This window comes from Mirounga angustirostris, unplaced genomic scaffold (genome assembly GCF_029215605.1).
Source record: "Mirounga angustirostris isolate CCGP_5_RB_7025 unplaced genomic scaffold, mMirAng1.0.hap1 SCAF_10, whole genome shotgun sequence".
Taxonomy (NCBI): domain Eukaryota; kingdom Metazoa; phylum Chordata; class Mammalia; order Carnivora; family Phocidae; genus Mirounga; species Mirounga angustirostris.
This window is the reverse complement of record NW_026991718.1, coordinates 117329429-117471691: the sequence shown is the minus strand read 5'-3', so window position 1 is coordinate 117471691 and position 142263 is coordinate 117329429. Positions and strand designations below refer to the sequence as shown.

The 142263-nt window shown below is 51.1% G+C and overlaps 2 protein-coding genes and 1 long non-coding RNA gene across 3 annotated transcripts; 2 read left to right on the top strand and 1 right to left on the bottom strand.

The window, feature by feature from the left end:
- Positions 1-10461: 10461 nt before the first annotated feature.
- KIAA1755 (KIAA1755 ortholog) lies at positions 10462-50499 on the top strand. The gene is made up of 14 exons (XM_045885755.1): positions 10462-10591; positions 21084-21281; positions 24845-26168; positions 26935-27123; positions 32398-32521; positions 34993-35086; positions 35938-36024; positions 37519-37635; positions 39379-39477; positions 40414-40562; positions 42579-42717; positions 44140-44262; positions 44925-45134; positions 49148-50499. The coding sequence occupies exons 1-14, from the start codon at positions 10589-10591 to the stop codon at positions 49847-49849; spliced, it is 3558 nt and encodes a 1185-aa protein (XP_045741711.1). The 5' UTR covers positions 10462-10588; the 3' UTR covers positions 49850-50499.
- A 40190-nt stretch (positions 50500-90689) lies between these two features.
- Positions 90690-123581, top strand: TGM2 (transglutaminase 2). The gene is made up of 13 exons (XM_045885754.3): positions 90690-90849; positions 93891-94070; positions 98700-98942; positions 102171-102289; positions 104758-104886; positions 105960-106137; positions 110026-110161; positions 110835-110938; positions 112942-113184; positions 114757-115029; positions 119726-119886; positions 120940-121076; positions 121766-123581. The coding sequence occupies exons 1-13, from the start codon at positions 90840-90842 to the stop codon at positions 121914-121916; spliced, it is 2064 nt and encodes a 687-aa protein (XP_045741710.1). The 5' UTR covers positions 90690-90839; the 3' UTR covers positions 121917-123581.
- Positions 123582-132209: 8628 nt separating this feature from the next.
- On the bottom strand, positions 132210-141807 carry LOC135361811 (uncharacterized). Its single transcript, XR_010405840.1, has 5 exons — positions 141052-141807; positions 138840-138941; positions 135690-135810; positions 133965-134222; positions 132210-133428 (listed from the first exon to the last, which is right to left on the bottom strand). It is a non-coding gene; the product is annotated as an uncharacterized LOC135361811 (long non-coding RNA).
- Positions 141808-142263: the final 456 nt, after the last annotated feature.

Here is a 142263-nt window from a genome sequence, read left to right as displayed (position 1 = left end):
GAAGCCGGACATGGGGCTCGATCCCAGGACCCGGAGATCATGACCCGAGCCGAAGGCAGATGATTAACCGACTGAGCCACCCAGGCACCCCATGAGTGATCATTTTCAGTAAGTTTTCGATTTATCCTTCCTGGATAAAATTTTGCATAATTAAGTAAGTAAGTACACACATAAATAAATGGTTTTCAAAAAGTTTCTCTTAGGTGGAAAGTGAGAGTGCCTATTTGCTCAAAGTCTCACTAATGTGTTGTCAAGCTTTTGAACTTTTGCCAATTTAATAGATGAGAGATGGCATTTCAGTGCAGTTTGATCTGCATTAAAGCTTCTCATATGTGTCAGATTCGTTTGCAAATACGTTTCCCTGGGACATGTGCTGGGCCATTTCAAGCAATCTCAATGGACTGGATCTCAGGGTTGAGCTAACCCATGGGTGATTGGTAGCTGAGGCTCCCCATCACGCCTAGGGGCAAGTGGGGTCCACACAGAGAATTGAGCTCCTTGGTCCCCCTCTCTGGTTCCTGAAGGCCACGACCCTACTCCGAGCCTCCACCAGCCAAAGGAGCAACAGCTTCCTTGACACAAAGAAGACTCTGAGTGAGGAGGATGACTTGGTCTCTGAGAAATGCTCAAGTCTTGACCTCCTCCACAGCCCACAGGGCCAGTCAGGGCCGAGGAATGACAGAGCCAGGACCATGGGGTACAAAGGATGGAGTGGGACTGCTCCTGGAGGAAGCTGTGCTTGGAGACACAAGGCAGCCTGTCTCCCCAGGATGATTGACACAGCCTCTTGCTTACCTCTCAGCCCGAAGGCTCATTATCCGTGATTCCCTAGCTGTCTGCCTGAGTGACCCACCTAAAACTTAGATATGACTGCGGCACTGCTGGATTACAACTTCTTTTGGCTTTCCAGGATGACAAAACTCAGCTGGGATCTGACTGCTCCCTTGCTTTCCCAATAGAACCTCCCTTCTTACATAACACACCCTGTAGCCATCCATTCCCTCTATCCATCCATCCATCCATCCATTTGTGTTAATTTATCTGTTGATATGTAACACATTACCTCAGCACTCAGCATCTGAAACAGCAATAAACATTTACCGTTGCACACTCTCTCTGGATTAGGCGTCCAGAAGCAGCTTAGTTGAGTGGGTTCAGCTCTGGGTCTCTCATGAGGCAGCCGTCAAGCCGTCAGCTGGGGCTATAACCATCCAAAGGCTGGACTGGGTTGGAGGGTCCACTTCCAAAGAGGCTTGCTCACATGGCCAGCAAGTTGGTGCTGATGCTGGTAGAAGGCTTCCATTCCTTGCCATGGGTGTTTCCATAGAGTCACTGAGTGTCCTAACAACATGGCAGCTGGCTTCCACCACAGTGAGCGATCCAAGAGACAGCAAGGTGGAAGCCACATGTCTTTTATGACCTTGTCACAATAGTCACATACCATCACTTCCTCCACAGTTGATTCTTTAAAGGTGAGTGTGTCCATCCAGTCCACACTGAAGAGGGCTCCACCTTGGAAAGGCAGGAGTGCTAAGTATTTGTGGACATGTTCTAGAATCACCTAGCTAACATTTATTGAGCACCTACTGTGCGCCTGGCCCTCTTAGCACCTCATACAGTTCAGAGCCTCGGGAAGCATATCATCTAGATCAGGGATGCGAACTCGAATGCCCACAAGGTCCAGAAAGTGACCCACGAAGTACAAATGAGCAAAGTGACTCAGGCGGAGACTCCGGTGAGCTGGGTACCACATACTTAAAGTGGACGATGGGAGAGGCCGCTGCCCAGAAATTTATGTGAAGCCTCCCTGTTGTTAGATGTTGACAATGGATTCAGTTTTATTCTGTTTTTTTAAACCCTGTGTTTGCCAGGTTTGGCACATCACCAGTTTGCAAACTGATGCAGCTATAGTGAATCTCTCAATGTACTCCCCAAACATCTATTCATTAAAAAATGCACGAGGCCCTTTTCACACTTCCCAGAAATGATTCGCCATCACCCCCTGCACACACCGCTTCCTTGGCCTGGAATGCCTTCTCTTTCTTCCCAGAGTGAACTTCTATTCCTCCTTCACAACCCAGGTGCAAATGTCTCTCCCTCTGGGAAACCTCCTCTGACCCCTCGCCTGGGAGCTGCTGCTGGCTTCCTCCTGTAGGCTGCTACCTTATCTATGTCCCCAGCTCCATCTTTGCACTCCCTTGTCTCCCTCACGAGGAGGTGAGCTCCTGAGGGAGTGAATGAAAAGACAGGGGTTGTTGAGCAGAAGGGAACAATCGCCTTGGGACGTGGGGCCGGGCTTCCCGGAGGAGGTGGTCCTGGGGGGATGAACAGGACTTGCAGATAGGGGGGTCCCTTGGCAGGAGGAAGAAGATGAGCAAAATCACAGAGGCAGGGAAGCATGGGTGGTGCCTGAGCGAGCAGAGTCCCGGCTCCTCCCTTCTTAGACTCCCCCGCCCCCAGCTGGAGAGGCTCTTGGCTGCCTGCCCAGATGGCGAGGGGCAAACTCCACAGACCCCGAGGCGCTCCAAGTAGCTGGGGGGAGTGGGATGACCCTCAGTGGCCTCTGCCATGGGGCCTTGGCTCTTGGTTTCCACTGTCCTTAGAGCTTGACCCTCTCCAGCCCTCGTGGCAGCCCCCTTGCTGGTGGGTGTCCTTGCAGCCTCTGCCTTCCTTCTACCGTCTGCTCATCCAGCAGCTACAGGAATCTTTTGGGAAAAATAAGTCTGATTACATTACTCTCCTCTTAGTTCCCGCCCATGGCTTTTTAGGGCTCTAAGGCAAAAACCTCCTCCGCCCCTTCTTGTGTCCCTGTCCCTCTCACTGTGCCTCTTTTGTGCTTCCAACTCTTCTCCTGCCACAGGACTTCTGCATATACTCTTCCTTCTGATTGTAATGCTTTTCCCTGACTTCTTTCACCAGTTCATCCTTTCTCTCTCTTCAGATCTCAGGTTAAGCCTTCAGGGGAGCCCTCCCAGACCCTTAGAATCTACTGGATTCCTTTGGTATCTGCTTTTCCCCTCTTGAACAACCATGCCACGATTTGTATGATGCTTCATTATTAGGATCTGATCCCCTACTACACTGTGAGCTACACAAGGGCAAGGCCTGTCTGTCATGTTCACCCTGCTACTCCCAGGACTCAACACACTGTCCCTGGCATACAGTGGGTGATCAATAAATGCATCTGTGTCTCTTGCAGGACATGACCAATGCTCGTAGCTATTGCCTCACAGCAGGCAGGGGAGAGGAGGCAAAGCAGAGATTATTGGTTCCATTGTACAGCTGAAAAAAACTGAGATTTGGAGAATTTAAGTAAACCATCATGAGCCCCCAGGGTGTTAGTGGGCAGGCAGGGACTGGAACTCAGGGCCCTGCATATATATCATGAGCTCCTCTACTAGGAAACAATTTTAGGGACAGTGCAAACATGACAGGTAGGTGTCCTGGCTGGGCAGGGCGACACTGTGTGAGTCAGCCCTCTGTGGGTGGACCTCCGTGCTGTAAATCAGGACAGACAAACAAGGTACGTTTTAAGTATCAGGGGCTTTTATTCTCATAGGTTGTTTCCATCTCTGTCCCTGTGGACCAGACTGTGGGCATCCTAGGAGAGGATGGGACAGTGCCTGAGGTATCCGTGTGTCCCCAGCTCTCCTCCACTCCCATCCCAAGACCTGGTCTCAGGAAACTCATCTAAACACCACATTTTCACCTGCAAGAAGAGAAGGTCCTTGAGGGACAACACCAAGTCTTTTCCATCTTTTCTCTTCCCACTGTTCATGAACTGGGCAATGATCCCCAAAGCTTTTGTTGGCTTAGCCTGTGATCTCCATCCCTCTCCTTCTGGTTTCTTTGAAGAACTTCTCCCCCACTCCTTGCAGTCCTGGTAGAGCTACCATCATATGCTCCCATCCAGCGGTGGGCATAGAGTCTATTCTGACCAATCAGAATATCCTCATTACCCTGACCACAGTAACTGGCTAAGGAATAGACTTGGGACCCAAGCAAGGCCAGTCAAGGTCTCTTCCTTAGGATTAGTATATAGATGTAGGGTAAAAATGTTGTGGTGCTAGGATTGAACCTCTGACACTTACAATCAAGAGTCCTTGATAGGTAAGGTCAATTTCATCTAGGGCAGGCCATAGGTTATGTTACTGTGCTCTTCAGCCTCCCTGTTCTGGGTCTTTGCCCCCAAACTTGAAAATAATCTCTGTGTCTCCCCTTAGTCTCAGCATCCCAGAGAGGAGCATATTCCCTTCCAACCCAGACTTACACAGCTCAGTGTGGTGTGAGTTGCATCCTCTGCAACAGATGCCAAAGTCAGAGTTAGAAGTGCAAGGAACTTACTGGGAGTGATGCCCATGAGAGTGAAGGGGAGACAGGCAAAAAGAGCACGGGAGAGGCTTCAGACCACGCCACAGGTCTGACATCCATGAAAGGAAGAACGGAAGAAAGGGGGATGGGGTAGAAAGAATTTCAGACTGTGGTACAGCACTAAGAAAGTCTCAGCCCAGTGGGGAGCCCTGGCACAGAGATTGTTCACAGAAGAGGCCCACATCAGGCAGAGATGGTGACTCCTTGTGCATACTGTGCTCAGCTGGGGGCTATTCCAGAAGCACGTGGCCTCAGGTCAAAAGCTGTATCCTGGAGGAATCCACAATTCACTGAACTTCCAGCTATGGGATCCCTCTTTTTTTTTTTTTTTTAAGATTTTATCTTTATTTAGTTCAGAGAGAGAGAGAGAGAACAGAGGGAGAAGCAGACTCCCCGCTGAGCAGAGAGCCCGACGAGGGGCTCGATCCCAGGACCCTGAGATTATGATCTGAGCCGAAGGCAAATGCTTAACCAACTGAGCCACCCAGGTGCCACCCCCCCCTTTTTCTAAGATTTTGTTTTTATTTATTTTAAAGAGAGATTTGATCACTATATTCTTTGATAAAAGTGAGTATAAATTTATCTTTTCTGTTTATAAAAGTAATACATGTTAATTTTTGAAAAATTGGGAAAAAACAATAAAGTATATAGGTGTTAATTATAGCTTAGAGGGCACAGTATCAATTGTGTGCATATATGTATAAACCTTATCACACTGAAATCGATATATATTTTTTGTGTCCTGCTTTTCTCACTGTATATCAATCATAACCATTTCCTATATAAGTAAATATGCCTTGAATGTATGATTTTTAGTGGCTGCAGAATTTCACATAATAAAACATCCTAATATTTATTTACCCATTTTGACAATGTAAGAAGCTGCCTTGTGTGTGTGTGTGTGTGTGTGTGTGTGTGTGTGTGAAAGTCATTGCAAGGAATAGCCTTATATAAATCTTTTCGGGCACCTGGGTGGCTCAGTCGGTTAAGCGACTGCTTTCGGCTCAGGTCACGATCTCAGTGTCCTGGGATCAAATCCCACATTGGGCTCCCCACTCTGCGGGGAGCCTGCTTCTCCCTCTCCCACTCCCCCTGCTTGTGTTCCCTCTCTCGCTGTCTCTCTCTCTCTGTCAAATAAATAAATAAAATCTTAAAAAAAAAAAAAAAGAAAGAAAATAATTTTGGGCGCCTGGGTGGCTCAGTTGGTTAAGCGACTGCCTTCGGCTCAGGTCATGATCCTGGAGTCCCGGGATCGAGTCCCGCATCGGGCTCCCTGCTCCACGGGGAGCCTGCTTCTCCCTCTGACCCTCCCCCCTCTCATGTGCTCTCTGTCTCTCTCATTCTCTCTGTCTCAGATAAATAAATAAAATCTTAAAAAAAAAAAAATCTTTTCTTGCATCTCTGATTATCTCCTGTTACTGAAAGGTGATTTTAAGTGCCTAAAAGGAGGTTTACAGAAATGAAATCAGAGCTGTTTAAACCACGGATCATTGATGTGAATGTTATTTCTACTTTTCACCTCACCGGGAAAAGCTGTTGAATGTTCTATAAATGTTTGTCTTTAGCTATATATTTTCTTTCTTTTTTTTTTTTTTTTTTTTTTTTTTTTTTTTTTTTTTTTTTTAAAGATTTTATTTATTTATTTGAGAGAGAGAATGAGAGAGAGCACATGAGAGGGGGGAGGGGCAGAGGGAGAAGCAGACCCCCCGCCGAGCAGGGAGCCCGATGCGGGACTCGATCCAGGTTCTCCAGGATCATGACCTGAGCTGAAGGCAGTCGCCCAACCAACTGAGCCACCCAGGCGCCCTCTTTTTTTTATTCTTATGTTAATCCCCATACATTACATCATTAGTTTTAGATGTAGTGTTCCATGATTCATTGTTTGTGCATAACACCCAGTGCTCCATGCAGAATGTGCCCTCCACCCATTAGCAGGCTAACCCATCCTCCCACCCCCCTCCCCTCTACAACCCTCAGTTTGTTTTTCAGAGTCCATCGTCTCTCATGGTTCGTCTACCCCTCCGATTTCCCCCACTTCATTCTTCCCCTCCTGCTACCTTCTTCTTCTTCTTCTTTTTTTTTTTCTTAACATATATTGCATTATTTGTTTCAGAGGTACAGATCTGAGATTCAAAAGTCTTGCACAATTCACAGCGCTTACCAGAGCACATACCCTCCCCAGTGTCTATCACCCAGTCACCCCATCCCTCCCACCACCCCCCAACTCCAGCAACCCTCAGTTTGTTTCCTGCGATTAAGAATTCCTCTTATCAGTGAGGTCATATGATACATGTCTTTCTCTGTTTGACTTATTTCGCTCAACATAATACCCTCCAGTTCCATCCACGTCGTTGTAAATGGCAAGATCTCATTCCTTTTGATGGCTACATAATATTCCATTGTATATATATACCACATCTTCTTTATCCATTCATCTGTCGATGGACATCTTGGCTCTTTCCACAGTTTGGCTATTGTGGACATTGCTGCTATAAACATCGGGGTGCACGTACCCCTTCGGATCCCTACTTTTGTATCTTTGGGGTAAATACCCAGTAGTGCAATTGCTGGATCATATGGTAGCTCTATTTTCAACTTTTTGAGGAACCTCCATACTGTTTTCCAGAGTGGCTGCACCAGCTTGCATTCCCACCAACAGTGTAGGAGGGTTATGGGATCCCTCTTGAAGGGAGATCTAAATGGCACGCTCCATGGCTGATCCAGCGCCTCAGTACCTACTCATTCTAGTAACAGTCCGTAGGAAATTTTAAGGCGAGATTCAAAGCCAAGCCTTCTGCCTCCAGAGTCTGTGCCTTTCTCAATGTTAATCTTCCTTATACATTAGGGACCACAAATATTAGATAAATATTGTCTTAACGCCAACTCCTATTGATTGGTAGCGGCTGCCTGGGCTCTGTGTTGAGGAGGATTCTGAGGCTGCTTCTAAGTTCTGCAGGAAGGTTCTTGATTGATTCCTGATGCCTACCATGGGTAGGAAAGCAGTGAGTGTGCATATGTGTGCCAAGTATTTGCTATCCTTATAGTAGGAAGAAATAAATATTGAATGAATGAATTTGGAATCGCATGACATTCTGTTTGAATTAGGCAACTCTCTTCCCCCCAAGTGAGACTGTCTCTGGGGGGAGATGTCCTGGCACCTGGCCCTGGGAATCTCAGAGTCATAGGGACAACTGCCATCTGCTGGGGACCTCTTACATGCCAGGCACTGAGTTAGGCTCTTTCAATCATCACCTCACTGGATTCTCACAAAAGTCCCATGAGGAGAGGATTAGAGCCTCCAATTTATGCTGAGGAAATTGTGGTCCTGAAAGAGGAGGGATCTGTGCAAGGTGACCCAGCAGCTCAGTAGCAGAGACCCATTTCCACCACGCTTCCCCACTTTCTCCACTCCACCATATGTAAGACCAGCGATGGGTTTCATTATTTCTCCAAATCTCATGTAGCAAGTGGAGCATGATTCATCCAGTCAATCATTTGCCAAAGAGAGAGGAAATACATTGAACAGTCTTTGGAAAATCCTCTGGAAAGTCCCTGAGAGATGAATCAAATCCAATCCAATAGTTAAGCCTGTGTAGTTGGAGACCGATTTCACAACTATTGGCCCCTTACATAAACAACACCATTTTATGTGTCATATATTAATTCTGCTGTGTACCAGACACAGTGCAAAGCATTTTACATTCATTGACTTATTTAATCCTCACCACAGTCCCATGAGGAAATAAGTTATATGCTGTCTTACAAACGACGGATTTGAGGTTCAGAAATGTGAACTTCCTTGAGGTCACACACAGTATGGAGCCAAACCATACAAGGGTGTAGGTATGTGTATGTACATTTTTGGCTGTACGTGGAGTAGTACCATGTTAGTAGAGATTATTTTTGGAAGAGCATGCATGGGAATAAAGATACAAAGGATGTTGAGAGGACCAAGGGATGGACTGTAATGAGCACCATTGTTTATAAGCTACTTCAGATCCATTCCCACCCTTTAGATGACCTACTAGTCCCAATATGTTCAGTGTTATGGGACCTTGGGCACATGACCCAACTAGAATCTCTCATTTAAGTCTTTGAATCTAGAAAAGAGTGACACATAGCTTGGGATTCATTCAGGTAGCACAGGAAGGTGGCTAATAACATAATTTCTGGAAATGGATAGCCTTGTGCAATTTCAGGCTCCACATCAGTACCTATCCCACATTGGGCAAGTTACATAACCTCTCTGTGCCTCATTTTTTTCGTCTGTAAAATAAGGACAATCACAGAAACTACCTCATAACTGTTACACACTTAGAGAAGTAGCAGTACATAGAAAGTTCTACTTTGGTGTGTTTTTCTGTCTTGATGTATTTCCATCAGTCTTCCAAGAGTTTACCATTCATTCCCACAAGAAGACCCCTGGAGTATCTCATCTGGTTCCTGTGCTTTCCAGAGGATGGGCCCCCAGTCTTCTCGTTGATTCTGCGAGCTCCCGATACTCTGCTAATCCATTATTTCTCTGCTAAACTGACTCAGAGTCAGTCTGTTATCCGCAACCCCAGAACACTGGATGTCATGTCAATTCTGTCTCACTGCAAAACTGGGACTCTGCAGGCTGCAAGCTGGAATCCCCCCAATTCCCAGTGGAATTCTTTACCTGACAACAACAAATCTGTTCTTGCTCAAATTTATGTCTGGAGTAGTGACGCCAAAAAAGACTGCCCCTGCAGGTTGGACACACGGATTTGCTTGCTTAATACATGCTGTGGAGGGAGTCTCTGGCTGTGTGGCATGGTGAAACTATTCGGGATTATTAGTCCCAAATTAACAGTGAGCAAATGGGAGGACCAAGGATATGAAGGAACTTGTTAAAAGTTATACAGCAAGATGGGGTGGTTCTTAGCTCAGGTTTTTCTCTGCTAAAAGACTGATTAACCTATGTGGGGTGGGAGGTGGGCTATAAATAAGGCTCGGGCTTTGAACTCGAACCCTCAGTACTACACTTGCCCTTTGTCAGGTCTTCACTGATTCCCAGTTTCTTTAAGCTTAATGGTACCTCAGGGCCTATGCACACGCTGTTCCTTCTGCCTGGAACTCTGTTTCTTCCCCCATCACCCTTCCCCCACTCTTCACCTAATCCCTTCCCCTTTTTCAGATCTAGGCTTCTCTGTCCCTTCCTAGACCACCAGCTCCAAGTTGGTCCCCCTACAGTTCCCAATGTCCACATTTGTCTGTTGCCTTAGCAGTTACCACACTCAACCATTATTTGTTTCTGTTTATCTGTTTCTTGCCTCTCTTCCCCACTAGATTATACATTACCTGAGGGCAGAGGCTCCGACTTCTGGCTCAGTCCTTGGCACAATGTTTGGTCAATAAATGGATGAACCCCAGAGTCATCCAGCCAGAAATCATCTAGTTTCTAGTCTCCCTCCAAAGCTGAGGAACAATGGCTTGACCAAGGCCACAATGCTCGTCATTATCTGCGAGAACAGACCAGAACTTGCGAACAGCCCAGCCCCATCACTTCTAAGTCTTGAATTGGGCCATCCTGATGGTGGGTGGTGTAGGCTTCACAGGGGCAAGAAGTTGGGACAGATGCCTGCTCTTCGCCACCCAGTCTAAGAAGCAGGTACTAGCTTCAGCAGCTGCAGCAGTAGCATCATCCCCATTTTACAGATGAGGAAACTGAGGCTTAGGACACTTTGTGCCTTGCGAGTGGACGAGGCGGAGACGCAAACCCCGGGCTGAGGCTGAAGCGGTGCGCGCCTAGCCGTGGGTGCGGCGCCGGGGCGGGGGCCTGGCCGGGCCGGCGGGGCGGCGGGGCCGAGGGGGGTGGGCGGAAAGGCGGCAGGCAGCCCAACTGCTCTGGGCGGCGGCGCGGCCCCGGGCCGGGAGGGGGCCGCCTGCTTGTCCTCCCGCGCGGCGGGCGGGGCGCGGGCCGGGCCCCGCCACAAAGGGGCCGCCGTCGCGCCGCCCCGTCCCGCGCGGGGAGCAGCGCTCCGACCCGCCCCTGCGGCCGCCCGCGGCCCCCCGCCCGCCTCGCCCTGCCTCCAGTCCCGTCTCGCCGGCTCTGTCGGGCTCTCTCCCTGTGTCGCCGGCCTCCCCTCCCCAGCCAGCCCGCTCTGCTCGCTCCAGTGCTTGGAGGGGGCCGCGCCCCACAGACCGACCTGCGGACAGACGGATCCCGAGCCCCGGAGAGGAGCAGCCCGTCACCATGGTAATGCCTGCCAAGGCCTGGACCACCTGGCTCTGTCCCCTTTTGGTGGGGGTGTCCAGGGCGGACACCGACCTTTTATGCTATGACCCTCAGTACCTCACCACGGGTCTGTGTTAAGTGCCTCCCACCAGGATGGGGGGTGGGTATGCGGGTCGGGGTGCCGGGATCCCCCTCTGGCCATGTCCTTTCTCCTCTCTGGGCGTGAAGTGGATGGATAAGATTGGATGACTTGTGAACTTTGATGTCGCCCCATCCCAGGCACAGATCAGAGCTGGAACCCTAGCCCTTGGGCCTTAGACAAAACGCGGGGTGGTGTTGCGTTTTGGACTCAGGGCTGAGGGTCAGGTATGTCCACTGGCCCCACGCAGGGTGTGGATGGAGATGGGGAGCGGGGTTCAAGGCCCCTCCCAGTGCCCAGTGGAGAGGAGGGAGTTGCTCACCAAAACTTGGGGTGTTTTTGCCACTTTAGACTCAGGGCAGAAAAGTCAGATGTGCACCGAGTCCTGACATGAGGTGGTCTCGTGGAAACGGGGTAGGGGGAGGTAGGCCTAGGAAAGGGGGAAGAAGGAGGGTGATACCTCCATACTGTGGCTTCCTTGGCTGGCCCCTTGATAAGGTTGAGATGCTCTGGGAGAGGTGTGTGTGTGTACATGCCAATATCTGGGAACACGGAATGAAAGGAAAGTCTGTTTTCAGTGAATCGCAGCCCAGCTCCCAACAGGCCCAGGAGACCCAGGCAGATTCCCGGGAGCAGTGGGGATTTGGAAAAGTGCTGTGAAGACAGGCCGAGGCTTTCACCCTTGACTGATGGGCCATGTTGAGTTTGTGTGGGTTTTCACTGGGTGCAGAAGAATTCTATTTAGATGGGTATACACCCCTGCAGAGCACACCAAAGCGTGTTCCCATTGACTCACACGGCTGAACACACGTGCCCTCCGACACACACACGGCTTACCCACCTGCTGTCCCTACTGCTATAATGTGGGCGTCCACACCACAGACATACTGCAAAACCAGGCTGCTAGATCCATACACCAGCGGGACACGCATACAGCACACATTGCTGTCCAAGCTGTTTGACAGAAATCTTCGTAAGCTCGTGGTTCTTCAGCTCTCAGTCCCGGGCAAGGCTCTGTGCCCGGCCATTTACATGCAGGAGCTCGTGTAACTCACACCAGCCCTAAAAACAGACCTGCTGGTATCTCCACCCCACAGATGGGGACCTGAGGCTCTGGGAGCTTCAGTGGCTGCCCAAGGTCACCCGACCAGGAAGTGGGAAATAGGACAGCCTGAATTCTGAACAGCTTTCAGCTGTCCTGGCCACCCCAGAACCACACCTGCACCAAGTAGTGTTTGCTAAACCTTGACCAGTTTTGGACCTAACTCAGTTATTACTTTCAGAATCCAGAAACTCCTCGCTGAACGCCAGACCCTCAGATCAAGAGTCAGGCCCTGGGTGGCTCCTGAAAAGGTTGAGCAACTCTTTCCTAAATAGGCATGATGGACAGGTTTTCTCCCACTTTTGTCACCTTCCCACCTCTCTGGCCTCACCTCGGTACTTGAGCCACTCTGACCTTGGTTCAGAACTTCTTATCTTTCACGTTCCCTCCTGCCACAGGGCCTTTGCATATGCTGTTCCTGCTGGGTGGTACCCCTTCACCTGAAGAATTCCTATCCATCCTGTAAATCTCCACCCAAGTATCACGTCCTCAGGAAAGCCTTTCCCAGTTTCCCTGGCTCCCACTCTAGCCATGTATCTTTCCTTCATGGCTCCATCACAGTTATTCTTTTCCAGGGATGATTTGATTTAAGGCTACCTCGTGCTCTGGGACAGCCCAGTGTCAGAGCGTCTTATGACAAAGGGGCTTTGGGCTTATCCGGTTTCACATTCCCGAACTTTTAGTTCTATCATAACAATCTTTGCATATTCACTTACTGGAAAAGGCATTATGAAGAAAGAACAAAATCAAAATTACTATTTGCTTAATATTTTTCTTTTAATCAACTTACCTTATACACTTAAACATACATTTAAAAAAGAAAGTTTATATCACCACCATGAAAAATCAGTATCCATTGTCGTAAACACAAGGTAACTGTAAAAATGTATACAATGAAGGCAAATTTGTGTTAGTAAATTCTGGCTCGATGAGGTTGGCTCTGGATGATTCCAAGACGGAGGACTGCTTTCTTTTTGTTAAAAGGAGTAATCACTGAGTGTCTGAGAGGTGTTTTAAGATATCCTGGCACTGAACTGAGACTTTCTCTTTGGTGTTCTCAGGAGGACCAAACGAGTTGGGGTAACTTTCTGTGATCTCACATCGAGTTCGTGTCCTCCCCAACTCATCTTGTGGGTCATCCAAGCTTTGAGAAAAGCTGGTTGAATCCAATTTATTCAACATTGCCAAAGTACCTACTTTGTGGTACTCCCCCAAGGCACCCACTATGTGCCCGGCCCCATGTAAGGACCTGCATGTGAGAAGAGTAAGCCCTGGTCCCTGCGCTGGGGGCTTCTAGCGCCTACTCGCTGCATTTCCAGGCTGGGTGATGGGCAATGGGAGTCCCTCTTTCTGCCTGGAAGCATATGTGTCGTGAAAAGCGAAGAGATGTGGGTTGAGTGGGGCTCTGAAGGGTGGAAAGGAGCTCGCCCAGTCCAGGGAGGGGGTACAACACGAGCTCAGGCAGTGCTTCTCAAAGTGGGGCACCCGCCGTGGATCCTGGGTAAGGAGACTTTAGATGAATATTTTTATTTACAGTTTTTCATCTTAGTGAGCGGTAGGAAGTGATTTAGGCAGCACAAGCACATGATGATAAATAAAAATCCATAGATTTAAGTTGGAAATAAATTGACAAATGAATTGACAAGAAGACAAATGTGAAGTAAATAATAATCAATATCGAGTAAAATAAATTAGGAGGTATGAACAGCAAGAAAAACTCATGCGTGTGGCACATGGGTGATTGGGAAGTCCTGGGCTAGAATGTCAAGTGTGTTAGAGGATGCAGGACAGGTACGCTGCTGTGGACTGATGGCCACTAGGGGCAGGCTGAGGTGCTAAGGCAGTGGAGAGCCACTCAAGGTTGTTGAGCAGTGGAGGGTCACAGTTGCGTCTGCGTGTTAAAAGGCCATTGTAGTGGCCAGAGGAGAACCAGGCCTGGGGAAAGGGGCAGAAGAGCTGGTGGTGATGGGCCATGTTCATACCACAGCCCTACCATTTACTGGTGATAGATCCTTGGGCTCAGTTTCTTAACCTGTAAAATGGGAATAAAAATACCCATCCCATAGAATTGTTGGGAAGATGAAATAAAATAATGTTAATAAAATAATGAAAAGCACTTAGGATAAAGCCTGATACAGAAGCTTGCTCAATAAGAAGCTCTAGTTATAATTGCTATTATTATCATTATGTGGGTGATGGTGAGCCCCAGGGCAAAAGAGGCAGAGAGAGAAAAGAACAAACACAAAACTAAGCCCCGGACAGGTGAAGTGACTTGCTCAGTGTCACACAGATGACACATGACTGAGCTGGACTTGAATGTGGGTCTTCTAACACCCACTTGCTTTTCAGTTCACTGCATCTGGGCTGTTTTTCCAGTTTCTGAAAGGTTCTTTTTTCTTTCTTTCTTTCTCTCTCTTTTTTTTTTATAAGGAGCCAATTCTCACTCATGCTTCCACCCACACAAAAATAAAAAGGATTTAAAGCAGAAGAAGTTTTAGTTGGACACGAGCAACAACTTCCTGGCAGCCAGGGCAACAGAATACTGCTTTTAGAATTTCCAGCCTGGAGAAGTTCAAGAGGAAGTTCCCAGGTAGCTGAACCTTGCGGTCCCAAGCTGATATCCACTGGGCTATATCTGGCTCTCAGATGTGTTTGGTTTGGCTAACCTTTAGAACATGGGGAGGCTTTACTAAAATATCAGCAAATCCAGCAATGTTGGGCGAAGGCAACACTGGGCTGGAGCTGATGAGGTGGGACATGTGCCCCAGGCCCCACTACTCCTATCGATTCCCCGACACTGAGGCTGATTGTTAGGGGCCACTCACCAAGGAGCTAGAGGGGTTATTTTCTCACACTTCTGTATTCCATGTCACCTTTCAGTCCCCTGTGGGCACTTGTGTCTGTGGCTGGTGGTGTAGATTTTTCCTGGGCTGAGTTTCAGCGTGGATGAAACAGATCTTTTTAAACTTTCCCTTCAATTGAGGATTAACTGATCCCATTTAGAAACCATGTCCCAGCTCCACACCTTCCTGCACCTGATTATACCTTGAATTCTAGAATGGCCCTGCTGGAAGGACCCTTAGAGATAGATCGATAAGCCCTGGGGAAATTGAGGCCACGGCCACCCTGTGAGTCAAGGGTGGAATCTCACCTTCCCTAAGCGTCCCTACCACGAAGGAGAGCAGGGGATGACGGCAGCCCCGGGACACTGCCTACCTCAGTTTCTCGCAGCCCTCTCTCTTCCCAAGCTAGGAGGCGCTGATGCTAAGTGATGCTCAAAGCTTTGTCTGGTGGAGCAAATGGATAAACCTGGGCCTTTTTTTTTTTTTTAATTTTTTATTTATTTATTTGACAGAGGGAGACATAGCGAGAGCAGGAACACAAGCAGGGGGGGTGGGAGAGGGAGAAGCAGGCTTCCCGCTGAGCAGGGAGCCCGATGTGGGGCTCGATCCCAGGACCCTGGGATCATGACCTGAGCCGAAGGCAGACGCTTAACGACTGAGCCACCCAGGCGCCCAACCTGGGCCTTTAAGAAGAGTTCGGCACACATCTCAGAAAGCCCAGCTAACAACATCTGGTGAGCCCATTTAAAAAAGGGAACAGGCCTTAAAAACACACACAATCGCACTTTTATTTTCCCCCTTGATTATAAAAGCTACACAGGCTGGTTACAGAATGGTCGGAAAATCCAGCAAACTATGAAGAAAAGGAAAACGGTGACTTATGAGTCCCCTGCCCCTCACGGCGCTCGGGGGGTGAAGGCAGTTAATACTTTCTTCCAAGACCTCTTAGCTTATGCACATTTTTGCACAGTGGAGATCACACTGTCTGGGAGTTTTTTCTTTTAGAAACTTCCAATAGTGAGAAGAGTTGTTCCCTTTGGGGTGAGGGAGTTGCCTGGCGGGGATCCTCTTTCCGGGGTGGTGGAAATCTTGTATGTTGATCTGGGCAGTGGTCACGGGGATAGGCACATAGGTAAAAACCCATCAACCTTGTGTATTTTACTTCATAAAATAATAATGGAAGCTCAGTGCAAAACGTTGACACAGAAGTGCAGAAACCTCCCTCTCCCACCCCTTCCCACTCCCGTGCCCAGAGGGAACCGCTGGGGACAGACACTTTTCTGTCAGCACCATAGCAGTTTCCTCGGGTCCATCCAAAGGCCCATGAGCATCGTCCAGGCTCCAGCCTGGCAGTGGGGTCTGCGGGGGTCCCCTTTGGGGGCTCCTTCTCTGCTGCTGGAGAGGGGCTGGAGGGCTGCAGACCGGCTTTGGCTGGTCTTGCCTTCTCCCTTTTCAGCTTCACGCTGGCTCTTGCAAGGAACGGTTAAAGACCCAGCCTGGCTGTGCTCACTGGGGAGGAATGGAAACACGTCGATTAAGTTTCACGGAAATCATTTTGAGGGGCCCGTGTCTGGCCAGCGGTGTTTGGGTTCCTGAGGGCCCAGGCTGGGCTGCCCGATTGGTTTTGAGTGGAGAGGGGCCAGCTTTCCTTCCTGCAGGCTCCTGGGCTCCCATACTGTGTGCTCACCCCCATACTTGGACAGCTTATGAACCCCTGGGGTTCAGGCTCGTAGCAGGTAACGCTCCGGCCAAGAGCTTGGAGTCCCATTAACTTGGAACATTCTTGTTTTTTACTGGCTGCCCCTTAAATCGTTATAGTGTGCAGCCAGTGAGCCCATTTGTGAAAGCCAAAGGCATCCCATCTGCGAGCTTTAGTCTGCGAGAAGTAAACAGCTTGAAACGCTGCAGGCCAGGCGGCTGGGAAGGCCACCCTGAAGGCTGGTGGCTGCTGCTGGCCCCAAGGCGGGCAAGGCACCAGGGGGCAGGGGAAGACGGCGGGCCTGACTGGCCAGGACTGGGTTGGATCGTGGCTCCGTCTTTCTCCTCCTCTCAGCAATCTTGGACAAGATGAGCTTCAGCTTCTTTATCTGTAGGGCGGGATGTTTCTTCTCTGCCCCAGGACCATTGTGTGGCTAAGCAAGAGAATGTGAGTGAGCACAGGGCCTGGTGCACAGCAGGTGCCTGGAAGCTGTTGTTATTCTTGGGGTGACAGCAGTGGGTTCAGGAAGGGGGGTCAGGAGGGGCAATGGCTTCACACAGAGGTGTGGACTCTAGCTTTGTCGGACAGGAGGAGTAAAAACAAAAACAAAAAAATCATAAAAAAGGCAGCAGAAACTTACCCTTTTCTCAGGACCCCCGCATGCATCATCTCCCTGCATCTGCAGAAGAATCATCTGAGCAAGATAGGATAGGCTCTAGATTCCCCGTTTACAGATGGGTAAACTGAGGCACATCAAGGCAGAGATGCCCCGAGGTTGGCATGCAGACCACAGTCAGGACACAGGCTGTCACAGGCTAGAGCTAAATAACACAGAGTCGTGTGGTGGGCTACTCAGGCCCTTTGCACTTCCCTCTGATATTCTGGGGGCCCCCAGAGAAAACCCCCCTCTCACGATAAGATGTCTTCACCACCTCTCTAATGCATGGCAAGCTTGCTTTGGAAGACAGAAAGAGAAACTTGATGAGCCTTTAGGAGGTGACCAGATGTCCTAGAACTTATGTGTTTGTTCTCATTGCTTACTTACAGAACTAAAACAGTAAGAATGAAATATATTTTATATAATAAGTGTGTATTTAGCATATAGTTATATATTGCATTATTTATAGAAATATGTACTAATGTAAGGTCTATCCTGTAGCTATAATAATAAATGTATATGATAAATATAAATATATTTATATAAATAAAATAATACAAAAACCGCCCAATGCATCATTGGTTTATCTTTGAAGTTCCATTCCATTTGTGCCAGTTGATGCTGATTTTCCCCATAAAGTGATGACATAATAATAACCATAGTGATGGCCACGAGCATAGCGGTGATAGCTGTTGCTGAATTGAGCACCTACTAAGTGCTAGTCCTGTGCAGAGACCCTCCGTGTCTTATCTCATTCCGTCTCGCTCACCTGTTTAAGGCACGTACAACCACAAATTCCAGTTTTCCCAGTAAGGAAACTGAAGCAGAGAGAGCTAAGCAACTTGCCAGGTCACATAAGCACTTACCATTTGGTAAGAGCAGGGATTTGAACTCAGGCAGTCTGGCTGCATTCTCATAACCAGTATGGTGGCATAGAGTCTTCGTTTAAAATGCAATTATATAAGTATTTTTGGTGAGTGATTTGGGGGAGGGGGGAAGCAGTACAAATGGTACTTGGAGATGCTAAAATTCATGAAATGCCAGCGAATGATTAAATTTCCAAAAAACAAAACGAAACAAACCTAGCCCAACTCAACGTGCACACAAGGAAAGGCCCAGAGAGGGAAGGCACCTACTCAAGGTGGCACAATGATGTGGAACCCAGGAAAGCAAGTGCCCCAGGAGAGGCTGGGTGGAGTGGGGAAGGCTGGGAAGGGGTGCTGGCTTCATTGATTTAGTGTGTCTGCGTGGTCACAGGTGTCAGTCAGGGTCCTCTAGCTCTGGGTTTCCATTCCCACTGCTGTCCTCAAGATGGCGTGGGTAGGGGAAAACTCTCAGGGTTTGGCCTTGTTTTGGAGGGGAAGAGCTTTAGAAGAGGTGGCCAGGCCAGATGAGCCTTTCCTGTTCTGCCAACTTGAAGACGCCCCTCTCCCTGTCCCTGACCTTGCCTGGCACCTCAATGTGAAAGTAGCCCTTCCTGGGCATGCACACTTTTGACATCAAGAACTCGCGGTACATCATCCCTACCACGTTTACGTTATGACAATGGTGAGACCCTCCTTCCTTCAGAATGGGGGTTGTAGACATACATTCCTTCCACGACTAGTGATGGGGGCCCTACCCTGTGCCCAGTGCTGTGTGGGTGCGGGGGCAGAGTGGTGACCCTGACATTGGTCCAGTGACCATTGGTCACAAGTCCCCTGTGTTACAGCCTCCTGGCACTGGACTCTTGCTGAGATGGAGAAGTACCATATTCCTCCTCCTCAAAGCCCGTGTTTTATCTCCCTGTCTGAAGGGACCTCATTTGTAAAAATGATTTTTCTGCCCCAAATAAGCTCCGTTTACTCTGGATTCTAGTTTATTCTCATCTTGCTTTACATCCCTCAGTGACAGATGGACCCAGAGCTTGCAAGCAGTCTGGGCCAACCAGAATGGGTTCCATTAGGCATTTTAAGAGTTGAAAATCATAACCCATGGGTTCTATTACTACACCGGACTGGAAACCTCTGGTCTTGTCCAAAATGTTTTACAGATGGAAAAACCTGTGGTTCAGAGAGGGACGTTTTGTTTGTCCTTCCTCGGCATTTACTGAGCACCTGTTTTGGCCCAGGCCCTGTGCCAGGAACAGGAGACCCCGGAGGAAGAGGAGCTGATGCCCCCCGCTGTGGCAGTTCCCGTGCTGCTGAAACACATGGTCCCAGGCTTCGTAGCTTAACGCAGCATCCAGTTATTATCTTGCAGTTCTATAGATTGGAAGTCCAACACGGGTCTCACTGGGCTCAAACCAAGGTGTTGGTAGGCTGCACTCTTTTCGGGAGACTCTAGAGGAGAATCTGCTTGCCTTTTCTAGCAGCTAGGAGCAGCCTGTGTTCCTGGGCTCTTCCTCCATTTTCACAGCCAGCAACATGGCATCTCTCTGATCCTTCTTCCAACGTCACATTTCCCGCCCCCGATTCTCACCTCTTCAGCACCCTCTTGAACTTTGGAGACCCCTTGTGATTGCCTGGGGCCCACTGGATAATCCAGGATACTCTCCCTATCTTAAGGCCGGCTGATTCTCCATGCTTATTCCATCTTTGCCTTGTGGGGAAACAGACTGACAGGTTCCGGAGATTAGGACATGGGCATCTTTGGGGGCCACTATTCTGCTTACCAGCCCTGTCCTCAAGTAGCCCAGAGTCTTCAAGGGAGACGGCAATCAGCATGGGAACCTCTATGATGGGGCCCAGGAGAGGGGACACCTGGCCTGGGAGTGTGGGGGAGGGAAGTCAGGGGAAATCCCATGGAACAAATGAGGGCTGACTCAACTCTTGAAGAATGAGAAGGAGTTAGCCAGGTGAAGAGGGAGTGGAAGTGGAAGGTATCCTGGGAGGAAGGAACGGCATGTGCAGAGACCTGGAGGTAAGCAATAGAATGCAGGTGGCCCTGTGGCTGATGCATTAGAGAGGCAGACGGGCTTGGGGGTGGGGGGGGGGGGGGGAAGTGAGGCCAATGCCAAAGTCACAGGGGACCTGAATACCCAGAGGCTGTTACTTTCCTGAAGGCAGTGGGGATACTTCCGTGGTCAGGTTTGCATTTGAGAAAGATCACTGTGGGTGCCTGGACCAGAATAGTTGGAAGTGAGGCTGCCTAAGGTTGGGTGGCAATGGGGAGGGGAGTCAGTGGAAGAGACAGGGGTCAGGCCTGGGTCAGTGCAGGGACAGGGGAGCAGAGCAGAACTGGTGGGTGAGCTGCTGGCTGTGGGAAGAGTAGAGGACGTGGCTGAGGGTTGTGTGTGAGCAGAGGAGGCAAGAGGAAGGGCAGGATGATGAGCAGATTTCTGGCCTGGGAGTCTGACTGGACTGTGGGGCCATCACTGAGGTAGGGACATGGGGGAGGGGTGGGTTTAGGGACATATGGAGTTGGGTTTGACGTGTTGATGATCTGTGCCTGGTGGACATCTAGGGAAGGTCTCCAAGAGGCAGCTCGTTATGTGAGTCTGGATCTGTGAGCTCATGTATCAATTATATTAATTTATATCAATCAGTTATTGCTGTGTAACCTCTCCAAAACTTGGCGTTAAAAAACAGCAATTATTTATTATCATTCACGCACCTGCATGTTGATGCACCTGCACATTGACTACAGGTTGGGCTTCACTGATGGCTCAGCTTCAACCTGCAGGTCCGCAGGTCTGTCAGAAGGTGGGATTTGGGGATGCTGACCTCCCCGTTCCCTCTGGCCCTGACCTGAATGCCCCCATCATTCCTCCACTCCACCTTGGACCAGTGGATGACACTGAGCAAAGACTGCCAGAGGTGAGGGAATGAGGATGTCTTGAGGAAGCGTATTCTAGACAGAGGGAGATGCCAGTGCAAAGGCCCTGAGTTGGGATGGTGCCCAGTGTGTTTGAGGAACAGGAAAGAAGTCCACTATGGCTGGAGGGGCTGAAGGAGGGGTAGGGGTAGCAGAGGAGGTCAGCGAGTTAGCAGTAGCCTCAGTCATATGGGGCCTGGGAAGTCATAGGAGGTGGCCACTACCCTTATTATTACTCCTACGATCACTTTTCCTACTCTTCTCCTATCCCCCACAGGACCCCCCATCCCTGGACGCAGCCATCCAGCATGCCCTGGCAGGCCTCTACCCCCCTTTTGAGGCCACGGCGCCCACCATCCTGGGGCAGGTGTTCCGTCTCCTGGATTCTGACTTCCAGGGGGATGGGCTGAGCTTCCTCCTGGATTTCCTAATTCCTGCCCAGCGCCTGTGTGAGCAAGTGCGTGAAGCAGCCTGTGTAAGTTGGAAGGGACGGCGGGGCCGGGGAACAAGCACTCCCAGAACCAGGGGGCTGGAGGTGAGCAGAGAAGGAAGTGGGCTTGTGCGTGTCTTGTCTCAGAGCAAGTACTGAGGACATGGGATGGTTCTCCCGGTACCGTTGCTTTGCCCAAATGGAGATGTCAGCCCCCCAGTGGAGCAGGAAGCTCGCTTGGCCCTTTGCTCTCTGATATCTAGGAGTCAATCACGTTTATCCTTTCACTAGCAGGGAGTAAATCCTGGATGAAAGGCATCCTTGTGGGGTGGCCCCTGGGAGCCTGCCCTGGGGCTGGCACTGTAGGCATCACCAGGCTGCCTTGGCTGAAGTAGGTCAGCTACAGTGGAAACAGCAGAGAACGTTCCAGATCTTTCCTGGAGCCCTTGAGGCCTCAGGACTCACTTTTGTCCCAGGAGACCTCTTTGAACCCAGGTCTCAGGGAGACCCCTCTAAGGCAAAGGGGAAAGAAAAGTGTTTTAGGTAGGTCTCAGTAGCTGCAAATGACAGATCTTTACTCAAGGTTGATCTGGCCTCAGCCCCGAGTTGATACACCAATCAAACCCCTAGGGATTTCTGTCTCTTGTCTCTGCTTCCCGTTGCTTGCCAACCTCATTCTTACAGGCTAGATGTCCCCCCAAGACTGGGATCAACTCCCACCCGGGAGAGGAGAAAGAACTCTTCCCCATCAGCTGCAGATAGTAAAGTTGCCAGGAAGGATCCTGATTGGCCAGGCTTGGGTTGGATGTCCGCCCCTGGACCAATCACTGCAGCCAGAGAAATGGGATCGCGGGGTTGGCCGGGCTTGCATCATACGCCTACGTCTCTGGTCAGAGGTGATGACTGTTTTAAGGGTGGGGACAGGCCTTTGGAGACCAAACCCTCAGACGCCCGTTGCAGGAACTTGCCCACACCCTTCATGGGGTTGCCAGCTGTGCCCTGCTCTGCTGTTAATGCCCATCCCCCCGCTGCCCCAGCCTCGAGCATCACTAATAGGTTCATCGGTCCCGCTGGCTCCCGTGTATCAGGGACATGATACACCAGGGGCAAAAAATAAGAGTGGGGACTATGCACATCATTTCAGTGGTAGCAAGGAATTGAATACGGCAGCTAGAAGCTCAGGTTTGGGAGCCGGAACTAGAGATGGTTGGAACTGGAAGGAGACTGAGATGCTTCATTTCCTGTGCTCGGGGGGGTTCCTGGCACACAGAAACAGTGGCATACACAGTCATTGTTATTGCAAGAGAAGGAAGATTCTCACTGAACGCCTGCTGCCAACTCCCACTTATCCACCCTGACACTATTTTATGCATATCCTGCGCCCCCCGACTTGTTCCCCATGACAAGCTCTACAACTCCGCCCTTCCCCTTTTTGGCCGTTAAAACTGCATTTGCATGGTCTCCTTCCCCATTTCTTCCAGGAACGAGGGTCACAACCTTTTAATTTCTCTATTTTTAATTATGGGCGATTTTAATTATAATTATAGGTGAATTCATATCACCTCCAAGCCGGGGGCAGGATTACTAGTATGGCAGCAAGAGGGAGGTGCCCCAGGTTCAAAACCAGTCTCTGTCACCGTGGAGCTGGAGAATCACCCTCTGAGCTTCAGTTTCCTTAATGGGAAAGTGGGAATGTTGATAACACGGTGCCTACGTCCCAGAGATGATACACAGCCTGGCACAGAGCCTGGCATGCAGTGGGTGCTTAGTAGCCGTTGACTGTTACTGTCCCACTTCCTGCTTTCTCCCCTGGAAATAAGAATGTACCAGCCTCAAAGTCGGCCCTGGTAAAGGCCAGCACCCGGGGGCAGCCAGCACCCTCAGATGGAGTCCAGTGGGGGATCAGGGACAGACAAAGATGACTCCTAATGTGAAGGTCTAGGCACAAGTCCTGTTTATGCTGCTCTCAGCTGTGTGACCATGAGCCGGTTCTTTCACCCCCCTGAGCCTCAGTTGTCCTCATCTGTACAGTGGGGACAACGAAGCCTAAACACCCTGCCCCACCGAGTGACTGTGAGGTTCAAATAAGTGGATCATAACCGCCACCTCTAGGGTGCGTTGCTGTTTCTCAATACTGCTGGGTTGTTCAATACTGCCTTGTTCAATGAGAAGGTGAGGGAAAGCAGGTTGTAAACTGCAGAGAGCTCCGTGGAAGTAGTGGAGAAACTCGCAGGCTTGAGGGGTTTATGGATAGGAAGGTTCCCTGCGGCAGCCAAATCTACAGTGTCACTGACGGGAAGGAACTGGTTTACCCACTCGGGGTACAAGGGTGGTCAGTTCTTGCCCCAGTTAATCAACCCGGGAAGCACCTGCTTCATTAATGGGAGCTGCGGTGTCATTCTCTGGAGCTCTCCCACATACACATCCAAATTATGTAAGATTATCCCGGTGTTACTCAATCCACAGGACTCTTTTCCGAAAGCCAGGTAGAGAGAGAGAGAGACCTGTTTGTCAGACCAGTGAGGCTGTTGCTTGCTGAGGTTGTTGTTGCCACATGGTGTCGCTGTGGGGCGCGGGTCCCACACAGCCCGGCGGAGCGGCTCCATCAAGAGAGATCAGTGTCCAACCCGCTCCAGGATGCCCTGCTGTGTCCACCTACATGGAGAATTGCTGGCGCCTCCTGTTTAAAAAATTTTTTTTAAGTTTTGCCTCACCTGCCATGTCGTTACTCAGTAAAGGAAAATAAATAAATAAATAAATCATAAACAAATAAATAATAAACATTCAAGCCCAGAATAGTGGAATGATTTTTTTTTTTTCAAGGTCATCCAGCAAGGTAGTGGTGGGGTCATAGTTCCTGGCTTTTCACTCAGTATTGTTTCGACTTCATTCTGTAATCTCTCTGCTTAAAAATTATAGAATGGTGTAAATGCAGTAACTGACCCTCTTATTTTTTAATGGAAAATTCCATTTTTTCAAAGGGTAAATGTCAAAGGGAGAGGAAATTATTATTTATTGAACACCCACTTAGTGTATGCCAGGCATTGTGTTGTGGGGTTTTTTTTACATATATATATAAAATCTCAATCCGCGTACCAACCCAATCGGATTATAAATATGGTCATTCCTATTTGCAGGTAGGAAAATTGAGGCTTAGAGTGGTTATGTAATCTGCACAAATCAGTGATTCAGACCTTGGGATCCACCTCTTCCTGGCTCTAAAATGAAGGGCTCAGACTTGATCTGGGTTGAGAGAAGTTTCGGATGGATGGGGAGAAGGGACCGTGACCCGAGCAATACGATCCTCGTGGGAAAGGCTCCTGTTAATTAGCATCTGCCACTCAGAGCTTTTCTCCCTTGTCAGTAGGCTAGCAAGCATTTTTAAGGTCAGGTTCAGGACTAGGGTGAGGCAGGAGAGGCATTTGCTCTAGGGGTCGTGCGTCTTGCAAGACCCTGAGATGGGGGGTCCCTCTTGCTGCATCTTAGGCACCTCTCTTGCCTCCCTGCCCCGCTCCTGATTCCATCTGGGAGAGGGAAGGAAGCAGACAGATGGGCAGGGCCTTTCAGGGCAGGATTCTCTGACGTCACCCTCACCCTTCTGTCCCCAGGCCCCGTACTCACACTGCCTCTTCCTGCATGAGGGCTGGCCTCTGTGTCTGCGGGGTGAGGTCGTGGTGCACCTGGCCCCCCTCAACCCCCTCTTACTGCGCCAAGGGGACTTCTATCTCCAAGTCGAGCCCCAGGAGGAACAGTCTGTCTGCATCATGATCAAGTGCCTCTCCTTGGACCTCCGCACAGTGGACACAAAACCTGTTCCCGTGTCATCCTACCCTATACTTTTCACCCAGACATGGTTGGAGGCCATCAACAGTGACTTTGAGGGAAGTCCCCTACACAACTGCCTGGTCGCTTCAGAAGATGGAGTTGCCCCTGTGCCCTGGACCAAGATAACCAGTCCGGAGTTTGTGGATGACAGACCCCAAGCAGTGGATGTCGTCTCCCCAGCCTGGGGGTCCCTTCAGTTAGAGGCCCTCGATTTGAGCAACCCTCTGGAGCTGCACCAGCCCAGGTCCCCAGGCAGCCAGGTGTTGCTTGCCCGGAGCTTGGCCAAGGGCAAGGGTGGGACATATGGAAACAAGTACCCAGGACTCATCAAGGTGGAGCCAGCCAGGCCTGGGGAGGTGGCCTTTAGGATGGACCATGTGGCCAGCCAGGAGTTGGAGGGAGACTATGTGGTCCTCCTGGAGAGCAGAGGAGGGTCTCCCAGTAGGGAAGTGGAGACATCCAGTGAATGTCCTTTGGGGGCACTGGAGGAACTCTCCAAAACTAAGGAAATCCCTTTCTCTCAAAGAATGCCATCTCTCTCAGGGACCAATGGGGGACCTTCCTTGAAAAAATGGGCTTGTGAGAAGCCAGCAAGCTCAGGAAAGGAGCCCTGCATTTTGGGCTTGAGGAGAAAGGTCAACCATAAAGTTGACTTACCCACCCACGACTCAGAACACCAGCCCCAGGAGCCCTACCTCAACGTCCTTGAGAAGCCACTGCCCTGTGCCTCTGGCCTCGAGGCAGGTAGTTCATCTTCCTCCAAGATGCAGGGACCTCTGGGAAACCCAGAAGATACAGTGCAGCCCATGCCTGAACCAAAGCAAGCATCCTCCCTGCACGTGTGCCCAGCTTCCCCTCCTGCTGAAGCCAAGAAGGAAGAGAGGGCCAAACAGGGCCATGGGAGACCTCCCAAACCTGGCACTGGCCCCAGTCAGAATACCTCCTCTTCCAGATCCCCCACTCCTGGGCTCAGATTCTCCTTCTTGAAAGGGCAAAGGCAAGCCCTGGGGCCTCCAGAGAAAGCCTCACTCCAGCAGGACGGGCCCTGGAAAGCCTTGTGTTCACTCTACTCTCCCAAACCCCACCGAGCCAAGTGCTTGGGGAAAGGTAAGTCGCCCACTCGCTCAGCTGGACAGGGGACTGTTCTCTGGACATGACCAGGTGACAAGGAGGCGCGGGTTGCCAGGGACAGAGACACCCTCCCCCCCAAACTGGCTCAGTGCACAGATGGCATTCAAGAGGCTGGAAGTCTCGGGGATCTGGAACGGAGCTGTAATGAGCCGGCCCGAGTCCACACCCAGCTCGGCCCCACACCGGCTGGCAGACCTTGGTCAAGGACTCCTTCTCGGTGTGTGTAAGTCCCACCGGCCTCACACAGTTGTTTTGAGGTTCAAAGACACACCAGAGGGTGCCGGGGTGGCTCAGACGGTTAAGCGTCTGCCTTCGGCTCAGGTCATGATCTCAGGGTCCTGGGATCGAGTCCCGCATCGGGCTCCCTGCTCCTTCGGAGCCTGCTTCTCCCTCTGCCTCTCTCTCTCTCTCTCATGAATAAATAAATAAATAATCTTAAAAAAAAAAAAAAAGACACACCAGAAGTAAGGAGCTTAGGGGCGCCTGGCTGGCTCAGTTTGAAGAGCGTGTGACTCTTGATCTCAGGGTTGTGAGTTTGAGCCCCACGTTGGGTGTAGAGAGTACCAAACAAATAAACTTAAAAAAAAAAAAAAAAGTAAGGAGCTTAGCATAACACCTGCCACATGGTAGGAGATCAATAGCTGTAAACTGTTCTTATCAGTCAGAAGGTGCCAGAGAATGCATTTCCTCTGGGGAAACCCATATTCTCCTTAATACCCTTTTCTTTGTTGCTCTTCCCCAGCTGGAACAACTCAGACCAAAACATCTGGCCCAGCCGCTGACTCAGGCCCACTGACCAGGGAAAAGCCTGGCTTCCCAGAAGGCCCTCCAGAAAGAGGCCCCACTCTGGATGAGGAGTCCCCAGGGCCTGAGCCCAGGATTGGGGCTCTGAATGTGGAGATCTTCCAGTCAAGGATAGCATGCCTGCCAGGTCCTCGGGGATCACAGGGCAGCTGGAGGTGGAGGGGAGGGTATTGGGGTGGGGGCGGGGGTGGGGGGAGGGTCTCTGAGCATCCTGATGCTGGTGGGTATGGAGATAGGGAAGGTCCTGGAGGCTTGTATTCTGGACCAAGCCTCACTGGGACTCAGGCTCTTCATCTTTCCAGTGAAGAAGTTGGATAATATGAAAGCAATTTCTAGATAGCCATCCATCCATCCATCCATCCATCCATCCATCATCCTACTTTCAGTGAGGCATCCAAGGTGGGTGTTTTAGGTGAGTCCCCTAGAAGCAGCGCCCAAGACAGGGATCCTTGGGGAAGTGATTTGTTGAAGGTTGCTCTCAGGAGAAGGGGAGCGAGGGAAGCAGGACAGGGCGGGGGAGGAGTTGAGCAAGGACATGGCCTGACCCCATGAGGGTCTGGAGCATGAATTACACCACAGAGCTCGTTCCATTTTAAGGTGTAGGGGGCTGGTCTTTTGTATGCTTGGGTCTGTTGGTCATCAACCTAAGGATGGGAATCCTGGGACGGGGATGCAGGGTGAGCCCGTGATCCGGTTCAGTTAAGGGCAATTCTCCAGAGAAAGGGACATCTGGGAGCCAATACAGCCAACAGTCAACAGCCTCCGGGGGATGGGTATTCTAGCCCAAAGCGATCTGAGTGGGGTGTTACCAGCATCCGATAGAGAGGGTGTTACCTCTTCTGTTGAGTATTTATTCATCTTTGCAATAAATATTTCTTTAATACCGGCTTCGTACAGCCAGCCCTTGGGCTTAGCACTGAGGATTCAGGGGGGAACAAGTCTGATGTGTGCTCTGCTCTCAGAAAGTCTATATTCTCGTGGAAGAGAAAATTCAACAGGTTATTACAATCCAGTGTAAGCAAATTGCAGCCGTGGAGGACAGGCGAGCACCCTGGCCCAGGCTTGGGCTGGAGGACAGGTCACGGAGGAAGGAGGAAGCAATAGAAAGCTCAGTCCTAGAGCATGACTAAGGTGTTATCCAGGTGAAGGGGGGTAGGGAACAGTGTTCCAGACAGAGGGAACAGGATGTGCAAATGTCTAGAGGCAAGAGAGACCACAGGGCTTTCTGCGACCTACTGTCTTGAAATTCTATTTTACTTCACAGACTTTGGCATCTCTGCAGGGCCCTGGACAGTGCTCTGTCTTTTTGAAACTCCAAGGGGGCATTGTCCGTCCTCTTCTGGGTCATCTTTGTTCAAACTCATGCTGTTTTTGCCCAGATTAATTGTACACAAAGGGCTTCACAATCCTTTCAGGGCTGTCATGTTCCAAGAGCTCAGATTTTGTCCATCAAAGGGCCCTGTTCTGGGAGGCAGGAGATCATTCTAATTTCAGTTTTATTGGTTTCCTCTGTGACCTCAGGGGAGTCACTTGCCCTCTCTGAGCCTTGTGTAAGAGGAAAGGAAGCAGATAGGACTTGGCTCACTGTCACTCTTTCCACAATACTCTTGTGATTTTTGGACTTGCAACATACGCTGGTGGGTCCCGGGTGCCTGGAGCAGTGTGCCTGGTGCATAGTAGGTGCTCAAAAAGCATTTTTTGAATGAATGAATATTCTCCTTGTAGAGGCTCCTTCCATTTCCTCCCTTGACCGCCTCGTCTTCAGTGATCTTGTCCTCATCTCCCACAGCTTCTCCCACCACGGCCACCCCCAGGATTACATTACCCTGCCCCTCTTCCCTGCTCACCCACCAGCCCAATTTTAATAATCTTTCGGTCCCCCAGGCCCTGAACCTATTGGTCCAACCACCTTCTCTTCATCCCTCCCCACCCTTCATCATGTCCTCACTTCTTCCCAGCTCCGCTCCTGCTCACCTATTCAGAGACATCCCTCCAGCAAGATTCTCCTCTCTCTTGGACCATTCCCACCAGCCTAAGACATGTTGGCATCTTGCCCATCTGTCTTCACACCTTTTTCTGACTGCCTGAAGCTAGGAAAGGTGTTCGGCTTTTAAGGATCGCATGATTAGATTAGATTGGATTAGATTAGATTAGATTAGATTAGATTAGATTAGATTAGATTAGATTAGGCCGCCTGCATAATCCAGGCTAATCTTCCAACTAGAGGCCCTGCTTTAATCACATGGGCGAAGTCCCTTTGCCAGATAGGCCGGCATCTGCAAAGGCTCTCAATTAGGACGTGGGCACTGCACATATCTTTGAAATGCTTTTTGTCTTTAAAATTTCTATCCATTTTGTATTCTCCCTAAGAATACATTCATATTTGTTTCAATATAAAAAAGAATGCTCTCAATGCCTTGCCAGTTACATCGCTTACCTCCCCCCCCCCCGCCCATACTGGGAGTGAATAATGCTGCAGAAAGGTGCGACAGGTTTCTGGTGGCTTTCGGTACTCACGACCTCCTGACTCGCTGTCCCTATTTCCACCGGAGACTCAGAACCCAGTACACACAGTGCAGCTCTGAGCCAGGGCTCCGAGGCACTAATGTATTCCTGGTTCCAGCTATCAGACGAGGGGGGCATCTGGGGCAGAAGGGCCTCCCAGCTGAAGGCACATCAGGTGGACAGCTGCCCATCGCTCCAGTGGATTCAGCCAGGTAGCTCTGGTTGTGTGCAAGCCCTGTTCCAGGCGGTGCTGGGTGGGGAACCAGACACACGAACCCATAGCCATGTTCCACCGTGGAATGGTCTGAGTACTGGGACCCTCTGCTACTCAGAGTGTGGTCTGGGGACCAACTCTATTGGTATCACCTTGGAGCTAGGGAGAGATGCAGACTCTCAGGCCTGATTAGCATCAGAATCTGCATTCTAGCAGGATCCTCAGGAGCATGGAAGTTTGAGAGGCACGACTGTAATAATCCATGCATTCATCAGTCAAGACATTGATTACCTGTTCCAATTCTGCGCTGAGAGCTGGGATACAATGAGTTTGAGCCTCTGTACCCTCAGTCTTGCAGGATCGAACAAAGGCCTACATTTGCTGTAGGGGGCTGGGGTGGGAGAAGGGCTTCTAAGGAGGGCAGGGAAGAGGTCTTCTTGGAGGAGGTGGCATCCAAACTGGGCTTGGAAAGATGAGGAGGGTTTCACCAGACAAAGACAGGAGGGGAGGGAATCCCTGGCAGAAGAAGCAGCGTGAACAAAGGTGGGAAGGTGAGGAAGGATCAGGCTAGTTTAGGCAATGACAGATGACCCATTCTGGCTGGGACATAGGTGACAAAGGGTGACATAGTATATTAGTTGTAGATGGTCATCTGATCTTCACGTGGTCTTCTCTCTGTGTGTCTGTGTCCACATTTCCTTTTCTCACAGGGACACACATCGTATTAGATTAGGGTCCACCCGAGTGACCTCATTTTAATCAAATCACCTCTTTGAAGACCCTATCTCTAAATACAGTTACAATCTGAGTTCCCGGGGATTAGGACTTCAACAAATGGAAGGGGGGTGGGAGGTGTGGAGGGGACATAATACAGCTCATGGCACAAAGTGAATGAAATGAGCCCGGAAGAGTGTGCAGCCTCTGGGGAGACCTGAGTGCCAAGTCGAGAAGCTTGCACTTTTTCCTGGAGGCCATGGGGAGCCATGGAGTATTTAGAGTAGGGGAGTAGCGCCCCCAGAGCCTCTGCTGAGCTCCAGTCATGGGTCTACAGGGACGGGAGCTCATCTTTCCGTATGGTCAAGGGCCAGATCAAGCACTGCCCCCTCCGTGGCTGGCAGGTTAGGGACCTGGCGCTGTGCAAGACTGGGAAGCCGCTTCCCCTCGCCGGGCCTCAGTTTCCTTATCAATAAAATGGGCCCGGGGACATGATGCAGCATTGCCCAACCTGATGGCCCCAGTGGCTGTGAGAGGATTTCAGGGGGACATGGACTGACATCTCTGACTTTGCAGGTTATGTCATTTTCTCACGTTTAATCATTTCATGTTTTTTGACTTTCTCTTATAAAAAAATTCTAACATACAAAAAAGCAGGGACTGTAGTATAATGAACACTCACATACCCATTATTCAGATTTAATGTCTTAACATTCTGGCGTAAATGAAGGATCTTCATATTTTGCCCTTAAATACTTCAGCATGCCTCTCTCAGCTGTAAGGATATTTTCCCTAATAACTACAATACCATTAGCCCATCTAACAAAACTAAATATAATTTCTAATACTATTCAACACCCAGTTCATATTCAAGTTTTCCCATATTGTCCCCAACTAAATGCTTTTCCTTTTGAAATTTATAAATGAGTATCAAGGAAAAAAATCAAACCCATGATATCAAGAGGATATAGAGTTAGATACACACATACACAGATGGACATCTTTTTAGATTTTTAAATTATGTCAAATTTGCAAAGCTGTGTGAAAGAAAGAATGGTCCAGAGGTCTGCACCCCTGTGTAAGACAGCCCCTGCGAAGGTAGTTAAGTTTGTCTCCAAGACTTCCTGAGCCATAAAGGGTCTTAGACCTAGAGTGGGCAGTGACCACTGCAGGATGGTTCTGCGTGAGGTAACTCTGGAGGGCAGGGCTCTGAGCCCAGGGTGTGAGACAGGCCCAGTTTCCAGAGGCCTGAGCCTCTTTCCCCCGTGCTGTCCTCTCCCCTCGGCACAGTGCAGCCGGGCTGTGCTGAATCCCTGGGCCTCGGATTCTCAACCTCTGTGGGGACAGTGGGCCACACCGCCCTGATTCCTGGAACAGGAAACAGTTTGTGGAGAACCCACGGGTAAAAGTCGGCAAGAATTAAGCGTGAGTTGGCGGCCCTGGGCCGAGGGCAGAACCAAGGACAGAGCTGAGGACAGAGGTGATGATCTGTGTTAACAATGGCTGTCACCAAGCCCGTGCTCGGTGTGTTTCTCAGGAGCTTCTCATTTAGTCCTCGAAATGACCTAAGAAGCTCCGCATTTTATTCTCCCCGTTTAACAGATGAGGAAGCAGGCTCAGAGGCACGCTGACTAGCCCAAGGACACACAGTGAGTCGGTGACGAGCCGACACTTGAACCCATCTCCGTGCCTGGGAGTCTAGTCCCTGAGCTGTGCCTCCCAGAGTGTCCTGTGCAGAGGGGAGTCCGGAGGGAGGTGAGGATGCCTCTCCATGGAGGACGGATTCACGGACGGCTTTCTGGGGAAGTGGCTTTCGAGCTGGGTCTTCAGGGCTGACTCAGTTCAGAGTTCACGGGGGAGGAGAGAAAGGGCATCAGAGATGGAGGGACCTGGAGGCCACAGAGGAGGTTCCCGGAGAGAGGGCTCCACCGAAGTTCTCACTGCTCACATGTGTCCTCTCTCCTCCAGGGGGTCGGGACAGGGCAGGGAGGCCCCTGCTCCTGGTGTCAACCACCGAGGGGGCCTGGGAGGCACTGTGGTGCACAGCGTCAGAGGTCACCAAGCTGCTGTCCTACCTATGCACTGTCCCCAGGTAAGGGGCTGAGCCAGCTGGCCACTCTGTCCCCCTTTGACTTCTTGGCCCGGAGCCCAGGTCCAGGCGCTAAATGGAGAGACACCGCGTCCTTCCACCCAGTCATCTGTTCCCAGAGCCAGTCCGAAGCCAGATGCTGGGGGGAAAGCAGGACAGACTTAGTCCCTGCCATCAGGGGGTTCCCAGATTGGGGGGGGGTGATGGATGGTGTGTAAGGAGCAAAGCACGCACAAGCAACTCTCAGGAGCATCAGTGTGGTGAAGAAAACGGGGATGATGTAGATCAGTGGTTCGCAACTCGAGCGTACATCAGAATCACCTGGAGAGCTGTTAAAGCAGATCGCTGGGCCCCACTGCAAGTTTCTCATTTGGTAGATCTTGGGCCTAAGAATTTATATTTCTCACAAGTGTTCTGGTGACACTGATGCTGCTGGGCTAGGGACACATTATGAGAACCACTGTTGTGGAGTGGGAAGGGTGGGGGACTGATATCAATTGGGAAATCTGGGAAGGCATCCCAGAGGAGGTGATAATTGAGCTGGCATTTGAATTATAAATAATTTGTTGAACAAATGAAGGGCGAATGAGTGAATGAATGAATGAATGAATAAGAGAGTGAAAGAAAGAATTAGTATGTGAGTAATGGGTGATCCAGGATGATTTCTAACACCTCCACTCCCCCACCTGTGTGACATCATGTTGGGCTGGCTGGGGAAAGGTACCTTTCCTCAGAGTTCTGGCCCCCAGCCAGGAGGGTCTCAGAGATGGTATCTGCTCAGGACTGTGCCTATAGACCCCAGCCCATCCTAGAGGTTGTGTGGCTAGGGGTAGGGAGTGGAGGGACTGATGGAACCCTTTGGAACCTTCCCCATGTGCTCTACCCCGTGGGAGCCATCACTGCCACTTGGGGCCATTGAGATTTTTCTTCCTCTTCTCCAAGGTGGTGTGGCTTTTCTGGCCTGAGGGGGAGATGGGACCCCCTTTTCTGTGCTGAGAAGTGGCCAGTGTGGTAGACTGAGTCCTGGAATCCCACCAACTTGCTGTGTGATGTCGGGGCAGTAACCTCCCCCTCTGAGTCTCACTTGAAAAAAAGGGACGACCAAGTGGACTCTGATGACCACTGCAAACTGTGGAGTCCTGGCCCCAGCTTCACACTAGGCTATGTTAGAGACTCAGATGCTCCTCACATCGGGGCCTGCCCTCCAGGGGCCTCCAGGCTGGCGGCCAGGCCGGTGTGGAAGCAAACCGCTGTCCCAGCATGAACAGCCAGAGGCTGGTGAGGTGCGGGTCATGAAGTCTGAGACATGGCATCACCTCCAGGAGCCTCTTCTCACTGTCTGCCATGTCGGGGCTCTGTGCCTCAGTTTCCCCTTCTAGGGTCATTACAAAAGCAGACATTTACATTCCTCTTACCCTGCAGTCACTGAGTGCCTTACACTAATGAATTCATCAGTCCTCACCACAGCCAGTCCCGTGGGGCCAGCACTGTTATTATCCCCATTTACAGATGCAAGAGGAAACAACTTGCCCAGGTACCCAGATCCTGTAATACCACAACTCCACCTCCACACTGGCCGCCTCCGGTTTCTCTATGAACTGGCTGGGCTTAAGGCTTGAAGGCCTGGGGTGGGGGGGGAGGGGGGCGCCGGCTATTTTCCCAACCTGCCTGATCATCAGGATGGCCAAGGGCACTTGGAACCTCACAGACTCCCTGCCCGACCCTGTACCCGCTCAGGGGATGGGGCAGGGCTGGGGGTGAGGAACCGATTATTTTAGCAAGTCCTGACAATTGGGCCAGTTTGGGAAATCCTAAGGTAATCACTGAAAAGTACAGCACGAACCAGTGAGGGTGTTCCGGCTGCGAGTAACAAATTCCAGTTCAAAATGTCTTAACTGATAAGGAAATTCATCTTTCTTGGTCTCTGCTTTCCAGCTCTGAGGAAGAACCTCGTACAGGAGAGCCTGTCTCACCCAGAAGTCCCCCAGCACACGCCCCCTCACTTCTCATTGGACAGAAATATGTCATGTGACCCCACTTAAAGCAATCATTGGCCAGAGGAATTGGCTCGCTGCTGTTGGCCTCAGCCAATCAGAAACCAGCCCCTGGGGGCCTGTTACACGGAGGGCGTGGGATTCCTGAAAACACGAGAGCGTTCTGCCCACAGGCAAGGGATGGGTTGAATGCTGGACGACTCACCCGCTGCAGCTGGGACAGTGGCTTTTAGGGTGTGAGAGAGGGCTGTGTGAGGTACCGTGGGAACACCAAAGAGGAAGCAATGGACTCTGCCTGGAGAGAGATCATGGAGGGCTTCCTGGAGTGGGGTGGGCATTGGCAGTTGGTCTTGTAGGATGAAGAGTTCACCAATAAATCAAGGCTTCTGGCAGCCAGTTTCCCTCCCCTTTCCCTAGGTCCTTCCTCCTAGAAAGCCCGGTCCACCCAGCAAGACTGCCAACTCTGTTTACAACCCACAGGCCTGAAGATAAAACCAAGGGACTGGCGGTTGTGATTGATGCCAGGAAACAGCCCCCACACCCTGGTCTGGTCAGTGCCCTGCAGGCCACCCAGGTGAGTGGGAGGTGGACAGCCTCAGCCTAGCAAGTCTTGGAGCTCCCAGGGGACTTGTGATGTTCCTGGAGCCCCGGGGGGCTCAGAGCTGGGACCAGGAACCCCAGGCAGGCACACTCTTAATTACAGGTACAGAAATCCCAGCCCAAAGAGACCTGAAGAGAGAGGGAGTTCATTGGTTCATTTGACTTGACAATTTGGAAATTAAATCCAACTTCAAGTACGGCTTGATTCAAGGGCTCAAATATTATCACCAAGACCTGGTTCCTGTCTCTCCATTTCTGGCCGGGTTCTCCTGGGAGGGCGCTATTTTCAGCCAGGCTCCCTGCCTTGGTGGCTGTCTGGCTCCCAACAGCTCTCACTTCCCATGGTCTTTCATTTAAGTCCAGTAGGAAAGAGTGAGAGATTCTCTTCCCAGAGATCCCAGCGAGTCTCCTTTTGTCTCCTTAGCTCAGGTGTCCATCCCCCAACCAATTCTGTGGCCAGGGGAATGCGGCACACTGATCGGCTTAGACTTGGATCCCCTGAACCTCATGAGCCCATAATGTCAGAGGAAGAGGTGCCTAAGTAGCTGGGTTAGGCAGCACAGGAAGTGGAAAGTTGGCGTATGCTTACTTATGGTCTGATCTCCTCCTCCTCCTCACTTTATAATGGGGAAACTGAGGCCCAGTGGGGACGGATCATCTAGGAAGTTTGGACCTGCTGCTCTATTGACTCTCGATTCACCCTCCAAACATACCACCTACGTGTCCCCAGCCGTGCCCCACCCCCCGCCCCAGTTTGCCTGAATCTTAGCAGGGGGCTCGGTGAAGGTCTAAGCAGAGCACCTCTGAAGTGGTTCTCTCTGACAGACTCTGGCCCCAGCCTCCATCCGTGCTGTGCTCTACCTGGGGGACAAGGAGGCCGCTCTCCAGCTGGAGACACTACCTGACATCCAGGTGAGGGGGAGGCTGAGCTGAGCTGAGAATCCAGCAGCTAGGGGCCACCCTGAAATAACCTAGTGGAGGTCAACAAGTTCAAGGCCGGGTGTTGCAACTCCACGGCCCTGCCTCTGTGGCAGGTGCTCCCAAACAGTACAGTTCTCTATCTCTGGTGATGCTCCTGGCACATGACTGAGAGTTGCAATGGCCTGAAACCTATTTTTTTTTTTAAAGATTTTATTTATTTATTTGAGACAGAGAGAATGAGATACAGAGAGCATGAGAGGGAGGAGGGTCAGAGGGAGAAGCAGACTCCCTGCCGAGCAGGGAGCCCGATGCAGGACTCGATCCCGGGACTCCGGGATCATGACCTGAGCCGAAGGCAGTCGCTTAACCAACTGAGCCACCCAGGCGCCCCCTGAAACCTATTTTAAAAGCTTCATCTCCTCGACCCCTCCCTCCCTGTTTTCAGATGGGGAAACTGAGGCCCAAGGCCACATGGCAAGCTAAAGACCTACTGTGGCCTCGATCTTCCTGCCTTCCCCTCCCTTGGGTCTCTCAGCATCTCGGGCTCAGATACCCAGATGACTTGGGGTTTTGCAGGAAAGAGCCCTGCCGTTTTCTTTAATTCGCGCCATGTATTACAATCAGGAGCATGGGCACCCTGCCCTCTGCCCTGCTTCAGGAAGTGATTTTAAAGGACTCCTTCCTCCTCCTCCTCGTTGGTAAAGGGGCACATTGTGAGCCAGAGATGTGCATTTCATGCTTTTATGTACCAGTGAATCCCTTGAGGACCTTGTCAAAGTGCGGGTTCTAATGAAGCAGTTCCTGATGGGGCCTGGGATATGGCATCTCTAAAAAGCTCCTAGGTGCTGCTGAGGCTGCTGGTCCATGGACCACACTTTGAGTACCAAGGAGAACAGATAGGTCCAAAAAAATCGAATCTACCCCGATCCCAAGCTTAGGTATCTGGAGCTGGGCCTGGCATAAACTTCCAACTTCACCACCCAGGAGAAGCAGCCACTTCATCCCTCCTCCATGTCTTAGAGGATACTGTCAGGATTGGGTGACCTTTTTCATCAGCCCCAAGAAGGAGACAGCACCTTGGGGGGTCCTCAGAGGACAGTATAAAGATTACAAAGAAGTTACAGGAAAAGGGTGGGCTTCACTCAGTTTGTGTGATTGCCTGGAGAGTTGTGCCAGGAAAGAGCCTGGCTTAGAGGGAGCCAGTGCTGGGATTGATTAGTGATGTCTGCCTTGGGCAAAGGCTAAAACAGGGGCATGATGAGTGCTGTTATTTGCCATTCCTTAGCCAGGGTCTCATTCTGAATGTTGATTTGTCAGACTTTCCAGAGAAGATCCTCGGCCCAGAAAGCAACTCTTAAAGCCAGGGCCAGCCTTCTGTGCGGTGGGTGGAGTGGTGGGGGGGCAGGGATCTGGCAAGGCCCTTCTCAAACATGTGTCCCCACCCCGAGTCCCCTAGTCCTCCTGACTGGCTTCTTTCCTCTGCAGGTAGAGGTGGTGACCTCATTGAAGGCTCTCAGCCACCACGTGGACCCCGGCCAGCTGCCCCCGGCCCTGGAAGGCCCCCTCCCCTACTGCCACAGCGAGTGGGTGCAATTCTTTCAGGTGCCCACCATCACAGCCTCTACCCCCCACCCTGACTCCTTTTCTTCCTCCCTTCACGCTCCTGCCTCAGGGATCCAGCGACCCTGTCATGTTCAAAAGCAGACATTCAACAAGCATTTATAATGAGGGTGCAGGGTACGGTTATTAAGAGCTCAGGCTCTGGGCCCAGACTGCCTGGGTTCCACTCCCCGCTCTGCTGTGTGACCTTGGGTAAGTTACCTATCTTCTCTGAGCCCTTTTCCTTGAATACAAAATGGAGGTGGGGGTATTGATAGTACTTCCCAAGGGGGCGGTTGTGAGGATTAATTGAGTTAATGTGGGCGAAGAGCTTAGAAGAGTGGCTGGCGCATGCCAAGAGCTGTGTCTGGGTTAACTGAAAAGAAATGGACCGACATTTGTTCTGTGGGCCCGCACAACTCAGGAGCTCGGGGGCTGGCGGGGCAGGCAGACGCGCTCCCTCCTGAGAGAGGGAGGAGATCAGGAAACGGCCCTTGCTGGGCTCCTTCCCCGCGCGATCTCAGCCTCTCCTCAGCACGACCCCAGAGGGGGCATTTCATGCCCAGTTTAACATATGAGGACACAGGACGGCGGGGGCCGGGGGTACTTGCACAACAGCACACAGAAGATTCCAGATTAAATGGCACAGAAACCAGTGCCCATAAATGCTGCCCTCGACTTTCCCTAGACCAGGGCTGCTCATCCTCGGCACTGTTCACCTTTGGGACTGGATAATTCTTTTGGGGTGGGGGGCTCTCTAGTACATTGTAGCATGATTAGCACCATCCCCGGCCACTACCCACTCTGACAGGAGCACCTCACCAATTATGACAACCGAAAACATCTCCAGACTTTGCTTAATGTCCCCTGGGGGACGGAATCACCCCTCAGTGAGAACCACTGGTCTCCACCAACAGTCTAATGCAGTGGGTGGTTTGCTTATTTGTTTGGTGACTGGGTGCTCTCCTATTGAACCTGTGCCTGTTTTTGAAGAGGCAGTGTGTTAAAAAATTAAAAGGCTACTAAAGGGTATATATATATTGAGCGATCTCCTTTCCTATTCATCCCACAGGCCCCCAATTCCTCTCTGATGAATCCTGTGGCCTTTGAACTATATTTTCACTTTAAAACCATCCCTTGAAACGAAATCTAACCTATAGACCCAGAATATAAAACTAATGATGATGGTGGCTAATACACTAAGTGCCTCGTGCACGTGAACCCATTTCATCCTCCTGCAAGCCTATAAGGTAGGAACTACTGTGATCCCATTTTATGGAGGAGGAAGCAGAGGCACCGAGAGGTTAGGCAACTTGCCCAAGGTCTCACAACTAGTCAGTGGTGGAGTTAGGCTGAAGTGGGACCCAGCAGAGGATGTCCCCTAGCTCTGGCCTCCCACATCTGCTTCTTCCCCTTCCCCAGGGGATATCTTGGGTCTTCTTTTCTCTCCTTCTCTCATTCCCAGCATCAGTGGTTCTCAAAGTGTGGTGCCTGGACCAGCAGCATCAGCAACACCTGGGAACTTGTTAGAGATGCACATTCTCAGGCCCCACCCCAAAAGAATTAAATCAGGAATTCAGGAGTGGGGCTCAGCAGTCTGGCTTTTAACCAGCCCTCTAGGTGATTCTGATGCAGCTCAAGTTTGAGAACCACTGCCTGATGCCCGCCCTGGGTCCTCCTGGCGTGGGCAGGCACCCTCCTCGCTGGCCCAGGCTGACACCCCCACTCTGGTCTTCCATCATGCAGAAGTTGGACCCTTTCCTTGCTGACCTCCGCCGGGCCTCCTCCTTTCTAAAGGCTTCCATCAGGCAGTTTGAGAAGAGCGACCCCCCTGGAGGGGTGCAGGTGAGCCAGATACATGGGGTGGGGAAGCCTACTGCACCCCAGATTCCATGGACCAAGGGCTCAGTGAAGGGGACAGCCAGGGTGGGTCTTCGTTCATTGGACTAATATCTATAGGCCACTCACTATGTGTCACGCCCTGGAGACCCCAGCCTGGGCCAAACCGACTCGTCCCCACCCTCGGAGGTTTTAGTGGGTTCAGTGGTAGAGGCAATCCTTTAAAAAGTAAACAAAGAAATGGATATGTAGCTACAAATTGTGCCAAATGCCATGAAAGTCAGATTGAGAACAATAGGGAAAGAGGGAGGGCCTCCCTAAAGAGATGAGTATTTAAGTTGATGCCTGAGGATGACGATGGGAAGGAGCCGACGATGGGAATAAGAGGGGGACTGCTCTGGGTGGAGGGCAAATACGTGCCAAGGTGCTGAGGTGGGATTGCTCTGGTATGTTCAAGAAGAGCACGGAGGCCGATGTAGAACAGAGTGGTGGGAGTGGGGTAGGAGAAGAAGAGAACAACTGGAGGATCTTCTAATCCCGCGGAGGCTGGATCAAGGAGTTGGACTGGGATTGGACTCTAAACTGGCAGGGAAGCCCTGGGAGAGTTTTGAGCCGCGGGATGAACACCTTGGCACGTTGAGACCCTTCCAGCTGCCATGCAGAGAACTGACTGCAGGAGGAGCCAGAGAGCCGCAGGGAGAGCCGTGAAGAGGCTGGGCTGAGGGTCCTGGAGAAATGAGGGCGCTTGGACCAGTGAGGTTGCCATGGCGACAAGAGGAGGCGTGGCTTGAGGAGATGCTTGAGAGATAGAAAGGAGAGACTTTCTGCAGGACCTTGAATGCCAAACTGGGGGAATCAGGCATGATCTGGGTGTGGGGAGCCCTGGGAGGCTGTAGACCCAGAGTGGGGATTGAGCCTCAGGCCACCTCCCTGCACTGACAGGAGGCCTCCAGGTGTCTGAGCAAGTCCAAGGAGCTGATGGAGGCCGTGCTGAGGGACCCAGGCCTGCTGGGCCTCCAGCGGGAAGGGGGAGCCACTCTGGCCAGGCTACGGCAGGAAGCTGGTAGGCTGGACTTCAACCCCGACGTCAGGTAGGAATGGCCAGGCTTTTCCTTCCTCACCTTTGTTCCCTGGCCCTGAGGGCTTGGAGCTGGGGACCCACAAGGTGGGTCTAGGATGGGGGCATTTGCAGGGCCCCTATCCTGGGCTGAGGCTTTGGTAAGGTCCCCGTCCCTTCTCTGCTGCCCCTCCTTCAGCCCTGGCCATCTTCAGCCCAAGGTAGGTATCTGAGAACAGCCCCTGCTCGTTTCTGGTCACCCTCAAGCACTTTCTCTGACTTTCTAAGACACTGGGCTGAGTCTCTTCAAGGGCGCACCTCGTTTATTCCTCAAAAGAACCTTGTGAGGGCCACATCGTCCTCATTTGGCCGATGGGTGACGGAAGCACAGGGAAATGCTCTAAAGGCCAGAACATCTAAGCAGCAAGCCCTGCACCACCCCGCCTTCCCTGGGGGGCTCCTCAGCCTGGTGGAGGGAACCTTATGCTGGGTCAGTGGTCTCAGAGCCACAAAACAACAAATATGTATTCCTGGAAAGGACCGGTTTGCTTAAATTTAGGGGTGGGGGGTGCAAATCAGTAATTAAATCAGTGATTGGAGATATTTTATCTCCATTAGAACAAACACAATTAACAAAGTTTACACAAGCTTCCAAGAATAATTTGTTTATTTAACCAACACCTAAATAGCACTTAGTACGAGCACAGCCTAGTTCTAAGGGCTTTGCAAATATTAATTTGTTTAATTCCCACAAGGTGGAGTCTAGCATTATCCTCATTTTACAACAGAGGGGCCTGAGGCCCAGGGAGGTTGAGTGACTTTCCCAGGATCACACAGCTGAGCTGCGGTGGGGTCAAGACTTGAACCGAGGCAGCCTGGCCCAGAATCTTGAACACGTCCCCCTGAGCTCAGCACAGAGAGATTCACGCTGATGCGGCGCCTGGTGCTGGGCGTGGAGCCGTCTCCCTGCCCCTCACAGGGCCTGGTGGGGCTGGCACTGTCTTTCCCAGCCTGACCCCGCCTCGCTGGCTGGCCGCCCGGCTCCTCTGTCCACCTTGGGCCTCTCCAGACTGTTGCCCCCAGCAGCTCCACCAGGGGGCGCTGTGGGCCCACACGAGCTGCTGTGCCCGTTGGTTCTGCGGTAGGACCCCGCAGCTGCCGCCTGCCGGCCCCTTCCTCCCTCTGTCCCCCCAGGCAGGCTGGCATTTTCCATCCCGAGCACCGCCGACCCTGGGCCCTCACCCCTTCCTGGAAGGGCAGTGATCTGTGGGAAGCTGCAGTCAGATGAGGAGGCCCAGAACAAGGAAAGCAGGCTTTCCTTCCGAAGTTAAGACCCGTAGGGCAGAGGATGGTGGGGTGGGATTTGAGGGGTGTTCCTCCCTCCGCCGCAGTGTTACCATGCCTGAATCCCATCTGCATCCCTTCACTTATGTCTTACTGGCTTTGACAATTTTTAAAAAGTATATGCAAACAGCTGTACAGCAGGTTTCAATTCGGAATGCCATGCGTGAGAGTCAGTTCCTCTCTCTGGACCTCAGTTTTCCTATCTATAAAATGGAGGCTTGGGGTACAAGGTTGTGTTACAGCCACTCACCATCATTACAATAGAAATAATAAGCGCTAACAAACACTGTGCTGGGCACTGCGTTGAGTTTTGAGTGTGTGAGGGCTGGTGCTCAGTCCTTGCTGCCCCCTGGAACTAAGAAGCTTTAGAAAGCACTGATGTCCAGGCTGCACTCTGAGTCTGATTCAGTTGGCTTAGGGTGGGCGTGGAGATTGGAACCCAGATCTGTTCAGCTCACTTCATACACTTCCAGGGAAGGGGAGGGTCATTGGGTGTGTCCTCCAGTCTTCCCAGTCCCCTGGAGGGCCAGTCTGAGGTCCAGAGAAGTATAGGGACCTGCCCAAGGTCACACAGCAAGTCAGCAGCTGGAATGCCCAGGCCGGACAGAATTGGGGGGGGGTGGGGGGGGCAGTGTGACTATGATGGGCAGGAGTACTGGAGGGGGGGAACATCTGGGGCCCTCTTTCCCCCTCTTCCACCTCCCAGGAGCCATCTGGCCGAAGCTGTTGCCTTGTACGGCCTCGTGGATGAGCAGCTGCATGTCCTGGTCACTGCATCTAACCACCTCCTGGGGAGGCTAGAGCTCCGCATCCGCCTGGGCCGCCTGGAAGCTGCCATCCACCAGGTGAAGGGGGAGGCTGGCCTCTGCAGGGAAGGCCCCGCTCCAGGCCCAGCCGCAGCTAGGCACTCCGCTCTGGTGTAAGGACACAAGGCTGGCCGTTCTCCAAGGGCCAGGCAGGCATCCCCGGACATGGCATGTGACATGGCATTCCATAGGTGCTGAACGGGTGAAGCCCTGCTCACCCCGCCAAGCCCTGGGCCAGAGCCTCTGCATCTACCATGATTTTGCAACTTATCACTTGCCAGTGATGTGGGAAGATGCCGGGATTTCTCCCACTCATCAATGAGGACACTGAGGCGGGGGACATGACGTCACCTGCCTGTGGTCACGCACCTGGGGATCCTGGAGCCCCCACCTGGCATCGCTCCTCGGACTGCCGGTGCCTCGAGTGGCGTGTCCCTCCAGGCTGGGGCCATGGAGCGCACAACAGCGTGGGTTCTAATCCTGGCTCCAGCACTGACTGTGCCCCTACGCAGGTTATTTCACTGTTCACTGCCTCAGTTTCCCCATCTGTTCAGTGGGGAATAATATTAGTGCCTGCCACGCTAGGCTCTTTGAAGATAAGTGAGTGGATACATACTCTTGAAGGCATCCCAGAATAAGGGGACTTCTGTTCATGGGTTCGAGAGCCGTTGTAACCCCTCTGTCCCTTGCGGATTCCTCATGTCTACCCCCATTTTGCCCCTGAATAAGTTGAGGCCCAGAAAGGGGAAGTGACTTGCCCAGTTGACACAGTGAGTTCATAGCACTTTACTTCATAGCACCCATGCACCTTACTCTACAGAAGACAGCTTTTCCTCCAGCACTGTTTGCACACCCCTGGGGATGGGGAGCTCATTACTCTCAAGGCTGCCTCTTTTATGATTGGTGGCGGCAAGTGGTTAGAGTAAGCTGAAATTTGCCACCCTGTTCAGACAAGTGTGCACAGAAGGCCTACTTCGTGCATGGTACTGGCTGGGCCAGACGCCCCCTGGGGTCCCTCTTGGGGAGTCCTCTCCCCTTCAGGTATTTGTTTTTATTTAATTTAATTTATTTGAGAGAGAGAGAGAGTGAGAGAGAGAAAGAGAAGGAGGGGGAGGGGCAGAAGAAGAGGGAGAAGCAGGTTCCCCACTGAGCAGGGAGCCCGATGTGGGGCTCGATCCTGGGATTCCCGGGTCATGACCTGAGCCAAAGGTAGACGCTTAACGACTGAGCCACCCAAGCCCCTCCCCTTCAGGTATTTGAAGAACATGACAATGCACCCACCCTCCCCAAGCTGTCCCTCCTCCCCAGAACTGGGAAGGTCTCAGTCTAGGCCAATGGGCAGAGCCCAGCCACTAAATAACTGAGGAGGAGAAGATCCCCACCTCCCAGGGAGTTGGGGAACCGGCTAAGAGACATACCCCCGGGCACCCCTCATGTCTGCACCTCCCTCCCCTGCCCTAGGTCAGCAACTGGATGGAGCAGGAGGGGAGCTTGTGCCTGCAGGTGCTGAGCCCCACAGACAGAAGCTTGGAGACTGTGGAGAAGGCCCATGCGGAGTTTGAGGACTTCTTCCTTCAGGCTGCAGTGCGTTCCTAAGACTGAGGAGCAGGACTGGGGCACATGGAGAAGGCAGTGGAGGAGGGGGGCACGGCTGGGGCAAAGTTGTGGAGGTAGGAGAGTGCAAGGAAACTTCCAGAGACAGTGAGAAGACCAGCTGAGATCACGAAGGGTTCAGCTTAGATGCTGTCTCCTCCAGGAAGCCTTCCTGGACCACCATGTCCAAAAAAGACCTATCTCAGAATCCCTGGAAAATTTCATAAAATGCAGATTCCAGGGTCCCACCCGAGACCATTCAGTCAGCCTCAGAGGTCAGGGGCAAAGAATTTGTATCCTTGATGTACTTGACCCTAGAACATGGGTGATTCAGCCCCTTTCAGTCCTCAGGGGGCTCCCAGGCCAGTGGGGGCTGGGGGTGGCAGACAAACAGGGAGACAAACAGAAAAGGAGATGTGGGGGCACACAGCAGGAGCCCCTAACCCAAACCCCGGGTCAGGGTGACCCTAAGCAGAGTCCCAGCGAGGCAAGTGAGCTGCTGAGGCAGAGGCCTGGCCCCCATTCTGTAGATGAGGCAACAGAGGTCTGGCAAGTCTCACAACTCAGCAGTGGGGCAGCGGAGGTTCCTGACCTCTGGGCGAGGCCTCGGCTAGGATGGGAGCTGAGCGGCGCCCCCTGCTCTCCCCGCTCAGGCCCAGTACCGCCACGGCCTGGAGCTGTCCAAGCAGGCCGCTCAGCTGGGAGGGACCAGCGAGGCAGGAGGAGCAGAGTCCCGGGAACTGGCAGCCTTCGCCTCCACCCAGCGGGCCTTCCAGGCTAAGCTGACCCACTTCTACATGGCGGCTGAGCGACAGCGCACAGACCTGGAGACGCTACTCCACCTGCACCACTTCTGCCAGAAGGTGAGCCCTGGGGCCCCCCTGCACAGACCCCTCCCCGCCCGCTCCAGTCGGGAGGTGGGGGGGGGCAGGAAGCAGCCCACACACAGCACTAGGCTCCTTGCATGATTCATTCTATAGTCCTGCGGGGTGGGAAGAAGGCATTACCTGATTTTCTAGGAGAGAAGCAAGGTTTGAGAGGATAGGTTACCCCCCTAAATCAGTCCTGGCTGATCTCTGACCCCAGCTTGTCCCACTACACCCGGCAGCCCCCCAGCGACCTGAACATCAGCTCTCAAAGGACACTCAGAAATCACCTACTTCTTAAACGTTGGGATTAGGGGAAGGGGGCCAGGTAGTTCCAAGAATCCAGTCGAAGCCATAGACTCTGTCTCCGCGGGTAGCTCACTGCAGACAAATTTAGGTAGTCAGACCAGGCTAAGAATGTTGATCTTGTCCCACCCCTCTGTTGCAGAGCTGGGAAAACAGGATCAGAGAAGGGCTGCCATTTAGCCAGTGTCACACAGCAAGCCCATGGCACCATTCTAGTGCTCCTTCCCATGCCTCACCTTGTCCTGCACAGACGGCGGGAGCTAGGGAAGGGGGGGTAGTTGGAGAAGGTGGGCCCAGAGGCTTCTCTGAGCACCCTCAGAGCAGAGGCCTTGGTCCTTGCCAGGAACCCAGAGTTTGGCCAGGAGCAGGGAGGAGAGGGTAGGGCTCCCCTAGGGCATGGGAATGGGGCAGTACTGGGGTAGGAGGCAAGATGAACTCCTTTGCTTTGTATCCATGATCTCTTGGCAATCCAGTGTAGCAAGGTTGAGTGGTTCCACTTGCCAGATGAGCAAACTGAGGCCCTAAGAGGGAAAGGGCCTTGCCCAAGGCCACACAGCTGCAGAAAAGAAGAGCTGGAATTTGAACACAGATGCATTCATGATGCTCTCTGTTCTTCTCCAAACCTGGGAGAGCAGGGAGTAATAGATTCCCCTGTTCAGTCAGGTGTGGTGATGATGATGATGATGATGATATGATTATTATGAGATGAGCCCACATTAGTGATTGTGGACTCCATGCCAGACGCTCCTATAAGTGCTTCACAAACCTTGCTTGACTTGATCTCATCATCTGTTTTATTTATTTATTTATTTATTTATTTATTTATTTATTTATTTATTTATTTTAAAGTAGGCTCTATGCCCAATGTGGGGTTCGAACTCACAACCCGGAGATCAGGTCACGCGCTCTACTGACTGAGCCAGCGAGGTGCCCCTAATCTCACCATATCTTTATGAGAGAGGGGTGCCAACACTGTTTCCATTCAGTGGATGAGTAAACGGAGGCCCAAAGAGGGAAGGGTCTCGCTCATGGTTCCCCAGAGGGCCGGTGGCCAAGCAGGATTTGACTTAAGACCCCCCTCCCCCAAATCCATTTAGTCAAATCTCTCATTTTTCTGATAGGGACTGAGGCTTAGGAGGACAAGGAGCTGCCCGGGAGAGCTGTACCCCAGATGGGACAAGAACTCCAGCTCTGACCCAGCCCCAGTGCCCTCAGACTCACCCCCTCGCACTCGCCACCAAGGACAGGGTGTGGGAAGGGCCTGACCCCAGCCTCCCAGCTGTCAGGCTGGCCCAGCACACAGGAAAGGGAGAACACAGGATGCTTTGGAGGGCAGCAAGAGGGACTCTGGTCAAGGCCCGCCTGGGGCGCCGGGAGGACAGGCCGCTCTCTGTCTCTGTGGGGCAGCTGGCAAGGGATGTGGACAGTGGCAGTGGAGGGACCCCCACTCCCAGCTGACAGTAGAGAGCCAGGCAGTGGCAGAATCTGAGGCTTAGAGCCAGGGGCAGCTCCTGTCTGCTCAGGCCGTGTGACCTCAGTGACAGTCTTCACTGCTCTGGGCCTCGGCTCCTTGTCAGTAATAACGATCATAATAGTAATCATAACCAGTGTTTCTGTAGTTCTTACTATGTGGCAGGCCCTGTTCATCATTCACATGTCATTTTATTGACACACCAACCCTCTGAGGCAGGTGCTATTATTATGCCCATTTTATGTACGAGGAAACACAGAGAGGTCAAGTAACTCATCCAGGGTCACACAGCAGGGAAGCGGCGGAGCTAAGATTCAAACCCAGGTCCTCTGGCTCTGGGGCCAGCCCTGCTGGGTAGTGAGAGTAGGAAATGAAATGTAAGTAACCCCCCACCCAACCCCGGGGCTTTACTCAAAGTTGGTGTTATTATTATCGACACCAATATGATCATCATTAAGAGCGGTAGGGGCGGTGGTAATGCCTCATGGGTTAAGGGCATCTGGCAGCTTCTCTCCCCTGCTTACTAATTTTAGCCCATTTCGGCCCTGTAAAGCAAACTCACTGCGGCTTTGCACCTTCGCACATGCTGGTCCCTCAGTTGGGAAGGCTTTTCCTCGAGACCGGCTGGTTTCTTGTCTTCAGTGCTCAGCTCACGTGTCCCCGCCTGGCCGCCTGGCCCCCCAACCCTCTGGTCACCCTGTTTGTCTCACTTCACGGTGCTCATTGTGATCTGAAATTATCCTGTGGCTTCATCACCTGCTGTCAGCCCCCTGGGAGGCGAGCCCCTGGACTATGTCCTCATCCCTCCCCGGTGCCGGGTGCAGGGTCGGCCCCCACAGAGACCAAGTAGCCAGCGGGAGAGTGAGGAGTGAGGCGGAGGAAGGAAGACTGGGCGGGGGGCGGGGGGGGGCGCGGCATGTGGGAAAATAGAGCTCCCCCTGTCCCCCAGGCCTGGAGGTCCTTCAGGAGGAGGTGGGAGGAGGTGGGAGCCTCACCTGGAATCCCACTAGGGTCATCTCGCTATTTGACCTGGGCAGGCCCCCCCCGCTCCTCTCTGGCCCTGAATCTTAATCTACACAACCTAGGGTTGGGTAAGATGATTGTTGAGGTGCTATCCATCCCTATCCAGCTCAGCCCAGAAGATGGAGTCCCAAACAGACAGACAGGACAGCCCTGGGCTGGGCTCAGCCCCAGGCCCGAGAGCGTGCGTCCGGCAGCTTTGGCACTAAATAATAATAAAACAATTGTGCCACTAACAGAGATTTACGGAGCCCTTTCCCAGCCATGAGCTCTGTGTGCTTCCGCGAATATGAAGCCATTTATCTAAAGACAAGTTCCCTTAATCCGCGGAAAGATGGTTTCCTTGGAGAAAACAGTTCTCCAATCCCCACAGCTAACAGCTCGCTGTCGGCTTCTAAATTAATGGAGAGAAAGATTATGTTTTTCATGAGCTGCTGGGAACGAGTTGGCTCCTTTGCAGCCTGCAGACATTTTGTAGGTGAAGTAGGGACAGGCAGAATCCCAAAATGGGGCAGAGGCCCAGCTGAGTGAGGGGGTCCCCGGGCCTGGGTCTCGCTGGGGACTGTGTGTGCACCGTCCCGGCTGGACTAGTTTCTCCTGTGCGGGGCGGTGCTTAGAAGATACTCTCTCGAAGGCTAGACACACCTGAGTTCAAATCCCAGCTCCCCCTCTGGCTTGCCACGTGAGCTGGGGCAAGTGATTTCATGTGTCTGAGCCTTGGTTTCCTCCTCTGTAAAATGGGCTGCTGGTACCGTTCAGTATGATCATACATGAGATGCACAGAGCCTGCCAAACAGTCGGTGCTCAATAAACGTCTGTTAGATGCCTCCCTCCGTGCCACTCCTAAGGGGTGAAGACAACTGTCACCACAATCCAAGAACCCAAATGATCATCTAGTACAACCTCACCTTCTTGAGAAGGAAAAACAGCCCCAGCAAAGGGTTAAGTCTTTGTTGGCCCCCAGGTCTAGGCGACCAAGCCTGAGGATCCGAAGGGTGCTGGGGACCGTTGCTGATGGCAGGTGGGTTTACCTGAGGGAAGAGAGGGGACCATTGTCCTTCACTGGAGGAGGCCAGGACATCGACTGGGAGCTTCTTATGAATTCAACCCAGCAATGCTTACTCTCTGCTTGGAGAGGCGCATCCCTGTCCTCACGGAGCGGCACAATCCCGCTCCTAGCCTGAGCCCCACCTCCCTGTCTTGTCGCCCCCAGATGACCTGGTTTCACATGGACTGTCAGGACCTGATGAGGCAGCTCAGGCTGGGCAAGGCCCAGAGGGCCAGCCCTGGGGACCAGCGCCGCCTCCACCACTACCTGCAGCGACTGGCGTCTGAGTTCCCTGCAGAGAAGCTCACGGCCATGGGGCTGCAGGTGGCCTCGCTGAGCCAGGAAGGCCTGGGCCAGGAGCTGTGGGAGGAGGCCCAGCTGAGACACGAGGAGATCCAGACCTTCCTGAAGAAGGCCCTGGCCCACTGCCCATGCCCAGCGGGGCTCACGGCCTGCTCAGCAGCCCCGGAGCTAAAAAGGGTAGCTGCCAGGGGCCAGGGTCTGAATGGAGATGTCACTTCCAAGGGAAGGCGGGGCCTGCCCCTCCAGGACTCACGGGGCCTGGATCGTTCACCAAATCCTTGTTGGCCTCGTGCCTCCAGAGAGGGGCAGAACAGAAATTTGCAGGCAGGCCTTCTGCCCCTGGAAGGTGGCCAGGCTGTAGAGGCTGATGAAGGCAAAGGCCCCCATGAGCCATTTCCCTTTCCAGCCCCTGAGCGCTTCCTTGACCCCCTCTTCTCCTGGCAGGGACTCCTCAGGCAGAGTCAGACCCCGCATCCCACTGGGGGCAGCTTCTCCTCAGAGGGGACAGACTCACAGATGTCTCTGGAGGACTCACCCCAGATAAGTCCCCCTACATCCCTCTAGCTAGGACCCCCACCAATGGCACTGGGCTCTAAGGGGTGGCTGAGGAGGGGCCCAGTGACAGGAGGGAGCTGGGGAGCCCTGGCTGATCTCATCTGGACGTGGCTCCTGAGCACTCACTGTATGTTTGGCCCGTGTAGGAGAAAGCAAGAACCTGAACCTGTTCCAGGTCCCGAAAACTCTAGGAAGACCTGACTCACAAACAGAATAGTGAGTGTGGAGGGCAAGGCAGGATACGGTAGAGCCTGGGACTGACTCCACAGCCCCCGTGTCCCATCGTGGAGAGAGCTGTTGGGACAGACCCTTCCAGAGGGCTCAGTCTTAGGCAAGCCAGACACCTACCTGGAGTCCAGGGGTGCGTAAGCTTACCCTTGGGGACCACGGGGCATAGTTGCCATGAGTGGGGGGATTCGGGAGCGGCTTCTTATCTGAGACAAGGGTTCCGGTTCCTGTTTATTTGGCCACGATTTCAGGAACCACTGGTGGAGGAGCAGGGAGGTGAGTGTGGAAGGGAATAAAGGGTGTGTTGTCGAGTAAATCAGCGCATGCTGTTTATTCTCTGGGCCTGCCTGGGGCAAAGAGAGTCATCTGCTGGAAGGCAGCTGGAGCACCCTGAAGGAGTAAGGGCAAGGAATGCACTCTCTCTCAACGGCTCCTCCCACTGACAAAGCAATCAGTCTCATACTCCAGGAACCCCATGGGGTCCTGTCCCCTCCGGGCACTCCAGAGAGAACCCTCTCCCCCTCTGCTATTCTGTCTTCTTCTCTCCCTGCACATCTCAGACTTTGTGAACTTCCTCCCTCCACCCCAGGTCCCCATCTCTCTTTAGGCAAAGCTTCTGGTGCCCAGCGTCGTAGGGTTCTGCTGGTGGTTGGGGTGGGTGGGAGTGGGGAGCCACATCCCCATCCAGCAGGCGGACGGGCTGGGAAGGCCTTGATACCCCTGATCTCAGAGTGAAGCGGGAGAGTGAGGTTCTTGTCTCATGGAGCCGAAGAATGAATCTTGTGGACAAAGGGGAGTGAGGAAAATGATAGAGTTTTATGAAGCAAGGGTACAGAAAAAGCTCTCAGGAGTGAGAGGGGTCCCGACAGGGTTGCCAACGTGGGCCTCCACCGACAGTCTTTTATTTAGGACTGATCAGGGAGCCTGCGGCCTTATCATTCTTGGGATGTCTTCGTTTGAGTAAGGACTGGTGATAACATCTTCAAAGGCTTACTTCTTCTTTGGGGTCGGGTTATTCTTTGTTGGTCACCATGTGACTGTCATAAAAAGATTCCCCACTCCTGACGCCCGGGGCAGGGTAGTCTGGTTTGTTCCCTTATTTCTGGTTTTGTTAGGCCCCAGCATTTCTGGGATTTCTGTGAGCCTGATCACGTAGCTCCCTGCCTATCTCTTTCTACCTAGCCCCACCTGTCCCTTCTAGGGTATCTAGAGATAGCCAGCCTTTCCCATCGCCCAGAGTGACCCCGGCTAGCGCCTCCCCTGATGGTTGTTATGCTGGGAAAGTGTGAGGCCCTATCTCCACCTAGGATGCATTAACCAGGTGGCCTCTGGCAGCCTGGCCCTGGAATTTTCCTGGCTCCAGGCAGAGGGTGGGGCACTCAGCTCAACTCTGGAAAGAGAGGGAGGTGGGACTGGAGAGTGCCTAGGAGGACGAGGCAAGGTTTTCGGGAGACCGCTCAGTAGAGAAAGCGACACAAACCTCAATGCCCAAGATGGCTTTAAGAATCTTCTGGGACTCAAGATTTCTTCAAGTGTGGTCTGTGGCCTGCCTGCCTCAGAGCCCTGAGCAGAGCTGATCAAAGGCAGCTTCTTATGGGTTCCCACCCAGACAATTAAACTCAGGCCCTGGGAGCCAGGGCATGTCTGGAATCTGCCTTTGTAATCAACTACTCAGATGTTTCTCCTGTGACACGGCGAGGTGGGCTGTTGTCATGAGCCCCCAGCCCAGGCCAGCTCTCATTCTCGCGTTCCACCCTCCTGCCTTCCATCCAGACTGGCCTGCGGATGCAGGAGGCGGTTGATAAGCCCACCTCCATCCATGCCTGTCGCCTCAGAGGGGGGCCGAAGGCTCTTAAAATGCTGTTGTCATAGCAACAGCATCCAACCAGTGGGGACCACAGGCAAAGAGCCAGGGCACCTGGGGTGCAAGGATGGAAACTAACTTGAGAGAGAGAGTACAGACACTGCGGGGGGGGGGGGGGGCTGTGGAGGAGGGTGGATGGTTCCGGAATCCTTGGAAGGGAGGGCTCCCCAAAGCCATCTTGTGCATCCCTCTGTCTCTAAAAAGAGCCAAACCCCAACACTGTCTACTCACAGCAGCCCCTGGGGGAAGGGGATGCAGGTATGAAATCTAATGACAAAGAATAATATAAAAAAATAATACATAATATTAATAGCTAACATTTAGTCTGCATTTTCTTTGTGCCTAGCTCGGTGCTAAGCACTTTAGAAGCTTTCCGGGGCTCACTGGATCTTTCACAACAATCCTATGAGGCCAATACCAAGTTCACTCCATCTTACTGAGGAGGAAACCGAGACTCGGAGTGCCATGCAGCGAGGGGCAGAGTCAGGACTTGGTACGGCGCTGACACTTTGGACTCATCTCGGGACAATCTGGGCTGATTGCTGCTTCTGCGTTGGCCACAGGCTTTGTCCCCTCAGAAATCCTGCTAGGCCTGGCCACTGCTGTACCCCAGGGGCCTTGGCTGGGCCGGTCTTGGTCCTCTAGGCATGGCACCTCCTGTCCCGTGTAGCCCACAAGCCAATGTGGCAATGTGGTCAGTCACGTGGCTCCGGAGCTGGGCAGACCAGATTTCCGCCTGGGCTCCGTGGCTCACAAACTGTGTGTCCTTGACCAAGTTGCACTACCTTTCTGTGCCTTGGTTTCCTTATCCATAAAATGAGGATAATCAGATCTCAAAGCCTTGCTGTCAGTATTAAATGAATTCCTACGTGGAAAGCCCTTAGAAAGGTGCCTGGAGCATAGTAAGTGCTCGTGAAATGGTATCTGGTATCATACTCTGGCTCCAGCTGGGCCACAGCCCCCGCTTTCATTACCCAGCAGATCAAGGAAGAAATTTCTCCAAGGCCACCAATAGATTCCAAGAGAATTTTTTGCTCTTTGAATCATGTGGATTTCTTAATTAGTTTTCTGATTAATTGACTTCTGCCCTAACCTGCCCATGGTGGGGGCGTGGTGTGTGGTCTCCCCAGGGAGATGTCCCATGACTGACGACAGAGCTTCGTTTCAGCAAAGCCTCAGCCCCTAAGAGGCAGCTCTGAGGAGCTGGAGGTGCAGCGTCCCTCTGTGCTGGTGGAGGATGGGCTGTCAAGGAACCCCAAGTTCCTTCCCCAAGTCTGCCAATGACATGACTATGTCTAGCTCACCACGGTGGGGGCCCTTTCCTCTTGCTTGAGGTGTTGGTGGGCAAGGGGTGGTAGGAGGGGCATGGCCTGGGAGGCGGGGACCGCAGGTGGCATTTACACGCTGTTGCTGACTGCCCGCATGACCCCAGGCAGGTTGTTTCTTCTGGCCTGTCTGTCCAGTTGGGTCACGAAATGGATAAGGATTTTTCTCATCTTTAGAATCAGAGAGCGCTGCCTTTGAATCTAAGCTTAATGGCCTGACGACTCTGAGCAGACAGCCTCTCAGTTTTCTCCACCTGTCCAGTGGGTTTATCAAGCCTCCCGGGCCAGGGTGATAAGATCTCTGGATCCCTGAGCTCCATACCAGGCCTTTTTCCTCTCCAGAGGGGTGATTGTCTTGTCAGGGAGCAAAGCCTTAGAAATCCACCTGGCAGTGGCTTAGGGCAGAGGTAAGACTGAGCCCAAATAGAAGTTGAGGCACTTTCCAGTTTACAAAGTATATTTTTATCCATTCTTTTTCTCATCTGATAGTCACTACAAACCTGAGGGCACAAAAGTCATACTCTGGGATGTCCCCATGTTACAGATGAGAAGACTGAATGAAGACTGGAGAGGGGGACGTGCCCTGCCCAAGGTCAAATGCCAAGGAAAGGGGTCACAGGGCAAAGAGGGGAAAGGTCAAAATCTGGAGCCTGGTCTGATCAATGGCAAATCTGGGAACGCAGATAAGCCTCCAATTTGTTGGCCACTCTGACGTGGGTGCCCCACACCCTCACGCCCTCAAGTTACCCCCGCCAGACCCGGACAGGGCAGCTGGTCTGAGTCAGGGCACAGGCCGCCCTCATAAAACAGAGATATTCTGTTCTCTGGGGGCTGTGAACTGGCCTCCAGCCCAGGACAAACCCATGGGCCTCAAAACCCTACCCTCTCCCAGCTAAAAACCTGGCTTTCTGAGGCTGGAGCTAGTGGGCCCCCTGGAGAGTAAATTCTCTGGCTGGGCAACAGGACTCCTGAAGTCCCATCCCCTTCTGTTTGGAGCATGTTGGGGGACCCCAGGTAAGCCCCTGCACTCCTCCGGCCTCACTTGCTCCATCTGTGAAATGGGATGGGGCCAGCAGCTGTTGGTAAACTGGTGTCATCTTGCATGTGGAACCCCCACTCTGCCCTCCCAGTCCCGCCGCCCTCTCTGTGCACTGAACATCTCTCCAGGTGCTCAGGCTGGAAACCCGCCAGGAGTCCTTGAACTTCCCCATAGCCCTGAAATCCACCTGCCCATCTCTCTCTAACCTGCCATTTCTCTCTCCCTCCACACTCCCCATCCTCATCCCAGCTTCCATCCTCTCTTCTCTGGACAGCTGTCACAGTGTCTCCTCCATGGGCTCCCTGCAGCCGCTTGGGGCCCTTTCATGTGTCTTGCACACAGAACCTAGAGGAACCATTACAAAATGCCAAATGAAGTTGGGCTCCACTTTACACCGCCCAGTGGCACCCCATGGCTCTCCAGATAATCACTGTGATGCACAAAGCTCTGTGTGGTCAGGCCTCTGCCTATCGCACTAACCTCACCATATCCCCCAGTCTCCATATTCTCTCTGAGTTCTGGCAACACTGACTTCCTTTTAGTTCCTCAGCCATTCCAAGCTCTGTCTGAGCTCAAGTTCCCCTAAAAGCAGACCTGGAGATGAGGCTCAGGTGCAGGTGAGTTGTTGAAAAGGCAATCAGGACAGAAAGGGAAGGAAGCCAAGGTACAATTGCAGACCAAGTGTCAGCCTCTACCTGGTGACATGGGGACCCTGCAGGGCATTTTACACCTCCCAGGCACATGGGGCTCTCTGCAAAAGCGTGCTGCTCTAAGCAGGGTCCAGGAGCCCGAGGGCAGTTTTTGGAAATCTTTGCAGGTGCAGGCCCATAGAGGATAATATTCAGTATAAAGAATACGTAGGAAGCTCTCACAACTAAATAATAATAATAACAATAATAATAAACATAAACAATTTAAAAATGGGCAATGGATCTGAATAAGCATTTTTCCAAAGAAGATACACAAAAATGCCAATAAACAGATGAAAAGATGCTCAACATCATTAGCTATCAGGGAAATGCAAATCCAAACAACAGTGAGGTACCACTTCACACTCACTAGGAGGGGTGGAATCAAAATTCAAATAATAGCAAATGTTGGTGAGGATGTAGAGAAATTAGAAGCCTCGTACACTGCTGGTGGGAATGTAAAATGGTGCAGCTACCTTGGAAAACAGTTTGCCAGGTTCTCAAATGGTTAAACATCAAGATACCATATGACCCAGCAATTCCGTTGTGAGGAATATACCCAAGAGAAATGAAAACATGTGTCTGTGCAAAAATTGGCACATGAATATTTATAGCATAATTATTAATAATAACCAAAAGGTAGAAGCAACCCAAATATTGGTCAACTAATGAATGGATAAACAAAATGTGGTATATTCAAACAATGGGACATTAGTTAGCCATAAAAAGGAATGAAGTCACTTCCTAACTTATCCTATGAAGTCAACATTGTCCTAATACCAGAGCCAGATAAAGACATCCCAAGAAAAGAAAATTACAGACCAATATACCTTATGAATATACATACAAAAATCCTCAACAAAATACTAGCAAACCGAACAACATATCCTGAGATTTTATCTCAGGAATGCCAGGGTAGTTGAGCATAAGAAAATAAATCAATGTAATATATCATATTAATAGAATGAAAAGTTAAAAACCCACATGACCATCTTGATGCAGAAAGACATTTGACAAAATCCAATACCTTTTCATGATAAAAGATAGTCATAAAACTAGGCATAGAGAGGAACTAACTCAACACGCTAAATGGCATTTATGAAAAACCCACAACGAACATCAAACTCAATGGTGCAAAACTGACCCCCCTAAGATCAGGAAAAAGACAAGGATGCCTGCTTTCACCATTGCTATTCAACATTGTAATGGACGTTCTTGCCAGAGCAATTAGACAAGAAAAAGAAATAAAGGCGCCCATATTGGAAAGAAAGTAAAATGGCCTCTATTCACAGATGACATAACCCTGTAAATAGAAAATCCCAAGTAATCCACAAGAAAGCTACTAGAGCTAATAGTTGCAGGATATAAGATCAACACACAAAAATCAGTTGTGTTTTTATACATCAGCAATGGATAATCTGAAAAGAAAATTAAGAAATCAATTCTATTTACAGGGCACTTGGGTGACTTAGTTGGTTAAGCAGCCGACTCTTGATTTTGGCTCAGGTCATGATCTCAGGGTCCTGAGACTGAGCCCCGTATCAGACTCCGCACTCATTGGGAAGTCTGCTTGAGGATTCTCTCTCCCTGCCCTTTGCCCCTTCCCCACTCTCTCTCTCTCAAATAAGTAAATAAATCTTAAAAAAAAATCAATTCCATTTACAATAGCATCTGAAAGGATAAAACCTAGGAATAAATTTAACCGAGGAGGTGAAAGACCTATACACTGCAAACTTTAAAACATTGCTGAAAAAATTAAAGAAGACCTAAAAACATGGAAAGACATCTCAGGTACATGATAGGAAGACTTAACATTGATAAAATGTAAATACTACCCAAAGCAATCTGCAGAATTCAATGTAATCTGTATCAAAATCCCAACAGCCTTTTTTTGCAGAAATGGAAAAACCAATCCTCAAGTTCACATAGAATTCCAAGAGGCCCCAAACAGCCAAAACACCATGAAAAAAAGGGACAAAGATGGAGGACTCACAGTTCCCAATTTCAAAACAAACCTACGGTAATCAAAACAGTGTGATAAAGACAGACATCCAGACAATTGCAATAAAATTGAGAGTCCAGAAATAAACCGATATCTACAGCCAATTGCTTTTCAACAAGGGTGCCAAGTCCAATCAACAAACAGTGTTGGGACAGCTAGATTTCCACATGTCAAAGAAGGAAGATGGACCTCTACTTCACGCCATATAAAAATTAACTTGAAGTGGATCAACAACCTAGATGTAAGAGTCAAAACTATAAAACTCTTAGAAGAAAACTTAGGAGTAAATCTTTATGAGCTTGGATTTGGCCATGGATTCTTAGATATGATACCAAAAACATGAGCAACAAAAGTAAAAATTGCTAAATTTGACTTTATCAAAATGAAAACTTTTGTGCATCAAAAGACATTATTAGGAAAGTGAAAAAGACAACCTACAGAATGGGAGAAAATATTTGCCAATCATATATATATTAAGGGTTTAGTATCTAACATATGTAAAAGACTACAGGGGTGCCTGGGTGGCTCAGTTGGTTAGCGACCAACTCTTGATCTCAGCTCCGGTCATGATCTCAGGGTTGTGAGATCAAGCCCCTCAACGGGGCTTCATGCAGGGCTTGGAACCTGCTTGAGATTCTCTCTCTCCCGCTCCCTCTGCCCCCCACCCCCTGGCTTATGCACACACACTCTCTCTAAAAATAATAATAATGATAATAATAATTAAAAAATATATAAAGAAGTACAAGTCAACAATAAAAAGACACACAACCCAATTTAAAAATGGGTAAAGAAATTGAACAGACATTTCTCCGAAGATATACAAATGGCCTGCAAGCATGTGGAAAGATGCTCAATATAATTAGTCATTAGGGAAATGCAAATCAAAAATAGTAAAATACCACCTCATACCTACTAGGATGGCTATCATCAAAAAAGCAGAAAATCACAAATGTTGATAAAGGCATAGTGAATTGAAGCCCTTATATTGCTGATGGGAATGTAAAATGATGCAGGTACTGTGGAAAAGTTTGAGGGTTCCTCTAAAAGGTCAACGTAAAATGACCCAGCAATTCCATCCCTAGGTGTACACCCTGAAGAATTTAAAACAGGGACTTAAACAGATACTTGCGGGGCGCCTGGGTGGCTCAGTTGGTTAAGCGACTGCCTTCGGCTCAGGTCATGATCCTGGAGTCCCGGGATCGAGTCCCGTGTCGGGGTCCCTGCTCGGCGGGGAGTCTGCTTCTCCCTCTGCCCCTCCCCCCTCTCATGCTCTCTGTCTCTCATTCTCTCTCTCTCAAATAAATAAATAAAATCTTAAAAAAAAAAAAAACCAGATACTTGCATGCCAATGCTCATGGCAGCATCATCCACAGTAGCTAAAATGTGGAAATAACGAAAGTGTCCACCAACAGATAAATGGATAAACAAAATGTGGTATGTACATAAAATGGAAAATTATCCATCCGTAAAAGGAATGAAGTTCTGACGCCAGCTACAATATGGATGATTCTTGAAAACAATATGCTAAGTGAAATAAGCCAGACAAAAACGACCAATGTTGTATGATTCTGTTATATGAAATATCCAGCATAAGCAAATTCATAGAAACATAAGGTAAGTTAGAAGTTACCAGGGCCTGGGGCACGTGGGTGGCTCAGTCGGTTGAGCATCTGACTCTTGATAACAGCTCAGCTCTTGATCTCAGGGTCCTGAGTTCAAGCCCCGTATTGGGCTCTGCACTGGGCATGGAGCCCACTTAAAAAAAAAAAAAGAAAAAGTTCCCAGGGCCTGGGAGGAGGAGGGAATGGGGAATTATTGTTTAATGGGTACAGAGTTCCTGTTTGGGGTGATGCAAACGGAAATAGTGGTGATGATAGTACATTGTGAATGTCAATGCCACTGAACTGTGCACTTAAAAATAGTTAAAATGGCAAATTTTATGTTATATATATTTTATCACAATAAAAACTTTTTAAAGGAAAAACTACTGATGCATGCTACAACAAGGATGAACCTTGTAAACTTCAGGTTAAGTAAAAGAAGCCAGTCATAACAGATTATATGTTACATGACTCCATTTATATGAAATGTCCAGAACAGGCAAATCTGTAGAGACAAAAAGTAATTTAGTGGTTGCTTAGGCCCGGGGGTGTGGGGTGGGAGGGTATGAATCCTTAAAGGGTAAAGGATTTCTTTTGGAGGTCATGAAGATGTTCCAAAATTGATTGTGGTGGTAATATATACCTGTGAATACACTAAAATATTTGAATTGTACACTTTGGGTGAATTGTATGGTATGTGAATTATACCTCAATAAAGCTTTTTTTTTTTTTTAAAGCCACAGAAGGGATGCAAAGAAACAAAACACGATCATAGGGAATGTAGGTGTAGTGCTGAAACTGTCTGCTTAAAAGCTCTTCTTTGTCTCAGGGCCTGGAATGTTCTTCCCCTACTTTTTCAATTACTTAAGCCCTTCATATGCTTCAGATATCAGCAAGACGGTGGGCCTTTCCTGGCCACTGAGGACAAGTCAATACCCTCCTGTACTGAAACTAGGTATCAAGGCACTATCCCAATTGCCATTTTGTAATATTTTATTAATGCTCATCTCCCTTTCTAAACTGTGAGTTTCACAAGAGCAGGAATGGAAAGTCTTTGTTCAATATATCCTTGGCACAGGGAAAAAACTCGACAAGATTTGTTGGATGAATGAATGAATGAATGAATGAATGCCAACTTTGATCTATTAGTAGGGACTGCCTAGAGCACACGGCCCGCTCAGTAAGAAGAATTCTATGATTGATTAATGATTTCTGCCATGGATGCCAGCATCGATAAAAGTAATAGATGTGCCCCCAATTTGCCATCCCTGTACTAGATAGGGCCATGCCTCAGGGTCTCCCCGTCAGAGGGCGCTCTAGAAACAGTCTCATCTCTCCCCCAGCTCCCCAGAGGGGAGTGCAGTTGTCATCCCAGCTGGCCTTGATAATCAATCACATAGCCATGCAGTGCCTGTTAGGATTTGTCGCCGAGCCACATCCAGGTGCACCAGGCAAGAACAGGCAGGCTCATTTGCATCTCATCTGCATGGAAATTTGCCTACGCCTCCGCAGCCCTGTCTCCTTGCAATTTTCAAGTTAAAATGTCATTATCGCTCCTGTGAAGCCTGTTATTTCTTGATTTCATTCTCCCTGCTCCTCTACCCCCATCCCCCCCCCTTCACCCCAGACCCTCAAGCCTGGGCTGGGAGAAGGAAATAGCTTTGAGCTCTGGTTCTGTTGCTGATTCACTGGCGACTTCCCTTTCTGGGACGCATCTGGGCCACGGGGCTACAGCAGCCGCCCCTCAAGCAGCCACAGAGGGGCTGACACAAACTCAGCCACTCTGTGTCCTCCACGCAAAGCCCAAGCTGTGTCCCCCTCCTGCAAAAGCCTTCTCCCTCTTCTGAGAGTGGATGTCCAACCTGCTGACCCTGGGTCCTGGGCCGCTGAAGCCGGTTGGGTAAGGAGTAGACATGGGACCCAAGATCGCCAGTAAGAGTCTTTCCCCAGGATTTGGATTTGGGAATCGGTGATGCTGGGCAGTTTCCGAACCCAGCATGTTGTGTCAAGTCAAGGGCAGAAGGCTGCTGAGTTACAACGTGTCCCTAGAACGTAGGAAAGTAGTCCTTGGTGGGGGTGGACTAAAACTGACGGGCCCAGAGCCAGACTCAAGAGGCCCAGAGGCAGCAAGGGCCCTGATTCCAGGGTCAGCCGCCAGCCCTGCTCTGAGGCCAAGCGCCCGCTCACCTGCTTCCCCTGTTCACCACCCTGCACGCCCCAGCTCCTCCTATCAGGCTTCAGTCCAGCTAGTTTGAGGGCCTTGTGCTCCTTGCAACTGGGGCAAAATATTAGGCAGATGAAATGTGAGCCCAAGGACCGCAAAAGGAACTTTTGAGGGAAAAGAGTTTGATATTTGACATCTCAAATACCGCATGGAAGTTGTCATGAAGATAAAAAGCAGAACTTCAGTGAACTTTCTTTTTGGGTACTCATATGGAGAAAAAGGGACATCAGACGCTCTTTAGAAACAGGAACTATGGCCTTAATCTTCCAAAGAGTATGGACTACGACCCTGCCCAGGGTCCACCTCCTCCAGGAAGCCTACCCCGATGCCCCCATCCAAGTCAGAAAGTCTCTGACTCTCTGACCCCTCCTACGTCTCTGAATTCCATAGCCCTGGGTCTGTCCTTCAAGCCTTCATTCCCACAGGACTGTGTGTACCTGAGGGCAGGGCCCTATCTGAGACCTTGAGGTCTGCCCCCTTCAGTGCCTGGCATCATTAATTAATAACAATCAAATTAATACAAAATAACAATGGCCTCTTATTTTCTGAGCATTTAATCTGTGCCAAAATTGTTGTGGATGATTTACCTGTGTTATCTGAGTTCATCTTTACAATGGTCCTTTGGGGGTAGATTGGTCTTATGGATGAGAAAACTGAGGGTCAGAGAGGTTAGGTAACCGACCTGAGCTCACACAGCCCTCAAGAAGTAGAACCAGGATGTGAACCCAGACAGTCTCCTTTCAGAGGGTGTGCTCTGAAGCTCTGCACATAGTTTTGAGCCCCCCCGGCCCCGCCCGCCCAGGCATGCCATATGACTTGAGGCATTCTCAAAAATATATCTTCCTAGGAACTCTTTTGCCCCAGTTTGTGGCCAGTGCTCTGTGTTGGACATTTGTGCTCTTAATACTTTGAGCTAAACAATAGCCCAGCTGCAGAGTGATCAGACTTCCCCGTTTGCCTTAGACAGTCTCGGTTAATGTTTCCTGTCCCCACATAATTATTAATAGCTCCCCAAAGTGTTCCGGTTTGAGCAGTAAATTATATGGTCACCCTACCCATCTGGTGCCTTTCGTTGGAAGACAATGCTTCCCCAGGAGCAGGGGAGGGGAGGGGCAGGCCTGGTCCTCACTGCTGAGGAACAAGGCTGTGGTAGGAAGGCTGAAACCAGAGCAGCCTCAGGGCCATGGGGATATGGGGATGAGTCACGGGGACCGTCTGATTAGTTGAAGTCTGCAGGGAAGGAGCTCCTGACTCCTCTGCTCTTCCATCATTCCTAGGCATCCTACTCACCCTGGGGAAGGAGCCACGTGGGCAGGATGTCAGCGAGCACCCAGCTGCAGCTTCTTGCCCCCCCACCCTCAACTATCCAGAAGAGGGGTGACCTGATTGTCTCTCCGGGCCTCAGTTTGCCTGTCTGTTAAAATGGGGACAATTATCCTGGCTCGGATTGCCGGGAAGCAGGGATAGGATGGCCGGGAGTGGGATGCCTGAAGGCGCCACCTGCTTCCACACCCCCCAGGAACTCCTGTTAACATAGCCACATCTGGCTGGGGTTGCAAGCAGTTCAAGTTGCCAATGACCCCGGGGCAGAAAACGCCAAACACTTCAGCAAGGGCTGGGAATTGCCAGCATGCCCAGCATGGTCTGAGCGGGCCACTTCCTCTTTCTGAGGGCATGGGTGCCGGGCTCAGAGGCTCACCTCTCTCAACCATCTCTTTCCTGTGTCAGTCCCATTGCCTCCTCTGGAAGATGGGAGTGTCAATAACGTTCCCAACCCTCCCGCAGTGTCGTTGGACTGGGTGAGGAGGGGCATGTAATGCTCAGCCTGGGAGTTCCACGAATGGGAGGTCACCTTATTATTAATAATTGGACCCATTTATAAGAGATTCTGAACCCTAAGAGGCCTTGGTTGGGCCAGCTCAGTGGAAAGAGGTGGGTTCAAGTCTCAGCTCCACCACCGATTTACTGTGAGCCTTTCCCCTTCTCTGAGCCCCGAGTTCTTCTCCCATTGCTGGGGGGAGGATCAAACCCCAGAAGAGGTAGAGGATGGGAATCCACTGGATCTAATTCCGAGGAGCTGTTGTTAATCTAACTGGAGGCTGGCCTGGCTCTCACGACTCCCCCGCCAGAATCTCAGCAACCCAGATTTCAATGATTCTTTCCCCTCTGAAAGCTGCTCACAACCACGTGACCCTGCTGTGCTCTGGGCTCTATTTAGAGGCCCTATTTTGACCACCAGCTGTCTGAGAGTCTCTGCTCTTTGGGCCAGGCCAGGACCCCAGCTCCACCTTCCAGCCCTCAACACAGAATTGTGTCCTCTGGCTTGAGGAGGCATTTCCCAGCTTGTTTTGTCTCAACATTTCCCCATCTGTTTGGTCAACCCTCCTGCAAATGCCGGGGTCATAGGGCTGATGTGTGGGTGTGTCTGTGTGTGGGGGGGTGTTTGCTTTCGTTTCCTTCATTGTTTGTAAGAAAAAAGCTTAACCACTTTTCCCTCCGCAGGAAGGGCCCCAGGATCAGCTCTGGAAGGAGATCCAGGATTGAGCACGGGCTGAGTTTGACCGGAGAGGTCTTAGCTGTGTCCGAGTGAGGGGTCTGAGCAGAATGGGCTCCCGGTGACAGCACGGCTGCTACCTGGAACCAGCAAAGGGGATTCTGGGCCCAGAGGCCTCTCAGGGGCTCTCATACCACGTGTACAGGGCAGACTGTGTTTCCCAAAGATGACCATGACATCGCCCATGGGGATGTCACCCTGACTCTCCTTCCTGGAGTGGGGGGGTGGGGGGTTGTCTATATTCTCTCCCCTGTGTGACTGTTTTGACCAACAGAGCATGGCCAAAGGGATGCTCTGTGGCTTCCAAAGCTAAGTTATAAAAATGAACCTCAACCTCCACTTCGCTCTCTTGGAACCCAGCCACCATGCTGTAAGGAAACCCCAGCTAGTCCACACAGAGAGACCACTAGGAAGGGCCACATGTAGGTGTTCTGGCCAGAATCTCACTGAGCGCCCCCCTACCCCGCCACCGCTGACAGCCAGCCTTGATTGCCAGATCTGCAAGTGAGGATGCTTCTGGATAATTCCAGATTCCAGCCATTGACTCACCATTCAGGTGTTCCCAGCTGACATCACGGATCAGGACAAACTGTCCCTAATGGAGCTAGGTCTGAATTCCTGACCCACAGAATCTAGGAGCATCATGAAATGGTCATTTTGCGCCATGGAGCATTGAGTGGTTTGTGATGCAGGGATAGAGCTAGAACAGTGTGCCTTGCAGAGGGCTGCCCACCGTGACCACTCTCACCCCCCTCTCGTTACCGAACCTCCCCCAGAACGTCCCCTCATTGCTCAGGTGAAGAAGCAGATTCAGAGGGACCAGGGACTGGCTCAGGGTCACACAGCCTCTAGAGGCCCCCTGCTCTGCTGCAGGGGGAGCTCCGATTGACCCAGATGCCTTAGAGCAATGAGCACAGGACAGCCTTCACGTGGGGCCACTGCCTGTTTTGTAAGTGGGCTTTACTGTAACACAGCCACACCCGATCGTGCCCGCTTACACCACAAGGACACAATCCAGCATCGTCCACAAAGCCTAGAACATGAATCTCTTGGCCCTTTCCAGAAAGTTTGCCTTCCTTAAAGGCCTGGAGGATCTGCAGCCCCTCCTTGAAGCTCAAACCTCCTGAGGGACAAATTGGAAAATTTTCAGCAAAAAACTCTTAAGTTTACCCCCAGGAGGCCTGGGGCCTAATCTCCGTCGCTCTATGACTCAATTTCCTCTTCTGAGAAATAGGGCATTAACTGTCACTGCTTCTGACAGATGCCAGGTGCCTGGAGGAAGTAATGCAGGTAAAGTCCCACCGTGCACACGCCCAGGCCCAGGGCAGGCCCTCGCTTCTCTTCCCTTCTCCCAGAGAAGTTTCTGGCAGGCAGGGAGGGGCAAGAATGGAGCCAGAGCCCCCAGAGAAATTAGTTCCCTGGCCTTGGTGGCTTCACCTCATTTGTGATGTTAATTGCATAGATTTGCATAATGTGCTCACTGAGGTGTTATTTTACTTGCACATTTAAATCATTTAATCATCTGTGTTTTTCCCCTCTTAATCTTGATGATGCCAAGATGGGGCAGGGGAGGTAAAAGAAAGAAAGGAGACAGTCTCTAGGTTTCTCTCTCTCTCTCCTCTCTCTCTGTCTCTGTCTCGCTCTCGCTCTCTCTCTCTCTCACACACACACACACACACACGCACGCGTGCACACACACACTGGCAAAATGCACTCCTGAATGCAACCCCCATGTTCAACACACGCTCCCTCTCTATCACTGGACTCCAGCCACACTGGCCATTTGCCATTCCCCACACATTAAGCACATTGTCGCCTCAGGACCTTTGCACTTGCTTTTCTTCTGTTTGGCATATATTTTCTCCAGATATCCATGTCATTCCTTCTCTTATTTCCTTCAGGTCTTTATTCAAACATCACTTCTTCAGAGAATAATACTTTCTCCACCTCCCTGTCTTGTGTACTAGCTTCTATCCTTCTCTATTTTTCTACAAAGCTCTTGTCACCACCAACATTGTAGCACGTTTGTCTATTTGTCCTTTGTAAACATCCTTAGTAGAATGTAAACTCTACAAGGGCAGGAATTTTGTTTTTGTGGGTTTTTCGCTTTTTTTGTTTGTTTACTACTGTCTCTCTAGTGTCTAGAACAGTAGACAGCACATAGTAGAAACTCAGTACGTATTTGTCAAGTTAAGGAACACCCACCGAAGGCTCAAAGGCCCCCAAAGGATACGCTGTGGTCACTGTACCGTCAGAGATTGCCCAAGAACAGACGTGACGCAGTCAGCTCCGAGCCCAGGACCCAGGTTTGCCGCCACCAAAGACAGTCTTTTTTCAGAAATGGAGCTGTTTCTGGAAGCCTTCCAAACACTGACCACAGGTCGGGTTCCTCTGGGCGCTGGCATTTCCCAGGCAGGCCAGAGCAGCCGTCTGGGCCATGGGAGTCTGAACGGGCAGTCTTCTGGGGAACTAGGCAGCTGTTCTGCAACCACATGTGGTGTTGTATGTGGGGGCAATCGGAAGGCAGCTGATAAGCCCAGAGGTCACTAACTAGCTGACCACGGAGGACGCAAGGGGGCAGCTCCGGATCACAGGGACAGAGATCACGGAGAGGCCTGAGAAACCTGCTGTTTCCCCTTCTTGGTGGATGTTTTGAGGCAACGGTCAGCTGGAAGTCCCAGCCTCATTCGCGCACCATTGTACACATGAAGAAACTGAGGCTCAGCCCAGTGGATCTGCTTGTTCAGGTGTCCTGAAGAGGACCCGCCTCACCCAGGAGATCCGGGCTGAGAGGCCCCGGTTAGGGAAGCGTCGGGCAGCGGCTCCCACTGCCTGTGTTGTGTCTCTCCCTCCTCCAGGTCTCAACTCAGATGTCACCTCCTCAGGGAAGCCCTCCCTGATACCCTTGGTTTAGGTCAAGTTTCTTTGTTCTCAGGGAATCACATCCTTTCCCTTCAGAGCCCACATCTCTTGGCAGCGACCCCCTGGCAATCTGGCACCTGTGTCCCCAGCCAGGTTCAAAGCTCCAGGAAGGCAGGCACCACTCAGGGCCGTTGCAGTGACCTCCCTGTCCCTGGGGTGTGTGGGTCTCGGGTCTTGCTGGCTAAGGTTGTGCTGCTCACACGTGGAGGTGGGACAATGCAGAAGCATTTTGCAGACGACAAGGCAGCCACAGGTACTGCCGGGGGGGACAGGGGTGGTTGCTCGGTTCCCCGCGGCACGGGGAGCAGAAGCTCTTGGGCCTTGGGCTGTGCTCTGCCCCGGCCCTTGGATCTCTTTCCTATCGTCCACCCGCCAGCTTCGGATGTGCGTGCATTTCCAGCAGCCAGCCCCCGTCTCTGTTGTGGCTGCCTCAGGCCACCTGAAGCCCCTTTGCCTGTGCCCAGGGGGAGCTAGAAGTACCTGCGAACTGATGTCTCCTGCCCACTCCAGTGGGGGCAGCCCCCGCCCCCCGCCAAGGCCTGCCTGTAGGTGATAATAGAGACCCCAGCTCTTTGCACCATGAGCCCAGCAGGGGCACTTATCTGGCACATACCTTCACTCGGCCTGCCGTGCCCTGTCCCACTCCCCACTTCGGCTTCTGGTGCTCCTGGAGACACCCCCTAATCAACCACATTCACACAAATCCGTCTCAGGGTCTGCTTCAGAGGCTGCCCCTAGACTGTCCCTCCCGCTCAGACACACCTAGGTCCAACCCCCACTCTGCTTCTGAGCCGCTGTGCAGCCCTGGGCGACTTCGTGGACCTCTCTGGCCGCCTCTGTAACACGATGTGGCAAAAATCAGAACCGGTATTTAGGAGGTAGCCTGCTCCAGGCCTGGGGCCCGGGGTGGGGAAGGGGGGTGGGCTCCGTGAAGGGTAAGTGTTCATCACTGTCACTAGCATCGTCTAACTCTAAACATCCTACCGCTTGCTGAAGCCCCAGATGGGAAATCCACGTTCAGAAAAGCGGCCACCCTGCCCTTAAACTATGCATGCGCCTGGAGGTCAGGGGTCTGTTCTAGGAAGTTCCAGAGAAATTGCCTGGCCTTCAGCTTCCCCATCTTTGCTGAGTGTCCTTGGCCCAGTCCCCAGCACCCCTGCAGCATCTCCTGACCCTAGTCTGGGTGAGAACAGATGGTGGGGGAACTCAGAAACATGACCATCAGGGCTGAGGTGGCCAGTGGAAGATTTTATTACGTTGGCAGTTGCCTCATCTTTCCCCACCCTTTCTTCACGATGACTGGCCTCCTAGCAGCTCCCTACAGAAACTGCACTCTCCTGTTTTCTCGGGGCTTTGTCCCTGCTGTTCTCTTTGGCCTGCCTGGCTAACTCCTACACACTCTTCAAAGCACAGCTCTGGCATCACCTCCTCCTGGAAGCCCTCCCCAGTCATGTCCCCTCCCAGGTTGAGTTTAGCACCTTTCCTGGGCACGCACATCTCCTCTGGGCCTCTGGGCCCAACACGGAGCCGGCCATATTTGCACATTTCTGTAACTGCCTCTTGATTTATCTGTCTCCAGGAGAATTGGGACTGGTGTATTTGTAACTGAATCCTAAACACCCAGCACAGGGCCTGGAATACAGTGGGTGGTCAAATGTTTGGTGCATGGATGAGGACACCAAGCCATCTCCAGATTTCCCATATAAGCTTAGAGCTCATAGTCGGGTGCGGGGTGGATACAACTTATCGTGGGTTTGTCTGGTTTTTGGTTTCATTTCATTGTTTGTTTTCTTGTTCCAAGGAAATGGTTTCAGTCTTGAGAGGCCCTGCCTTAGCCCTCTCTTTAGCAAGAAAGGGTGGGCTCTGGGCTCATAGGAGCAATCGGCAGGGGCTGGGAGAGCGGCTGACACCCCCCACCGCCCCCCGCGCACCCTGCACCCTCCCAGCCTGTCCCGCCTTCTCCTGAGCCCCTGCAACATCACGCCATCTGGGTTCGGCCTGCCATCTCACTAGCTCACTGACCTTGGGTAAATCGCTTCCCTGCTCACTGCCTCAGTTTCCCCAGTTGTGAAGTGAACAGCTCAAAAGTCCCTGCAGCCATTCTGAGGTTCCTCTCCCTGTTGTCTTGCTCCGGGGAGGAAAGAAAGGGCCAAAACATCTGTTCAGGGACAGAAGAGGGGTGTCTTCTCAGGGGAGAGGGCTGGAGCTTGGGGGCAGGCTGGGGGGCCCTCACCCCGACAAGCCCAGCCTCAGCTCTGGGGCGGGCAGCTGTGCTGCTGAGGCCTCTGGCAGGGCCGGGCAGGCTGAGCTGGCAGAGGGAGGAGGCTTGTTTTGCAGCGCCTGGTCTCCCCTGGGGGAAGGCCTGCAGGGCTTGGCCTAGCCCCTGGCCCGGCCTGGCCTCAGCTGGGAGTGTGAGAGACTAGAGGGTGACCGTGGCCTGGTCCCAGTCTCCAGCCCCGACTCTGATCTGGCCCCACTTTGGCCTTCCCCAATTTTTCAGCCTGGGCGTATCTTCCCTGGAGACCGCCCTCAGAGGTCTGGCTCTCCTGGATGAGTAGGAGATGAGCAGGGATGAGCAGGAGTTAGGGAAGAGGGGCTGCCTCTAGCAGTGACCATAGACCTTGATCAGGGTGAAAACTTTGGATAGCATGGCGCGGTGATTAAGAGCCTAATGACTGCTGTTTTTGAATCCCAGCTCTGTCCTTTAACTTTTCTGGGCCTCAGTTTACTCATCTGTGAAATGGAACCAGGAATGGTATCTGTTTACCTCCTGGGGTTGCTAGGAGGATAGGCTAAGTGGTTATTGGCAGGTAGCAGTGCACGGCACATAGTCGATGCTCTGTCATAAGTCTGTACTCAGCTCCGTGGACCTGTGGGACACCAGATGTCCAGATCCTTCTCTGAAAGTCTAGTCCTTGGAGGCCTGCGTAATACCAAGCAGATGGGCAGAGTGTGTCCAGGGAGTGAGGAAGGAGGAGAGAAGGAGACTCTCGGGGCATGGTAGAGCATGGAGTGGGTAGAAGGCATTTTTCTTTGACTGGGAAGATGGACTGCTTTATGTCCAGAGACCCCCAGAGCATGATGGCTGGCCTGGGGGTAGGCATCACACATCATATGAGAGTCATCAGAGGACTGATGGAGGTAGATCGGGGGTGAGCGCAGTGCCCGACACTGGGGTCAGGAGGGCCTGGGTTCCAGCTTCAGGGCAGACCTGCGTTGCTATGTGACACAGAAGAGACGCTGTCCATTTCTAGGCCCTTGGTTTCCTGGAGGGCAGAACCATCCGGTCTCAAGGGGTTGTTTCTAGCACAACCGATGGTTGGATCTAGCACGTCAAACTCTGAACCACCGGCAGGAAGACATGGCTCTGAAACTCATTCTGATTATCCTTTCCCTCTGGCTCAGGCAAGGACCTGATGCCCATTTTACAGATGAGGAAACAGGCTCGTGGACTGAGAAACTCACTAACAGTTCCTCACCTTTCAGTGGCAGGGACTGGTTCAGGAGCCCTTCCGTGTGTATAATAATCCACTTAAATAAACCGTGGCCTTCCCTATCACACAAAAACAATGGAGTGGATGTTTACACACTCTGGAGGCCATGTTTGGGGTGACCTGAGTTCCAATATCGGCCGCCTCCGGCATAGTGCTCACGTTGGTGTTTCCGGGTCTAGCCAGAGCGTCTCAGGGAGAAAGCAGCCACCATCCGGCAGGACTGGAAGTGAAGTACAAGGGGAGGCAGGTGGGCGATGAGGCAAGTGTCCTACGGAGCCAGAGAGAAAACACACAGTGGTGGAGGGGCGGGTGCTCTGGACATACACACTGATTTTTGGCCAAGCTGCCATCAGAAAGTCAAGTCCATGTTGTTGAAGTAATGTGCTCCTTGGCAAAAGGCAACAGGGCTTATTTATTTAATGATGATCAACATTCCCACTTGGCTATTTGAGGCGACTCGAACCTCACATGTCCCAGACTGAGTTCCAGTTCTCGCCCACCAAACCAGCCATCTCTCCCAGACACTGGCAACTCCCTTCTTCCTTGGAATTATCTTCGATGTTTGTCTCTCACGATCATACGCAATCTGTTAGCAGGTCCTGCCGGCCCCCCCACCACCTCCCCCACTGCCACCACCATCCCTTGTCTGGATGATCGCAGTAACCCCTCACTCGACCTTCGGCTTCAAACATCTGCCCAGTACGATCCAGTCCCCACACGGCATCCGGTTAACATCCTATTAGAACCTGAATCGGAGGGCTTGTCTCCTCTGCTCAAACTCCTTCAATGGCCCCCACCTCACCTAGACTAAAAAATAATGTCTTTGGAATGTTCTAGAAGACCTAAACAGTCTAGTTCTCTTTACTGGCTCCTTCCAGTACTTCTGGGAGGTGAGCAAGGGAGGAGGGATGTGCCTGGGCCTAGAGCACGAGTCACCCGTTTGGGGGCTCTGTCCACCATTCTGTCCCAGATGCCTGAGCAGCAGCGGCTGGTGTCTCTAATCTGAGGGGCTGCTCACCCCACCCTCTCCACAGAGCACTGGCTCCCCGCCCATTCTCCAGAGGGGTTTCTGCCAGATGTTGAAATAAGCTTGTAGATACTAGGTGCTTGGCTGGGACAGGCCCCTGGATTCCACCCCTTTTTAGGCCAGATCAGAACAGGGCATGATCCACTCCGGGCGGCTGAGTAGCCATCAGAGGAATTTAAATCCCCCAGGGCCCGAAGTGGGTCAGCCCTGGGGCAGCCCGCTGGACCCTGGTTTTTACTCTTATTTGCCAAGTGACCTTGGGCAAGTCACTTCTCTGTTCTGAAATGTGCTCTTTCCACCCCATGGAGGTCTAATATTTAAGCACTCTAACAACAAGTGGGTGAAGTGTGGGCTGCATTCTATGAGGTTGAAAAATAACCGGAAGCCAGGAGATGCCAAATATAAGCTCACTACTGATCCGAGGAAGGGTCTAGGGTGAAATGGCACTGGATTTGATCCCTGACCCCATTTGTTCAACATGTCCATCAGTCACGGTAAGATGGGAAGATGGCCCATTACAGTGTGGTTGGGGCAGGCAATAAGACAGTGGATGTTGGAACCAGGATGTCCAAGGACTTTGACCTACAAGACCAATAGGCTGATTATAAGAACACAAAATATAGAGGCGCCTGGGTGGCTCAGTCTGTTAAGCTCAGGTTATGATCCCAGGTACTGGAATTGAGCCCCATGTTGGGCTCCCTGCTCAGCAGGGGAGTCTGCTTCTCCCTCTCTCTCTCAAATAAATAAATAAAATCTTAAAAAAAAAAAAAAGAACACAAAATATAATGCGAGTGAATGTCTACCCCTAGACTTGGACCCAACCCCAACAACACAGTCTGGAATGAAGAGGTCAGAATGGTAGCGAAGCAGGTCTAAATCAGTAGTTCTCAGGGGACGTTTGACTTCATGGGTCATTTTTGGCTATTTCTACGGTTGGGGGGCTCTAATGACATTTGGGGGGTAAGGTCCATCCCACATCCCACAGAGCAGCCTCACACTGTTGAAAATTGCCCTATATCCTTCCCACCTTACAGATGTCTATAGGATGAAAACACAACAAATAAAAATAGGTCAGGCTTTCGTGTATCCCGGTACTGGAGGGTTCATACAAGAAGTGATGTGGAAAGCTCAGTAACTTAGGAGAAGGTTGTTATGGACAGGGAAGTACATAGAATAAGGACAGTAACTCAATTATTGAATCTGTTCCTTTCTACAGTCTGTGTAGTCAATGCATGAGACCATCACCAGCTACATATTTCGAGGAAAGGGGTTCCAGAGCATGAATGCAGTAACCGCAAAAACAGTGAGGCCAACTGTAAATATTTAATAGGGATGTGTAACTCCTTTTTTATGGGCTTAGAGCCAAATATTAGTAAGTTAGAGATGAAAGAAATAGAAATCTCACGGAATTTTTTTTAAGGATAGTTGTTTTGAATCTATGTTATGAAAATTAAACGTTGAGATAAAAAACGTATTGTTTTTCAATCTTACTCAGATGCACCCTGAGGTTTCTCCACATTGTCGGATGGAAAGCTTCCTTTTGTGATCCATGCATTCATCGCCTCTGCCTAATGAGGGATGTGATCGCAAAGTGCATTTTTTTAAAAGATCTGAAGACAGAATGCACCCCTTTTGAAGAATGGGCTCCTTCCTTCCTTCCTTCCTACCTTCCTTCCTTCCTTCCTCCCTTTCTTTTCTTTTTCTTTCTTTCTTCCAAAGATTTTATTTATTTGACAGAGAGAGAGGGAGAGAGGCAGGCAGAGGGAGAGGGAGAAACAGGCTCCCCACTAAGCAGATAACCCTGGGATCATGACCTGAGCCGAAGGCAGAAGCTTAACCATCTGAGCCACCCAGGCGCCCCTCTTTCTTTTTTTTTTAAGATTTTATTTATTTATTTGAGAGTGAGAGAGAGAGAGAGAGAGAGAGCATGAGCGGGGGGGAGGGTCAGAAGGAGAGGGAGAAAGGAGACTCCCAGCTGAGCAGGGAGCCCGAAGTGGGGCTCCATCCCAGGACCCTGGGATCATGACCTGAGCCAAAGGCAGGCACTTAACCCACTGAGCCACCCAGACACCCCAAGAAATGGGTTTCTAAGGAAGATCTGTTTTCTGTGGGACCCCACCACTACCCTGTCCTGTGTCATAAAATGGGAATTACTTGTCACTGCACTCTGAGGCTCACCTTCCTTATCTCTCCATTTGACAGGCTGCATTGTGTCTTGGCATGTTCTTACTTCAATTAAGTTTATTTCTCTCTCTCTCTCTTATCACACACAAATAAGTCAGGGCTGTTGCTTCTTGTCCTACAACAGTTTTTAGTTTAATTTCCACCTGTGCCTCCTGCCCTGTCATTTTCCTGCACTGCTTGTGTGTAATGCTGTCTAGTCTGCCTATGTCTCTGGAATCCAAAGTTATTCATCATGAGTAGATATGGGTTATTATGTCTTGCTGGGTAGTTGTGTCCAAGAACACACTGCAATACACATGATTTTAGTATAAATTACTTCCCTTTTATACCACCTTTATATTATAGACTGGGCATAGTGTTGACACATAAGTGTGTTAGGAGATTATTGTCCATGAATTTCATCTCAGAAAATTAAAATGAAAGGAAGCATAAAACTGCTATAAAAAGGGAAGTTCAGCAATTCCACTTTGGGGTTTCTACCCAACTAGAATGTTATAACACGTTCACCAAAAGACACATGCAAGAATGTTGTCAGCAACACCATTTGTAAGAATCGCAAGCTAAGAACGATGGAATATCCATCAAAGCTGAATGGATACCTAAACTGAGGTGAGCCGGACAACAGAATACTCCACCATGAGAAGAACGGATGATTTACCACTACACACGGCAATGCAGATGAATCTCAGGTGAATGTATAGGTGTGTGGAAGAAGCCAGGCACAAAAGAGTATGTACTGAATGATGCCATTTATATAATGTTCTAAAACCAGCACAACTAATCTATCTATTAGAAAGGACAGCAGTTACACTTGAGTGGTTCAAGATTGGATGAAAGCACAAGGGAACTTCTGGGTGATGGTCACATCCTCTTTCTTGATCTGCTGTGTTCATTTTGTGAAAAATCCATCAAGCTGTACACTTATGTGCACTTTCTGTGTATGTGTGTATATATATATATTCATAGAGAGAAAGAGATATCTTTATCATTATCTATATCTATCTATATATAGTGTGGTGGGGGGTTTTTTGTTTTGTTTTTGTTTTTGTTTTTGCTTGTTTCTAAGTATTTGGCTTACACAATTGTGGACCCTGGGAAGTCCAAAAATCTGCAGGGTAGACCAGCAGGCTGGATACCCAAGGAAGAGCCAATATCGCAGTTTGAGTCTAAAGGCAGTCTGCTGGTAGAATTCTCCTTTCCTGGGGGATGGGGGGGAGGCAAGAAAGTCAGTCATTTTCTATCAAGGCCTTTAACTGATTAAATGAGGCCCACCTACATTATGAGGGTAATTTGCTTTATTCAAAATCTACTGATTTAAATGTTAATCTCATTTTTAAAATATGCTCACAGAAACACTTAGAATAATGTTTGACCAAATATCTGAGTACTGTGGCTCAGCCAAATTGACACATAACAATGCTTTACCTCAATAAAGTTACTAAAGGGAGGGGACCTTTGGATTGACAGGGTTAAGAACCACTAATTTAGTTGAAGCTCATCAAGGAATCCATATTATGATTACAGTCACCAAAAAGCCAGTTCTACTTAAATTGTGTGAGTAGAAGTATTGTAACTTGATCAAGGGAGGTGATTCTCTCTCTTTCTCTCTCTCTTTCTTTTTCTCTCTCTCTGCTGGTTAGTCATCACTTGGAGAGTTTTGGTAATTTCTGGAGACTACACCTTCATAGTCACTGAGGTCATCATTGGAATGATGTGGAAAATGTAGTGGCCAAAGAGAATGAGTGGCATGTCAAAGGGGCATGATTCATATAACAAAACAAAGCCTTCAAAAAATGGATGATCAGAACCTGATAAAGGGCATCTATGAACAACCCACAGCTAACATCATACTCACTGGCAAAAAGCTAGATGTTTTCGCCCTAAGGTCAGGAACAAGACAGCCAATGATGTCTACTCTTGCCACTTTTATTCAACATTGTAATAGGGGTTCAAATCAGAGCAATTAGTTAAGAAAATAAAATAAAAGGCATCTGGATTGGAAAGAAGTAAAACTATCTCTACTTGTAGATGACGTCATCTTATATACAGAAAATCCTAAGGAACCAAGTAGGAAGTTACTAGAACTAATGAACAAGTTCAGCAAGGTTGTAGAATACAAGTTCAGCATACAAAAATCAATTCTGTCTTTATACAATAACGATGAATAATCTGAAATGAAATTAAGAAAAAGTTCAATGTGTAATAGTATCAAAAAGAATAAAATTTTTAGGAGTAAATTTAACAAAAGATGTGCAAGATGTATACTGATAATTATAGAACATTGTTGAAAGAAGTAAAAAATCTAAATAAATGGAGAGACATCCCATGTCTATGGATCAAAAGACTTGATTTTGTTAAGATGGCAATTCTCTCCAAATTGATCTACAGATTCAAGGCAATCTCCATCAAAACTCCAGTTGGCTTTTTTTTTTTTTTGCAGATATTGACAAAATGATCCTAAAATTCATATGGAATTGCAAGGGACTCCAAATAGTGACAACAATCTTGAAAAAGAAGAACTAAGTTGGAGGATTCACACTTCTCAATTTCAAAACTAAATACAAAACCAGTCCTCAAGCCAGTGTGTGCTGGCATTAAGGAAAGATAGCTCAAGAGAATAGAATTGGGAATCCAGAAACAAACCCTTGCATTTATGGTCGGATGATTTTCAACAAGGATGCCAAGACCATTCAATGGGGGAAGGAAGTCTTTCAACAAATGATGACAGGACAACTGGATGTATAGATACACACCAACACAAAGATCAACTAAAAATAGATCATAGATCTCAATGTAAGAGCTAAAACTATAAAACTCTTAGAGGAAAACATAGGAGTAAATCTTCATGACCTTGAGTTAGGCAAGCCTTCTTAGATATGACACCAAGAGCAAAAATGGCAGACAAAAAAATAGATAGATTTCATCACAATGAAAAACTTTTGTGCTACAAACAGCATCATCAAGAGAGTGAAAAGACACCCAAGAATGGGAAAAAATATTTGCAAATCACATAAAGGATTTGTATCCAGAGTATATAAAGAATGCTCATAATTCATACACATAGTAAAAGACAAACAACTCAGTTTAAAAATGGGTTAAGGATCTGAATAGACATTCACCGAAGAAGATACAACAAGCACATAAAAAGATGTTTAGCATTATTCATTTTTAGGGAAATGTAAGTCAAAACTATAAGATACCACTTCATACCCACTAGAATGGCTGTAATTTTTAGAAAGAGACAGTAGTAAATGTTGGAAAGCATGTGGAGAAAATGGAAATCTGGCCATTGCTTGTGGGCATGTAAAATGGTGCAACAACTTTGGGAAGACAGTCTGGCAGTCTCTCAAAAAGTTTAAGATAGAGTTACCATATAATCCAGCGATTCCACTTCTAGGTATATACCCAAGAGAAATTAAAACCTACATCCACACAAAAACATGTACACAAATGCACACAGCTGCATTATTCACAAGAGCTTAAAAGTAGGAACAACCCAGATGTCTATCAACCGATGAATGGGTGAATAACATGTGGGGAATCCCTATAATGGAATAGTGTCTGGCATGGAGCAGAAATGAAGTCCTGGTGCATGCTACCACATGGAGGAGCCTTGAAAGCATGATGCCAGGTGAAAGAAATCTGTCACAAAAGACCACCTACTGTATGATTCCATTTATATGACATTTCCTGAATAGGTAAATCCATAGAGACAGAAAGTAGATGAGTGGTTGTGTCCGTTGGGGGAACAGTGTGGAGTGAATGGGTATGGAATTTCTTTTTGGGGTGAAGAAAATGTCCTGAAAGTAGATTGTGGTGAGGATGAACAACTTTAAATACATTAAAATACATTAAAAGCTCTTAAAATCTTTAAATGGATGAATTTTATGACATGTTAATCATATCCCAATAAAACTATTTAAACAAAAAAAACAAAGGCTGAATCCTTGATTCCATGGTTAGAAATTTACTCCGAGGCCATAATTGTCAACAGACTCAAAGATGTAGTTTATATCACTTGGAATTCAGTTGCGGGAAGCAGAAATTACATTTACCACTTTATTAATTTTACTATTTTTACATTTACTGCTTTAAATGGAGAGACATTTAAGTCAGGAAGTTGGGTTCTTGCAAAATTATGGAAAGATCTAGAGAGTGGGCTGGGCCTCCAGGAATGACTCAGAACGTCCCCGTCATCCTGCCCACCCGCCTCCACCACAACCCCGAAGCTTGGGACTGCTGTCTTCAGGAATTTTGTCACATTAGCTTTAATGTAGGGATCAGGCGGCGATGATGTTCTCATCACCATCCCCTGGACACCCACAAGCTGGTGACTAGACACTGAGACCATGGCTGCAGAAAATCCTAACGACTTTACAACCAGCCCGAAGCAGCCCAAGCAGGAAGAAAAGACGACCTGTGCCTCACGTGTGTCTTCCACGTCTCACACGTGGGCATTTAATGGGCATAACCTAACTGGTCTCCAGACCTTAGCTGCAAGGGAGTCTAAGAAATGCAGTCTTCACCCTTCCAGCCCCTGCAGTACAGGAAGGCATCTGGAAAGAGGTTGAAATGGATGTGGAATGAGCCAACCTACCATAACCAATGGCTGCAGGGATGACCGCTGTCGACAGAGTGAAAAATGGGAAACAACCTAAATGTGCCACCAAATGGGTTAGATAAATTAGGCTTCGTCTATTGGGTCACATTCTAGACAACCAATACATGCACTGTAGAAATACACGTGTGACTTGAAAACTGTTAGACACACACTGAAAAATAACAGGCGACAAGATAGTCCTTACAGGCAACTTTCGAGAGAGCAGGAACCACAGCTGTCCTGTCCACCTGTGCATCCCGTGTGCATGCCACGCGTGCTTGGCACAGAGCAGGTGCTCAGTAAACATTTGTTGGATGAGTGAAAGAGATTCTATTGTTAGTGACTAAGTATAATAAGTGGAAATTTATTTATATGTACATAAATTTACAAATACACATAAACTTAAATACGATTTAGCAACGCTGAAAGAAATACAACAAAATGCTAACAGTTGTTCTCTCTGGTGGTGATATTTTTTTAAATATTTTTTTAAATATTTTAAATATTTTAAATATTTAAAATAAATATTTTAAATATTTTTTTATTTATTTATTATTTGAGAGAGAGAGAGAGAGAGCACACGCGGAGGGGAGGGGCAGAGGGAGAGGGAGAGAGAGAACCTCAAACAGACTCCGAGTTGAGCACAGAACCCGACATGGGGCTCTATCTCACGACCAGGAGATCACAACCTAAGCTGAAATCAAGAGTTGGACGCTTAACAGACTGAGTCACCCAGGCGCCCTTATGATATCCAAAGTGGCTTTTACTTTGTTCTTTTGGATCTTCTGTAGTTTATAAATTTTGAACAGTGAACACGCATTAATATCAATTACGAGAAAACCACAGATGTTCGGTTAAAGCCACAGAAAGAAAACGTGCCTGCCTCATTTCTCTGTCTCCCTCAAGGCCTAGCACAGAACTGGGTCCAGAGTGGGCCCCAATTCATGCTCGGTGACCAGGTGAGTGTCCCTTCATTTGCTGCCTGAGGGATTTCTGGGTCTTTCTCAAGGAACCTGAGGGAAGAGTTGAGCTCCTAAGATAATCCTGACTCTAACATGGTGACGCTTCTCCCAGCTAAAACTGGTCAAGTGCCGAAGACATGGGACTCTTCCCAAGTGCCAGTCTTGAGTGCTTATGGAGGCTGTGCCTGGGTGAGGTCATGCTCTAGGGTCTTTAGCAGCTAGATCAGTGACTCAGTCCTGCCCCTCCCGTGCATCTGGGGCAATTGCTGCTTTGGTCTGCCAGCAAGAAGGCCTGACATCACTGCTACCAGCTGGGCTCGGCCAGGCAAAGGCCCTGTGGGGACCTGAAAGGGGTGTCTGTCCTTCAGGGCTGCTCCTTCGTATTGTGAGGAGTTCCTCAGTGGCCGGTCTGTACCACCTTCACTTACACAACTGTTGAGAACTTAAGTCACATTAAGTGGAGCACAGGGACCAGAATGAGAAAAGTGAGAGTCTCAGTTAGCTCTGTGCCACCCATAGCCACATCTGGGTGAGGGAGGCAGATTATCTGATCATCTCACCAAGAGCTAGCTTCTGCCTCACCCTTTCTGCCAGTGGACAGGAAACCTGATAATGGATGGTCTTCTTCCTCCTTGGGGCCTTAGTGAGGGTTGGGGGAAACCCTCAGGATGCTTGATAGTCAGCACCCACCATTTCATTTATCATACCCATTAACCAGATGAGAACACTGAAGCTCCAAAGGGGAAGGGATATGGTCAGGGTCCCACAACCAGAAAACGAACCTGTAGGGAGAGGGCTCCCTTATCAGTCATGGCTTTCAGAGACTCCAGAGCAGGACTAAAGGGGAGAAACATAGAGGGGGATGTCACAAAAGGATGGGAACTAGTCCTCTTGGGGAGAGTTTACCTCACAAGACCTGCAAATATATCCCAGCCTCAGACTCTGCCCACCTAGAGACCAGGTGGGAGAAAATGTTTCTGCCCCTGACGCTATGGGCATCATTTCCCCCTTTGGCCTCAATTTGTTCAGCCTTAAAATTGGGCCCAGGGATCATGATAATCACTAAATTCAAGCTCTAAACTTCCATGTTTAAAAATTACACCATGATCTTCCCAAAACTCAGCCTTAACTGCATCACTCCCCTGCTTAAAATTTTCTCATGGCGGGGCACCTGGGTGGCTCAGTCGGTTAAGCGTCTGCCTTTGGCTCAGGTCGTGGTCCCAGGGTCCTGGGATCGAGCCCCACATCGGGCTCTCTGCTCTGCGGGAGGCCTGCTTCTCCCTCTCCCACTCCCCCTACTTGTGTTCCCCCTCTCTCTGTGTCTCTCTCTGTCAAGTGAATAAATCTTTAAAAAAAAAAAAAGTTTTCTCATGGCTCCCTATGGCTTGACCTGAGCCTGGCAGGCAAAGCCCTTTGTGGTCTGGCCCCTACTAAGCTCTCCAGCCTTGACATTCCTTCCACATCCCCCCCGAGTCCAGCCATGCTGGTTGACTCCCCCTTCCCATGGGTTCTACACACTCTCCCCCACCTCTGTGACTTGGGCCCTGAATGCCCAGATAGGTCCCTTTGCATGAAATGTTTCTCTTTGCCTTATCTGTCTGACAAACCCCTGCTCATACTGCAAAACCCAGATTAAGTGTCACCTCCTCTGTGAAGCCTACCCTGATCTGCCACACAGAAAGAATCCCTCTCCCATTTGAGGTCCCTCAGGCCCCAAGCCTTCCTCCACCACAACCCAGTTCTGTCCCATAGTTATGAGAATTACCATTTATATGGTGAGTGAATTATGACCTATTTCCTCCATTGACCTGACAATTCCTTGACAGCAGGAGCTGTGTCTTATTCATGGCTCACCCACAGGAGGTGCTCAATAAATGTTCAATAAATAAATTATCTAGTAAGTAAAGTAATCCCTAAAAAAACCTGTCTGCAGTCTCTAACTCTTTATGGGTTTCTAGACAATGTGAGCCCTCTCTGGGCCTCAGCATCCCCAGCTATAAAATTGCAAGGCTGACCCTGCTGGCTTCTGAGGGCATGACCCGTCTCTCCCCACAAGCCGTGATAACTCAGAAACCTCAGTGAAGCCACCAGCTCACTTAAGAGCTAGTTAGCTAACGAGGAAATTAGGACACAGAAAAGTTAAGAAATCTCTGAGATAACACAGCATCTAATGTGTTGGCCAAATCTTCACCCCGTCATTACTGAGTTTCCTCTGAGCTTACTACTCAGATGCAAAACCATGCCTAGATAACCACATCAGGGAAGAGCATCTCAGGCTCCCTGTGAACTTGGGAGGGAAGGTTAATGAAGGCTAACATCCTTCTGGCCTCTGCCTTTCAGGATACCCCAATGGATGGCCTATCTGAATGCCAGGAATGCGATTTTCCAGTGGCTTTCTTGGAGCTGCTGGTCTAGAAAGATACACTTTTCCCAGAGCTACTTATGGCAGCCGAGTGGGGGTGGGGAGCAGAGGTGCCCTTTGCATTCAGCTGGCAGAATGTGTCAAAACACAGGACCAAAACTGCAAGAAAGGCACAGATGGAATGCGAACCCACCCTGCAGACCCCAAGGCCCATCCTGGGTCCAAAGTCCCACCGGGACTGTAGGCAAAACCTTTGCTCTCTCTGACCCTCACCTTTCTCATCTGGAAATTGGGGGACAGAGCCATTCATCAGGCTGACAGAGAACCACCAGAGCGAATGACAATGTAGGGTCCTTGTGCAGCCAGCTGGGGCTGGAAGCCAACCAACAAAAGGCAATAACGTGCCTAACTGTCCTCCACGCAGAGCTGGCACAGCTGCGCTTAATGACGCCAGCATCCTCTCGCACATGCCCAAGGGGGCACATGGAATTGAGGTCCTCCAAGCCCTTGGGAATAATAAGAGTCATAAAATTAGGCAATATTTGTATAGCTTTTCCTGGGCCCCATGCTCTCCCAGGCACTGAGTCATTATTCCTGAGTCTGGGAGGTGGGTGCTCCCACTATGTCCATTTTTTGGGTGAGGAAAAAGGTGCAGAAATGGGAAGACCCCTGCATAAGGTCGTGCAGCTGGATGCTTGGCTCTGCCTCTGGGCTCCCTGATAAGCCTGGATACTGCCCTGAGCACCCAGGGAGGGTGGTGGCCTGCGGTCAAGGTAGGTCCTGAGGCAGGATTTGTCCTGACCTGAGATGGGGCATCAATCACCTCCTTCTTCCCACTTCTCCATCTCCCAGCAAGCCAACAGCCAACCGCCGCCAGGAAAGGACAGGGTTAATCTCATTTGAGCCTTCAAAAAAAAAAAAAAAAGACCCCAACTTGTCAGGTCTTGTTTAGAAACCTGAATATGCTGAAAATATTGACAAAGCAAGGGGGCTGCATCCGTGAGAAGATTCTCTGCGAAAGGGGCGATGCTAATCCAATGTGACAGGGGTATTTTTATCTTAGGGCAGAAAAGCAGAGAGTGCAAATTGCTCCTCTGGGGGTCAGCCAGGCGGGTGCAGGCTCGGGAAGCCCTCTGTGGGGGCTGCCGTGGGGTGAGCGCTGGGTTTCTCTCCCCCACCAGCTCTATTTCCCTGGAATTGTTTATCAGAAGACCGGGGCTTGATGACTCGGCTCTTACAGTCACAGCGTGTTGGAAGCACAGACTCTAGGAGCATCGGGAATTCATTATTTGATCCAACCTTGTCATTTCTCAAGTGGGCAAACTGAGGCTGGAGGAAGAGAGTGAAGCCTTGATTCTATCAACTGTCAGTCAGAGAACATTGGGTAGAACCTGCATGACGGAGCTGCTCCCCTCCTACCCCCGCGACTAGGGATTTAGAAAGGCAGCTGTGGCTCCCGTCATGACTCTGATTCGGATTCAAGTCCCTGCTGTGTGGTCCAGGGCCAGTTATTTAAGCTCGCTTAGCCTGTGTCCTCGGTAAAACGAGGACAATAACCCCTAAACCCCATAGCGTTGTGGGGAGAATTACACGAAGGAAATGTAGGTGCACCCATTCAGCTCTTTGGTTGCATGGACAAGCACAGACTCAGGGCAGCTTAACATCCAAAAACTCAGTTGAAAGGACATGGGGACGGCTCACCGCTATTTACCCAAAAGAAGAGTCCAAGTCCCAGGAGAGGATCTGATTGGCTGAGTTTGGGTCTCAGGCCCGCCCTTTATTTCAGTTGGACAGGGCTACTGATTGACAGCCCACTAAGCCAATAGAAAAGGGCAGTTACCCAGACGCAAACCAGTGGACAAACTGTACAGAAAGGGGTCCGTGAACTTGAAGAGACCTGTGTGTATTGGAGTTTATCGTTCTGGACACTAAGTTCTACCCTTTCAGGAATGAGGTCCAACTTCCCACCTCCTGTGACATGGAGACATGGTGACTGCAGGCCCCCTTCGGATGGGAAGGTCTGGCTTCAGACTGACTGGGTCACGCTGAGTGTTGCTTCAGCCCTCCAAGCATTCAGTTGGGACAGAGAGTCACTCAAGTGGCTCATCAAACAGGAGGGAGAAACAAGTGGTCAGTTCAGCCAAACAAGTGTTCGATTTAGTCAGACAAGCTCAGCCACTGCCCTAGAGGGTCATTTATTTTCACGAAAGAGTGTTTGACTCTTATTGACTGAACTGGGTGTGTCAGATAGACACAGCCCATGACTCAGCCTAAGGGGGTAGGGGTGGGGCAGAGATGCTGGGGAATGCTGCAGAATCTGGTGCTTCATCCCCCAGGTTTCCAGCAGTCCCAGATAAGAGGTCAGCAGGCACTCACCCCAAGGCTTAATTCCCCTTGCATGAAATCCTAGCAATATTGCTTATAAGTATGGACCTCCGAGCACCCATTCTGCCCCTCCCAAGCCGTGTGACTTTGGGCAAGTCCCTTCACCTCTCTGACCCTCTTTTCAACTAAGTAAAAGTTTTTCAAGCACTTTCTTGGAGTGTGTGCATGTGTGTGTTTGGGGGGGCGGTGCTCCAGAAGCATTGTAAGACATACGTAGGGCTGTGGAATAAACTGAAAATCTATGTACAGTCCTCGAAATTCTGAATTTCATGTGGGAACTCTCGTCATGAGTTTCCTCTTTCCTCGTATGCTGTGTTTGTGGGTTTGATTTTGTTATGTTTGTGCCAATATTGTCCAAGGTATTTCATGGGTTAGTTGCAGACTTTTTTTTTTTTTTTTGCACACTTATTTTCTCTTTTATCTCCGTCTATATTTTTTCTACCAACTTGCCAGAACTTCTTTGTTTTAGAGTAGTTCCATTTTTATAAAAGCTTGATTCTAAGTGTAAAATGGGTTATTCTTTTCTTCTGAAAAATCGGTCTTTAAGGACCTCAGCGATGCATAAAAACATTTCCACTTAACAATTTTCTCAACTTCCAAGGAATACTGAAACCCCTTTTAGTCACTGCTGCCCACCCTCCCAAGCATGGCCCCCAAACACCTCCCACCACTGTCAGCAATTTGGAGTGGATTTTTTCAACACTTCTGTGGACTTACATTGACATACTTTACATATATTTCCTTATTTGTTCTCATAGAAAGTGAACAGTCACCCGTTATGTGGGGAAGTCATCCCCACATAATATCCTGCCATTTCCTTTCTTTGCTCAACATTACGACTTGGAGTTGGTTAACCATGGCTGTGTGCAGAGGACTACCTCTTCCTTTTTTCTGTTGCCATTCCCCCTTGCTGGGCATTTAGGTTGTGACCAAATTTTGCCATAACAAATAATACCGTAATACCCTCCCTGTCCATTTCCCTTGGGCACACATACGCAAGTGTTTCTGTTAGGTTCTTGACTGGAGAATAGGGGTACTCTTTACCAAGGATTTCAAAGCTTTTTCTTGATGTTTTGTTTGTTTTTAAAGCAACCCCTAATTTTTTTTAAGATTTTATTTATTTATTTGTCAGAGAGACAGCACAAGCAAGGGGAGCAGCAGAGGGAGAAGCAGTCTCCCTGCTGAGGAAGGAACTTGATGTGGGACTCGATCCCAGGACCCCGGGATCATGACCTGAGCCGAAGGCAGACGCTTAACCGACTGAGCCACCCAGGCGTCCCAAAGCAACCCCTATTTTTAAAAACCATGCTATTGAGATATAATTCATACCCAAGAAGAGTCATCCATTTCAAGTATGCAGTTCAGTGGGTTTTGGTATATTCGCAGATTTGTACAACCATCACCAAATCTGATTTAAAAACAATTTCTTCACCCTTCTCCCAAAGAAACCCCAGACCCATTAGCAGTGACTCCTTGACTCCCTCTCCCTTCAGCTCCTGACAACCATGAGTCTACTGTCTGTGTCTATGAATTTGCCTCTTCTGGGCATGTCATGTATGTGTGGTCTCCTACGAAAAGAGATGTGTGGTCTCCTGTGACTGGTTTCTTTCCCCGAGTGTAATGGCTTTGAAATTCATCCATGTTGTAGCATGTGTCAGGACATCGGGCCTTTTTATCATCAAATAATCAACCCCCCCCCCCTTTTGACAGCTTATTCACCACCAGGCATGTGGTGTTAATCCTCACAGAAAGCCCATGAAGGGTCACTACTATGATTGTCCCTGTTTTACAGATGAGGAAGCCAGGGCTTGGAGACGTGCCGCGACTTACCCCCCATCACACGGGAAAGTAACCAGCAGAGCTGGAGAAGGCACCCAGGGGTTTCCTTAGCTCCCAAGCCTGTGTCCTTGTAGCTGAACCACACTGCTACCATAAGAAGCAAGAAGGGAAAGTGGAAAGTGTCTTGTGGGCTCAAGGTGCAGCTCACGGGCTGCCCCTGGGTCACTGTCATGAACGCTGACGAGTGCGCTGTGCGGCTGGACAGAGTGAGCTGGACTATTTACCCAAGGCCAAGGGCCCCCGGCATTGCCAAGGTCCAGGCTCCTCTGCAGCTGGCTGTTTGCGCAGGGTATCAGGTTCCTCCTTCTCTCTCTCTCTCTCTTTCTCTCTCTCTGTCTCAGCACCTCGTCTAGTGGTTTTTCTCTCCAATCCTAATTTCTCAACTTCTAATCTTTGGGGGTGGTTTCATCAGGTCAGGATGTTACCTCTTTGTTAAGACCAAATGCCAAGTAAGTGATTAATGGGTTGTGAGTCCAGTCTGAAGTAGGTTTTCCCATGAGTAGAGCAAATCTTGCTGCCTGAAATGGTCAGGACTCCACTCTCCAAAGTCCTACAACTCTCCGCTCCCTGGGGTGTCTGGAGAGTTCACAACTGAAACCACTTAGTGGGGACAACAATAATAGAACCAACTTTCTTCTTGGGAGGGGCTTTCACATCCTCTTCGGACCTCCTCCTCGTAGCCCAGTGGGCTGGAGGTTTGGAGTCTCTTTTCGTAGGAGACTAAGGCTTGAGGGCAGACAGCAAGAAGGGTCTAGGCTTGCAGCCTGGGGCCGTGGGACCCGGGTCAGCCCCTGCCACACCAGCTCATCGCTGGTCCCATCCTGCATGCCTCATGTCCCAACCTGCTCCCTGGGACAACGCAGTACCCCATTGCAAGTTAAATAAAAGCAGCTTTCTACCTTTTCAAAATTAGGAACAGAAGTATGGGGCCAGAATTTACTTCTGTGTAGTGTTTGGAGGCTCCACTCCAACTCTTCTGTACCTTGCTGTGTGGCCTGGGAAAAGTTGTTGGCCCTCCCTGAGCTCAGCAAGGGGTCTTCCTACTCCTGGGATTGTAGGAGATGTAAGATGGGCCCAAACATCTCATTTCTGAGGGATGCAACGAGAATTGAGAAAGGCCCCAGGGACACACCCTGGCTCCTGGTCCTGATATGGGCAACTGGCACCCTGAATCCTGCCAATCAAGGCTCTGGGGTTAGCCCGGGCTTGAATAAGTCTCTCCCCCCACCCCCAGAGGTCACTTACTCACTCAACAAACATTTAGTGAGCTCGTGGGTGGAGGGAGATGAATGCCCACATGTGGTCCTGCTTCACGGCAGGTGGTGACGGTGCCCTGTGTGTGAGGGGAAGGAAGTCCTGCTATGGATGGGCTCCAGAAGGAGGTGGCCTTTGGGAAGGGTGCAGAGCCTGGGTGAAACTTCGAGAGGTGGAGAGGGGAGGAAATCCCAGGCAGAGGGTGCAGCTCGAGCAAAGGCCCAGAGGCAGATAACCTCGGGGTGTGTGTGGGGCCAGCGGTGTGCCAGGTGAGGCTGGACGGTGCAGATGTGGACGATGCAATTGGAGGGTAAGTTGGGCCACATCTGTAGGGTCTTGAATACCAGGCGAAGAGCTCGCCTTGGCCCTGAGGTATTTCGGCAGGGAGGGGCCCATGCAGACAGCTCCTCAGAAGGCTCCCTTTGGCCCCACAGCTCCCCTCATCATCACAGCAGCCCCATGAGGTCTGGGATGTGATTTCTGCTTTCACAGAAACAGAAACCGAAGCCCCACCAAGGGGAACTAAAGTGCTCCCAGTCCCAGAGCTAAGGGGCATTGTGAGGGCAGAGCTGCAGACAAGATGGCCGCATCAGTTTTTCCATCTGTAAAATGGACACATTGGGATGGCCCTTCCCAATCAGGCACTCGGCTCTCTGCTCCCCACCCCTGGGCCACCCAGATCCTAGCCCCAGACAGGCCACCCGTTGAAAGGTCACGCCTGTGCCTTGACATTTTCCATAAGTCCCCTGTCCTAACACCCCTACCTCACCCATCCCACCTCAGGGGAGTCTGGCCCTGCCCTCCCTGGGCTCCCTCATGCTGGCACTGCTCATCTGTCATTAGTCACCAGTTGGTAGAAAAATCGAGGCCTTCAAATGCCCTATCATGGTCCCACCCACTACTGCCCTGCCTTCCCCCGTCCTCCCAGCTCTGCCATCCAGGGCCATCTCCGGCCTGGGGGTCCCTTGTCCTTGGGGAATGGCAGAGCCCAGCCAGGGCCTGGGAGCCCAGCTGTGCTGTGTGACCTCGGGTGGTTTACCCAACCTCTCTGAACTTATTCTTTTCTTCCTTTCCTTCCTTCTTTCCATTCTTCCTTCAGCTCTCTCTGACTCATCCCTCCCTCTCTCATGCCACAAATATTAATTGAACCTACACCAGACACCATGGCTCAGGAGCATGGACCCCTGCCCTCGGAGGCCTCACTTGCCAAGAGCTGTAGGACTGAACACGACCCAGGCCCCTGAGACCCCACCCCTGGGGGGCCGGGTGGGATAGGACCGCCTTCTGAACCATGGGAGAGCCAGCACGGGCTTTTGAATCAAGCCCGGGTTCCAAGCCCCCACTTCCTGACTGTGTCACCCTGGGCAAATCGCTTCACTGCTCTGAGCCCCAGTTTCCTTATTTAACAAATGACAAGCCCCATATTGTGAGATTTAAATGCCATATCTGGCTGGTAAGGAGTTATTCAAAAGTTCTAAAACTTCACCTTTGTCTCTACCTTAAGGCTTGGAGATCCTTATGGAGGCAAAGGACTGATCTCTCTAATGGTTTAGGCATTAGACCCTGGGTACAAGACTTATCTGGGATGTAGGGCGTTCTTCTGAGCATCTCTACCCTGAACATTCTACATTGTCTGCAACCTGCTTTACTTACACATAAAGACTGTCCCTTTTATGGGGGAGGGGAGTCCAGATTCTTGATGGCATCATCATTAAGAAGTTTTGGGTAACATTTATTGAGCACTTATTATTGTGCAGGGTACTGAACAGATATTATCTCTAATCCCCAGAGGTGGGGGTCCTTTTTATACCCATTTTGTAGAGGAGGAAACTGAGGCTCAGAGAAGTCTAGTAAATTACCCAGAGTCACACAGCCAAGAGTGACCTCAGATGCTCCCCATCCCACCATTGCATGGCACTTCTCCTGCATAGGATGAGAAAGGCCCTGCCTACACTCTTTGAGGACCTTGAGCCTATTATCACCCTCTCTGGGTCTCTGTTTTTCCTTTAGTAAAATGGAATTTTGAATCCTTACATGTCCCAGAGGGTTTCCCAGCCCCTCTGAACAGATAGGAAAACTGAAACCCAGAGCTGGGGGGCAAGGGCCCCCTGGTCGCCAGGTGAAATCCACGTCTTTAGGCTTAGCCTGGGCACTGGCCCCTGCCTGACATTTCCTGGAAGCCAGTCCTGACCCCGACTGGCCCTCGATTGCTCAAGTGACTGTATCACTCAGGTGACCATAGTTCTCTGGAAAGGGGAGAGGAAGGAAGCAGAGACAGCTGAGTTGGGCACAGGCCCGGGGCTCTGTGGTAAGCCCCATACTAGGAAACAACCTGGTGGGTATTCTAATAAGACTCACATGGGTTCCTGTCCTCCAGGGAGTTCCCAGAGGTTACAAGGGAAATTAGTAGCAAGGAAAGAAGCACCTATCATTTCCAAATGGAAAAGAATGGACAAAAGCAAAATGCACCCTTTCAGTTGGGGCAGGGCCGACCCTTGTAGAAACGTACATCTTGCAGATCTCTTTTTGCACAGCCTGACTGGCCCCAGGCCTCCTGTTTCTCTTTGAGGTCCCTGTCCCTCAGGGCCAGGTTTTGGAACACTGTCATCTTTGTTCCAAAACTCAGGGACCCCGGTTATCAAGTGCTCCTTACATACTGGGTGCTCAACCTCAGTCATTTTGGCAGAGTCTTACTCCAGGCCTGTAAGGGAAGAATTCTTGCCCCCATTTTGCAGAGGGAAAACTGAGGCCTGGAGAACCAAAATACCTGCCCGTGGCCACACAGCTAGTCAGCGTCAGAGTGGGAACTCAAAACCGGGTTTCTTGGCTGATGTCCACTCACCCTGCTTCTTCCTCTGAGCTCTTGCTAGCTGCAGGAAAGTTTTTATAACAACATCTGTAAAGTGGGGAGCAATTACAAGGTTCGCTCACAGGGTTATATTTTACAAGTCAGCACTGGGTTATGAGTTTTCTCACTAAGACCCCAGGCAGGGCCCATTGGGCCCAGGGACAAACATCCACAAAAGCAACATGGTTTATTCCTTGCACTGTGTTACACAGGAATGGGAATGAAGGCCAGTTTCGTAGCTCAGATCCATCAATAGATACAGAACTTGTTCCAGAAAAAAACTGGGGGAGGCCTACAGGCCCCAGTCTCTCCAGGGACCCTTTCTGCTCAAGCCTCATGGTGGGTAAGAAGCGTAGGAAGCTGGGGAAACAGAGAAACCAGGATGGGCACAGCCAGGGTGCTGGGTTCCGGGGCTCAGAGGATGAGTCCCTAGAAGTTTGGCTTTGGTCCTTTCTGGCACACAGCGGATCTGCAAGGAAGCTCAGTGGAGGGAGAGGGGGAGAGAGGAGGGAGGGATGGGTGGGTGAGTGGATGGATGGATGGATGGATGGATGGATGGATGGATGGATGGATGGATGATGAGGGGGACTGAGGGATGGGTGGGAGAGGCAGATTATCAGAGCTGGGCTACAGGAAGAGATGGGGGTATATCTGTCTTTGTGGGCATGTCTGCGTGTCTGCACATGAGTCCGTGTCTGCGTGTGGGTCCCTCTCAGAGTATCTGCAGGTTCGTGCGTCCATGGGTGCCCCAATCTGCTTCTGTGTCCACACCTGATGATGGGTCCGTGTCTGTGAGGTCTATCTGTGTGTCTTCGAGCTGGCTGCATCTGGACCCCTGCTGATCCACGAGTGGCTGTGGATGGGGACCCGTCTCTCTGTGTCGGGCTGTATCAATGTCCTGGCATGTCTTTGTGATTTTAATCTGATTTTGCATCCATGTCACTGGGTCTCTGTGTCCACGTTCATCTTCTATATCTGTTGGAGTGTGTGTGTGTCACTGAGTGTCCATGTCCCAATGTCTCTGATTGTGTGTCCGTGTCTGCTCCATCTGTATCTGTATTTGAGTGAGAGAGAGAGAGAGAGTGTGTGTGTGTGTGTGTGTGTTCTTGATCCGGGGTAGACCTGACTACAGATCCGTGTCTGTGGATCCAGGTAAGCTGTGTCCTGGCGCAGCTCTGTGTCTGTACCTGCCTGTGTCTATTTCCGCGCCTCGGTGTCTCTATTACCCGAGGTCTGATTATGTGTCCAGGTGTGTCTGTGGGTCCTGGTCTCCTTGTGTCTCCCTGTCCGTTGCGGTCCCAGCCTTGATGTCTGTCCGCTCCTGCAGGGGGCGCCCTTGCGCAGCGGCTGCTCCCTCCCTCCCTCGGGCTCCTGCCCCTGGGGGCACCCTAACTAGCGGAGAGCAGACAGCGGGCCCAGCCTGGGCAAAGGTGGCCCCACCAGGTCCCCGCCTTCAGGCGCGGCCCCGCCCCCTGCCCGCCCAAAGCTGCTATAAGTTCACGGCTCTCTCAGCTTCAGCAGTGCTTGCCTTCAGTGGTCGCACTTGGAGGGTCCAGCCACACTGGTCAGAGGAGGAGCCATCGCCACCACCTGACCATGGCCGAGGGTGAGTATCAGGGGCAGCGTTGCCACCACGCAGGCGCCCTGCCCCTGGCCATCCCTCCTGGTCGCAGTGGTCCTGCCTGGACCATGGGGGAGGGGAGGAAACACCTGGCCAGGGGCTCAGTCCCTAAGTCCCCCAGTTTGGGAGCAACAGGAAGGCTGGGCTGGGTGAGGAGTGCCTGGTTCCCAGTCCTGGCCCAGCTTGGGCCCTTACTTTCCCTATCCCCAGGGCATAACCATTAACCCCTGCCTCCCTGGATCAGATGAGGCAATGGAACGTGAAAATGTGTGGTAAACTGTAAAGTCCTGGACTAGTGGACCATTGTCACTTGTCCTCAGTCAATTAGTGGGGCTGCGTCCCATGAAGCTGTGCAGAGGGGTCTGTCCAGCCTCCGAACACTTGGCTTTGGTTAGTCCCTGCCAGCTGGGAAGAGGTATGCACGTTCTCCTTAGTGGTACCTGGGAGACTGCTTGGCCCCGGGGCCAGAGAAGAGGTTTCAGCACCCTATGGGGACTGGGCTGAGAGCAGACAGGTTCTCTAAGGTCCCTCCAGCCCTCAGGTTCTGCAACTCTGGTCTTTGGCCTCTTGTGGATTCTCAGTTTCCCCTCCTGCAAAATGGACAGCACTGTGGCTCTTGGTACATCGGTGAGGGCCAAAAGGAATAGAGAAGGGGTCTGATTAATTTCTTACCTGCTCCACCCACTACGCACGCACACACGCATACGGTGGCCGCCCTTCTGTCCCAGGGGAGGGATTTCTGCAATGGAGGATGTCATTGCTCTAAGACCACTGTGCCCTGTGTCCCAACTCTTGGGTCAAGTCCATTTGGAGATGGCCTCTGCACACTGTAGCCCCCGGAAGGAGGTGCGGGGAGAGGGAATGTGAAGAGGGAGGTGGGGCACGTGGAAAAGGGAAGAGAGGGATGAACCGTGGACCTGCCTGACTTGCTGTGTGACCTCGGGCCAGCTTTGTCCCTATCTGGGATCTGGCTCCCCAACACATGGGATCGAAAACCGGCTCAGGGCTGGCTGTGATGGGTGACCTAGGTGGCCACTTGTCCCCAATTCATTTTCCCATCCCTGTCCCCAAGAGAGGCTCCGTGGGGCTGGGGGACCCTGGAGGTGCCGGTTGTGATGAGCCACCCGCCTTATTACCACAGTGGCCACTTCCTACAGGGGTCCCACTGGCCTGCAAGACCTCGGCTCCTTTCTCAGTGCAGAAATCCTATGATCCTAGAACTCAGTGTTTCTGTGCCTTTGGAGCTGGGCATGATTTCTGGAAATCCTTCTTCAGACAATAACCCAAGAAAGCACCCCACCTGCCCCAGCCCAGGAAGTGACAATCTCTCCAGGGTCTCCCAGGCGGACCATGGGCCGGGGCGGGGGGGGGGGGGGGGGGTTGTCTCAACTGCTTAAGCTTTCTGGAATAGAAGTTTCCAAAAACAACGTTTCCTCACCCCAGCAGGCCAGCAGGAAGTTCTCCCTGGTGGTGTGGAGGTCTCTCCTGCTCTGAGTGCAGAGGGGGTCAGCTTCCTCAGGCTTCCTCCCACGCTCAGAACACAGGGGTGGGAGGGAGGGGAAGGAAGGAATGGGGGAGATGGTGAACAAACCCTGAGCTGTGAGTGAGATGGTTTCCAGCGCGGGCTCCAGACTCCACAGCCCTGGATTCCAATCCCCATGCTGCCTCTTGCCGTGGGACCTGGGGCCACAGAATATCTCCCTCTGCACAGTCGAGTCCTCACAGTCGGACTCTACCCATGTGGGTGGAGAGGCTGTGAGGTTTAAGTGGAGATGAGCCGTGTCAGGGCCGTCCCTCAGCAGTCACTGGGCACTTTGGGATCTTCCACAGCAGAAGGCAGGGGACGTGGGTCGATGTCCCCGTGGAAGGATCCACTTGCTGGGTGACTTGGGCAAATCCCTGCCCCTGGCCTCAGCTGGACCACATACTCTCCAAGGACCCCGCAACGCGGAGAGACTGCCTTGCCCACTCTCCCCATGCTACGGTCTTCCTAATCATGACCTTGAGCTTGCCAAGATTTATGAGGTTTGCCCTTCCCTCAGACCTCCACCCACCCACCACCCCTGCCTCTGCCCTGGTCTTCAGCTCCGTCTGAAACTATAAATAGAGATTTCACATATCAGACTTCTGCCCTGGGCCAGGCCTTGGGGAAACGGTGCCCAACACCCTGTCCTAGTCCTCACATCAGTCTTTTGAGACTTCAGAGGAGGTCCAGAAAGGGAGAGAGACCTGCCCAGGGTCACACAGCACCACAGCGGAACCAGAATGTAGGTCCAGAAGACTCCAAAGTCCCTGTCATTTTAAAAACGTTTTTATTATGGCGAATACTGAACGTACATCAAAGTAGAGAGAAGTTTCGTTTTTAAAAAAATCAGGATCCAAATGGGCTAAAACGTCTCTTAAGTTTCTCTTAACCTATAGTTTCTCCCTTCAACGATTTTTTTTCCTTGCAGTTTATTTGTTAAGGAAAGTGGATCCTCTGCCTATTGTTTCCCAGAGTGTTTGTTTCTGTCTATTGCATCCTGGTTCTGTGTGGAACATGTTCCTCAGTCCTCCCTATTTCTTGTAAATTGAAAGTTGAAACTAAAAGGCAAAGCCTGTGTAAATAACCTACACCAAATACTGCTCCCCACCTCGTTTTTACCTAAAGAACCCTTTAATAAGGACAGAACAGCTCGTGTTGAAGGAAGCAGGTAACGTGCCAGGCACCGTGCTGAGCAGTTCACAACAGTCCTGGGGACAGATGAGGAAAGCGACACCCAGAAAGAGGACTTGCCTGAAGTACACTGCTGGAAGGTGGCAGAGACCTCTCCCAACATGCCACAGTGGGCATGACCTTGTGACTGAGAGTTGGGGACATCTGGCCCAGCTAGCCCCAGGGTGGCAGGGCGGGGCAGGGAATTGGGAGGGGGTAGAGAGGGCTGGCTCCCAGATGACCCTGGGTGTCCCCACATCCAGGGAGCCCCGGGGTCACAGCTGGCTGAGGGAGGCCACCATGGCTCACACCCCTCCCACTGTCTCCGTAGATCTGGTTCTGAAGAAATGTGACCTGCAGCTGGAGGTCAACGGCCATGACCACCACACAGCTGACTTGTGCCGGGAGAGACTGGTGGTGAGGCGGGGCCAGCCCTTCTGGCTGACCCTGCACTTCGAGGGCCGAAGCTACGAGGCCAGCACGGACAGCCTCACCTTCAGTGCAGTGACCGGTGAGATCCTCCACCACCCCCGCGCCCTGACCTGCTGTGTTCCGTGATTTCATAGCCCCCTGACAACAGGGCACGGGGCTGCAGGGAGTTCCTATCGGCCACTAGTTCCCTGTTACAGATGAGGTAACTGAGGCCCAGAGCGTGGAGGGATGATGCCCCAGGCCACCCAGCCTCGTAGACAAGTGGGCTGGATGCCTGAGTTCTGAAAACCTGTTGTCACCGAGGGGTGGGGCTCAGCTTCCTACCGCAAGGTCCATCAAGGTCCTGCCCACTCTTCCCCACAGCAGAACGGCTTTCAACTCTTATTAACAGCTACTTCCTCAAATCTACATAACCCGATCAGGATTCTGGGCTCAGGTCCATATCGGGTCTGGGTGGTGGAGAGAACCCAGCTGGCTCTGTCTCTCTGAGAGGGTAATTTTGTGTTCCCATAGTTCCTTCTCCAAGCCTCGGGAGGCTGCCTTAGGCTCGGGGGCTGACAGACAGACCTGGGTTCTGGTGCAGACTGAACTGCCTACCCGCTGTGTGACCTTGGACAAGTTGCTTAGCCTCTCTGAGCTCGCGTTTTATCCTGTGTGAAGCACTCGTGGTGGAGGGTTGTTAGGGCCGAAGGTTCGGACATGGGGGAGTGCCTTGTAGACGTTAGCCGCGGTTCCTGCTCTTGTTCCGGGGGGTCCAGCGATGGGTGAAAGGACATTGAGGCCCCAGACACCCCACCCCCAGATGCCCAGTGCCCAATCTTCTTGGCTTGCCATTCCTGGGAAAGGAGCCTTGAATGCCGAATCTCTGGATTTGCCCTCGGGTGGGAACCACTCCCTTGAGGTCAGCTAGGGGCCACCTGGCTGGGACTCTGCTAAAGGGTGACAAAGGCCAGTTCTTTCTAAGACCTACAAGGTCAGAGAGAGCCGCCAACAGGCTGAGGCCCGTATTTACGTGGCAGCCCTTTGATAAGGCTTATCACTGTGCCTGCAGACTGGCCACGGATATCCACCCCCTTGTCTTTCCTCCTCCTCCCTCCCCTTCTGGCAGGGATACACCCACTGTCCAGGGTTGGCCCTCCTCACATGCAGCCAGCACCTTTAGGGCCTGTTTTAACTGACCCGAGGAGGCTTCAGGAGCTTCTGATCTTTCTAGCCTCAGTTTCCCTCTCTGTAAAGTGCAACGTTGTAGTTCTAACAGGATACCCTGTGAAGAGTCAGGCTTGTGATGATGAGAATCACAGCACCTACAGAGCACCTACTGTATGCATGCTCATCCTAAATCCTCCCATCTTGGAAGCATAATGAGACCCCGTTTTACAGATGAAAATACTGAGGCTCAGAAAGGTCGAGTTACCTGCCCAGGTCACACAGTGAGTTAGGGACAAAGCAGGATTCAAACTCCATCCTCAGTGTTGAGGTTTCCTTGCTGTGAGCTGACAGCAGACACATTGACCTATTCACCACAAGGGCCAGCCAGGCCTCAGTTTGTTCCTCTGTGAAATGGAATGGTAGAGCCGTTGCCAGAGGGGGCTACCTGTGACTTCCACCTTCTTTCTCTTCTTAAGGCATCCCCTTTCTTCTCCTCCCTCCATCTAGGCAGCCTGGGGCTAGATAATTAGGCCCTAAGGTCAGGGTTGGGTTGGCAGCTGATCTTCCCACCCCAGCAACTAATCTCTGTTCTCCAGTTTGCAGCGACTTACCTCAAACCCTAGCCAATCTGCCCTGATCACCTCCAGAGCCCTGGCGGGCAGTCTGGGAAGGTACTCTATCTCTGGATGCACATAACTTCCCTGTTTGAGTTTCCAAGAACTCCGATGGACTGGGGAAGCCTGAGGGACAATACCAGGAAGCCAGGCCTTTCACCTCAAGGCCTGGCTTGGATTAGCACCCAGCCCTGGGCCTGGCCTGGCCACCCTGCTCATGTGCCAGAACATTCTAGCATGTGATCAGCCTGTCCTACCTCTTTAGGGAAACTGAGGCCCAGAGAGGGGAGAGTGCCAGAGAAGGTCACTCAGTGAGCAGACTATGTGGCCTGACCCTATAAATACCGAGATGCTGTGTATTTCGCCCAGGTGGTTGGAGACCTGACAGGCTCTGTTTTGGAGTACAGACCACAGTAGACAAATACCATTCTTACTATGGGAATAAAGCTCTGCTTCCCTCTAAGAGGGGGCCAGGGTTTGGAGGGTGAGTGGGGTGGGACTGAGGTCAGCCTGAAGTAGTGAAAAGAACTTTTATGAGGCTGATAGAGGGCTTTCCTCCAGAAGGTTCTCCTCATCCACTCCCCCTCCCCGCACCCCCGCCAACCATGGTCTAGGAGAGTCCCCAGGACTCCCGACTCTCCAGGTTATTTAGGCCCAGAGGGATCCCTATAGCATCTCTGGCCCCACAAAGAGTACCACGTGGAATGGCAGCCAGTGAATTTTCGGAGCCAGCCCACATGAGCAGTGGCTGGACCAGGGGGGACAGCCTGTCCTCATCCCCCCCAAGCCCAGGGCCCCTTGGAAGAAAGGGGTGTGTGTGTGTGTGTGTGTGTGCACGGCTGCCCCAGGGTGGAGAGAAAGGGAAATGTGTTTCCTGACCTGTCCTTGAGGGTGGTATGTCAATAATGACAGTAGCCGTGGGCCCTGGCCCGGGCTGTTACTATGGTGACCAAATCATTGATTGTCCAAACAGGGACATTTCTGAGAATGAAAGAGCACCATTAAGAATTATGCTGGGGCCACGGCTGTAAGCTGGGACTGTCCCAGGCAGACTGGGCCATATGGTCACCCTGACTTGGTCCCTTTCAGACTCAGTTTCCCTATCTGTAAAGTGATTCAGTTGAACGAGGCAATTTCTACATTTCACTCCAGTCCTCAAAATCTGTTGTTTGGCCTGAGGATTCTGACTTGTAATGGTCCCTTTTGGTGACATGGAGGAATGCTCACGTATCCTGCATAATTATTGTTCTAGTCACTGTTTGGAATGCTTTCTATGAAGTCTCTGCCGGTCCTCTAAGCTGCACTAGGACGTGGGAGTGACGATAACAAAAAATAGTTGCCATTTATTGAGCACTTACTGTGTGCCAGGCACCATACGAGGTACCTCCACCTTTTTAAACTTTGCAATGACCTTATAAGGAGGTATTTGTAATTGACTGTAATTGACCCCATTTTACAGATGAGGAAGCTGAGGCACAGAGAAGCTAAGTAGCTTGTCCAAGGTCACGGAGCCAGTTTGAGACCTAGAATCAGACCTTCCCAGACATTTAGTCTAAGCCTATTTTCTTCTTTGATGAGAAAATTGCAGATCAGAAAGGGCTGGTGACTTAGCCCAGGTCACACAGTGCTCAGAGCCTGAGTAGGGGAACCAGACCCTGGCTGGCTCTCGGGGGCTCAGTGCTCAGTGCTCAGTGCTGCTCAACTGCTCAGGAGGATTTAAAGGCTTACAGCCAACTCCTGGCACTCCTTGGAGGCCTGTGTCATGCCTGTTAGCTCATGGTTATATTTGGGCCTGGGTGTGGGTGGGGCTCGTGGGTTGGGAGGAGGGGGCAGGGTGCGGGGAGGGAGCCCCTCAGTGAACAGGCCCCCATATTGTCGGAAGCAGGTGGGCTGAGCTACAGGGAGCTCGGAAGAATAAAAATAAACTTTCCTGGGCAGCCAACCAACTAGGCAGAGAAGGTTCTGTTTCTCCTCTCGGCCACCCAAGTCCAGGAAGGATGACCAGCCCCTCCTCACCCTCCCATGACTCAGACCTGCCTGCAGGGGCAGGGCCTTCCCCCCACCAGAAAAAGCAGCCAAGCTTGAGGCCGGCTCCCTATCCCACAGAGCCTTCAAGACCCCTATGAGAGAGCACGGGAATGAGAGGCACCGTGGAGGACAGCCCAGAGCCTAGAGACCTGGGCTTAGATGCTAACTTTGCCCCAGACTCCTGGGATATCCTTGGGAGACCCTCCTCTCTCTGAGCCTCAGTTTTCCTACCTGTACAAGGGGCCTTAGGGGAAGCAGGAAGGGCCAAGGCTGTGGGGTGGGAGGGGATGGTTATGACCCCTCCTTGGAGCTGCCTATGGAGATACAAAGGCCAAAAGCCAGAGGGGGGCCTGGGGAGACAAACACCTAGAGGCTGGATGGGCCAGCACTCCACAGCAAGGGGCCTCTCAGATGGCCTCCCATGGGGACATCAGAGAACCAAGGTCCTCTCCTGCTCAGAGTCTGGGCTTATTCTTCTGAAAGGGAAAGCTGCTCCCTAGCAGGGAAAGGATTCAGGTGGGAAAGGGGATGCTCCCCAAGGATTCCTGTTCATGCTACAGGTGGACACACGGAGCCCAGAGCGGGGGGCGGGGGGGGTCTTGTGCACAGTCACACCCGCCCAGGCAGCGTGACTGAGACCCTGCCCCGGGTGGAGCTGCCCCCTCTCCCAGGAGAAATCTGCCTGGTGCCTGTGGCTTTTCACGCATTCTCACAAAAGCACCCCTGCAAGGCTGGGGTCTGATCCTCACTTTATAGACGAGGAAACCAAGTCTCAGGGAGATGAAACCTCTTGCCAAAGTTCCCTCACTGGTCAGCTGCGGAACTAGGCCTCAAACCCCGGCCCATGGGACCCCCTGCGTGCGCCGGGGCCCTGCCCGCGTCTGGCTGGCTCATGGCCACGGCCTTTTCTCCACCAGGCCCAGCCCCCAGCGAGGAGGCCGGGACCAAGGCCCGCTTCCCACTATCCAGTGCTGTGGAGGAGGGCGCCTGGGCGGCCACCGTGCTGAACCAGCAGGACGGCGTGGTCTCGCTGCAGCTCAGCACCCCGGCCAGCGCCCCCGTCGGCCTGTACCGCCTCAGCCTGGAGGCCTCCACCGGCTACCAGGGCTCCAGCTTCATGCTGGGCCACTTCACGCTGCTCTTCAACACCTGGTGCCCAGGTAAGCCATACTCCCCTGGGCGGGGCCGAGGGGGGCTGCTGGGCCGGCCTAGACCACCCGTGGGGGCAGAAGATTGAGGGAAGCCCCCTCAGGCCAGCCTCACAAAGCCCTCGCCCTGTGCGCAAGCTGTTACCCCCTTACACAGGCAGACGCACACTGGGAAGCAAAACGCCCCTGCCCTGCCCGAGGCCACACAGCTACCAAGGGATCTCAGCCCGCATCAGCCCGAGGCGCGTGTGTTCCCCGAGCACCGTGACCTGGGTGTGCGGGTGTCTCGGGGTCACAGCCCCATTCAGGAATGGGGTGCCCAGGGGCTGCCTGGGGCCGCCGTTCACCACCGACTCCCAGTTCTGGTTCATGCGGCTCTGTTGGAAATTCCACCAGACGGGCTTGGGGAGGGGAAACTGAGGGAGGCGGAGGGGTAAGGTAGCCGGAAGCGGCGGGCAGGAGCAGTTTGGTTACCTAAGTGCCTCCTTATACGCTTCCTCCCTGCTTCCTCTCAACAATCCCAAGGGGGAGACTGTCAGTGTCCTCGCAGGCTTAGAGAGGTCAAGTGGCTTTGGGAAGCTCCTCAGGAAGTAAGTGGACAATGCTGGACAAAACTAGCAAGTTGGAGGGGACGGCCTGAAGAGCCGAGGCTGGCTCAAGGAGGAAGGGGGCAGCAGGGGCTGCCACACCCCTTCCCAGGCCTCAGTTTCCCCATATGACTAACAGCGCAGCCGGATCTGTTTCCTTCCTGTTCCTGCATAGCGAGGCAGAGAGACAGGCCAGGTGGGCCCCAGCTGAGGAACAGGGTGTCCCTCCTCAAAGCGGGGGCCCAGCCACAAATTCTGGCCTCTCCAGCATCAGACAACCTGCTTCTTACTGGGCCGCTGCTTTATTTCTTCTTCTCCATTTTGAGGCATTTTATAACACAGTCGAGGGGAAAGATTTTTTATTTTCTCTTTTGTATACTTTGGCTTTTAGATGTCCTCTTCATATAAGCTTTAAGCAGTGCAGGAAAACAGCCCCACTTTGACTCTCCTTGGGGAGCAGCATTATTAGCTGTCTTGAGGGACTCATCTCCTTAGATTCCAGTGTATATGCCTAGAGACACTGCCACCTTAATGGGATTCTCTGTCTTTCTTAAACAAAAGGATCCCATAGTATACATCAACCCACAACTTATTTACTTTTCCCCTCTACCATACATCCTGACGATCTTTCCACATTGGCGTGCATACACATCTGCTTTTTTTCTTTTTAAGATTTTATTTATTTGAGAGAGAGAGCGCACAAGCAGGTGGAGCGGCAGGCAGAGGGAGAAGCAGACTTCCTGCTGAGCAGGGAGCCTGATAAGGGTCCCAGGACCCCAGGATCGTGACCTGAGCCTAAGGCTTAACCAACTGAGCCACCCAGGTGCCCCTGCTTTTTCTTTTTAAGAGCTCAGAGTGCCCTGTGTCTTGCCAGTGTGGACCGTTCATTGATCTGGCCCTCCACCCAAGGACATGAGGTTGTCCCCAGTGGATCCTCACAGGAAGGGTGTCTATAGAGCACCCTTGTTCACACGCCCTGGGGCCACATGGAATGTTTTCTCAGGATAGAAGTGGCCTTGCTGGACCCCGCGGTAGACTTGTTTTGATTTTGTCAATCTGCAGAGCTTACAGCTAGTAGGCCGCCCCATGCACAGAGCAGGAAGAGGCCCGTGTCCCCCTCCTCCTCCCCACTCACCAACATGGCAGGGTTTCAGAGTTCAGAGAACAGGGATCAAGGTTCCGGGATGTCCCCTTCCTCTGCCTTTCCTCCAGCCCTGCCCCATCCCATCCTGCGGGTTAGGGTGGCTGTCAGCCAAGCAGCACAGTGACTAAAGTGACCCACATCCCAGGGTGGGAGCCTGGGGAGGGCGGGGCGTGGAGCCAGTGATTCGGAGGCAGGAAGTTGGGCTCCTTGGGGTGGGCCTGCTGGGTGGGAACACTGCTGTCCCTTTGGGACCTGCCCCTGAAACCAGAGCCTTCTACTCCTGAGCTCAGGAAGGACAGGAGGAGAGGAGGGAGTGAGCAAGTGCCAAGTATGTGCGGGGACCTCTCATCCCCAAGGCCCAAGGGCCCCGAGCAGCTGCATTCCAGTCCAGTGCCACCATATTTTTAGTGACCCATAAAAATGTTTTAATTTCTTTTAAAATCAGAAGACAAAAATGGAAGTTGAGGTCAGAGAATATGTTACATTAATATATTTGTTATTACACCAATGCAGTCATAAAATATATTAATTTTTATTTTATTATTATTTTCATTTATTTATTTATTTTTTATGGAGGAAGAGGCCCACAGAAGCAAAAATGCCCAGGGCCCACCCAAGTCATAATGTGGCTCTGGATTTCCTCTTCCCGGCCTCAGTTTCTTCACCTGTGAAGTGGGGCCTGGTAAAGGCCAGCTTGATCTCTAACCTCCTGCCACGTGGGCCCGACTGCCCCAGCGCTCTTTTCTGTGGTCGTCAGCCACGAGGAGCTAAGCGCCATGCATACCAGTACCTGTCCCTGTGCTGTCTCTGGTCCTCTGCTTAGCGTGTCATCCCACCAGACTCCGAGTATCTAAATCGTAGTCATTTCTCAAAGCAGCATTCACAAGGCACCTGCTTCAGGGCGATCCTCCCTGACCACCCCCTCCCCACAGCTGGACAGGACCGCACTTCCCCGGAGCCCCAGTAACCCTAGTAGGCTTTCTCTCTACCTTGAATCAAGCTCCTCCTCACACTGGCTCAGGGCTTTAGCTTTCCAAGCACATTTCGGCTCTGCATCCCATGTTACCCTCAGGGAACACAGTGGGGGGGATGAAGAAGGAGAAGTGATCTCCCCAAGGTCACACAACAAGTGAGGACCAGCTAGGAGATTCCTGACTCCTGGTCCAGGGCTCCTCTATCTCTTGTGTGGGCATCAGTTTTCCTACCTGTAAAATGGGGCTTTCAAGGTCCCTTTCTCATAGAGCTCTTGCGGAAATTAAACATTAATATATGTCATACACTTACTACAGGCAAGTGTTAGAGAAATGGCAACCACTGATAATACTAGTTGAAAACACTTATCTCATGGGTATGGGATTATTAATGAATGATTAGCTTTTCTGATTCAAAGATAGAAGGACCTCTAAGACTCTGACCTAGCCCTGGGTCTTGGCCCCCTGGCTGCCATGTCTTTGGGGACCTTGCACTCTGCCACTCCCAGAGCTCAGGCCCCTTCCTTCCCACCCCCAGCGGATGCTGTATACCTGGACTCAGAGGACGAGCGGCAGGAGTACGTGCTCACCCAGCAGGGCTTCATCTACCAGGGCTCGGTCAAGTGCATCAAGAGCATACCTTGGAACTTTGGGCAGGTAGGGCCACATCCTGCCCTTCCCAACCACTGCAGGCCCACTGTGTGGGGGGCCCTGGGTCTGAGGTGGTCAAAGCTGCAGAGGTGCGAGCTGGTCTCAGAGCTGCCCACCCCATGCTGTCAGGGATTCAAGAGCCCTGAAATGGCTGGAGGATCAGAGAGGGTCCAGGCCAAGCCTGAGGTCATACAGCAAAGGGTTGCCCTACCCACCATGGGAATGGCAGTCCCAGATTCAAAGTGGGGAAAGAATCGGGAGAGCCTTTGGGAATTGTGGGGCTAGCAGGTGCTCCAGGAGTGAGAAAGGGAATATTCAAGGCCATATACCAAAATAATAGAAATGCCATTGTGTGTGCTGAGGGGAAGCTTTACACCATTATCTAGATCAGTGGCTTTCAAACTCGAATATACATCAGAATCACCAGAAAAGTGTGTTAAAACACAGATCACTGAGTCCCACCCCTAGTTTCTGACTCAGTAGGCCTGGGTGTGGGCTGAGAATTTGCATTTTTGACAAGTTCACAGGCAATGCTGATGCTGCTGATCAGTGGTCATACTTTGTGAACCACTGGTTGTATCAGTTAGCTACTGCTGAATAACAAACAAGTCCAAAACTTACAGGCTTAAAACAACAGCTATTTATTATTTCTTATAAATCTATGGCTCACCTGGGGCATGGCTGCCTAGGCTGGGCGTGGCTGACCTCTGCTAGATGGCACATCTCTGTTCCATGTGGTTCCTCATCTTCTAGCAAGTCAGCCCAGGCTGGTGGGTTGAATGAGGGATCTCATTTCCCCTGCCATCCAGGCTCCCATGAAAATTCTTGAGACCTTGCTGAGAAAACTCATGAAGCAAGAGTTGTCACACTCCTTCCTGGCCCTTCAACCTACTGGTGTGTTGGGGGGTGTTGGCCTTTTGGGATGGGGTTCACCTTGAGACTTTTCCCAACAGCCCCTGGGTTAGGGTTTCCATATTCAGGTCTCCAGAGTCCTGCCCTGGGACCACAGGGAAGTCTTCCCTGTGTGGTGTGGGGCTCTGACTTCAGTTTCCCCATCTGAATATTGGGGATACTAATTGCAAGAATATCTGCCCAAGAACCTATAGCCTGCTCTGGGATGTACATGAAATGGTGGTGTGGGTGGGATACAAAAAATACATCGCAGAGTAAATTGGCTCTTAATTCCTGGGGCTTTGTATTCTCCCCTGAGAAACAGAACAAAAGCCAAGTCCTTCCTTTCCTTTCCTGACTCTCTGTTCTGTGTCCAGGTTTGTGTTGAGCCACTGGACACAGCTCTTGCAAATCTTCTGGAAGCCATCACAATCCAGAATGATAAGACCTAGAGGAAGGAAGTGAATAACTGCCGATGGGAATCAGGGCAATTTCTGAAATAGGCAAGGTCTGAGCTGGGCTATGGAGGAGGTGGAAACACAGTATACAAGGCAAAGGGAATGGCCTGAGCAAAAAGCTCAGAGGTGGGAAAGTTTATCTTGTGCTTAAGAAGAATTCTGTAGCTCAGGGAGCACTTTATGTCTGGAGGAGTCCCAAGAGATGAAGTGGGAGAAGTCAGCAGTGTCCGGGGTGCGAATGTCAGGCAGATGGCAATAGGGAGCCACAAAAGGGCTCAAAGCCATGGAGGGAGACCTGTGATGAAGCCTGGTTTAGGACAACACCACAGAGGGTGGGTAGCAGGGAGCAGATTGCCTTTGGACTGGTCAGACAGGTGGTCCAGTGTAATGTGACAAGGAGGGAGGGCCCTACTTTTGATAATGATAACATTTGAGTTGCAAGGATGAGAAGGTGTGGGCCATACAAAGAGTGGCTGAAAGAGCATTCCAAGCAAAGGAAATAGCAAGTGCAAAGGCCCTGGGGCAATGAGTGGCGATAATGAGGTCAGAGATGGGGTGGGACACAGATTGTGAAGGGTCTTGAGGTCACAGGGCGAAGTCTAGATTTTATTCTAGGTGCAGTGGAAACAGAGGAGTGATTTCGAGATATAATTTACCTCATTTCCAATCAGAGCAGTGTGTTGGGGTGGAGGGGGCAGGGGGGAGAGAGGATTCTCATCAGCTCTGCAGGGTGAGTCAGGCCTTAGGGGAAATGAGATATTTGGCACAGCAGATACGGGGAAGGGACAGTGGCAGGGCCTGAGGTGACTCTGAAGAGAGGGAAGCCCCAGGGACACTGTGGGTGCTACTCCACATTCCCAGGACAACCCCCTCCCCTCCACCCCGGCCAGGCTCTGAATGCAGGCACATCCCTTCCTCTTTCTCACAAACTCAGTCATTGTCCCCCCAAAGCCCATCCTGGGCCAGGCAGAGCTGGCCTCACAGAGATGTGGCTGACCCAGCCCGGACTTCCCTAGTGTGTGAGATGGAACAGAGAGGACCTATGGCTGCAGGGCTGCATGGCAGGCTTCCAGGAGGAGGTAGCTTCTCATTTCCCTCCTCCTCCTCTTGTTTCCCCCAACACAGTTTGAAGACGGGATCCTGGACATTTGCTTGACGCTCCTGGACATGAACCCCAAGTTCCTGAAGGATGCCTGCCGTGACTGCTCCCGCCGCAGCAGCCCTGTCTACATGGGCCGGGTGGTGAGCGCCATGGTGAGTGAGAGGCGGGGCCCATCCCAGCGTCTGGGCCCATCATGGGCCCCAGTCGGCTCCCCCCTTCCTGTGATGATGGAGGCCACACTCCACCCTGGGCTTGGTTGGGGGGGGTCCCAGGAGATGGGAAAGTCTCAGCTAAGAGAGCTTGTATTTGGAAAGACAAGATTTACACAAATAAGGGTAATGTCACGTGGTCCCTAAAAGCAATTCATCCATTCATTCACTCATTCAGCAAATATTTATTAGATGCCACCCATGTCCTAGGCACTGGAGAAACAGTTGGGTGTAAGACGTGTACGGTGTCTAACTTCAGAGAGCTTATATGCTCGTGGATGGGTGGGTGGGAGGAGACAGACATTGACAGAAATACCGTGGGAATGAGTCACAATCAGAAATGATGATGCAGGCACCAAAGGAAGCCAGAGGTGTGAGAGTGTCTAACTGTAGAATCCAACTTCGGTGAGGGGCTGGGGGGGACCCCCCCGCCTTACGTGATAATCCCTAAGCTGATACAGTAAGTGGGAGAAGAGCATTCCAGGGAGGGGGCACAGTTTGTGCAAAGGCCCTGAGGAGGGAACGACTTTGGCAGGTTCAAGGAGCAGAAAGGAGGCTGGCATGGCTGGAGTGGAGTGAGCGAGCGGGAGTGGGGTGCAGGAGGTGGGCAGGGGTTAGGCCATGCAGGCCTCATGGGCCACAGTCAGGAGGCTGGATTTTATTCTCAAGGCAATGGGAGCGTGAGGGGAATGTCAGAATCCACGCGGGGGCCGGAGGGGGTCTTCATAAAACTCAGATCACTTCTTGTCACTCTCCTGCCACCCCGTGGACCAATTCACATCACCAGCATCACCTTCATGACCTTGACCCCTCACCACCTCCTCCCTTCTTCCCCTTCTCTCACCCACACCCCGGGCTCCAGCCCCAACCATCTCCCACGTACCAGCCTGTCACACCTTGGTATCTTTGCATGGGCTGTTCCCGCTCCTAAATTCCTTTCCCTGCCTTTCACCGCATACTGAACTCACAGCACCTGCTCCCCAGGCTTGGCCCTTCTGACGCCCTGCTGGTTGTAGGTCAACTGCAATGATGACCAGGGTGTGCTGCTGGGACGCTGGGACAACAATTACAAGGATGGCATCAGCCCCATGTTCTGGATCGGCAGCGTGGACATCTTGCGGCGCTGGAAGACCTCGGGCTGCCAGCGTGTCAAGTACGGCCAGTGCTGGGTCTTCGCAGCTGTGGCCTGCACAGGTGAGCTGCACGCTGGGCGGGGGCGGGGGCCGGGGCTGGGACCGGTTCACAGCCTCCCTGAGCGCCGGGACGGGGGCAGGGAGAGCACTCAAAGGGGAATCAGCAGATCCCAGTTCTGGTCCTGTCTCTGCCTCCAATGCCACCAACGTACTGTGAGGCCTGGAGTCGGCGGCTGCCCCTCTCTGGTCCTTTTTCCAACCACTGCCCTGCAGGTGGTTATTAGGATCAAGGGATGTCATCTGGGAGGCAGCCTGGGCTCAGGGTTGAGAAGATGGGCTTTGGAGACAGGCACCCCTGAATTAAAAACCCCCAGGAACACTCAGCTGCTCTGTGACCTTGAGCAAATGACTTCCTTCTGAACCTTGGTTTCCTGGTCTGTAAAATGGGGGCGAGAGGGCCTCCCTCCTAGGGTGGGTCGATAGAAAACTGCTTGGCCCAGAATTCAGCCCAATGTAGCTCTCAGTAAATATTAGCTATTAGTAACTCAATAATAACAGTCATTATCAATGTCAAGAAAGAGAAACTCTTTCTAAAATGTAGATGAGGAAAGAGAAAGCAATTTAAAACCAAAATGTAAAATAAATCTTTAAAAAATCTTACATATTCGAGCCCAGAGAATGGTGAAGACTGTTCTGGGCTGGGGTTGGTGCGTATGAGAATGAGTCCGTATCCTGTACCACATAAAAACATAGACTCCAGAGTCAAGGCCTGAATCCCAGTCCCAGCTCTGCTTCTTAACCAGCTGTGTCCCCGGGTAATCATTGAGCCTCTCTGAGCCTCAGCTCTGTTACGTGTGAACCGGACATAACGGTGCCTTTATCCTGGGGCAGTTGTGAGGATAATGTATGAAGTGCTAGAAATGATTTCAGTTGCATAACAGCAAATACTTATCTCATGCTGTTAGATTATTCTTATTACGATGATTACACTGCTATTATTATTTATTAGGCTCAGGAAATCTAAGAGGCTGGTCCTGATTCGCAGCTTCTCTGACTCCGGGACCAGGGCCCAGGCCCAGGGAAGGGCCTCGGGGCGTCCTGGTGCTGTCCTCCGCACCAGCAGTCTGGGTAGGGGTAGTGCGGCCCAGGCTCCCAGCTGGGCTGTCTCTGCTCCCCCTTCCCCACGGCCGAACCACCACGCCTGCCTGCTTCTGGGACCTGTGCATTCCCTTTTCTCGTGCAAACTCCCCTGTCCTAGACCTCTTCTTCTTAGGGGCCTGAAATGCCTCCTAAGAGGATTTTCTGGAGACCCACCACCATCTGTGGCCTGGGTCCACAAACTCACACGCAGATGCCTCCCTCCCCTGGGGCTGTGACCTCCAGAGATCTTGCTCCAGACCCCTCTCTCCCCAAGGCCAGGGCTGAGTCTGGGTCCCTGCAGCCTTCTCCCCGGCCTGGTGTGGGACAGAGCCAGGGAAAAGTGGCTTGGATGAGCAGGCCCCCGCAGCTTCTGCAGGAAGCCGCCTGCTGGACTGGCCCAGGGACTCTGGTGTTCCGCTGCCTGTTTTGAATCCCAGCTCTGTCACCTGTCCCTGGGTGGACTTGGGCAAGAGAACTGGGGTCTCCAAGCCTGTATCCTCACCTATGAAATGGACACAGAGGTGACGGACCTAATTCACGGGGAGATGTCACTTTGCACAGTCTCTGGTTCAGGCTAGGCTTGGGTTTGTGGGCTTCAGGGGAAGCTGGGATTCCTCAGCCGGACCCTGGAGCATTTTCGAAATGTCCCAGAGTCAGCCCACGGTGACTGGATAGTCATTTGCAGTGACAGGCACCGTGGCACCCTGCTCTTCCAGGCTGGGCACGGGGCAGACGAGACTGCCCACATCCATACCTCTCTGAATCACCGCAACATCCCCCAAAGCTGCTATTATCAGCTCCTCTTAGAAGAGGAAATGGAATCTGAGACGGGAAGTGGTTGCCTAAGGACACACAGCTGGAGAGCAGCATGGCCAGGCTTGAGGTCAGGTGTCCCCGGTTCTGGGGCAGCCTCCTGGCCTGAGCCTGTGATGACAAGCCCTCTTGGGACACCAGCTCTAGGACAGGGGTGATGCCTTGTTCCTCCCCACGCCTGGTCTGTATCCTGAGCCCTGTCATGTCATGGGGCAAGGCCTGGGGTCGGGACGCAGAGAGTCTACTGCCGGGGCCTCAGGGGGAGCCACGAGGCAGGAGGGGGAAGGTCAACACTGTCCTTCTTCCCCGCTCCCAGGGGCCCTCGTCCAGGGCCAGAATCCAGGGCCTTCCCGGGACCTCTTACCCTGCTTGACAGTGGACCCAGGGCAACAGGGCAAAGGTCCCTCTCTCACACACACACACACACACACACACACACACACACACACACACACACACACGCACACACATGCACACACTCCACCCACCATCTCCAAGACTCAATCTCAATCAAAACTAAAAGGCAAAAGTCCCATTCAGTAGGGGTTTTCTCACTTTTTATTTTTCTTTAATTTTTTTTTTAAAGATTTTTTATTTATTTGACAGAGAGAGACACAGTGAAAGAGGAAACACAAGCAGGGGGAGGGGGAGAGGGAGAAGCGGGCTCCCCGCAGAGCAGGGAGCCCGATGCGGGGCTCGATCCCAGGACCCTGGGATCATGACCTGAGCCGAAGGCAGATGCTTAACGAATGAGCCACCCAGGTGCCCCCTTTTCTCACCTTTTAAAAAAAATTTATTTATTTCCTTTATCCCACCCAAGAGTATATTACTTTCACAAAACACATAAAAAACTCATTAAAAAATGAGGGAGTGAAAAGGCACCCAAAACGCCACCTGTCAGGAGCACCCCGCCATTCAGGCTCGAATCCTGCCCCGGGCCCCCCTCCCTCCTCGGAGGTCTGTAGGTGCCACCTGCTGTCCTGCTTCTTTGTCCCCCCCCGCCACTGTGACTCCTGTCCCTCCCCTGTCACTGTGACCTCTGTGAACCATGCTTTGGCGTGAGCGCAGGGCCCTCCCCTTCCACGACGGCGCCCCCGCATGACTGCCGGCCCTGCGTGTGTACCATGACCTTGTGTGGTAGAGGGGGAAACAAGGCCCAGAGAACTGGAGGGACTGGCCCCAGGCCACACAGCCCAAAGCAGCCGGCATTGCGTGGAAGGCCCCCTGGACCCTTGTTCCCTCTTCTGCCTGCTCCACTGTGTGCTCCTTGCCCTAATCTCTACCATTCCTGCCCTTCTTCCCTTTTCCCCTTCTTCCTCCTCCTCTCTCTGCTTCATCCACCCCTTCATCCATTTGACAAAATTGTCTGTGCCAGGCCTGTGCTGGGCTCTGGGCACGTAAAGTAAGACAGATCACTCACTGCCCTCAGAGGACAAATTAAAGGATCCCTCACATGCCCGTCCGTTGTGAAGGATGATGAATCCCCAATCTTGCTATGAATGCAAATGGTGGAGCAATCTAAACCTGGTGGGTGGCCTTCCAGGCTGAGGGAATAGCATATGCCAATGCCCTGTGGCTGGCAGGAGTGCAGAGTGCTGGAGGAGCAGCGAGTGTGGCTTGGCCAAAGTGCCCAGGAGATGGTCAGGGGCCAAACCTTGTAGGGCCAACGGCCATAGCCAGAGGTCTGGCCTTGACTTCAAGGGCCATGGGGAGCCATCGAAGGTTTAGCAGAGGAGTGTTGATGTCAGACTTGCATTTTGGGGGCTTCTTCTGTTAGCTGTGATGTGAGGAGGCAGAGTGGACATGGAGTGACCAGTGAGGTGGGCACCATCATCCAGGTCAGGGGATGGTGCCCACCCTCACCACCTGGATAATGGGTACAGTGCTGCCTGGGATACAGATGGGCATGTGGATGCGCAGAGCAGGGCAGATGTCTCCAGATCCTCAGCTCATCCCCTAATCCCTCTCTCTATCCTGTCCCCTCCCCCACCCCCAGTGCTGCGGTGCCTTGGCATCCCCACCCGAGTGGTGACCAACTTTAACTCGGCCCATGACCAGAACAGCAACCTGCTCATCGAGTATGTCTACAACAAATTTGGGGAGATCCAGAGGGACAAAAGCGAGATGATCTGGTAAGCTGGGGCCCGGGGTCAGGGGTGGACCCCACTGGGGAGGGTCCCCTGGAAGGGAAACCTAGGAAGACTTCTCAGAGGAGGTCACATTTGAATTGGGGTTAGAAGTTGAACAGTATTTGGACAAGGGGGAACAGGGTCTAGGGAGGGCTCTCCAGGTAGGGGCCCCAGCATGAGCAAAGGAGGGAAAGTCAACACACAAAGTGAACAATGCATGAAAAGGTGTCAGGGGAATGATTTTTCAGGAGTCTGGAATGCCAGGTTAGAGGGTCTGGGCTTGACTCCAAAAGCAGCGGGTTGTCACCAAAGGCTTCAAACTGGGAGAGGGACACTGACGACCCTGGAGCAGGAGATCAGAAGGGGAGAGACTGCAGGCGGGGGGCCGGGGTGTGGCCCAGGCAGGCCTGAAACTTGGCAGAGCCCAGGAGCTGGAGAAGAAGGGACAGCCAAGAAGCAGGGAGGTCCCATCAGCTGGACTCAAGGAGCCACTGAAAGGGGAGGGCTGTGGGAGAGGCGCTGACAATGACTCCCCAAGTAGGAGTGAGCACCTGGCGGGGGCCCAGGGGCGGAAGAGCAAGGAGGAGTGTCGGGGACGCTCTGGGCTGAGCCTAGGACAGGCGAGTGTGGACTGCCCGCGGGAGGAGTGTGAGTCCTCGCTTCATTTCTCCCACAGGAACTACCACTGCTGGGCGGAGTCATGGATGAGCAGGCCGGACCTGCAGCCTGGCTACAAGGGGTGGCAGGCCCTCGACCCCACGCCCCAGGAGAAGAGTGAAGGTGGGTGGGCGTGGCCCCCTTCCCTAGACGGGGAAACTGAGGCTTGGCGAGAACACCCCCACAGTCCCTCAGCCGGGAGAGGCAGAGCCAGGTTCTAACCCCAGTCTGGCTGACTCCAGAGACCACTGACTGGTCTGCACGAGTGTGGGGGGTCCTCACTCATAGTGTACGATCCGCTTCTTTTATGATTTGAAAAGTAATTCACATGCATTGTGGAAAACAAATATGGAGAAGCACAAAGAAAAAAATCAAACAACATCTTTGTCCTCTCCCCCTCAAAAGAAATGTCATTAACATTTACACACAGCTTCCAGTAATTTCCTATTATATATTTGTTTGTAGGTGTGTGTGTGAGAGACAGAGAGCCAGAGACAGAGGGAGAAAGAGACAGACAGAGACAGAGAGAAGGAGAGAAAGAGATAGAGAAAAGAGAAAGAGAAAAAGAGACAGAACACCAAGGCAAATTTGGGTGAAACCAAATGGATCCTTTCTCAGAATGATATTTTTATTTGTATTTATTTATTTTTTATTTAAATCCAATCAGCCAACATATAGTACATCATTAGTTTTTGGCATAGTGTTCAACGATTCATTAGTTGCGTATAACACCCAGTGCTCATCACATCACGTGCCCTCCTTAATGCCCATCACCCAGTTACCCCATCTTCCCAACAGAATAATATTTTTAAATGCATAGAATATATTACCTAGGGTAACAAAGAAAACCAATTGCACTGAAACATGGTTATCAAAATTTAAAAAAATAAATTTATGATATAATAATATATGGTTTACAGAACAAGATCTAGTGGTAGAGATCGTAAGTTCCATAATGTACTGGTACAGATGCATATAAGCGGTATTTCCAATTATCTATGACAACTATAAAGTGATACATAAATGTCTGTGTTCCTTATGGGTGAGAAGTCATAAGTGCACCTGAGACTATGGTTTGTCTGCTTTCGTAATCGAAGGAAGTGTTATCCAAATTCAGTGAAGACAAAGATGTAATTTTTTTCCCATCCAAGTTCACGGACCCCCGAATTCTATTTGCAGTGCTTTGGGGGTCTTTGGTCCCTGCGTTAAGATCTCCAGCTGCACGTGGCCTTTCGTCTAGGCCCTGTCACTTCTCCATATGTCCTTGGCATTTCTCTATACATAGTTTTCCGTGATTTTAATTTTAAATGAATGTTACCGCGTTGCATCAAATGGATATACTGTAGTAAGCTACCCAGCCTCTAGCCCTCCACATTTAACTTTGTGAACCCCAGTGAGAGAAGCATCCAGCTCTCATGTTCATTCAGTCATGGCGCACTCCCTGAATACATTGATGGGCGGGTGTGGCTCTCTGTGCGGGCAGGAAGCAGGACAGATGGACGCCTTCTACCACATGGCTCCCTCCCTTCCTCAGGATGCCTGAGGATACGCTTCTATTTTATATTTCAGACACTTACATAGCATTTAGTGTACCCGAATCCTCATTAGGTGGGTACAAATATCCCCACCACACAAAACAGGCTTAGAGAAGTTAAGTCACTTCCCCAAGGTCACCCAGCTAATAAGAGGCCAGCTGAGATTTGAACCCCAGAAGCTGGGTGGGCTCCAGAGTCTCCATTGTCAATTCTTACTCTCTGCTGCCTTCTTTCCCAGCAATGGAGTCCCTGAGTCAAAGGGCTGGATGGTCTTGAGATTCCCTGCAACAATGTGGTTGAAATGTGGAAGGTGTGGGCACCTGGGTGGCTCAGTCGGTTAAGCGACTGCCTTCGGCTCAGGTCGTGATCCTGGAGTCCCGGGATCGAGTCCCACATCGGGCTCCCTGCTCGGCAGGGAGTCTGCTTCTCCCTCTGACCCTCCCCCGCTATGCTCTTTCTCTCTCATTCTCTCTCTCTCTCAAATAAATAAATAAAATCTTTAAAAAAAAAAAAAAAAAGAAATGTGGAAGGTGTGAGAGGGTGCCACCCTCCCCGCAGTCCAGGCCCATCTCTCCTCTTATCTCCAACCAGGGACATACTGCTGTGGCCCGGTTCCGGTTCGTGCCATCAAGGAGGGCAACCTGAGCACCAAGTACGACGCTCCTTTTGTCTTTGCTGAGGTCAATGCCGACGTGGTGAACTGGATCCTGCAGGACGATGGATCCATGTGCAAGTCCACCAACAACTCCCAGATCGTGGGGATGAAGATCAGCACAAAGAGCGTGGGCCGTGATGAGCGGGAGGATATCACCCACACCTACAAGTACCCGGAGGGTAGGTGCCCGGCTCCCCAGAGCCTTCACCAGCCCGTTTTACCAGCCAATGGGCTCGTGTGTGTGTGTGTGTGTTTGTGTGCGCGCACATGCATGCATGTGTGTTTTTTTGGCAGCCTGCATACAATAAGGACCTGTAGGTTACTCTCCATTTTAAATCTTTTCTTAGAAAAAAGCACACTGGGAGACAGTAGTAGAGGAGTATTCACTTAAGAAAAGAATTCTGTATTCCACAAAAGGATTCCATGGGGTTTTTAAGCCTTGCTTTTTTGGCTGGTTTGACTTAAATACAACTGAAGGGATGCCCGTTATGTTGGAGACGCATGCATCTGAACAGAAAGATTAATGATGTCTGTGTTGTTTTGTAACAGTATTTGTCGTAATGGCACCTACAACCGAAGATGGGCTATCCCACCCCCACCCCCCTTTTCTTGTAATTGCAATGTGTTTGGACTAGAACAGCTTGCAAGTCCAGAGGGGCGGGCCCTGGAAAAGAGATTCCAGGAACACTGTAGTGTTTATTTGTGCAGTATTTCACACGGAGCTGGGGAGGTGAGCGTGAAGATGGATGGGGAAGGAGGAGAGAAGTGGGGCAAGAGCAACTTAATAAGAGAGCTGCAATCTGATACGAAGACGAAGCCGCTCTCCGCATCTTGTGTTAAATCAAGAGAGGGAAGAAAGGACACAGCTTATTTTTTAAATTGTTTTGGAACACAACCAGCAGCCAATGCAATACAGTAGATGTTTTCTAAGCATCCGTGAGCCCAGGAGGGCTCACTTAGGTGTCTAAGGAGACATCGCTCCTGACCTCATCTGACTCCCACTGACTTAGCAGCGCTGGCCCGGGGTTTGGGGAACAAGCAGCCATACTCTAGCTGGAAGGGAGACAACGGAAGGAAAAGGTGCTTCCCCTGGTCTCTGAAAGGTCTAGAGCTGATGGTTTGTTGGGAGACGTAGATATGCACCCAGAAACACCGGGGAAGAAACAAAAAGGAGCAGAGGAGAAAGGTAGATGGGACACAGAGGCGGGGAGCTCCACCGGGAGGGGAGGAGGGGGAAAAGATCTCAGGTAGAGGTAATACCCGGGTGAACACTGGGAGGTGAGAAAGTTTGCGTCATCATATTGGTGTTTACTATCCACCAAGCACTGTTAGAGGCTTTGGGTATGACAGAGGTAAGTAAAATACAGTCTTAGTCTTTGAGCCACTTAAGAGGGTAAGTACATAAACAGAAAACAACTTGGTTAAATAAAAAGTATGATAGGCAATAGGCACAGGTGAAACTCGAGAAGACATGGTGACTCATTTATCCTGGCACAGGAGTGGTCAGAGAAGGCTTCCTGGAGGAGGGGGTGTCATTTGGGGCTCGTCTTGAGGGAGGTATAGGAGTTTACTTGTGGAAAGTGAATAAAATATTCTTTCGTCCTCCTGGCACAGCAGTGTAGACAAGGGGATCCTCCAGAGCTGCTCTGAGTCACCGGGACTCTGAAAAGCCAGCTTGCCCTGCCCCAGCCTCGTTGTCCTTGGTCCCTATTTCAAGGGCCATAGTGGAGCTCTCATCCCCATCCTCACAGGGTCTCCAGAGGAGAGAGAAGCCTTCAAAAGGGCCAACCACCTGAACAAGCTGACTGATAAAGTGGAGACGGGTGTGGCCATGCGGATCCGCGTGGGCCAGAGCATGAACATGGGCAGTGACTTTGACGTCTTCGCCTACATCACCAACAGCACGGCCGAGCGCCACACCTGCCGTCTCCTGCTGCATGCCCGCACCGTCAGCTACAACGGGGCCCTGGGGCCCGAGTGTGGCACCAAGGACCTGCTCAGTCTTCCACTGGAGCCCTTGTCTGGTAAGGCCCTGCGTTCCTGGAGCAGTTACTGACCGCCAAGCAACGATGCGCGAGGTAATGCGCTCGGCCCCTGGCAGGTGCAGTGGACCTTGCAGATGTTCCTGTGGCACGTCCTCTGGGTCAGGTCCTGCCCACGTCCTTAACCAACTGAGCCACCTAGGCGCCCTGCCCACGTCCTTTATAACGAGCAACCCACTTAATTCTTACAACAAAAGGGGGAGGTGGATTCTTTTATTGCCCCATTCTCCAGATGAGAAGACTGAGCACAGAGAGGTTAAGGAACTTTCCCAAGGCCTCACAGTTAGGAAGGGACAGGACTGAGACTTGAACCTATACTCTCAGCAACTACACTGCTTTGGTCCATGTCACCTTCATGGGACCTCAGGTTACTTCCCTGGACGCGATACTGCCTGCTCTCAGCTCTTTCCTTCCCTCCGGCTCCCCCCACGGCCCCTGCGAGAACCTCTCCTGTCTCTCGGGAGGTTCTCGGCCTCAAAGAGAAGGGGCTCTAGAACTTTCTGCCACGTGGGAGCTGTTCTGTGTCTGCACTGTCCAGACGCTGGCGGCCAGCTCCATGTGGCCGGTGAGCACTTGAAACGAACTGCGAGAGCAGGGACACAAGCAGGGGGAGTGGGAGAGGGAGAAGCAGGCTTCCCGCCGAGCCGGGAGTCCGATGCGGGGCTCGATCCCAGGACCCTGGGATCAGGACCTGAGCCGAAGGCAGACGCCTAACGACTGAGCCACCCAGCGCCCCGGAACTCAAGTTTTAATTCCACTTCAAGTTAACCAGCCGCATGTGGCCAGAAGCTGCCCTATTGGGCAGTGTAGCTCTGGGAGCAGTGAGAGGAGAACAGCCCGGCCCCCGGGGAGGAAGTGTTTTCCTCCCGGCCTGAACTTCTCCTCCGACCTGGCCTCCCTGTGAGGCAGATCCCCTGCCCTGTTCTGGGGCGAAATAATGTCAGTAGCCGACCCAGTCTGCAGCCCCCAGACAGAGCCTCTGTCGCTCAAGCCTCCTGGTCAGAAACCCGCACACACGCCTCCTGGGTCTCTTTCCCTGCCTGGCTTGGTCACTGCACCTGATAATCTTCCTAAACACAAGCCTGAGGCCCTGGGAGGGGTTGTGGCCACTCAGGTCACCTAGTGAGGCAGCGTAGAGCCTGGTGTCCTGCCCCCCAGCCACCTGATCCTGGTTTGTGCTTGGGCAGCCTTCAGGCCTGAGGAGGCAAAGGGGTCTTGGTGGTGGGGTCTTCTGATCATCCTCTGAGGGGTAGTGTGAACACTCTTCATCCTGGGGCTTCAGAGAGGAGGGTCCCACTCGCTGGGTCACCTGGGCAAATGGCTGCCTCCCTGAACCTCAGTGTCCCCATGAGGCCCGTGGCAGTCATGATCCTGCAGTGTAGGACTGTCCGGTGGGCTGGGGGGGGGCGGTGCACAGAGTAGGTGCTCCATACCCGGGAGCCGGCATGCTCACATGCGGAGCTGGTGGAGAGGCCCAGGGCGCGGAGGGCTCTGTGTTTATGGAGTCTGTTTGCCCTCGCCTGGCCCCTACTCTTGCCTTCAGACGCATGTTTCCTCCCCTTCGTTACCTCTGCCTCTGCCCTTGGCCCCCAACGGTCTGGCGTGAGGGCCACGGCCTTGGAGTTCCTCAGAAGGCCTGTCTGTTTCAGGCCTGGAGTCCATGGTGGCGACAGTGCCACCTCCTGGTTTCTCTGTCTCGGGCCCACCACGGGCGCTCCTGGGGCCGCATACCCAGAGCAGAGGGCCTAGCAGGGTCCCTGAGCAGGGGGACGTCCTTAGGGGCAAAGCCAGGACAGGACCCCAACACTTCGGGCTGCTAGAACACGTGTTCTGAGGCCAGCCAGGCCTGGCTTCGCCTCTGGCCTCCCCCACCTTCTAAATGTACAAACCTGGGTGGGATGAACTTGCTCTCGGAGCCTCGAATCACCCCCATCGTTCAGTGGGGTAACAGCACACCGTCCTGATGGGCCCCTGGAAGGACTGGAGGAGACCGTGCGCTCAGGAAATATCTGGAAAGTATAAAATGGGGCCTGATCATGGGAAGGCAGAGAAGCCCTGACGGTCTGTCCTGAACACCTGCTGTGCCAGACGGCGGTCTCGGTGCTGGGCCCAGTGGCTCCTGAGCCCCTCCCAACCCCGATGGCATGCGAAGGACCCAGCTGTCACCTCTGCATCCTGGCCCCGGGGGACCTCGGCAGGGGTCCATCCCTACGGGTATGTGCCATGGCCAGCAAACCCAAGTTCTAGTTCCTACCATTCTGTCGATGGGTTGTGGGCCCCCGGGGATTTGTCTTCTCCGTTCCAGGCCTCAGGTTCCCCACTTGTAGGAAGGCTGTTTGATTTTGAAGAGCCCACCAGCCCCTGCGTGTGACTGCACCAGCAGGTTCTTCTCATGTTCGGAACCTCTTCAAAGGGAGGAACTGTCTTTCCTGGAATGTGTGGCATTAGGTGAACTCCAGCTCGGGCCAACGATGCCAGAAGAACTTCCTTCCTGTTGAGTCACCCTTTGCCACCCAGTTACCATCTGGGACCTTGGAGCATTGTTCTGCCGAGGCTCAGCCAAGCCTGTCGGTGTTTCCCATCATCCCGGGGATGTGTTCACGGCAGAGCGGTCCCTCCTGCCTCGGCGACCCGTGAGGGACGCAGCCTGCAGGGAGAGGGCGGAGGAGGGCAGAGGTCCTGTGTGTTGCCCTCGGGCTGCAAGGTGGGGCTAGTCTAGGATGCTCGGTCAGGCCTCCAGTGCCAAGCTTGGCCTCAGATAGAGGCTTTCACCACCCTGCCCCCACCATGACCCCAGACTTTGGCTGGCTTGCTTGTTATTCTTAGATAATAAGATCTGGGGAATTTCCAGAATGTGCTAATAGACAGGAAACCAGGCCTAGGACAGAGAGCCATCCCCACCCTTGCCTCCTTGCGCTGCTCCTCTCCCTTCCCCTTCCTGCCCCCACCCATCCTCTCTCTCCTCCCCTCACCCCTCCAGGTGGGTCACTGGGAGTGCAGGCACTGTGGCCTCTGTGGCCACGCCCAGGGCACTTTCTAGAACAGGGCTAGTCATCTAAGGAACGACTGAGACTGGCTGTACATGTATGTTTTCCTCTCTCTGCCAAGGCCGTGATCCTTGGCCCATGGCCCGAGGTTCTCAAAGGTCCGGCCCCACGCTGGCTTCAGCCTTCTGGAAAAGTCAACAGTTGGGGCCACATCCTCTAAGCTCCTGGAGGGCGGTGTTGTCCTTTCCCATGTAGCTGGCCGGTTTCCACTCGGTTCCACCAGGCCCTGACCAGGGGATTTTCACTCCTTTCTGTCTTTTTTGGCAGAAGGTTGGGGTTTCTTCCCCTACGTCGTCTGCTCAGAGGTTGGGGCGGATCCACCCTGGGGATGAACAGCTGGGGCGCGGGGCAGGCCGGGGCTTAGACCTTGACCTGCAGCGAGAAGGTGGCTGTCCGTCAGGCCCCCACCGTCTTTTAGACGGACCCCGTGAGGAGCATCTCAGTGGTGCTTGCAGGCTCAGCACCCCTACCCCTCGCCGATCTCCCGCCTCAGCCTGGAGCCCTCGGCAGACAAGAATATCTAGCTGGAACTGAACGAGCGTGACTTGGCTTGTATTTATTTTTGCCAGTTACCTTCTATTTATAGTAAATGAGACTGGTTTGCCGCAAATAAGGAAAAGCGTCCCCAGGCAAAAAAGGTTAAGAAGTATAAGGCAAGTGGACTGAGAGCAAAACAATGAGCAAATAACGAGGTTATCCTCAGATGTGTGCAAATTCCGGTGAGTGGCAGGAGCCTGGTAGGGGAGTGAGGGGACAGATGGCAGGAAAAGAGGCAGCCACGTCTCCCATCATGGCCCGGGGTTGGCTGGGCTCCACTGAGCCCCAAGACCAGCCCTCCGGCGCTCCCATTTGAGGGGAGGTCCGAGGAGCCTTCCAGAAGGGGTTTGCCCAAGGCTCTCTGGGACTGAGTGGACAAGCACTTCACGGCCAAGCCTGCAGATTCTCAGGCCTGTGCTCTTTGCTCTTCTTTCCTGCCTCCTGCAAGCTGACCCCTAGTGTCCTTGTGCCTCAGTGTTGTCAGAAAAATGGGGCTAGAAACCACACTTTGCTTCTCCACGGTGGAAGGGGTTGGCTCTTCTCATCCCCTCATCACTGTGTGGCTTTGTTCTAAATGTCCTCTGGTCTTAGCTCCTCCCAGCAGGTGCCAGATGTCCCAGGGAACAGAGGAGAAACTGAGAGGAGAGGTCACCTTCCCAGGCTCACACAGCCAGTCAGTGGCCGTGCTGCACCAGGTCTCCCGATCTGAGCACTTACTGGTGGAAGTATTTCTTCATCTGTAAAATGGGTACAATCCCACCAGCTTCATGCAGGGAAATTGAGGTCCTGAGAGGTGGAGTGACTTGCCCAGCATCACCAGCTGGCTAAGGGCAGAGAGGCAAGATCAGAACCCAGGCCTGTTGGAGCTCCAGCACTTCCCCGACCAGCTGTCCTGCCTCCCCTCCCAGCTCCTTCCTGGGGACCCCCGAGCCAGGGCAGACGGGGGGGAAAGGCCTGGGATCTGCTTATTCGTTCACTAGCTATGTGACCTCAAGCACATTCTTTCCCCTCTCTGTGCCTCGTGGAGATGCCATGGGAGAGATGGGGGCCGTAAATCAGCTATTACGAGTGTTCTTCCCTCTCCTTTCCTGCAGAGAAGAGCATTCCCCTTCGAATCCTCTATGAGAAGTACTGTGAGTGTCTGACCGAGTCAAACCTCATCAAGGTGCGGGGCCTTCTCATGGAGCCGGATACCAACAGCTACCTGTTGGCCGAGAGGGACATCTACCTGGAGAATCCAGAAATCAAGATCCGGGTAAGGGGTGGGCTGGGCAGGGTATGGGGCTGGGGGCGGGGTCCCAGGACAGCTTCCCCCACCCCACATGCACATACCAGCAGCCCTGCCACCTCCAGATCTTTGATGCCCCAGGGTTCTTCAAATTCTAACTTCATCAAAGGAAAGCATCATGAAGCTGAAAGAATTTGGGACTCCTACCTCTAGGAATGAATCCTAGAATCCCAGAGTGGTTGGGGGGGGGTGGAAATTAGGGATCTCAGAATCATGGACCCTTGAGAGCTAAGGTGAGATCCCCAGGCCCTGGGGCCCTAGTGGGGCAGGGAGAGGCAGAGGGTTTAAGGGCACAGACTCTGCAGTCTGACTCCCTGGGTTTGTCCATGGGTGGCCCTGGGCAGGTCACTCTGCCCCTCTGGACCTCGGTTTATTTGTCTGCAAGGTGGAGTTAATACTAGCACCTAGGTGTGTTGTACGAATTAAATGTGCATCCCAGGAAATGCATTATAAGGGCTCATAAGGGCTGACTATTCTTATCACCATCATCCTCGGCACCATAGTGATGCGCCTGGAGGAGCCACAGCCCCAGAATCCCAAATGCTGCAGTTACAAATAAGTGGTAAAGGGCAGAGGGGGTGGGAGTGAGCACTGCATGCCACACACTCTGCTAGGAGCTTGCACATATTAGCTCAGTTAATCCTCAGGAGAGCCCTGCAGCAAGGCATTTCTCTCCTAAGAAGAAACCAAGGCTCAGAGGGGGTAGTTACTTTCCCAAGGTCACACAGTGAGGAAGGGGTAGAGATCAGCCTGGCCCCAAAGCCTGTGATCTTTCCATCCAGGCCCTAGAACAAGGGAGGCACTTTCTACATCCCCCGAGTCACGTGGAGCCTCACTGCAGGTCCGTGAACGTCCGTGTTTTCTAGATGAGGAAACAGGCACAGAGGTGGGGAGCGATCGTGCCAGAGTGGGGCCAAATCGCAGCAAATATAGAGATGGCCCCGCCGGGCCCCGCCGGGCCCCTGCCTGCTGTTGAGGGCCTCAGGCTCCTCTCCCTCTGACATGTGTTCCGTCTTCCAGATCCTGGGAGAGCCCAAGCAGAACCGCAAGCTGGTGGCTGAGGCGTCCCTGCGGAACCCCCTTCCCATGCCCCTGTCAGGCTGCACCTTCACCATGGAGGGGGCCGGCCTGATGGAGGAGCAGAAGATCGTGGACGTGTGAGTGCCGGTCACTCCAGCTGGGGGGCCGGGGAGCACAGGGCGGGTGCTGGTGGAGGGAGGGGCTGCCTGCAGCCACCAAACCCTGGCCGGTAACTCCCTCCTCTCATCTCCCACACACCCACCCACACACCTGCCTTAATACACCGACGTGACCATTCCCCAGCCCCTTAGGCACAGTCGCCACCTCGCATCCTCCCTGAGCACCCGTAGCACTCTAGCTGCAGTCCGGCCCGTGTCCTCCCAGGCCTGAACAGTGAACACATTGAGTCACTAAGCACCCGCCTCTAGGGCCTCGTGCAAACACAAGCATCCACATCTGGAATGTGTGCACGTGCACATGTGTGGGTGTGTCCTCACAGATGCATATCTACATACACAAGTACAAGCAGAGATCCTTTTACTTTTTTATTGTATTGTAACTTACATACAGTAAATAACACAAGTCCTGTATGTACAGCTCAGTGCATTCTCACACATGGAGTCCCCTGAGTGTACCCACTCTTACCCCAAAGCACAGCGTCCACTTCCATGCACACGTGCACACACGCGGGCCCCTCTGCACGTGGGAGGGCAGATTGCCCAGGCTCTTGGAGAGCGGTGAGTGGGCCCATTTTGTTCTTGTTGCATGAAGTTGAGGCTCTGTGCTAAGTCCCCAGTAGTCACATGTCATCCTGGCCTCTCCACAGCCCGGACCCCGTGGAAGTGGGGGAGGAGGTCAAGGTGAGAGTGAATCTGCTGCCATGCCACGTGGGCCGCCATATGCTGGTGGTGAACTTCGAGAGTGACAAGCTGAAGGCCGTGAAAGGCTTCAGGAACATCATCATTGGTCCCGCCTAAGGGCCATGTGCCCAGCCCCGCCTCAGCCAGCTAAGAGCCCCTAACTTGACCCCAATTTTTGTTCCAAGCTAATGCACCAATTGCCCCCTCTTGGGCCCCAGACCTCAGAGCCTATGGGGGCTCTTTGGAATGGAATGTATTACTGGCTTATCTTGTGCCTCTGAGCTTGGATCCCCATCTCCCTTTAACTGTGAAGAATGTTCTGTGCTTCCCCCTTAGGAGCACTGCCTTTGGCTGACTGGGTCTGGGGTGGGGGAGGAGGCACCCATGCCTCCCTTTACAACCCAAATGCTGTTGGAAACCACTGACCACCCACCATATTGTTTGGTTTACTCCAGAGCCCTTTGGAACCAGCAAAGGGAGACAGTGTGCCCATTGACCAGATCCCAGGCAAGACACAGGCCCCAGGAGCCCCTGGGAGAACCAGAGCAGGTGCAGGTGGAGTCCCAGGAAAGGCCAGAGCCGAGGTTCCCTCACATCCCAGCAGCCCTGGCCCAACCTTCCCCACCACCACCATTGTGAGGCACCTACGATGGGCTGGGCACTTCCTGTGCTTGCTAGTGCTCACATGGCTACTGACCCATTTAAGTGACCATGGGAAATCACAGAGTAGGAGCTGCTTTCTCGGTGAAGACACTGGGGCTTGGAGGAGGGAGAGGCAGCTCACTCTGCACCAGCAGGCTATTTGCAAGACTGGGTAGTAGGAAGGCACTGGAACATAACCCAGGACTTCTGACTCCGAGTCCAGCTCCCCATTCATGGCACCAGCCCTGACCTGAGAATATTAAAGAGGCCATTTGGAACCTGAGCAGAAACAATACAGTTGGGGTGAGGTAGGGAGGAGATTGGAGGGGTCAGAGCCCTGGGTTTGAGCCCCAAGTCCGATCAGCCACTGCTTTCCCCTCTCTGGGTCTCAGGTTCCTCATTGGGCAATGGAGTATTGACCTCTCAGCTCTGCTCTTCCAATGCTTAGAAGACCCAGACTTGCAAATGACAGCAAGTCCTCCTCCCTGGCTCTACAGAGCCTGAGGCCACAGGCCTAGATGTTTCTGAGTGTGAAACCCTGACCATGACCAAACCTTCCCACCCCCAGCCCTGTCTGGGTCCCCTGTCTGTGCCCAGGCACCTTCCTTCAGACCAGTTTTGGGGAAGAGAGCTCCAGAGGCCCCTGTCCTCCCCATGAACCTGCCCACTGCAATGCCTAGACTTCATGAGAGACTTAGCCGCCTGTGTTGGTCACTAACCAACAAAGTTAGCACCTCAGCCGCCCCCTTTCTGCAGGGCTAGGGCCCAGGAACACAGCCCTCGCCCTAAGCTCCAAGAGCCCATGCGCTCTCATCTCTGACTCTATCTCCCACTCTCTCGATGTGACTGGGCTGGAAGAGGGATGAAGGAGAATGCTCTATCCGGGGTGGGGTCACAGCCTCCAGGGCCCCCAAAATCTCAGAGGGGAACTTGGAGAAAGTCATTCTGATGCATGTAGAACTTTCTGATTTGCACAGGGAAGGACCACAAAATAAGCCCACATGTATATGTTCTTACAAAGGTTGCAGTGATTCTCTATGGTTCTGTAAATGTTTTTGGATTCCAAGCAGGAAGTAGATGCTTTTGAGCCACAAAGCATGAGCACCAAAATAAAAGCGTTTGCTTTGCACATTCAAACAAGGTCTGGTCTGGTCCTTTTTCCACTTTTGAGGAGGGTGGGTAGGTAGGTGAACTCACCCACATTGGGACCAGCCACCTCCTTCTGCCCAAGAGTCTTTCCCCAGCCTCAGCCCCCCCACCCCCCAGGTCGAAACTTGACTGGCATTCAAGCTTCTACCCAGCCCAGCTTCATCTCTAGCCTCTTCCTCCAACAAATCATGTTTGGACCACAGTAAATTTCCTGACTCCCTCAAATGCCCTGGGCACCTGTCAACCTCTTAGCTTTTGCCTGGGTATTTCCCTGAGCATGGAGTGCTCTTCCTCTTCCTTATCCATCTGGTAAACTCCTACTCATCCTATAATGCTTAACACCAAAGTCACTTCTTCTGTGAAGCCTTCCTAGATTTCTTCTCAGCAACCCCCCCCCCCCAGAGCCCTGGAACATGGACCAACTCAAACATTTATCACCATGAATTTTAGTTCCATGTTGCTGTATCTGTCCCCCTTCCCATCCTACCTGAAGTCTGTCTCTTAAATAGACTCCAATAAATGCTGAATTGATAAACCGATGTGTTTCAGCTCAGCTTCCGTAAGACCAGGGCTGTCCAAGAGGGCGAGCTCGGGAGCCACAAATGCAAAGCTCTAGTAATTTAAATTTTTCTAGTGGCCACGTTAAAAAGAGTAAAAAGAAACAGGTAAAATATGTCTTAATAATGTATTTTATCTAACCTAGTATGTGTGAAATATTATGTCAACATGTAATCAATATAAACAGTGAGATCTTTTACATTCTTTTCATACCAAGTGTGTGAAACGTGGCCTCTGTTTTACATTGACAGTCCGTCTCGATTCGGACCAGTCGCGTTTCAGGTTCTCCACAACCACAGGTGGCTTCTAGACTGGGATTGTAGAAGTAGGGGAACTTGGCCATTCACCTCATTCCCCACTGACCAGCCACCAATAAATGTTTGTTGATTGAATAAACAATGGAGGACAGTCTCTGCCCTGGGGGAACTCCTGTTGAACACTACACGCACCTAAGAAAATAAATCAAAATGAAAACATGACATCATCACATTTTCTGGGTACTGAATCCTTCTGTCCCCTGAAGACTACAGCTTGTCCTGGCCTACATGGCCTGAGCACTTTATCAGTTAGTGACCGGCTGGAAAACAGAAACCTCTGGGCCATTTCAGGCTGAGAGGACGAGGGACATGGGTTCCAAAGGCATCCGACGTGCAGGAAGAGTAGAAGGGAGATGGCAGGTGACAAGGCAGCCACCATCCAGAATGGTCGGGAGCCCCCAGCCGAGCCGGCACTCACCCCCTGCCTGCTGGAGCCAACAGGGCTGCCCAAATGTCTGAGGTCTGCCCAAGTTGGCCGGCCCGGCTGCAGCATGAGCTGGAGGGGGGCAGGCATCTCTCCTCCTCCTGCTTTCTCCCCACTGGCAGAGCCTAACCAGAAACGAGCTGGCAAGGGGCTCTGGAAAATATCATTTTCAGGCTTCCAGCCCCCCTGAAAAACAAATGGCTAAGCAAGGGTGGGGCGTGGGGATAGAATTGAGTAGCTGATGCCTATCGCTGTTCCCTCTGCTAAGCTTTGCCATCATCTCTACCTAAGGAACTCTTAATCAGCCTTCAAGACCCTGCTCCAAGGAGGCCTCCTCTGGGAAGCCTTCCTGGACTGCGGCCAATGGCTTCAACCTCTGGTTCTCCTGGGTCTATCATAGGTAGCGTTTGCTCCACTCAGCAGCCTGGATTAGAAACAGCTGTTTGTGTGCCTGGCCGGGGCTCTGGAGCACCCCAAGAGCAGAGTCAGGGCACACGCCCTGCAAGGGGGTCACCAGGTGGACTCAGGACTGCTGACTTTGCCTCCAGGCCTGACATCTCCCCCCGAAAACGCAAGGGCAAGGCTGCTTCAGCAAAGTCGGCCGATGCTGAGCAGATTCAGAGGCCTCTCCTGACCAGCCCCCATGCCTGTCCCACCCCTGGGAGCCTACTAGCCAGGAACCCAGGAAGGAGAAAAGCCCTGCTGCTCCTATTGGCCCATTTTGCAGACAAAGAAAAGGAGCCTGAGCTCCTGCTCCCAGAACCAGGGGAGGGCTGAGTCCAGGCCCCTACAGTGCAGGGCTATGCCCTGCTCCACAACGGCTCAGAGCCCTGGGCTCAGAGGCCTGGGTGCTGGGGCCACAGACCCAGGATCAAAGCCTGGCCCTGCCATAGATTCACAGTGTGGCTTCAGGCAGGTTCTCAACCTCTCTGTACCTCCGCTTTCTTAGCCGTTGAATGGGGATGATATGGTGTCTCCTTCCATGACCAGTATGCAGGCTCGAAACAATGACACACATAAACTAGCTGACTCTTACATGTTATAATCCTAAGAGCCAACTTCACGCCAGGAACCTTTCTGTGCATTGAGCTCTTTCCTCCTCGGATAACCCTAACAGGTTGTTGCCCCCATTTTACAGATTCTATAGTCACAGAGCTGGGACTGGCACCCAGGCAGCCTGCCCTCCCCAGCACACAGCCTAGCCCAGGGGAGGTCTGATTTCCACCCGAACCCTCCCTTCCCACGTACTCCAGGACACGTGGCACAGCGTACTCCACACAAGCTCTGACAGGCCTCAGTGGGGATCTGATTGGGTCCGTCTCCCCACCCCTAAAAGTCCCTCTCCTCTCCAGCTGCTCTTGCTTTCCTAGGATGCCTGCCAGCTCACCCCTTGGCCTCAGGGCAAGCCTAGAATAACAGAATATTGACAGAGTCCAAAAGGGAGGGGCCTTGGGAAGAGGGCCAGGTGGCAGCCTCCTAGAAGCACATGCACCTTGGGGCCAGGACTGGGTCAGCACATACCCTGTCCTGGCTTCCCCACTTCCCTCCCACACAGGTCTGGGCAGATGTCCAGACACACACTCTTGGGAGAGTGTGAGACCTGGTGTTCTGTTTCAAGAAGAAAAGCCCAAAGAGACCCATTAAAAGCAGAGGCAGTGAAAACAATCATCATTGTTTTCAATCATTTGCACGGCCTCGAATACAGGGGAGCTATGATAACACACAACAATACAATGAATCTCACGGACCTAGCGCTGAACAAAAGTAGCAAACACAGAAGACCTTGAACTACGGAACTGCCCTCATAGGAAGTTCACGAACGGGCAGAACTCATCTGTTCTCCTTGGCGGGGAAGACGGGGCTGGAGCGCAGGGGGACTGGGGGGATGGGGATGGGTTTCGATTTCCTTCATCTGGGCGCTCAGTACCAGGTACATTCAGCTACGCACAATGGTGCTCTTTTTGCGTGTAGGGCTTACCGCAGTAAAAGTTCAAAAGACAGAGTACTCCTAGATTCTAAAATTAAGTCTCAAGGGGGATGGAGAAAAGGGACTTGGCTTCCAGAGTTCTCTCTTCTTCTTCTTCTAGGAGATGGAATACTGGGAGGTATTCCTCCCAGGGCTATCTTGAAGCTTAAGCAAGATGCTTCCTGTGTAAATACAAGGGATTTTGAGTGTCTCTTCCGCTATGAACAGTGCATGGCATATCAGCCACCAATGAATGTAATGAATGAATGGACGCAAACTGTGTTTTTATGATCTCAGTTAACCCTCAGAAGGGACCATAGAGATTAATATACCATTTCCCAGATGGGAACACTAAGGTTCAGAGACGTAACACAGCTCACCCATAACATGCTGACGGAACATCAGCAGGTTGATGGCAGAGAGCAGGAGTTAGAATCCAGTTGACTCTCCCATTCAGAAGACTCTGCAAAGTGGAAGGGAAGACTGGGTTCCCAGACCCCGGGCACTGCAAGTGGCAAGCCTCCCCACCATCAGCACCCTGAAGGTCTGAGAAAGCCAGAGCCAGGAACCTGGGCTCACAAATGTAGTTACCATAGGACCCAGCAATTCCACTCCTAGGTATATACCCAAGAGAACTGAAAACATGCCCACCCAACAAGTTCTACGTGAATGTTTACAGCAGCATTATTCACAATAGCCAAAAAGTGGAAACAACCCAAGTGTCCATCAATTGATCACTGGATAAATAAAATGTGATACACCCATACAATGGACTATTACTCAGCCACAAAAAGAAATGAAGTGCTGATATAGGCTACACCATGGATAAAACTTGAAAACACTATGCTCAGTGCAAGAAGCCAGTCGCAAAAGACCACGTGTCGTATGTGAAATGTGCGGAATAGACAAACATATGGAGACAGAAAATGGATGGGTGGTTGCCTGGGGCTGAGGGGATGGAGGGCTCGTGGGGGCTGGGGGAGGGGAAGGGGGTTGACACCTAAAGGGTACGGGGTTTCTTTTTGGAGTGGTTAAATGTTCTCAAAGTAAGTGTGGTGATGGATGCACAACTCTGTTCTAAAAGCCATTGAATTATCTACTTTAAAAAAGTGAATTGTAACATATGTGAATTATATCTTAACAAAGCTATTTTTAAAAATAATTAATAATGTTGGGGGGTAAAGAAGGCTGAGACCTGGAATCACAGACTTGATTCTGATTCGGGAGGTCTGCCTGGATGTGCTGGGCGACGTTGGGTAAATCTCTTCCCTCTCTGGGCCTTAGTTGCCCCTGCGTCACCTGGGAGAGGAGAGAGTAGGAGCAGAGGAGTCATGAAGTGCCATTGAGCTGGACGTGTTATCACACTGTTCACAACAACTGTCCAAGATCATGTCTGCTCATTGCCCACCCTGTGAGGTGGCAGTGGGGAGGGGGGAGTGTATTACAGGGGCTGGCAAACCCTTAACCATTCACCGAGATCTTTGCAGATCATCTGGGCTCGCCAGCGGCATTTCATCAATATCTATCAATATCCTTTAAAGATGGCAGAGGAGCTGCTTCTCCAAACATGGCTCCCGGCCACTGCTCTGGGTCAGGACGGACACCAGAGGCTTGGAGGGAAATCCCAGGTTCTCTCCATGCCATTAGTCAGTCCCGACTACATGCCAGCTCCTTCCAAAGTCATCATGGAGTAGACAGACAGAAAGACAGAAGGACCGAGGAGAAATACCACCCAGGCCAGTTGAGATAAATCTGCCTTCACTTGGTAAGTGAACCCCTCTTACAGATGGGAAAACTGAGGCACAGGTGGGTCAAGGCCTTGCCCACGGTCCCAGAGCCAACGACTAAAGCCCAGCCTGTCCTCTTTCCACTCTTTCTGAACAAACCTAAGTGCCTACTATGTGCTCAGCCTCTGGTGCTCATCAGAAGGGATGAGAGGTACCCTGGGACCAAGGGTGGGCAGCCCACCCAGGAGTCCTGGGCATGTGTCCCATCCCCCCACTTTCTCATGCTGTGTGACTTTGAGGAGCCACTTACCCCTTCCAGACCTCTGTTGCACTGGGGCTCCCAATCTCGGCCCTGTTACCGAACCCAGAGATGTGGTTACAGAAGGGAACAGGCCTAGTAAACTGTAAAGGCCTGGGGGACACAGAAGCCAACAGAAACTCTGGCCCCAATCTGAGAAAGGTGAGATGAGGGTAGGCGGCCAAGGCTCATGTATTCAGTCAGTGCCTGCTCCAGGTGAGCAAGGGGATCACTGCCTGCACGGAATGATGAAGACAGACCAGGGTATGGCTGTGGCTTGGACACACCTGGACGGATGTGAGATCCGTTGAGGACAGTCAGTCACTCAACATCTTCTTTGCTCCTGCTATGTGGGCATAGCAGGGGCCACATTCGGCCTGGGGATACAGCGGGCACCACGGCAAATGTGTCCTGCAGAGCACTCAAGCAGATCATCAGTGTGAGGTGAGATGTGCCAGAAGGAGAGAACCAAGGCTCATGACGATGGGGGCCATCATGACAATCTTATGGAGAAGGGTGCCAAGCACCCTTTCAACTGCGTTATGTGCATTAACTTGCTGGGTCCTCACAATGCCCCACCACGTGGGAGCTAGCATGGCCTACTTCACTCTACAGGTGAGGAAACTGAAGCCCAGAGAGGTTGAATGACGTGTCCAAGGTCACACAGCTAGAAGATGGTGGAGTCAAGAGGTCAACCCAGGCAGGCTGGGTCCACAGTGACTGCTGCTCTGTCATCATCTGTCTCAGGACGTGGCCTTACAAAATGAAGGCAGAGAAGGCCTTCTGAGAAGCTGACGTGGAAGCTGAGACCCTAAAGAGTAGGAGATGGGAAGGGGCCAGAGGTCCCTTCCCGGGAAGCTGGTGACGCCTGAGCTCTGAGCCCCTCGTTCACGGGGGCCTGTTCACCAAAAGCAGCTGTTGAGCACTGCAGGCGGCGAGGGGAGCCAGGTTGCTATCAGGAAGCACTTCCATGTAAGCATTTCTGGGAAACAGCCTCAAAAAAATCTCACAAGAAAGGAATCTGAAGCTTGAAAGTCTCCAGAAATTTGTTATGATTTCTTTTCACATTCTTAATAAATATTCACTTTTGTACCCAATGTTACATTCAAAATTCTATCTTATATTTTTTCTCTTAAAGATAGTCCCCTGGGGCACCTGGGTGGCTCAGTCCATTGGGTGTCCGCCTTCGGCTCAGGTCATGATCCCAGGGTCCTGGGATTGAGCCCCACGTCGGGCTTCCTGCTCAGCAGAGAGTCTGTTTCTCCCTCTCCCTCTGCTCTGCTCATGCTCTCTCTCACTCTCCTTCTCTCTCTCAGATAAATAAATCAAAATCTTTAGAAAAAAAAAAGATAGTCCCCTAAAATCAAAATTAAGACCACAATGTGATAACACAGCCTACTCACCAGAATGGCTAAAATGAAAGAGGCTGTATATATATAATCTCTCTTTCTGTCTATATCACACACACACACAAAGTGTCCATGAAGATCTGGAACAAGAACTTTCCTATGTGGCCAGGAGAGGAGTGTAAATTGGCAGGACCACTTTGGAAAATGATTTGTGGTATCTTCTAAAGCCAAACGTTCACTTGTCCCGATGGGGTGGCAATTCTTCTCACGGATGTCTACCCAACAGAAATGAGTCCATGTATCCTCCAAAAGACATGGGCAAGAATGGCTTTTTTTCGTCATATCCCAAAGCTGAAAACAACCTAGAGGCCCAAACCCAGTGGGAGAGGCATCTAAAGGGCAGTGCAGGGGCTCTAAGCACCCGCACAGGGATGAGAAAAGACAACGTCTGGCTCCAGGCAACAGCTTGCCTGACTCTCACAGACGTGTTAAGCAAAAGATGCCCGACAAAAGGTACACACCGAATGATTTCATTCATGTGAAGTGCAACGCCAGGCAAAACTCCTCTGTAACGTAAGAAGTGGTTGCCATTGGGTGATGGGTGATAAACTAGAAGGGGCCCCAGGGGCAGGTGTCTGGGCGCCCGTAACGGTCTGATTCTTGACTGTGGTGTCGGTTTACGCAGACGTGTTCGGTTTGGTGGAATTCATAGGGTTCTACACTTAGTATGTGGAACTTCTCTCTATATATGTATGTCATATTTAATGACACACACACCCCCCGCCCACACACACACAATGGTAAAAACTTCAAGGCCCTTAAAACTTGCACTTGCCGTCGAGACCAGAGAAGGAATTTATCCTCTGGCAGCCACTGCCACTGGAGGGTTGTGGGCAGCGGGTGATAATGACCTCCTGGATTCTTTAGGAAGCTCCCTCCAGCTGCCTGGGAGGGAGTGGGAGCACCAGGGTGAAGACGGAGTGGGGGATGTGGAGTGGCCCAGGGCAGGGGGATGAGTCTTCCTTGGTGGGACCTCAAGGGCAAGACAGGCATTGGGGAAGTGGAGGGATTGTTTGGGCAAAGAGGAGATGGGACTTGAACAGGGACAACCAGTGTGGGAAGCTGAGGGGAAGAAGGAGGTCTGGTCTCTGATGACTTCACAAATAACCAGGTATCCTGGCACCACCAGGCCAGGCTCTACCTGGAAGCCACCAAATCCCCCTTCATTCCTTCCCAGGCCTGGCCAGCCCAGCTCACGCAAGCTCTAAGGAGCCCACAGCCAGCTCTTGGCAGCCACTCACACCCTCACAGCCCTGAGAGTTTGTCTCTCTTCAGTCATGACTCTGGTTTTTCTTTCTCTTTCTCTCTTTTTTTTTTTTTTTCCTATTTTTTTGATCCAAGCCTGCATGAGGGCCTCCTTGGGGCAGACCTCAAGCTTGACAATATTTTATCTCATGTCATCAAGGTCCCTGCTGGCCCTGGTGAAGTGGGTGGCACTAACCCATTTTATGGATGAGGATAGTGAGGCTTGATGAGGTGAAGTGACTTGGGGCCAAGATCACCCACCCAATAAGGAGCAGAGCTAGATTTTACAATGATGCCAATAGCAGCTGCCATCTCTTAGTGCTAAGTGGGGCCAGACCTATGCCAAGCACTGTGCATGCATTCACTCATCCAGTCCCCACAATGACACAGTGGAGGAAGCAGCAATTATGATCAGCCCCTTAAAAAACTTGTTTATGGAAATCTTGCATACATGTGCAGAAAAGTGCACAAACTAATAGCCTGGTGGGTTTCCACAAACTGAACCACCCAGGGGACCAGCACCTAGGTGAACAAAATAGAACGACTGATACAACACCAAAAACACAAGTGCTAAAAGAGAAAACTGATAAATTGGACTTCATAAACACTTAATACTTTGGTGTTTCAAAGGATACCAGCAAGAAGGTGAAAAGACAACATGTAAGTTGGGGAAAATATTTGAAATCGTGTAACTCATGAGAGTCTTGTAGCCAGAATATATAAAGAACTCTTGGAACTCAACAATAAAATGTCAAAGAACCCAATTTAAGAAGAGGCAAAGGATTTAAATAGGCATTTCTCAGAAGATCTACAAATGGCCAATAAGCACATGAAGAGAGGCTCGACATCATTAACCATTGGGAATCGAAAATCAAAATCACAAGCTGCCACTTCACACCCACCAGATGGCTGTGATCAACAAGACAGATGTGAGAGAGGATGTAGAGAAATTGGAGTTCTCATAGGTGCCTGCTGGAAATGAGGTGGTGCAGCTACCTTGGAAAACAGTTTGCCAGTTCCTCAAAAGGTTAAACATAGTTACCATTTGACTCATCCATTCCACTCTTAGTGGAATCAGAAAATAAAAACATACCTGCACACAAAAGTTGAACACAGATACTCAGGGCGGCATTATTCACAGTAGTTAAAAAGTGGAAATAACCTAAATGTCCATCAACTCACAAATGGATAATAAAATGTGGGGCATTCATATAATGGAATATTATTCCGCAACGAAAGAGAACATGGTGCTGATTCATGCTACAACGTGGATGAGCCTGGTAAACTTTAGGCCTACATGAAAGAAGCCAGTCATAAGAGATTATATATTGGATGATTCCATTTATACGAAATGTCCAGAATAGACAAATAGAAAGTAGATCAGTGGTTGTCTAGGGCCACGGGGTAGGCCAGGGAGGGGGTGGGGTCAAGAGGATAGGGAGTGACTGCTAATGAGTACTTTCTTTTTGGAGATGATGAAAATGTTCTAAAATTAGGTTATGGTGATGGTTGTGTAACTCTTAGATACACTTTAAAACCACTGAATTGTACATTTTAAGTGGATGAACTTTCTGGTATATAAATTATATCTCCATAAACATAAAAAGATATTCCATGCCTTCATGCTGCTCCCATGCCTGAATTGTTCTTACCTTCTTCTATTTCTCTGAACGTCCAAAAATAACTGGTTTCCAAGGCCCAATTCAAATGCCATTCCAAAGATTGCCTGGATCCATTCCCATCAGACATAATTTCTCTCTCCTCGGAACTCTTGTGGCAATTCACATCATTCACTCAGCGATGATTTATAAAGGTACGTATCAGATGTCTGGCACTTACTACATTCCACGTGATTTTTGAAGTACCCATGTCATCTCTGCTACTATACTGTAACCTTTTGGAGAGAGGAGACTGTATCTTGTTCTCTTCTATGAACTCAGGACCCAGCTACATGACCAGCACACATGGAAGGTATGTGGAATTCATTCTAAATTTCCCTTTCCTCCCATCACCCCTCCCACTAGGAAACATAAGGATATAACATGGTGGAAAGTAAAAGGATGGAATAAAATACAGCTTGCAAAAGAACTGTGGCATGACTATATTAATAGAAAACAAAAGAAGTTTTGTCATTGAAAGTATTACCAGAGATAAGAAGGGCACCATATGATAAAAAATGTTTCAGTAAACTATTTTAATTTTATAAACACCTAATGGCATAGTTCAAAATGGACAAAAGAGAAATTGACAGAACTATTAGAAATACTCAAATCCAAATCAGAATGTTAGATTCAATATATCTCTCTCAGAATTTGGCCGGACATGGAGGCAAAAAGTCAGTATAGGGATAGGTTATGCAACGGTGACCAAAAAAAAAAAAATCCCAAAGTCTTGGTGGCTTAATACAACAAAGGTTTATTTTTTACTCACACAAAGTGCAGTGGTCAGGCAATTCTTAGGGAAGTTCTCCTCCACGCAGTGACCCAGGGATCCAGGCGTCTCTCACCACATGGCTCTGTCATCTCAGTGTGCTTCTAAAGAAGAAAAAATGTGGAGGTAGCACACATTCTTAGGTGCCTTGGCCCAGAAGGTAAACATATTTCCATTCACATCTCTTTAGCTGGAACTGGTCACATGGCCTCTCTTGTCTCCAAGGGTATGGAAAAATGTAGTCTGCCTATATCCACCCTCAAAAGAGAAGAATCAGGTAGGAATGAGCATTAATAGTCTTTACTCAAAGGACTTAAATAAATGACACATACAGATAACTGCATCCAACACCTTATTTTCAAATACATAAGACAATTTACAAAATTTGACTATGAACTGAGCTATAAAGCCAGTCTCACCAGATTTCAAAGAACTAAAACCACACAGAGCATATTATCTAAACTGCTATTCCTTATAATGAAGGTATAAATCAATAATGAGATAATTAGAAATTTTCCATGGGCTAGGAAATTTAAAAACACACTTCTAAATAACCCATGGGTTAAAAGAAGAACTGATAAAGGAAGCTAGAAAATATTTTTGATCAATTGATAATGAAGAAAATTCATATCAAAATTTGTAGGTGTGGGTAAATCAGTATGTAGAGGGAAATTTATAGTCTTAAGTGCATATGTCAGAGAAGAAGCTGAAAACTGATCAACATTCATGCCAAAATATTGGAAAAAGAATATCAAAACAAATCTAGGGCGCCTGGGTGGCTCAGTCATTAAGCGTCTGCCTTCGGCTCAGGTCATGATCCCAGGGTCCTGGAATCGAGCCCCGAATCGGGCTCCCTGCTCTGCAGGAAGCCTGCTTCTCCCTCTCCCACTCCCCCTGCTTGTGTTCTTGCTCTCGCTATGTCTCTCTCTGTCAAAAAAAATAAATAAAATCTTTAAAAAAAAAAAAAACAAATCTAATAAAAATAGGAAAAAGTAAATGATGAAGGCAAGAACCGAAATTAATAAAATAAGAAAGCAAAAGTTAAAACAGAGCTACTCCAACAAAGCCAAAGTTGGTTCTTTAAAAAGACGATTTGACAAACCCCTGAATGAAACTGATCTAGAGAAAAACATAAATGGCTCCCCAAAACCCCAATATTAGGACTAAAAAGTGAGACATCACTACAGATACTGTCACGATTAAAGGAAAAAAGAGAATGTTTTGAGCAACTTTGAGTCAATACATTTGAAAACTTAAATGAAATGGACAACATCCTAGAAAGGCAAAATATACCAATTTTGACTTGAGACAAAATAGGAAGCCTACATAATCCTCTAACAATTAAGGATATTGAATCAGTTGTTAAAACCCTTTTCCATACAGAAAACTTCAGCTCTAGATGGCTTCACTGACAAGTTCTATCCAACATTCAAAGAAGAAACTATTTTTGTCTTTGACAATCTCTTCCAGAGAGTAGAAAAAGAGTGAGTAATCTCCAGTTCACTTTATGAGGCTAACATAACCTGCATATCAAAACAGGACAAAGATATGGCAAGAAAAGAAAATTACAGGCCAATTTTACTCGTAAATAGAAATGAAAAATCACGGATAAAGGGTTAGCCACAAAAATCCATCAGTACACAAAATGATACCACAACTGAAATGGACTAATCCCAGGAACACAAGGTCAGTTTAACATTAGGAAATCCATTAAGGTTGGGGTACCTGGGTGGCTCAGTCAGTTAAGTGGCTGACTCTTGATTTCAGGTCAGGTCATGAATCTCAGAGTGATGAGATTCTCTCTCCCTCTGCCCCTCCATTCCCCACTTGTGCTCTCTCTCTCTCTCTAAAAAAAGAAAAAGAACAAGAACAAGAAAGTCCATTAAATGAAATGAAATTCAGGTTAATTCAGCACATAAACTAATTAAGGGACAAAACCTACATGCAGAAAACCATTTGATAAAAATTTAACACTTATTCATGATCTAAAACTAATAAAAAATAATCTAGGAAATTATGAACAGAAGGGAATTTCCATAATTTGATAAAGACATGTCTGCAGCTAACATGGTAAAATATTGCAAGTTTTCCCTTTGGAGATCAGAGACAAGTCAAGGATGCCCACTGCACCCATTTACTCATTTACTGATGGTCTTAGCCAGGGCAGTAAGGCAAGAAAAAGAAATGAAAGAAGTAAGATTTGGAGAAAAAACAAAACCATCATCTTTCCAAAGTAACATAATTATGTATAGAGAAACCTCAAAATAGGCAACTATGTCATTTAAATTGACAAGAAAATTTAGCATTTTTATTGGATTCAAAATAAACATATTAAAAGTATGCTTTTATGTAACAACCCACTGAATTATTGAATGAAGCTGTTGGGGGAAGGTTTGTATTTGCAGGGTGAGAAGCTCTTCTGAGCACTGAGAGCTGAACAGTCTACTCCGTATGGGCATGTGAGCTCCCCCTTACCGGAAGGGTTTAAGCAGGAACACGATGGGCTGTGTCCAGGGGTGCTGGGAAAGAACCTGGGCTCAGAGTGAGAGGTTTGTCCCTTGCCAGGCTGGGCCTCAGCTCTCTAAACAGTCAGTCCTGGAAGGCGGCCTATCTTCTTTCTTTTGGCTCCTCTCTATGTCAGCTTAATCCCTTTGGTAAATTGGGTAAAATGAGCCAGGATTTACGGCTCCAGGAAATATGTGAAGAAGTTTCTAATCTTATCGCTGTCCACTCCACCCTTCCAAGGCTCTGCTCTCAGAGAAAACCCACAACGGTTATTTCTCATCCTCTTTCCCCTGCCCCTACTGCACCAGACTTATCTTCCTACTTCAAGTTCTCAGTTCAGAACACACATTCTGAAACACTATGCTACCTGGTTTGTGAAATGGAATTTTACATGGTCCCTTGATGGCACAACCCGGAAGAGGAGAGCTGCTTTTGCTGGAGTTGGATGGGGCCCTGCCTCCTTGGCTCTCCCACCGTATTCCCTGAACCAGCTCCCTCAACCACTGAGGCACCAAATCCCTCCTCACCACAGAGCCACCAAGGAGACACAGTGGTTAAGCACACACTTTGGAGTCAGATGGTCTTGTGCTTTTCAGCTACGTGACCTTAGACCTTGGTTCTCTCACCTGCAAAGGGGCAGAGCTCATAGGCATTCCCACTTTGGCAGGGTTACTGCAAGGGTGAAACGAGGTGATGAGTAGAAGGGCTCATCACCCAGGAGGTGCTCCATACTCCTGTGTGGTTACTGGCAGTCTCCGGGGCTTGGGGAAGCCCCTCAGCACCTCTCTCAGGACCCAACACTGCAGACCCGGGGCCATGAGCTCCGCGAGGCAGCACATTGCAGGAGTGGAGGCCGTGTCCCCCCGCTGGGGACACGGCCATAAGGTCCCACTGGCTCTACTTGCAGCTGGCCCATCATGGGCAGATGCAGGGAAGCGAGGCTGTTGATAAATCTGTCCGTTTCCAGGATGCCTCCCCTCTAGGGTCCCTGCTCTGACAGACACGGCAGGAGGGCTACGGCCCAGCTGGCTACAGACCCAAATGTTGGCTGAGCCACTAGATAACTCTGTAATGAACTGTCCCTCAGGCTGGAGGCTTTAACCTTGCTGCTGGCCTGGAGGCCTGGGCTCTGTGGTTAACCCTTCCCTTCCCAGCCTTAGGGAAGCTGAGGGTGCAGCCTGTGTCAGGGAGAGCTGTATTGATTACCTACGGCTGCCTAACTAATGACCCCGAAATTCAGCAGCTGGAAATAAAACCTGATTATTAACTCTCAGTTTCTGTGGGTCAGGAATCTGCAAGTGGCTGAACGGGGTGGTTCTGACTCAAGATTTTCCATGAGGCAGCCATCGAGGTGTCAGCCTTGGTGGTGGTGATCTCAAGACTTGACTGGGGGTGGTGATCAGATTCCAAACTCACTTAGGCAGCTGTTGGCAGGCCTCCAAAGATCCACTTCCACATGCACTAGAGTGGGCCTCCCCCCAGCACGAGCCATGGAGAGACCGAGAGAGTGCCAAACAGAGGTCACCGTCCTTTTATAACCCAACCTCTTCACCCGTCACCTCTGACATAGTCTTTTAGTGGTACGTCACTAAATGCAGCCCACAATCGAGAGGGAAAAGCACAGAGTTGTGAAAAACCAGAAGTGGGGGGTCCCTGACAACCATCAGGGGCTGCTGCTTGGAAATGCCCATAGATCTGAGGCCCGCTCGCCTTCAGGTGCCCCTGCTCAGACCACCGGGAGTTGGCCCCAACTCCTCCTTCATCTTTCACCAAGCCCCGAGAACTCAGAATCCTAAAGTGCCCTCAAGTCTGACCTCTCCCTCTCTCATGGCTGTCATGGTTCCAGGAGGGCCCCTGTCGTGTCTCCCCAGGATGTTGTCACTCCGTCACCACCTCCTCACTGGTCCCTTGAATCTCTTCTGCTTCCCTAGGTCCCCACTCATCCCTTCCACCATTCCCTGTCTCTTCCCAACAGTACTCAGAGAAGTCTTTTCAAAACACAGATTGGACCCTGTCTTTCCTTGCTGGAAATCCTCCAGAGGCTTCCCCACATGCTCAGCACCAGGATCCAAGTTTCTCTAAGGATGACAAGACTCTGCAGGGTCTGGCTCGGCCCGAACCTCGACAGCCTCAGCTCACACAGTGCTGGCTCCTTTCAGTGCCTCTGGTCACAGGCTTTGCACATGCTGTTCCTCTTCTAGCAGCTCTTTTTCTTGTCCCCTTCACCTTGTTCTCCCCTCAGCATCCTTTGGATCTCAGCTCGAGTCACTTCCTCAAAGAAGCTGTCGCCATCCCACCCCGACTAGGTTCTAGTCTCCCGTTGAAAACTTGTGTTCTTATGGTACTCTGCCAGTTATGCTGTTCCCTTACCTGACTGGTAATTATCTGGCCCCCAAGACGGTAGGCAGCACGGGGGCAGGTTTTGCTGGCTGCATCCATTGTGCCTGTCACCAGTGGGTGCTAAAGAAAGAGCTGTTGGATTTAAAAAAAAAATTAAACTCTTTGTGCAGATGATAAAACTATGACTTTTCGACATAATTGGTTAGAATCGTAGAACTCCAGGGCTCAGAAACCGGCCAGCCAACCTCCTCATTTTGAAAGAGGAAACTGAGGCTCAGAGACAGGGAAGGTCTCCTCAGGTCAGAGTGAGTGAGAGCAGAGAGCAGAAGCCAGGCCTCTGGTGTGACCCTCCACCTGCTGTTCTCCATCTGTCATGGAAGCCCCACGTGCCTTCTATCACAACCTAAACTCACCACTGGTGCTTCACGAATACCAACCCATCACCTCCATCAGCCCTAAGCCCTTGGCACAAAGACTCTGGAAGGCGCTGGCAAAGCCTCCTCTCTGGTAAATTCTTTTCTTAGCTTTGGAACTCCTTCGAGATGTACAACCAGTCCCGAGGATAGCCATTTCACCCCAAATGAACCGCAAGCCCTACTTTTGACGATTCTCCTTCTGGGTTCCTCCGAGGAACCCGAGACCATTTGAACTATCAGGGACCTGAGATGTTCTGGGCCAATTCCAGAAGGGGAAACTGAGGCCAGAGAAGGCCCAAGACTTTCCCAAGGTCACACAGGGCAGCAGCAGCAGGGCTGGGACCAGAACCTGGGCCTCCTCGCTCTCAGGCCAGCGCTCCTGTCTCCACAGTGGGATCAACCTGAACGCACCGGCAGGCTCTGACCTCACACCTACAGATGCCTCTTAGAACAAGGATTCTTTCTCGGCCTGCGGTCGGCCCTGCAGACTCCTGTCACCGCTCTTTAGCAAGAATAACTCTCTATTCGCAAAAGTGGCAAACACACTGGCATTCTAAAACAATCAAACATTCTAAAACAAAATGATATCGCAAACAAACCAGTATGGCAAAAATGAAACACACTGGCATTAAAAAAAATGAGTTGCCATCATTTAAAAATGGAGAGATTTTTACAGACAAATCCAGGTTTCCACCTTCTCTTAGAAAAACCAGACAATCTGGCCATCGTGGTGGCACTGCCTCTCAGCCTGCTGACACCTGGCCCCGCTGCCTAGCGGTGATCACACACGCCCCTGTCCACGGCTGGCCACACTTCTTCCCTCCCACTGCCCTCCCAGGGCTTGAATGCATTCAAGTTTACTGCCTTTCTTCTGCTGGGTTCGAGAACCCTCTCTGTGAGCATGGCCCACATAAGTGGTCACATAGGCACTGTTTGATGCCTCTGGGGACAGAGGGGTCACTACCAATCTGTTGCACGGCTGGTCGAAAAGCCGTAGTGGGAGCCAGAGCTTGACTTGAACCATGGCTTATTTGAATCCATGTTTAACAGGTCACGCTATAATTTAATACCAGAGCCTAATAAACTTTTAAGTGCCTCATGACCAGGATTCTCCATGCTCGTTTTGGCGGAGGCACATACGAAAGCCACTCTTCGGAATGACTTCACAGACTTCCAGGCCTTTGAAATGAAGTCCAGATGCCACTGGATTATGGGCAAACGCAGAGCCAGGTCTGAATGTCCCTTTTGAAATTTCAAGGGCAGCCACTGGCAATATCAAAAGAGGGTTTGAAGATCCATCTTTGGGTTCTTGAGCAATGACAGCTCTCAGACAAAGTGCCTTTCCATGACCTTGCCAGGAGCTGAAACTACCACCCCCATGTTTCCTAATCCATGGAGGAGGGGGGAGGGGCTTCTTACAGCAATGTCAGGCCACTGAGCACTTCATTAGGAGGCAGCCCAGGGAATCTGGGCAGATGCTCTTTATAGAGTTCTTGGCAAGCTTCAAATTTTGGAACTTTAGAATAGCACACTTATCAGGGCGCCTGGGTGGCTCAGATGGTTAAGCGTCTGCCTTCGGCTCAGGTCATGATCCCAGGGTCCTGGGATCTAGCCCCACATCGGGCTCCCTGCTCCTTGGGAGCCTGCTTCTACCTCTGCCTCTCTCTCTCTGTCTCTCATGAATAAATAAATAAAAATCTTTAAAAAAAAAAAAAAGAATAGCACACTTATCAGTAGTCAAATCTCAAAGCCAACAGAAATACTAGAGTCCGGGACTATTAGATTGGGGAGGGGCCGTATATGTCTCATCTCCAACTACTCTTTACCTTCCTTGAGAAGCTCCCGACAGAACCCCAGACAAGAAGGGTCAGCCAGCCTTGGTGGGGCAACCAGTCTTCCTGATGATGGGTCAGAAGTTCTCTTCACTGAAACGTCCATCTCTTGTCGCCGGTTTTATCCTGAAAGTAAGAACCATTTTTATGCCTGTATTCATCTACAGCCCTTGAGGACCACCACGCTTGCCCTCCCCCTATCTGCAAGCTAAATCGTCCTAGGTCATCCACTCCTCCCTGGGAGGTTGAGGCCTGCCCCGCCCTCCTGCAGTTGACCAGTGTCCCCCCTTGGCATCTTTTCACAACAGCTGGGGCTTTATGAGGGTGCAGTTCTTGCTCCAGGACCTCCAGAAAGAAGAAAGGCTGAGTCCAGCTGTGCCACATCCCAGCCTCGCAGGCCCAGAGTTTGTACAGACTGTTTCATATCAGCACACAGCTTTTATTTATTTAACACATACTCCTCTCGCTTGGCTGACTTTAGCAATATCGATTCATTAAACTGCCATAAACATCTGAGATAGAGTCTGTTATCGTCCAGAGGATACAGATGATGAAATCAAGATATCAAGATGCAGGGAAGTGAAGTCACCCGGTAAGGGCGCCAGTGAAGTGAGGAGACTGGGCCTCGAACTCAGACCACTGGAGCCAGGAGCTGGTGCGGACGGCTACCCCGTGCTGCCTTCCTTCCATGGGGCTGTCATGTCGAACGTGGGGATGAAGGCCTCTGCGGAGAACTGCAAATACCGTCTTCCTGTTAAGTCAGACTCACCCCGAGATGTGAAGTGATTTGTCTCAAGTCACTCCGTTCTGCAGTGATGGAGTTGGGGTTTCAACCGGGTTCCAAAGTCAGGGCTCCTTGCTCCAGCCTAGAGCACGCTGAGTGGACTAATCAGGTTTAGCTGAAGTGGAATCCTCCAAGGTAACAATACTACAAGGAACCTGTCGAGGAAAGTGAAATGCATTCTAACCTGGCTTCAAGTCCACACACATCTCCGAGAGGCCACAGTAACCCAGTGAGCCCCTGGGCCAGGGACAGGAGGAACACCCAACACAGGCCTCTGATATTTTGAAAGAGTACATTTTAGGAATTACAGGGAGACCTCATTAATTCATAACCCAACAATCTGGAAAGTCATCACGCTCCATGCTGGGCTCATGCACACATTACATCAATCCAGAGATGGCATAAAGGACCCTCATAGCCAG

Coding starts and splice junctions, on each gene's coding strand:
- KIAA1755 (XM_045885755.1), top strand. Junction 36,025..37,518: donor AGACACTACCTGACATCCAG/GTGAGGGGGAGG, acceptor TTTCCTCTGCAG/GTAGAGGTGGTGACCTCATT. Junction 44,263..44,924: donor ACTTCTTCCTTCAGGCTGCA/GTGCGTTCCTAA, acceptor CTCCCCGCTCAG/GCCCAGTACCGCCACGGCCT.
- TGM2 (XM_045885754.3), top strand. Junction 98,943..102,170: donor CTTCAACACCTGGTGCCCAG/GTAAGCCATACT, acceptor TCCCACCCCCAG/CGGATGCTGTATACCTGGAC. Junction 102,290..104,757: donor TACCTTGGAACTTTGGGCAG/GTAGGGCCACAT, acceptor CCCCCAACACAG/TTTGAAGACGGGATCCTGGA.